General features: G+C 42.2%; 6 protein-coding genes and 1 pseudogene across 20 annotated transcripts; 4 read left to right on the forward strand and 3 right to left on the reverse strand.

Annotated features, from left to right (window-relative positions):
- Positions 1-9,075: 9,075 nt before the first annotated feature.
- On the forward strand, positions 9,076-19,584 carry LOC139570098 (APOBEC1 complementation factor-like). 2 transcript variants are annotated; one of them, XM_071391633.1, is made up of 12 exons: positions 9,076-9,205; positions 12,112-12,255; positions 12,769-12,903; positions 12,993-13,123; positions 13,344-13,582; positions 13,795-13,959; positions 14,077-14,174; positions 14,520-14,799; positions 15,419-15,630; positions 15,942-16,078; positions 16,426-16,562; positions 16,830-19,584. In XM_071391633.1, the coding sequence occupies exons 2-12, from the start codon at positions 12,157-12,159 to the stop codon at positions 16,979-16,981; spliced, it is 1,785 nt and encodes a 594-aa protein (XP_071247734.1). In that variant the 5' UTR covers positions 9,076-9,205; positions 12,112-12,156; the 3' UTR covers positions 16,982-19,584. The 2 variants fall into 2 exon arrangements, with proteins under 2 accessions (XP_071247734.1, XP_071247735.1); XM_071391634.1 differs by having other exon boundaries at positions 15,443-15,630.
- A 1,079-nt stretch (positions 19,585-20,663) lies between these two features.
- LOC139569781 (neutral ceramidase-like) lies at positions 20,664-24,406 on the reverse strand (annotated as a pseudogene).
- Positions 24,407-29,038: 4,632 nt separating this feature from the next.
- On the reverse strand, positions 29,039-68,020 carry LOC139570102 (phosphatidylcholine:ceramide cholinephosphotransferase 1-like). 3 transcript variants are annotated; one of them, XM_071391644.1, is made up of 6 exons: positions 67,738-68,020; positions 33,070-33,907; positions 32,792-32,909; positions 31,019-31,172; positions 30,667-30,833; positions 29,039-30,526 (listed from the first exon to the last, which is right to left on the reverse strand). In XM_071391644.1, exons 2-6 carry the CDS (start codon positions 33,678-33,680, stop codon positions 30,347-30,349), a joined length of 1,230 nt encoding a protein of 409 aa, XP_071247745.1. In that variant the 5' UTR covers positions 33,681-33,907; positions 67,738-68,020; the 3' UTR covers positions 29,039-30,346. The 3 variants fall into 3 exon arrangements, with proteins under 3 accessions (XP_071247745.1, XP_071247746.1, XP_071247744.1); XM_071391645.1 differs by lacking the exon at positions 67,738-68,020 and adding an exon at positions 66,914-67,191; XM_071391643.1 differs by lacking the exon at positions 67,738-68,020 and adding an exon at positions 36,352-36,516.
- A 99-nt stretch (positions 68,021-68,119) lies between these two features.
- On the forward strand, positions 68,120-78,809 carry LOC139570101 (multiple inositol polyphosphate phosphatase 1-like). 4 transcript variants are annotated; one of them, XM_071391641.1, is made up of 5 exons: positions 68,120-68,220; positions 72,359-72,553; positions 72,680-72,777; positions 72,889-73,019; positions 75,841-78,809. In XM_071391641.1, the coding sequence occupies exons 2-5, from the start codon at positions 72,394-72,396 to the stop codon at positions 76,208-76,210; spliced, it is 759 nt and encodes a 252-aa protein (XP_071247742.1). In that variant the 5' UTR covers positions 68,120-68,220; positions 72,359-72,393; the 3' UTR covers positions 76,211-78,809. The 4 variants fall into 4 exon arrangements, with proteins under 4 accessions (XP_071247742.1, XP_071247743.1, XP_071247740.1 ...); XM_071391642.1 differs by having other exon boundaries at positions 68,124-68,214; XM_071391639.1 differs by lacking the exon at positions 68,120-68,220 and adding an exon at positions 71,429-72,094.
- Positions 78,810-79,125: 316 nt separating this feature from the next.
- Positions 79,126-92,265, forward strand: papss2b (3'-phosphoadenosine 5'-phosphosulfate synthase 2b). Of its 3 annotated transcripts, none has more exons than XM_071391637.1 (12): positions 79,126-79,284; positions 80,957-81,071; positions 81,174-81,409; positions 81,674-81,812; positions 82,051-82,169; positions 82,312-82,425; positions 82,545-82,656; positions 82,899-83,104; positions 83,217-83,352; positions 83,524-83,792; positions 91,241-91,470; positions 91,656-92,265. In XM_071391637.1, exons 1-12 carry the CDS (start codon positions 79,258-79,260, stop codon positions 91,795-91,797), a joined length of 1,845 nt encoding a protein of 614 aa, XP_071247738.1. In that variant the 5' UTR covers positions 79,126-79,257; the 3' UTR covers positions 91,798-92,265. The 3 variants fall into 3 exon arrangements, with proteins under 3 accessions (XP_071247738.1, XP_071247737.1, XP_071247736.1); XM_071391636.1 differs by having other exon boundaries at positions 79,173-79,284; positions 80,905-81,071; XM_071391635.1 differs by lacking the exon at positions 79,126-79,284 and having other exon boundaries at positions 80,776-81,071.
- On the reverse strand, positions 92,256-103,065 carry LOC139570103 (outer mitochondrial transmembrane helix translocase-like). Of its 3 annotated transcripts, none has more exons than XM_071391646.1 (10): positions 102,948-103,065; positions 102,036-102,221; positions 101,798-101,896; positions 99,078-99,198; positions 98,739-98,939; positions 98,500-98,606; positions 98,194-98,283; positions 94,560-94,610; positions 94,344-94,480; positions 92,256-93,545 (listed from the first exon to the last, which is right to left on the reverse strand). In XM_071391646.1, the coding sequence occupies exons 2-10, from the start codon at positions 102,207-102,209 to the stop codon at positions 93,428-93,430; spliced, it is 1,098 nt and encodes a 365-aa protein (XP_071247747.1). In that variant the 5' UTR covers positions 102,210-102,221; positions 102,948-103,065; the 3' UTR covers positions 92,256-93,427. The 3 variants fall into 3 exon arrangements, with proteins under 3 accessions (XP_071247747.1, XP_071247748.1, XP_071247749.1); XM_071391647.1 differs by having other exon boundaries at positions 102,623-102,949; XM_071391648.1 differs by lacking the exon at positions 94,560-94,610.
- A 953-nt stretch (positions 103,066-104,018) lies between these two features.
- Positions 104,019-117,203, forward strand: LOC139570105 (phosphatidylinositol 3,4,5-trisphosphate 3-phosphatase and dual-specificity protein phosphatase PTEN). 5 transcript variants are annotated; one of them, XM_071391650.1, is made up of 10 exons: positions 104,019-104,918; positions 107,398-107,482; positions 108,325-108,369; positions 109,114-109,157; positions 109,285-109,523; positions 110,100-110,241; positions 114,690-114,758; positions 115,139-115,305; positions 115,560-115,811; positions 116,183-117,203. In XM_071391650.1, the coding sequence occupies exons 1-10, from the start codon at positions 104,840-104,842 to the stop codon at positions 116,366-116,368; spliced, it is 1,308 nt and encodes a 435-aa protein (XP_071247751.1). In that variant the 5' UTR covers positions 104,019-104,839; the 3' UTR covers positions 116,369-117,203. The 5 variants fall into 5 exon arrangements, with proteins under 5 accessions (XP_071247751.1, XP_071247750.1, XP_071247752.1 ...); XM_071391649.1 differs by having other exon boundaries at positions 104,145-104,918; positions 115,560-115,820; XM_071391651.1 differs by having other exon boundaries at positions 104,163-104,918; positions 115,139-115,266; positions 115,560-115,820.
- The last annotated feature ends 26,976 nt before the right edge of the window (positions 117,204-144,179 follow it).

Below are 144,179 nucleotides of genomic sequence, written 5' to 3' on the forward strand. Positions count from 1 at the left end.
TGTACTATCAGAATCCAAATTATAAGCTTGAATTCTAAACAAACACTGTATAGTCTCCAAAAAGGGTTAAAACTATCATTTTGGTATCATGGGTGGTCAATCCTTGCATCAATAGCTCTGTCTATGAATTTGAGAGTGGTTACATTTCTCTTGGAATGCACAATGCCGTCGGGGGTATGCCAAATAAAAATGTGATTCACATTTTTTCATATATATATATAATAATAATAAAAATATATATATTTTTATAAAATGTATTCACATTTTCAAACAGTCCATTTAGATTTTCCAACGGGGCTATACATTTGGGTGAGGTTTTTTTCTCGCCTAAGTAGCCTCGCTTCACTGCCAAAAATAAAATTCAACCATCTAGTGTTCAGCGAAATAACAACACAATGTCAAATACAGGTAGCCTACTCAAATAATTAACATCCAATCACATTAACCGTTACTCTCTCGCGGGAATTCCACTAACGGTCCGTATGTAGTCAAATGTAGCTGCTGCTCATTCCGTTTGCTCAAAAACTGATTAATGGTATAAAAATAAAAAAAAGTAAGGCCTGCGTCCATAGAGACACATACCAGCTCTACTGGTAGTACTGCTACTACCAGCAGTACTACACCTGCACCTGTCGACGACACAAGTTGTTCTGCTTCCATGAGCACATCCAATGCTAATATCAGTAATTCTACATTTGTTGTTAGCCCAGCTAGCATGGACACTGACAGTTGTGAATCTGATGCAGTCGAAGAGCTACTGCCCCCTTACCCAGGAAAGCACCGAACAACAGACAGGGATGTTGGACCATCGAAGAGGCGCAAATATGATGAGAACTACATTGATCTGGGGTTCCCTTATATTGGAAGTAGTATCTTTCCTCAGCCACAGCATGTTATATGTGCAAAAGTACTATCTCACAACTCAATGAAACCTTCACATTTAGAAACAAAACATGCCAATTTGAAAGATAAGCCACATTAGTTTTTTGAGCGAGAATTGAAATGACTTAGTCATGAGTAGTAAGACATGTATAAAAGCAACAGATACCATTAACAATAAGGGGCTAGAAGCATCTTATATGGTGAGCTACCGAGTGGCTAGGACAGGCAAGCCCCATACTATTGTGGAGGACTTAATTCTTCTTGCTGCTGTGGATATGGCTGGGACAATGCTGGGGGAAAAGGCCAAAAAAACAATGCCTTCATCAAACAACACCGTTTCACAAGGCATCAGTGACATGGCAGGAGATGTTTTGAAACAATTACTGCTTCACATACAAGCCAGTGAATTCTATGCATTACAGCTGGATGAGTCAACAGACGTGGCGGGCCTGGAACAACTTCCGCCTAATGTCCGTTACGTTTATGGGGGGGTCAATTAAGGAAGACATGCTCTTCTGCAAACCACTGGAAACCAGGACAACAGAAGAGGATATTTTTAAAGTACTGGACAGCTTCGTGACATCAAATAGACTTTCGTGGTCAACATGTGTTGGTATCTGTACTGATGGCGCAAAAGCCATGACAGGGAGACATAGTGTAGTGGTAACACGCGTGCAAGCAGTTGCTCCCGACGCTACTTGGGTACACTGCAACATCCACCAAGAGGCTCTTGCTGCCAAGGGAATGCCTGACAGCTTGAAAGACGTTTTAGACACTACAGTGAAAATGGTTAACTTTGTTAAAGCAAGGTCCCTGAACACTCGTGTATTTTCTGCATTATGCAATGATATGGGCAGTGACCATGTAACGCTTTTACAACATACAGAAGTGCGCTGGTTATCAAGGGGCAAAGTATTGACAGGTTTTTTTAAATTGAGAGACGAGCTTAAAGATTTCTTTATTGACCATAATTTTCACTTGTCTGACCGCTTGCGTGATGATGAGTTTCTCATACGACTGGCCTATCTGGGTGATGTTTTTTCTCAACTGAATGATCTGAATCTAGGATTACAGGGACTCTCCAACTATTTTCAATGTGCTGGACAAAATTGAGGCTATGATTAAGAAGTTGGAGCTCTTCTTTGTCTCCATTAACAAGGACAACACATCATTGTATGATTTTTTGGGTGCAAATGAACTCAAGCTTATGGACAATGTCAAATGTGACTTAGCGAAGCACCTGAGTGAGTTAGGTGGGCAATTACGCAGGTACTGTCATGCCTTGACCATAGAGAGCCCTCAGGGTTCTCTATGGTGTTTTAGGTCAAGGCGTAACTAGGGGTGTTTCTAGGTATTATATTTCTATGTTGGCTGTGTGTGTATGGTTCCCAATTGGAGGCAGCTGAGGATCGTTACCTCTAATTGGGGATCATACTTAGGGTGTCCTTTTTCCCACCTGCGATGTGGGATATTGTCTTGTATGAGTGCCTATGTGCGCTACGTATTTCACAATCGTTATTTCTTTGTTGTTTTGGAAGTTTCACTATCATTAAAATGTGGAACTCTACTCACGCTATGCCTTGGTCCAATTATTCATACGACGGTCGTGACAAGTACTTTCCCGAAACAGATGACACAAACAACTGGATTCGTTATCCCTTTCATGTCCTGCCTCCAGTCCACTTACCGATATCTGAACAAGTGAGCCTCATCGAAATTGCAACAATTTTCTGTAAAAATTGAATTTATCAGAAGCTACTTCCAGATTTCTGGATTGGGCTGCGCTGCGCTCAGAGTATCCTGCCTTGGCAAATTGTGCTGTTAAGAGACTGATGCCCTTTGCAACCACGTACCTATGTGAGAGTGGATTCTCGGCCCTCACTAGCATGAACTAAATACAGGCATAGACTGTGTGGGAAATTATTTAAGACTGAGACTCTCTCCAATACAACCCAACATTACAGAGTTATGTGCATCCTTTCAAGCACACCCTTCTCATTAACCTGTGGTGAGTTATTCAGTTTCTGATGAACAAATAAGGTTTTATATGTAAATAAAGAGCAAAATTATTGATTATTATATTATTATTTGTGCCCTGTTCCTGTAAGAGCTCTTTGTCACTTTCCACAGGCCGGGTTGGGACAAACTCACACTCATTCTTATGTAATAAATGTATTGTGTAGTGTGTGTGTGGTAGGCTTACAATGATGGCAAAAACATATTTGAGAGTGCGCTGACCCTGGTGCTAGAGGGGGTACAGCTGGAGGTTGAATGTTTGAAGGGGTACAGGACGATAAAAAGTTTGGGAACCACTGCTCTAGACCCATCCCTCAGCTATTTACCAAATTAGTGGCAGGGTGGCAATTTTGTTATTGTTTTAATCTGCAGATAGTCTCTATCTGCAGATTAAATCTGCAGAGGGATAAAATATGATTTCTTAAAAAAGAAAACTGTTCTTGGAGCAGCTGCTGAATCGAGAGAGTTTTCAGTTTAAAAAAAATAATATACAAAGATTTACATATTGAATTGTTTACAGGGGTTGCTGATATCCTTGATGATTCATGTAATAAATATGTATTATGCTGAGTCATGTTTCTCCTTTCATAATTGCATGCATTACTATTATTCTGACTTCGATTTGACCATCCACCAACCCTATAAAGTCTGTCCTCTATTATGTACTATGTAAGACGTCACTGTTGAGTAATTAATGGGAAGACATGCAACACAGAAAAGAAGCAATATGTGCGTTGTGCACGTAAGTGCATTGTTACCTACAAATGTATCTTGTCCATCAGTGTGTGCTAAAGAAAGCTGTGACATCACAGTGGTCAGTCAGTCAGAGCTCAGTAATAGAGCCTCTTCTCTGTCTCTCCTTCCAGCCTGGTCTCATAGACTAGACGTAACATAGTACATGTAAATCCGGGACCCCCAAATTAGGAAAGGAAAGGGGATACTTAGTCAGTTGTCCAACTGAATGTTGGACAACCCCAACCCTAACCTTAACCCTTTAACCTAACTCCTCAACTTAACCCTAACCTTAACCCCTAGCCTAGCTAACATTAGCCAGCTAGCTAATGTTAGCCACCTAGCTAGATTTGTAACAGAAGTTTTGCAAAATAATAACATGTAGTACGTTTGCAAATTCGTAACATATAATACGAATTGGAATTCATAACATATCATTCAAAAAGTAACCTATCATTCTAAGTGGAGTGTTTTGGATTTATGTACAGAATAATACGAAATGCTCTGAGATCAGGTTGCTCCTTTCTATAATGTACTCTACTCTACACAGGCTTCATTGATATGAAGGGCTGGGCGGCCTGCCATGTGATCTATTCCACTACTCCCCATTCGACAGTGTTGCGGCTACTCTGAAGCCATTAGGAACAGAAAGATGAATGAATTATTATCTACTCAGGCTACAATTGACATTTGTCTGAGAAGTGCATCAAGAAAGAACACGCTTATAGTTTGTAGTGCACTTAGGAAGGCTTTTTTGAAGAGAGATACTCAACAGTTTTCTCAGACTACTTTGCTTTGTATATGTTGAACGTGCTGCCTTTTTTCAATCAGTTATCGGAGTTTTTAACTGCATTGATAGGTTATCAGTCCAAAATATTCCAGTGTTTGTAGATAATATCTGATGATTAGATCATTAGATCGAACAACCATTCTAATGATAAGTAGCAGCCAGCCATTATATCATGTATAATTGATTTACTTAAATAACAGCCCTTCTGGTGTGCAATGTACTGACACGCTATCACCTATGACCCATTAATTCCCATGTCGTTTTACTGCAGTAATCGAGGTGGAATTACTTGCTCAAGGGTTCGGAGTCCTATCCGTTATTGGAACCAACAGACCTGAGAACCAGATTTGTAGTGCAATTAACAACCATCCTCTCTTTTGCTACTGCTTTGACTTCTCAGCAGTGAGCTACTGCCTGAGGAATCAAAATAATTTCATCATCCTCCTATTTCACCGACTCACTCGGAGGGGCACGCATATGATATGAAGTCTCCTTTGGCCGATTCATCCCAATAAATCCCAAAAGTGGTTTTGTATTGAATCTTACAGTATGATTGTCTCCTCATTCTCAGAAGCTGGAGAAGAGAGAGAGAGAGGGAGAGAGAGAGGGAACAGTTTCCTTTCACTACAGAGGCCTCCTCCAGTCGATAAACATCACATAAAAAAACCAATGCCTGTTTAGGAGAGCACATTAATATTCAGAGACGCCTCAAGGAGCAGAAATAGAAAGATGTGGAGGAAGATCAACCAGGAAGCTACCTCACTGTCCCTATATTGCTCAGCAAAGTGGGTTACCAATGGGTTGCTGACACTTTTAAACAAGCTGTTGCAACGATGCCTTGAACCTAAGCTTGAAGCACTGTACTTAGCATTACACGCGGAGTAATTTTGAATACAATTATAATTGCTTTGTAGAAGTAATGTAACACAAGTAGGTAGCAAGATTATAATGCGGGCCCATGAGGTTGAAACTGTATGAAAAACTGATTGTAAGCCTTGATTATATCTGCTCTACCTTTGGGTTGAAACTACTGTCACTGCCTGAAACGAACTTCATTATTCTACCAAATTACAATAAAGATGCTCCACCATATTATAGCAATTGTTGTTCATCCTATATTGTTATCTAACCCGAAGTCCTCAGTTTGTTCCACACAGCATGACCTTGTTTAAATAAAATTTTAAAAAACGAAAACAAGCCGTCTTGACCAAAGAGGATAGCTTGAGCTGACTGAGAGAATGTGGCAAATTGCTCCACTCAGCCACAGTGGATTCCTCCATGTTAGTGTTTTAGTGCCACGTTGTCATTCCTGCTGTCACCCAGAGCAGCTGAGACCAGCCAGGGGGACGCCCTCCAACATCCCCATCAGACGGGACAAACACATTGACACATTTTGCGTTTATTAGCAAAATGTCCAAATGCATTTAACTGTCGCACAAAGTGTGGTGTTTTTAATGCTAATATGTTAAGACTTCCGTAATGTTTTGTAACAACACAGCAGTGCTTTATGTTGCGAGGTAAGTGATGAGCCTTCAGCCTCCAGTACTAATGCTGCAGTAGTTTGTGTCGGGGGGCTAGGGTCAGTCTGTTATATCTGGAGTACTTCTCCTGTCTTATCCGGTGTCCTGTATGAATTTAAGTATGCGCTCTCTAATTCTATCTTTCTTTCTCTCTCTCGGAGGACCTGAGCCCTAGGACCATGCCTTAGGACTACCTGGCATGATGACTCCTTGCTGTCCCCAGTCCACCTGGCCGTGCTGCTGCTCCATTTTCAACTGTTCTGCCTGCGGCTATGGAACCCTGACCTGTTCCAGACCTGCTGTTTTCAACTCTCTAGAGACAGCAGGAGCGGTAGAGATACTCTTAATGATCGGCTATGAAAAGCCAACTGACATTTACTCCTGAGGTGCTGACTTGTTGCACCCTCGACAACTACTGTGATTATTATTATTTGACCATGCTGGTCATTTATGAACATTTGAACATCTTGGCCATGTTCTGTTATAATCTCCACCCGGCACAGCCAGAAGAGGACTGGCCACCCCTCATAGCCTGGTTCCTCTCTAGGTTTCTTCCTAGGTTCTGGCCTTTCTAGGGAGTTTTTCCTAGCCACCGTGCTTCTACACCTGCATTGCTTGCTGTTTGGGGTTTTAGGCTGGGTTTCTGTACAGCACTTTGAGATATCAGCTGATGTAAGAAGGGCTATATAAATACATTTGATTTGATGAATGATTGTGAAAAAGCTATGGGGTGATCACATGCTGGACACTCCTTATTAAATGCACCACACCTTTGTTTGTCCCAGTGTGACTTGTGTACCTCACACCCTAAATCAGATAACAGTAGAGATTAGGTGTCCATCAGATAAGTGATTGGCTATCATCGTCAGAGTCACACTGCAAGCCACCCCTGTTTTGTATCTATTTTGTTCATATGCAGGAAAACATTTTCCAAAGTAGGGACATTTCGGAATGATGGATTGGTTTCTTTTTCATTTCCTGTGTGTGTCAGAGCCGATATGCCCAGTAGATTTTCTTGACTGGGACATGCAGTGTTCTGTACTGTGACATGCCAGGAGGGAACCAACCATCTGTCACACAGTACCTTAATAAACAGAAAGGTGCCATCTAACATCCTGTTGACTTCATCCAATGCCACTTTCTTTGATATCAGCTCTCTGTTCTGTGATGGATGGCTACATGTCGTTATATCCGACACATCAAACAGAAGATGATTGAAACACACAAGGCAGAAATGGAATACAAGGCCTTGTCTTTTAATCCATTCACAATTACTGTATAGGGAATTCGTAGTATCTCACAATGTTGATGTTTTCCTGAGTGTATGATATGCTACACAGCCTTCATGGATGTCAGATGTCTAACTACACAAAGTGAATTAACAATGCCAGGTCAGGGATGCCCTTGTGGTGGTTTTTTGTTTGAATGAGCATGGCACCAGGGGAGGTAACTGAGAATAATAATGGCAGTGGAAAACCTCAGACACACAAAAGGACAGATGGGATCTGGGATGTACAGAAGGAGCAGAATTTCTCGCAAGGCTGCCTCATTATTACGTGATACAGATGTTATTAATTATGTAATGCTAAGGAAACGTTCAGGCCAGCTTTCTCACTTTTTGGTTTAAGTGAGCTACCGGTAAAGGTACCACCACTCACTGCTTATGGGATTATCTGTTCAACCACATAGGGGCGCTAGAGAGTCAATAAGACTTGTCAGACATGCTGCTGGATGTCTGGACAAACAATGTGACACCCAGTGTTTTCCTCGTGGACAGGATAACACTGCCATTAACAATGTATTTTTCCCGCATCAGTAATGGCATGAGCCACAGCCTTGTGAAACACAAAACAATTACTTGTGTGGAAATTAAACATCTGCCAATGGAAAGAAATTGGCAAAAGCAATTATGCACAAAACTTAGATTAAAGGCACTGCCAATGTTTCATAAAATGTTATTTTGTTTAAGCCAAATATGGTTTCTCACTAATGATATGTCTCTTATAATGACATATTGTTTACCAAAACCAGGTTTACGTGACATGACACCTCTTATTGGGGCAGCAGTCTAAGGCACTGCACCTCAGCGTAAGAGGCGTCATTGCAGTTCCTGGTTCGAATCCAGGCTGCATCACATCCAGCTGTGATTGGGAGTCCCGTAGGGTGGTGCACAATTGGCCCAGTTGTCTGGGTTTGGCTGAGGTAGGTAGGCCATTATTGTAAATAAGAATTTGTTCTTAACTGACTTGCCATGTTAAGTAAAACAATGTAAAAAATATTCACCCCAGCTAGGAGGTTAGCTCTGATTGGTGGTGTTGATGTGAACAGCTGGTGAAAACCCTGAGAGGGTGAAAGTGTACCAAGCAGGGAGACTGTGGCTGCCTGTGTATTCTAAGTGTATAATAGGGTGGCAGGTAGCCTAGTGGTTAGCACGCTAGGCCAATAACCGAAAGGTTGCTGGTTAGAATACCTGAACCAACAACGTAACAAATCTGTCAATGTGCCCTTGAGCTCATTTTCTCCAGGGGAACTGTACTACTGTAAAAACAGCACATTTCACTGCATCTATCCCATGTATGTGACAATAAATCATATTTTTTTAAATCTATCCTGCTCAAACAAAACAGCAAACACTTTGGCTTGTTGACCTTCAGGTATATCACTGAGAAATGGAGGATACTGGGTCACTATGCCTTTGGTCTTATTATTTTGGATGACACAAGCAATAAAACCCGAGGGGGTGTGGTGTATGGCCAATATACCACAGCTGTCAGTCAATCAGCATTCAGGGCTCAAACCACCCAGTTTATAATAACTGAATAAATAGCTCGTCACCAGAGTACTACCCGGTCATTTCATTTACTGTACACCCATGTTATTGTGGCCCTATTTCTTACATAGAAAAACACAGTCTTAAGTAAAAAGTTTAAGGTTAAGATGGTGATGTACTATTGTTCAAAAGTAGAAGTCTTGAGAGTGTACAGTAAATTGCTTTGTTTAGTTAACAGAGCAGTGTGTCTGTGTCTGGCTGAGAGCACCATGATCTTGTTATCCCTGGTCAAAAGGTTCCTCTCTCTGCAGGCAGGGAGGCAGAGAGAGATAGGGCTGGTTAAAGTTTAACCCTGCAGGCTCATAAAGCAGCTCCAGGACAGTGAACCTTTGGAGTTTGATATGATGTAATTACCGAATCACCCCAGTGACACGTTTCAAAATCACTAGAATGAAGGACTGAGTCTTCCGGGTGGTGATCTCTGAAATTGCTCAGGTAAGCTTAGCTCACTAACTCTTCCTTGTTATGTCTCTGCTGCTTTGGAGTCTTGTAAGAAATCACCCCTTTGGAGATCTGCTCTCTTCCAGCATGCTGAGTCTCATTGAACTCACTGGGGATGTTTTTCGTGTGACTGACCTAACTGATCAACTGTGGTCAAGTGTTGTGTTAGGTGACTTGTATGGTACTGAGGACACAGTCAAGGTAAGAACCTAGAGGGAGGGGGACATGATTCGATGGTTTCATATAGATGGTTGGTTGTCATTTTCTGTTAATTGTGTTGATGTTGTAGGTGTCACATGTGTGACATGTCTGACGGGGAAGAGCCCTGTTTGACATAGTCATATTGTTCACTAGTTTATAATTTTGTAGCATTTGTATGTGCCAATTGTTGATTCTATTAAAGTCAGCATGTAGTATTCACAGTCGTGTGCTTACAGTTTCATATAAGTCAAAATGATTAACATTAGTTCTTTTTGGTATGTATGTCAGATGCCAATGAACATATGGAACGAGTTATAGCTCCTTTTGAACTTTGAAGTCCTGTGGGAAAAGTACACTCTTAGGGGGGGGGAAAAGGGTGGTATCTAGAACCTAAAAGGGTTCTTTGGCTGTCCCCATAGGATAATCTTTTGAAGAACCCTTTTTGGTTTTAGGTAGAAACCTTTTGGATTCCATGTAGAACCCTTTCCACAGAGGGTTCTACATGGAACCAAAAAGGGTTCTACCTGAAACAAAAAAGGGTTATAACTGGAACCAAATAGGGTTCTCCTATGGGGACAGCCGAAGAACCCTTTCGGAACCCTTTTTCTAAGTGTAGTAATAAAAGCAAGTAAACTTTAGAGACTACTCAAAATATGAAATTAAAGTCCAAACTATTTGATATGATTTCCATTATAAATCTTTTTGGACTTGTTTTTCCAGCAGCAAACACGGCCAACACAGTGGCATTTCAGCCATGTGTGTATTTAGCCTCAGTCAACAAAACTCCAAAAGGCAGCTACTGATCACCGCCAGACAAGGCTCCATCTAGTTATCTTGTTTACGCAAACGGTGACCAGGCTATCGTGAAGAGAGCCCCAGACACAGACAGAGAGAGAGGGGGGGGGGGGGGAGAAAGAGAGATAGAGAGTTTACATTGCTTTGGCAATGTAAACATGTTTCCCATGCCAATAAAGACCTTAAATTGAATTGAGAGAGAGTATTATTTATTTCACTTTTGTATGTTATCTACTTCACTTGCTTGTCAATGTTAACATACGTTTCCCATTCCAATAAAGCCCCTTGGATTGAAATTAATTGAGTGGAATTGAATTGAGTAATGGAGTCCTGTAGTAGTAGTACATCCACTCAAGGCCTAGAGCCTCATAATGACATCTTCTCTCCAAGCCACCCAGAACAGAAATAGAACCTAAAGACCGTTTCCCTCCCCAGGTGTTTGCATAGGCTCAAAGTGGCAACGGAACCCAATACCTCGTCTTTAACTGTAGAGATTCATTCAGTGTTTTCCTTGGTCAGGGAATAGTGCTGTTGCCATGGTTGGCTGCCTACGCCAATGTTCTGCAAGTGAATGATGCCGAAATAACTAATCTCTCTAGACACAGGCCTGGAGAGTATCATAATGGCAGCTAATATTGAATTCACAGATGAAAATATGCGACCTGGGTCCCAGTATTGTTACTGATGATATTGTGAAATCAATCTTAAATCTTAAATGAGAGTGTGAAACCATGCCCCCTCTGGCTTGACTGTGGTGAATGATGGTCCTCGACCTGAGAGCAGGCCAACTCCAGTATTTTTTTATATTGCCTGGCATCTTGACATTTTCAACAAAGTCTTCCGGAGAGCCGCCGAGGAGAGTGGTGAGGAGTGAACGGTGAAAACAAAGCCATATTGTGTGTGTTGGGAGAATTCATTGTCTTAAAGGAGAAATTGGTTTGACTATATTTGGGGGAAGAAGGTGTGTGTATGACATAATTTCTGTCATGATTGGCACTTGAGACCGTTTGAAGATGGTTTGTGTGGCCGTCACATACCCTGTGACCCCCTCTCTCTCCCTCTTTCCCCATCCCTCTGATCTGGAGGAGTGGAGCCTTGTCATCACCAGCAGGACCTCTCTCTTTCTCTTTGATCCATATGTGTGGAAAGAAACAAAGAGAGGCCTCTCAATCAGGATGGAAATTCTTGCAACACTCAGAGTGACCTGTTTACTGTATCTTCCTACTGATTTAATCAACCTCTCACCAACTAAAGGGATTATCTTGAAGTGGACTATAGTTCGCTAGCGTTGAGCGTCTTGCTGTGGCTTGTGATTGGCCATTGAGAATCAAAGGATTGATTAAGGGGCCCTTATTCAAAGCTGTTGCTTAAGGACTTCCTGTATGTCAGTATACAGTATGTCACAGTATATGAGTGTGAGCGTGTGGGGAAGATGTGTATGGTGGTGGTGGGTGGAATAGATTGAGACAAAGGGGCCTCAGTGGTTGTCTGCTGTTTAGGCTGAGTTGCGTTAATAATTACAGAGCTGTCCTTGACCTGGAACTAAATGAAATACGCTTCTCTCTACGTCATCATAAGATGGTGCGTAACAACTGAGTACCTGCTGGGGGTGCCATTCAGCCAAAATCATACCTGATCATTCTGTAAAGGTGACGGAGTGTTTCTGAGACCAAATATGTCTCAAAAGGAATTGACAATACATAGCACATTTGATTAACTATATGTGTAATACATTCATGCGTGATAGAGTACTGAAGTTCTGAACCAGTTTAAGAGTTTATGCCTAAAAAGTTCAAATAGTAGCAAAAGAAGGCTACAGTGTGATTTGATGACACATTGAGCTCCAGTTATGGGTTGTTTAGGATATTCTCTCTGATGTGTTCTGAACTGTGATTTGATTTCAGTGAGCACCCCTAATTTCGCTGATTTACTGCTGACAATCGCTCTCAATGGAATCTAATCAAAAATCTGGGGATGGACTGACGGGCATGCAGAAAGAGGTCTCGCTGCGTGCGCTCATTCAGCGCACAGGATACCAATTACTGCAGGTAGGAACCATATCCAAAGCATGTAGGGCTTTCGCCTAATCTATGACCAAATCTATGAGTGTTATCATAAGGCCTCCACACAAGTCATCCTTCCTTATGGAGTTTATGTGTAATGTGGAGAAGTGGAGCTCTGATAAAATCCGAGGTCTCTCCATCAGTTTCAAAGCTATTCACATGCGAGTGAGCTCTTTCCCTTGGACTTCGTTACAATTATTGATAATGGGGCGCCACCCTCTGGTGAAAGACACAAATGACTGGATCCCTCTGTCTTACTGCTGAAGTCTGGTCCATGTCAAAATCATTTGGTTGGGGATTCTACAGCTCATATTGCATTGTTATGGGGATTGTCTGGGCAATTTGTGCATAACTACAAGGTCATACCAAACAAAGATATCTGGAAAATTTCTATATGAATGCTCATATCTCTCATTCGGAATGAAACCTGCGTTACAAAGGACATCTGTACGCCTTACAAACCCCTGGTTACTCACCATCAGTCCATTGTGTCTACAGGAGAATGGTCAGAGGAGGTACGGCGGACCCCCTCCAGGCTGGGAAGGCCCTCCTCCAGAGAGGGGCAGTGAGATCTTTGTGGGGAAGCTGCCAAGAGACCTCTTTGAGGATGAGCTGGTCCCCCACTGTGAGAAAGTAAGATAGGTTTGCCAATTAAATCAGTTCCCAAAGTGTAACCTATTGTGTGTCCTTGGTTTTCAAATGCATCCCCTTTCTATTCACAGTTCGGGAAAATCTTTGAGGTTCGGATGATGATGGACTTCAACGGCAATAATAGAGGATATGCCTTTGTTACCTTTTACAACAAAAATGAAGCCAAGACCGCCATGAAACAGCTCAATAACTATGAAATCAGGTAAGCAATCACATGACACAATGGAATGAAATGGGGGAAAAGCCCTGTGTAGCCTAATGGTTAGCTGGCACAAACATACGCATGAGTCATGGAAAACTGAAAGCAGGACGACCAACACTCTCTTCATCACCCGACAGTAACAATATTGGATTTCATTGTGTGCATTGTTGACAAAAAATAAATCAATCTTTCCATTCAATCCAATCTGTTTATTTTCCAGGAACGGAAGGCTCCTGGGAGTGTGTGCCAGTGTGGACAACTGTCGTCTGTTTGTGGGGGGCATCCCCAAATCCAAGAAGAGAGAGGAGATCCTGATGGAAATGAAGAAAGTGACAGATGGGGTGTTGGAGGTGATTGTTTACCCCAGTGCTGCAGACAAGACCAAGAACAGGGGCTTTGCCTTTGTGGAGTACAACAGTCACCGCGCTGCAGCCATGGCCAGGAGGAAACTACTGCCAGGTACTAAACCCGTATTATATACTATTAACAGTCTTAGTACTGAGAATCCCAGTCAGTCAAGAAACAACACCGTTGTAACATACCCCTATGGAAGGACACAGTAAATCATACTGGACCATGATGACTTTGAGGCTTTGAAAAGAAACGTGTACCTTATTAGTTTGGGTGGGCTAATTGGCTGAAGTGTTGAACTTCCTGATCTCCTTCCCCAGGGAGGATCCTGCTGTGGGGGCACGCCATCGCCGTGGACTGGGCGGAGCCTGAAGTGGAAGTGGACGAGGACACCATGGCAACGGTGAAGATTCTCTACGTGAGGAACTTAATGCTGGCCACTACAGAAGAGACCATCGAGAAGGAGTTCAACAGTATCAAACCAGGCAGGTTCAATTACAGCTCAGTCGGATAGTGGGTCACGTTTGGGTTCAACAACGAGTTTCCGTATGTGACTGTGTTATAATGGGGTTAGTAAGCAGATGTATGCTGATGATCTACAGGTGCTGTAGAGAGAGTGAAGAAGATCAGAGACTATGCCTTTGTCCATTTCACCCAGAGGGAGGACGCGATAAGCACCATGGACGCACTGAATGGAGAGGTATAATCTCGCTCTCGCTCTCCTCCTCCTCCTCCTCCTCCTCCTCCTCCTCCTCCTCCTCCTCCCTGGTCACTCTCACCGGCCTCTCTCTCTCTCACTGGCCTCTCTCTCTCACCGGCCTATCCCAGGACATGTAATGTCATGGTGACACATGCTTTTATTTAAGTGACTCACAGTTAGCACATATTGAGCACATTCAGTTCATGTGGGAATCAAAGTCTCATCCCTACCAGGCTCCAGCCGAACGATAAACCATCAGAACCAAGCAATGTCATACAACAATGCATTATCCAGCCACAACCTGCCTCTACACGGAATAGATCCAAATGTCAACTTCTCCCCTAGCTGGTGGATGGCTCTCCCGTGGAGGTGACCCTGGCTAAGCCGGTGGATAAGGACAACTACGTGCGCTACACCCGGGGTACAGGTGGCCGCGGTGGGGCCCTGCCCCAGGGGGAGTACGCCTACACACTGGGCCAGGTGTATGACCCCTCAGCAGCATACCTGGGTGCCCCCGTGTTCTACGCCCCCCAGATATATGCTGCTATTCCTAATCAGTTCCGCTTCCCCATTGCCAAGGGGCTTGTGGGGGGCCGTGGCCTGGTGCGCACGCCCTCGGTCAGAGGTGGGTACCCTCTCTCTGATTCCTCTCCACAGCTAATCAGTGAGACAGACACATATATATATGGCATTTATCTACCAATCTGTGTCTTTGAGTAGCTGATAAGGTCAATGGTATCTGCTATAATCACTTGAGATATCCAAATCCAATGCAAACCAGCCTTTAATGAGTAGTTTCAGGATTCAACTGAAATTGTTTTGTTTGTTTGAATCAGAGAAAGCTATAAAGTACTTAATTCAGTCTGGAGCCAAATCCACATTTTGCAATGATATACTCTGTATGTTCTTTCATTAATGTTTGATCTCCTAATAGAGATAGCGTACCTATGTTCATGCATTGAGCGCTATGAATAATGCTGTACTGCTTTATTTACAGCAGTAAGAGATTTAGGATGCCTGACTGTCATTCAGAATTTGCTCTCCATGGCTGCATATTACAATCTAGTATGACAAGTACGATCATTCAATCAAGTTGGATATGGGGGGAAATTTAACATGTCAAAAATGGAATCGCTGTACTGTGCTTGCCTGGATGACCTACGATCAGTCTTTACAAGGTATTGATTGCCTCCCAGGTGATTTCTGGTGATTTGATTCGATATAATGCCTTCTTGCATTCCTAGAAATTTACATGAATGTACCTGTAGGGGCAGCGGGCATACGCGGGATGGGTGGTCGCGGATATCTCGCCTACGCAGGTTTAGGCCGAGGCTGTGCCACCTACCAGCTAAAGACAGACAAGCACCCCGAGGACAAGCTCTTTGACCTGCTGCCAGGCATGGAGCTCACGCCCATGAACCCCGTGAAGCCTCCCGGTATCAAACACACACCACAGGTACACACACACACACACACACACACACAGACACACAGACACACACACACACACACACATCCAGACCTAATGAGAACTGACGGGACAACAAACACATACTCACTTAATTACTTATTAGCCGTAAATAAGGTATTCAGCATTCTGCTCACACGCACTTAATTACTTATTAGCCGTAAATAAGGTATTCAGCATTCTGCTCACACGCACTTAATTACTTATTAGCCGTAAATAAGGTATTCAGCATTCTGCTGACACAATAATTGAAATGTTTCAGAAAAACACATCTATTGATGTTTCATGTCTTCTTCCAGATCCTGGAGGATGTGTGTCAGAAGAACAACTGGGGGCAGCCAGTTTATCAGCTTCACTCTGCTATCGGACCTGACCAAAGCCAACTGTTCCTCTACAAAGTCACCATTCCGGCTCTGTCCACCCAATATCCTAATGTGTAAGAAACACAGCCACCTAATAGCCACATCTAATATGTTTCACTTCCTATATCAAAGGATAATATAACCCTGTAACCTTCTCCTCTAGCATTGCAATCATTTAGGAGACACTTTAATCCACAGTGACTTACAGAAGCAATTAGGTTGAAGTGCCTTGCTCAAGGGCACCCCGGCAGATTTTCACCTACTTGGCTTGGGGATTCAAACCAGCAACTTTCGGTTACTGGCCCAACGCTCTTAACCGCTAGTCAACCTGCCGGCTTCCTCTATCCAAGGATCCCTTGGATAATATAACCCTCTAACCTTCTCTCTCTCCCTTCCTTCCTTCCTCCCTCCCTCCCTCCAGGCATCCGTTCACCCCAGCCAAGCTGTGTACATCTGTGGATGAAGCCAAGGTTCATGCTGCGGAGCACGCCCTGCATACCCTGGGTCTGCAGACAGAGGGCGCTGAGGCCTCCGCTGCAGCCGTTGCCGCATTCCCAGGTATGTTGTGAATGTCCGTAAGACTAACCATCATACCACCCTCTCTCTAGAGTAGGTTGCTTAGAACCACATGACGGTATACACTACAAATACAAACCAAAGGCTGTTCATGAATTACATGTGCTGGCAAGTGAAAGTTTGAGATTAAAAAAACGTGTTCAAACTGAACATCATACAGACTCCACAATAACGACAAGATATGAGCTTGAACAACTGAAATGCAATTTGAATAGCTATCTAACCCATGTCCTGTCTCCTGATCTGCAGGTTACACAATAGCGAACACCTCAGCCTCAGTAGCTGCCTCCCAGCTCAAACAGGCCGTCTCCCTGCACCAGGATATGGCAGCATACACTACCTACGAAGGCTATCCCGCCTTCACCGTGGCAACCCGTGGAGACGGTTATGGAGTGTTCTAGGGCCATCCTGGAACGTCATCTCATTCACCAGCATTCATTCGTAGTTCAGACTATATAAAACTACACTGAACAAAAATATTAACGCAACATGCAAAAGATCCCAGAAATGTTTCATACGCACAACAAGCATATATTTAAAAAAAAAAAATGTTCACATCCCTGTTAGTGAGCATTTCTCCTTTGCCAAAATAATCCATCCACCTGACAGGTGTGGCATATCAAGAAGCTGATTAAACAGAATGATCATTACACAGATGCATCTTGTGCTGGGAACAATAAAAGGTCACTTTAAAATGTGCAGTTTTGTCATGCGAAACAGATGTCTCAAGTTTTGAGGGAGCGTGCAATTGGCATGCTGACTGCAGGAATGTCCACCAAAGCTGTTGCCAGAGAACTGAATGTTCACTTCTCTAAGCCACCTCCAACGTCATTTTAGAGTATGACTGGCCTCACAACCGAAGACCATGTGTAACGACGCCAGCCCAGGACCTCCACATCTGGCTTCTTAACCTACGGGATCTTCTGAGACCAGCCAACCGGACAGCTAATGAAACTGTGGGTTTGCACAACCAAAGAATTTCTGCACAAATTCTCAGAAACCGTCTCAGGGATGCTCATCTGGGTGCTCGTCGTCCTCACCAGGGTCTTGACCTGACTGCAGTTGGGCGTTGTAACCGACTTCAGTGGGCAAATGCTCACCTTCGATGGCCACTGGCACGCTGTGTGCTCTTCAGGGATGAATCCCGGTTTCAACTGTACCGGGCAGATGGCAGACAGCGTGTATGGAGTGGTGTGGGCGAGCGGTTTGCTGATGTCAACGTTGTGAACAGAGTGCCCCATGGTGGTGGTGGGGTTATGGTATGGGCAGGGATAAGCTACAGACAACGAACACAATTGCCTTTTATCGATATCGATTTGAATGCACAGAGATACCGTGACGAGATCCTGAGACCCATTGACGTGCCATTCATTCACCGCCATCGCCTCATGTTTCAGCATGATAATGCACAGCCCCATGTCACAAGGATCTGTACACAAATCCTAAGGCTGAAAATGTCCCAGTTCTTCCATAGCCTGCATACTCACCTGACATGTCACCCAATGAGCATGTTTGGGATGCTCTGGATCGACATGTACGACAGCGTGTTCGAGTTCCCGCCAATATCCAGCAACTTCGCACAGCCATTGAAGAGGAGTGGGACAACATTCCACAGGCCACAATCAACAGCCTGATCAACTCTATGTGAAGGAGATGTGTCGTACTGCATGAGGCAAATGGCAGTCACACCAGATACTGACTGGTTTTCTGATCCACGTCCCTACTTTTTTAAAAGGTATCTGTGACAAACCGATGCATATCTGTATTCCCAGTCATGTGAAATCCATAGATTAGGGCATAATTAACCGACTGATTTCCTTATATGAACTGTAACTCAGTAAAATCTTTGAAATTATTGCATGTTGCGTTTATATTTTTGTTCAGTGTACGTAGTATCCATTATGTGTTTTCATTTGATTGTGTGGATCTATTTAGTTGTAGAGGAGGGCCCTAATTGGATGTTGTAGAGTCAGAAAATTGTCAGAGATAGTTTTGATTGGTTCTTATGTATTTTATCATTATTTTGACAGCCAATACTTTTTTTATACTCATTGTCTATTTTATGACACAGCTGCTAGTTCATAGTGACGGACTAGTGGTCTCCTTTGACCCAATAGTGTAGAAGTTGAAGTTTCCCCATTTAAGTTGATTAAATTTGCCCTAAAAGTCTTATTTAGATTTCCTCATAAATCATCTATAGAAATATAGTTTTTAAATGTCAGGGATTTCTAGTTTCAAGGATGACTTTTACTTTCTACCTAAATGTGCTGCAAGTACCTTTTGATGTTGTTGCACGGTTGTACATTGTTAGACTAAAAACACTGGCGGGGTTCAGTCACTTTTGATAGTGAGGGGTTTCTTTTGTGCTATTTGTGTCTCAGTATTTACAAATGCAAACACAGAATTTGTTTCCCTCTCTTTTCTGATGTTATAGTGTGCGGAAAATGAAATCCATCCACAAGCTGCTGTGAAACTGAACTGCCTATTTTAAGATGTTAAGGGTTTGTCGTCTATGGAAAAGTGTTTGAGTCATGGTATATTTATTGTCAAAAAGTATTGTTTTACATTGGAGTAATATGTCAATCATCTTGACAAAGATCCGTGTCATTCTATTTCGCTTATTTCTCTTATTGCCTTACACCAAACCTAGGCCTGCGAACATGGACATAGGAAGTGTTAACACACTTCTCAGCGTACAAAACGACACTCTGATAAACATAAATGCCTAAGCAGTGACAGTATTAAAGTGTGTATAGCACTTCGAACTTATTTTTTATACCAGAAATCCGACAATATTTGTATAGTTATATTGTTTTTGGTTATTTCAAATTCTTTGTGCCTCAATAATTGATCTAAAAAAATCAAAAAGGAGAGAAATAAATACCAATCTGAAATGTAAGGAGAAATGGGAACACTTTTGTGAAACAACGTGCAGTACAGCTTGGTAATTCTAACGTTTCATGATCTGTAATTGCCTGTGATAAATGAACCAATTGCATTTTGAGACGAGCTTTCTTCCCTTTATTCCTTCTACATAAAACTAAGAAGTGTGCCACAATATTTAAAGAATTTCATTCTATTCAAAATAAGCACTGTACATAATTACACACACAAAAAAAACGTGAATAAACTGATCATAAACAAATGATCTTAATTTCCATGGGAGATGAGCTATGGAAGAGCACTGAAGCTGCCCTACATTCAAAACATATTTCCGCCGTCATCCTGTTGATCACAGCCTCCATTCAGCGCAATGGCTTGTTGCCCGTCAACCCAAAGGCCGGTTGCGTATCGAAGCACTGGTCTTATGTAGTGCTTCAATGCTGTACATACATTGAACTGCATTGAAATAGAGAACATTAATACATCATCAAATGTGGGTCACTAGAAGTGTACACTATAATGTGCCCTATTTGGTCTTACTCAATGACCAGCGGATAGTAATAATACGTTCTTTTGGAGACTCTGAAGAGCTCTGACACACCCCCATTCACTGGAATCACAGGATCTGTGATCCCCTTCCTCTGTTTGTAGTGTGCAAAGTGTCTGATCCGGTAGGAGAACGTCTGGGCTGACAGGAGGATGTGCCACTCAATGCTAACATTACTCTCTGCTCCATTCTTTACCTAGTTAAACCTATTGTGAGAGGAGAGGAGACGAGAAAACAGAGAGAAGAGAAAAGACAAGACAAGAAAAAGAGACAAGAACACTAAAGACATGAGGGCTCAGTGTCACCTTCCATTCACACCCCCCCCCCCCCACCTCTACCTCTGATGTTGTCATGCTGATGTTGACTGAGCTGATCAAAGAGACTGTGACCTCGTTACTGTCGCACAGAGAGACATCAGGCTGTTGGCACAGGAGAGTTCTGATCTTTAGAACATACTCACCACGGAGGTGAACCGTAGACCAATACTGACCTCATTGTACAGGGCTAAATCTAACCCAAATTGGGCAAAACAAGCTCTAAAAACCACCCCTTAGCAACCATCTGGCCCAATCTGCCACTGCTTCTCTCAAAAATATGTCGTATGCTTTCAATTAATTGAGACACCCCCCCCACCCTACTCAGACCTCTCCCAGACAGTCAGAGCAAAATTCTTGCTTGAGAAATTGCTCTTTGCTAAGAAGCATTTTTTGTTTCTTTTTGACCATTTTAATTGAAAACAATCACAGTAAAGTCTGTAATTAATTGTTACCCAGAAATGATTTGATATTGAGATAGAAACAGCTGCATTGGACCTTTAAGCTGTGGGGTGATAATCAGCTATAAAACACTGACAATTTTATCAATAAGATGTCATTGAGAAATAAGGCCTGATGCTAAATAAGCCAAATAATCAAACCAACCAGATAGTTCCAGGCGCTGCTAGTTGTTTATTTATTAATTTACAGCGGCCATTAAAAGGATATCACGTCCTACTAAAATGGATTGTGTCTGATATACAGCGCATATGAAATGAGGACGTTGAATAAACAGGAAGTACTCTACCTTGTCTCCCAAGATGCATCTGTGCGAACGTCATCCCAGTTTACTGTGCAGTATGTGGTCCTCACCTCTGCAATGGCCTCAAAACTTCTGGATATATGCAGAGATGGTGGATGCTCCTCTGCAACGCTGGATCTTCGAGAAATAACCGTAATAAGTGATTGTCAGCCATTTTGCGATCAGATCCGGAGCAGCGATCTGATACCACTTAAAATCTCACTTCTTCTCTCACACCTGGTACTCCTCATAGGTGGTGATGTAATGAGTAGATGCTACACAGGCCAGCAACGACCACCTCTGCATTACTGAACGTTCCCTGAGCCTCCAGTTCCTTATCAACAAACAAAGGTAATCTGTATAACACATTCAAATGTAATACCAAAAAAATGCAAACAGAATATTTGCCTTAATGAGTGGGTGTGCATGTATGTGTGTGTGTGTGTGTGATATTTGATTCTCACGTGCTTGACGGCCTCCCCTGACATGGTGCTGCAAAACACGAGTAAAGTAAACAGAATTCAACCAACATGTCCTTCAACACGTCAGCTAAACAAACACTGCGGCCTGTCTGTTCTCTTCAAAACAACATTGATTTTCATTGTACTTTCATGTGCGCCTTAACGCGTGACCTTCGAGTCACAACCTATTCCATCTCAAGTCCAAGTCCAACACATCTGTTCCTTAATCACATTTTCCATGACAGCATTGGAAGGAAAATCAAATGAGTGTTTATGAAGTTCAACCACTCACACACGTTCAGACTGCAGCGGAAACTCACGTCATTTCTCCAGGGATGGCCACGATGGCCACAGGTCCTGTGGTGATCATCTGGACGCCCACAATGTTTGTGTGACACGGGAGGGCCCAGGTCAGCTAGGCCAGAGAGAACAGCACGGTCACATCTCCATGGTGACATCATGTTACAGTACACTGACACACAGTCCTAGCTTTGGAAACACAACTCCCCTAGGGTAACACCACAGTTTAAGCCCATGGAAAGTGTTAGGCTGCGCTGGGGCTACAATGGAAAAAGGCTGAAAAAGAACAGTGCTCACACCTCTCCAGTGCTGAAGAAAACAGGTTTGGGGTGGTGGCAGTCCTGTGTCTCATTGGAAGGAGCTCCAAGCAGTGTATCTCTAATGCCTTGCCAGAACGGGTCACCCTCAAAAAGCCCCCGTTTCAGAACAATTCAATACATTGAAGAGGGGTTATCTACATGACAATGATCTAAATATAGTACAATGAAAAGCGGAGAAGGGTTGCTAACCTTGAAATTGAGATCTCCTCCTCCGTTTATAGTTTCTGCGGTGAAGCTGTGGCCCCGAGCTGGTTAACAGGTCCTGCTGGGTCAGAATCACAAAATCACAGAATCCCACACCTCCTGACTGGCCTTACCATGCAGATCCTGTAGGGGGCAAACACAGCAACACAGCAGTCATAAGACAATGGTAGATGTGGATGATGCCTTGATGGAGAAGACAACAAACATCTGTACACGTAACTGGTTCCACAGATCATGGAATTATAATCGGCATCTCACTCCTAGTGACTGGTAAGATTTCTTACCTTTGCACTTTTGTAAATGTTCTCTCCTATGATGCAGGTGGTGTCAAACATGTCAGATCCTGCTGGACAGCGCAACACATTTTTTGATGGAAAGCATCAGAGAGGTGATGTACACATGTTGGTGCAGGCAGTATTTTTTTGTTGCTATGGACTCTGCTATAAAGTACACTTTTGAATTTGCATAGGAGTCTGCTACAGTATTCCATGTATTCCTATAGTTTTGTCCCTCCAATAGGACAGGAGCTGTTGCGGCAATCACAGGGGAGTCCAGTGCTGGCACAGAAGGACCCTCTGGTGTCTGGGCTGGCATCTCCCAGGTAAGAGCAAAGGCCGCCACATACGGCCCCCTGGAACAAGACACAGTGTCACACATACGGCCCCTGGAACAAGACACAGTGTCACACATACGGCCCCCTGGAACAAGACACAGTGTCACACATATGGCCCCCTGGAACAAGACACAGTGTCACACATACGGCCCCTGGAACAAGACACAATGTCACACATATGGCCCCTGGAACAAGACACAGTATCACACATACGGCCCCTGGAACAAGACACAGTATCACACATACGGCCCCCTGGAACAAGACACAATGTCACACATACGGCCCCTGGAACAAGACACAGTGTCACACATATGGCCCCTGGAACAAGACACAATGTCACACATACGGCCCCCTGGAACAAGACACAGTGTCACACATACGGCCCCCTGGAACAAGACACAGTGTCACACATACGGCCCCCTGGAACAAGACACAGTGTCACACATACGGCCCCTGGAACAAGACACAATGTCACACATACGGCCCCCTGGAACAAGACACAGTGTCACACATATGGCCCCTGGAACAAGACACAGTGTCACACATACGGCCCCCTGGAACAAGACACAGTGTCACACATACGGCCCCCTGGAACAAGACACAGTGTCACACATACGGCCCCCTGGAACAAGACACAGTATCTTAAAAAGAGCGCCACCATGTGGTGGTGGACTTTGATAAAGGTGGTGCTTTACATATGGATGCAACTGTCCCGGCGTCCCGGTTAGAGAACGTAAATGACCAGCAAGAGACAGGCTGTATCACAACCGGCTGTGATTGGGAGTCCCATAGGGTGGCGCACAATTGGCCCAGCGTCGTCCGGGTTTGGGTTTGGCCGGGGTAGGCCGTCATTGTAAATAAGAATTTGTTCTTAATTGACTTGCCTAGTTAAATAAAGGTTAAATAAAATAAATTACAAATACAATCCACACTTTATTACCACAAACCGAACAGACACACAAACCAAACAGACACACACACACACACACACACACACACACACACACACACACACACACACACACACACACACACACCCCAAACAGACACACACACCGGACACACACACACACACACACTACACACACCAAACAGACACACACACACACCAAACAGACACACACACCAAACAGTCACACACACCAAACAGTCACACACCAAACAGTCACACACACCAAACAGTCACACACACCAAACAGTCACACACACCAAACAGTCATACACACACAGCAAACAGGAATAGAGGAGGGAACTAGTGGTTGTGGTTTGTAGGTCAGCGATGCACTAACACTAGTGTGAGTTGGGAGAGTCCAGGGAGCGCTGCAGGGGAAATGGTCTTTTGGAGTGCTGACAGACGATTGCCACTCACCAGGGGGACATCTCCAGGGGGTCTGGTTCAGTCTGCTCTGCTCACCCAACATAATATCATAGGAAAACGTCATCCTGGCACGTTTCTCGCAAAAAAAAGTAAAATGTCACATTATCTGACGTTTTTCTTGATACATTGCAGTCAATGGGAAACGATGAGTGTCACAGGGTTGACGTTTTTGTCATTTATCTCATGTCTGTCTCTTCTCACCCTAACCTCCTCTTTACCCCCCCTCATTCTCTTCTCTCCCCGTTCTTTCACCCTCTCCATCCTGCCATCACTCTACACCTTCTCCATTCTCTCTCGCTCCTTCTTTTCCTCCCTCGACCTCCTCTCATCTCTCTCCTCTCGCTCTCCCTCCTTCACCCTCTCCCTCTCTCTTGTCCCTTCTCTCTCCCCTCCCTCTCTCCCCCCCATCTCTCTCTCACTTCTATTTCAATCACATCAACTCTCTGACACTCATCTTTTCCCATTGACTGCAATGTATTGAGAAAAACATCAGCTACTGTGACACTTGCCGTTTTTTTCAAAACGTGCCAGGGTGAAGTTTTCAAACTGATAATGGGCTGTTTCCTGTGGTCCTGTTGTAGGACTGACCGTAGGCACTGGTTCCTCTGAAGTCAAAAACAATATTACACATCAGTTGTTAACACTATCAAAAATAAACCCGTTTTTATGAATTAGACTATTATAAATAAACCGAATGAAGATTTTATTCTTGGCCGTCATGTGTGAAGGAACGTTACTCGTAAATGAACCCCGTGACAAACCCCTGCTTCTCACACTAAAAAAACTACAAAGTTACCCACGAGCAAAATGAGACAAACATAGATAAACTCTTACGTGATCTGTCTTTCCAGTGAATAGCCATGACAGATTAATCCCACAGATACTGAGGTTATGAGGTTATGACCACAAACAGAACCCTGAGGGTGACCTCCAGTGTGCTCAGAGCACAGCACACAGTCTTCCTCTGAGCCATGGCACAACGCTACGCGTAACCAACATGGTGTTAATATTGTTAATAAAAGCACTTCCTGGGCATGTGAGAAGTGCTTCATGAATGCAAGTCATTCAGCTTAAACCTTGACTGATGCACACCTGACTGATGCACACAAGCATTTCGCTACACCCGCAATGACATCTGCTAAATATGTGTATTTGATTTGATTTGAAATGATAAGCTGTATTAGCCAATTACAGCAAATAGAAGAAAGAGCTGGTTCTTGAAAAACATAAACGCTTATTTGAAAATATATATATTTAACCTTTCTTTAAGCAGGGAGTCACAATTGAGACCAGGGTCTCTTTGACAAGGGAGCCCTGCTTGAGGTAATTAAATGAGATAATGCTACATTATGCTTTTGCATGGACACAATCAAATGGTGAAGGATCAGTATCAGCTGAGTGAATACTTCACCTAGCTCACACTCTGTCTAATATTCAATGACATTTCAAGATAGCAACAGTCAAAAGCAGAATAATTTCTATTATAACCTGGATGGTTCGAGCCCTGAATGCTGATTGGCTGACAGCCGTGGTATATCAGACCATATACCACAGGTCTGACAAAACATTTATTTGTACTACTCTAATTACATTGGTAACCAGTTTATAATAGCAATAAGGCACGAGGGTTTGTGGTATATGACCAATATTCCCCGGCGTTGCGTAGTGCCTAAGAACAGCCCTTAGCCGTGGTATATTGGCCCTATACCACACCCCCCGTGCCTTATTGCTTAAGTATGGTACAGAATGACATGCAGTGCTTTCAGAAAGTATTCTAACTACTTAAAGTATTCCACATATTGTGTTACAGCCTGAATTCAAAAGGTATTGAATATATACCCCATAATGACAGTGAAAACATGTTTAGACATTTTAGCAAATTTATTGCATATGGAATACAGGAATATCAAATTTACATAAGTATTAAAACACGTGAGTCAATACTTTGTAGAAGCACCTTTGGCGGCGATTACAGCTTTGAATTGTCTTGGGTATTGCACATCTGGATTTGGGAATTTCTCCCATTCAGATTTATTTTGTCAAAGCTATGTTAAGTTATATGGGGAGCAGTGGTGAACAGCAAACTTCATGTCTTTCCACAGATTTTCAATGGGATTCAAGTCTGGGCTTTGGCTCGGCCACTCAAGGACTTTCACATTCTTGTTCTGAAGCCATCCCAGTGTTGCTTTGGCTGTATGCTTGGGGTCATTGTCCTGTTAGAACTGATATCTTCACCCCAGTCTAAGGTCGTTGGCACTCTGAAGCAGGTTCTCATTAAGGATTTGCCTGTATTTGGCTCCATTCATTGTTTCCTCTATCCTTACCAGTCTGCTGAAAAGCATCCCCATAGCATGATGCTGCCACTACCATGCTTCATGGTAGAGATGGTTAGACGGGTGATGAGCTGTGACTGGTTTTCTCCAGGCATAGCGCTTTGCATTAAGGCCAAAGAGTTTCATTTTTATCTCAGAACACAGAATATTTTGCCTTCTGCTCTGAGTCTTTCACATGCCTTTTTGCAAACTCCAGGCGTGCTGTCATTTGCCTTTTTCTCAGGAGTGGCTTCCATCTGGCCATTCTCCCATAAAGCCCAGATTGGTGAAGTGCTTCAGAGACTGGTCCTTCAGGCAGTTTCTCCCATCTCAGCCAAGTTCTGTCCGAGTGGTCATTGGGTTCTTGGTCACCTCCCTGATCAAGGTCATTTTTGCCCAGTTGCTCAGTTTGGTCGGATGGTAAGCTCTAGGCAGAGTCTGGGCAGTTCCATATTTTTTTAATTTCCCAATGATGGAGTCCACTAGGCTTTTCAACACTCAAGAAATTGTTTTATACTCTTCCCCAAATATATGCCTCATCACAATTGTATCTTAGAGATCTACGGACAGTTCCTTGTACTTCATGCTATAGTTTCTGCCCTGACATGCAGTGTCAACTGTGGGACCTTATATAGACAGGTGTGATTCTTTCTAAATCATGTCCAAACAATTGAATTGGCCACAGGTGGACACCAATCAAGTTGTATTAACATCAAGGATGTTCAAAGGAAATTGGATGCACCAAATCTCAATTTGGGGTGTGAATACTTCCACTACTGGTCAAAAGTTTCAGAACACCTACTCATTCAAGGGTTTCTGTCTACAGTGTAGAAGACTAGTGAAGATGTCAAAACTATGAAATAACACACATAGAATTATGTAGTAAACAAAAAAGTGTTAAACAAATCAAAATATATTATAATTTGAGCATCTTCAAATAGCCACCCTTTGCCTTGATGACAGCTTTGCACACTCTTGGTATTCTCTCAACCAGCTTCACCTGGAATGCTTTTCCAACAGTCTTGAAGGAGTTCCAACATATGCTGAGCACTTGATGGCTGCTTTTCCTTCGCTCTGCTATCCAACTCATCCCAAACCATCTCAATTGGGTTGAGGTCAGCTGATTGTGGAGGCCAAGTCATCTGATGCAGCACTCCATCACTCTCCGTCTTAGTCAAATAGCCCTTACACAGCCTGGAAGTGAGTTGGTCTTTGTCCTTTTGAAAAACAACTGATAGTGGGATTAAGTGCAACCCGATGGGATGGCGTAACACTGCAGAATGCTATGGTAGCCATGCTGGTTAAGCGTGCCTTGAATTCTAAATAAATCAGACTGTCACCAGCAAAGCACCCCCACACCTCCATGCTTCATGATGGGAACCCCACATGCAGAGATCCTTCGTTCACCTACTCTGCATCTCACAAAGACACAGCGGTTGGAACCCCAAAAATTCTCAAATTTCGACTCATCAGATCAAAAAGGACAGATTTCCGTCGGTCTAATGTCTATTGCTAATGTCTCTAGGCCCAAGCAAGTCTCTTCTCCTTATTGGTGTCTTTTAATAGTGGTTTCTTTGCAGCAATTCAACCATGAAAGCCTGATTCACGCCGTCTCCTTTGAACAGTTGATGTTGAGATGTTTCTGTTACTTGAACTCTGAAACATTTATTTTGGCAGCAATCTGAGGTGAAGTGAACTCTAGAGCTTATCATCTGCAGCAGAGGTAACTCTGGGTCTTCCTTTCCTGTGGAGGTCCTCATGAGAGCCAGTTTATCATAGCGCTTGATGGATTTTGCGACTGCACTTGAAGAAACTTTTAAAAAGTTCTTGAAGTGTTCCGCATCGACTGACCTTCATGTTTTAAAGTAATGGACGTTTGTTTCTCTTTGCTTATTTTATATTTTTTGCCATAATATGAACTAAGCCCTATTTGGTAAAAGACCATCTTCTGTATACCAACCCAACCTTATCACAACACAACTGATTATCTCAAACGCAATAAGGAAAGAAATTCCACAACAAATTCCACACTACCTCACGAAGATGGTTGAGAGAATGCCAAGACTGTGCAAAGCTGTCAAGGCAAAGGGTAGCTACTTTGAAGAATCTCAAAAACCTCAATAAAAAATTGATTTGATTAGTTTAACACTTTTTTGGTTACTACATGATTCCATGTGTTATTTCATAGTTGATATCTTCACTATTATTCTACAATGTAGAAAATGTAAAAATAAAGAAAAACCCTGGAATGAGTAGGTGTGTCCAAACTTCTGACAGGTAATATATATGGTGGATTACAGAGTGAAATTATATTAGACACATGACCAAATTGTGTACAGAAAGATCACTTCTCCAGTACATTAATAAAACAAAAGAAGGACAGATTAAGGTGTGCTAAATATTATTTATTTCCTTTTGGATTAATTTCTTCCATGGTTACACCATAATCAGCTCTTCTCATTGGGTGGTTAACGCGACACTTCTGAGGTATACATATGTTGAGGAGAGGGGCATTTGGGTCAGTCATCATCAGTAAGCTGAGAAATTGTCAGGACCACTTAATAAAACCTTGCTTTTAACCTCTCTCCATCACACTGACCTAACATTTGGGTCAAAGGACAGCCCAAACAATGCAGCTATTTGGCATAATAGGCAAGAAATGACATGGGAATCCAATATCCCAAGTAAAAACACAAGAAATTATCAATGTAATAAATAAATAAATGGAAAATAAGAAATTATTCAGGATTTTTTTAAGCAAACATGACTGCCTTGGAAAGACACTGACATGATTAAAAGAATTACATGATTCTTTACATTCAGAAACAGGGAGAAAATGTTATGGAGTCATAATTGCTCAACTGTCTATGCTGTAATCGGTGATCAGCGTCAGGTTCATTTAAGCACCCTCCTATCTGTTCAAGTGGAAATACTGATGTAGCACTTTAAAAACGATCATTCAAGTCAACATTAATGAGGACACTGATACACTTACTGTACAATCACAACAAGAAAGGCACTGAGGAATATTGTTACTAATTTATTATCTCCTTTTTGCTCTAGTCTCCTAACTGTAAAAATCTAAAGCATTAATTTGAATAATAAACCTGTTATATGCTTAGAAAATAGTTTACACCTTGGCCAAGCTTATTTTAGACAACTACAAAAATGTAAGTCACTACAAAAAACGCCTCCTGCTTCAAGACAGGTCAGTCCTCAAAGCTATTTTGAACCAAAACTTGGTAAAACATCTGAGCATGATAACACCAAACTTTTGGAACAGCCCAATCGCGGTGACAAACATGTTTATTCAATAAAATTTCAGTAACCGGTTACAGAGGGAGATATTAGCCTTTAACTATAGATTTCCTGTTGCGAGCTGAAATAGATCTGGACCCACTTTTGAAATGCTTGCGATCCACCCACTGGAAACCATTACTTTCAGAGTAGCCTCGAGAGGATAGACTGATTGTTTTCCAATGTGAAATGTTTTGGCTGAAACGATGGTTGTCACAGTACTAGCCAGTTGGACTGGAGTGTATGCTACAGGAGAAAGTTAAAGGGAGATGGAACAGCATCAGAGTTCAATAGATAGGGCATCTTCTTGTGATTAGATGTGGCACTTTAAAGAGTGTTGTTAAGAGACCCCACCATCATGTCCTCCTGGGGGGGGGGGGGGTCACTTCCCGCTGTCACGGGCACTGTGTGTCAATACGGCTGTACTTCACTTGACTCCATTGGGCCAGTGGCCATGACAGCGGCATCCGGTAGTTCCGAGGGACGATGCCTGTGACATTCTGTTCCAGGTACTGGAAAATTCGGTACCACCACACCCTTGAGAAAAAGTTGCTCTGCGATGATTCCTTCAGCACCTGAGAAACAAATTAAAATGTTCATGAACAACACCATGCCTTAATTGTTGATACGCGTTGAACATGCAAGTAATACTAGTCTATTACAGGGTAATTACATTGGTTATTCCACTGGTAAGTGTGACCAAATATAGACTTACTTGCTGGTTGGCCATGGTGTGGTACCACCAGAATAGGCGTGTGGTGATGAAGTAAGCCACCACCACATCTATGGAGTAGTGGTCATGAGCCAAGAGAATGCAGAAGAGGCCTACAGCACAGAGCAGCCAGCAGATCAAATGGTACCACCAGAACCGTTTTGGAGAGTCTGCGAGAAACACAGAAAATACCTTTAAGTCAATGTGACCAATTAGATGTATGTTCTCTCAACAGGCATACATCAACTCCAACAGCTCGTACAGTTTACCACCGAGTGTCTCCTCCACTCCAAAAACAAACATCACAGGCTTTCACTAAGAGAGGCTACGCCGTAGTGTTGTGTAGCCTACTTACATTCTTTAATGAAGAGATAGCTGAGTGTCAGCATGACTGTGTGGCCACTGTAAAGGTAGTCCCCACACATGTGGTGCGAGCCAGTGATGGTGAGGCCTCCTCCTGCAATCATCTTCATGACTCGCCGCATTTGGGCCTCCCAGTCACCAAACAGCTACAACAGAATAAAAAATAAAACACCACAAGTATGTCAAATTAGTGTGCTCCAGAAAGGCATAAAAACGTAAAATCAGACTTATTCAACAATAATACAGTAACAACATTTGTGTCTGTGAAAGGGGATGTGTTAGCCTACTATTAGGAGCTTGAACAGTACTAACTGTTCGCCAGTTAGTCTGATCATACATGATCAGCTTCTAACTTGGAACAAGGCCTCCAGTCAGAAACACTGGCCCACAGCCAATTGCTTTCAACAGTTGGAAAGCTATCACTAATTTGGTTAATTCAGTTAGATTAAATAGGAAATGTGGAATTGTCAAAAATAGGTGAGCCGGCAAATTTGGACTGATAACGAATGGTTTCCTCTAAGGGGATATCCTGGCCTGTGGTGTGCTGAGGGGGGTGAGGATCCTGGCCTTGTTCACTAGTTCTCTACTGTATGCCTCCCACTAACGTGAGGAACACTCAAGAGGAACTGTAACGCTACAGCCCTGCTTCATGACTGAACAGACCTGCTAAAAGTAGGGAGCATTGAGGTAAGCGGTTGTCACAGTAGGTGAACAATGTGGTCATACGCAGTCAAATAAATGTTCACAGCCATTGAGTCTTAAGACCATTTGGCTACAGATATATCATCAACTTAATGTGAGGGAATATATCAGCTTTTACTATAGCATGGCTGAGAAACGGGTCTAAATCAAATTGACAAATGCCATCTAATATCCTTAAAAATATGACCAACATGCCACAAATAAAAATAAAAAACCTTCAAAGAGGCATAAATCATCTGTTGTCATTTAACGTGAGAACATCTTCAGTTCTTTTTTTTTTTTAACTGCCATTTAAAATCCTGCCGGCAATGGAAAACTGGGACCATAGGGGGTCAACAGCTGGAAAATAATTTTGCTTTTCTCATCATCCACATAAAAAAATGCTATTCTCAGGGCCTTCTCAGTCAGCACTTTCAACATTGACCTCTGAGGTTCACAGACATGTTAAGACAAGCTACTAACTACATTTCACTTAGTATGCTACAGGTAACTGCCAAAATAATGGAAACACTTGAGTAATTGAGGGATACAAAGTATATTGAAAGCAGTCTGGTTCCTGAGTTAATAAAGCAATTAACATCCCATCATGATTAGGGTCATGTATAAACATGCTTGGCAGGTCCTTCTTTTTGCTATTATTTTTGCTACCATAGCTATGCCCCCATCCACAGGGCACGAGTGGTCACTGAATGGTTTTATGAGCATGAAAACGATGTAAACCATATGCCAGGGCCATCATCTCAACCCAATTGAACACTTATGGGAGATTCTGGAGAGGGGCCTGAGACAGCATTTTCCACCACCACCATCAACAACAACAAAAAAACTAAATTATGGAATTTATTGGATGAATGGTGTTGCATCCGTCCAATAGAGTTCCAGACACTAGCAGAATATATGCCAAGGCGCACTGAAGCTGTTCTGGCTCGGGTTGGTCCAACGCCCTATTAAGAAACTATGTTAGTATTTTCTTTATTTTTGGCAGTTACCTGTATGTTTTTGCATAATTAAATAATGCAACAAAAAGGCTATATTTCTGAGCCCAGGGAGAAGAGGCAAGTACCTTAGGAGAGCACTTGAAATGCATTCCTGGCACAGGGAGTGTGGTTATGTACATGGTGATACACCTGTATAGGTACAGTGTGCCAACGATGAAGAAGAAACGTCGACCAACGATGGACCTGAGGACGAGAAAGTAGTACATGCAGAATCAAGACTTGCTGGAGCGCTTAATCAGCACATGGCAAAACATACTTTAACATGGAGTGGATCCTTCAATACGTTCCGGATGTTAGAATTCAAGTAGTTATCAAATTATTGTAACTTATCTTGTTCATTTACCTATATTTTAACAGTGTCAACTGTAGTAGCCACAGGACGACCAGTATCATGCCGTTGATTTCGCATATGGAAAAAGCCCAGTCTACTCGGTCAAAAAAGTCAAAGAACTTGTCTGGCAGGGGCGGAGTAGCCTCTTTGGGAGGCACACGTTCGTGGACCACGGAGATAATGATGGTGGTGCAGACGAAGCAGACCATGGCGTAGATGCAAGCCACGGCAGTCTTCCCCCACTCTTCAGGGAACGGCGAGAGGTTGATCTCAGGCATGGGGATCTGAACCCGTTCCTTGTGAAACCCATTGATCAGACCATTACTCTTGGGCTTGTTCCCATTTACCTCATTGATGACGGTCAAGATGGAGTGTCCGTTGGCGTGCCCATTTTTATGTGCTTCAATGTGGTGCTCTATTCTGAGAGTCTCCATCTTGTCCAAAAGCTGTCTGCCTGTGTCCGAGGTGACAAGGACCAGAGTGGCCGTCTGGAAGTCCGCCTTGGAGAGCTGCAGGAGGCCCTGGCCGTCCAGGTGGCGGAAGGCCTCAGAGTATTCCTGCATTCCCTCATTGGTCAGCCACTGGCGCACATCCTCCGTTGACCACTGGGCCACTTTCTTCATGTCAGTCCCCGTGCCGTACGAGTGGCAAACAGAGGGAGATACTTGGGTGGAAGAGTCCAGAGGTGTTAGCGGTTCGGTCTAACAAATCCAGAGTCCTCCTCAGGTCACACTCATCACGTAGAAAGGACATTGGGTGCTGCCGACACCTGGAGTGTCCAGTCAGGCAAATCTAGAGGTTAAGCCATCCTACCAAGGTTTGGGATTGAACTTGCTGTGACAATTTTGTCCTAAAATGGGAGAGAGAAAAAAAATCTAAAACAATTCATAACACATTCACACATTACTTTGACAAATTTTATTGTGTGTTACAAAGCCTATTATATAATGTATATAATCTATTGAATAGTGTGATGACAAAGCAGATGTATTAATTGTAGAACAAACAAATAATCCATTTATAATGGTAAAAGTCAAAATATTCATAATGTAGAGTGCATTAAAATCACCCATTCAACAGATTCTCTCACACACACATTCAAAAGTTTGGGGTCACTTAGAAATATCCTTGTTTTTGAAATTAAAGCACATTTTGTCCATTAAAATAACATCAAACTGATCAGAAATACAGTGTAGTAAATGACTATTCTAGCTGGAAACAGCTGATTTTTAATGGAATATCTACATAGGCATACAGAGGCCCATTATCAGCAACCATCACTCCTGTGTTCAATGGCACGCTGTGTTAGCTAATCCAAGTTTATCATTTTACAAAGGCTAATTGATCATTAGAAAACCCTTTTGCAATTATGTAATCACAGCTGAAAACTGTTCTGATTAAAGAAGCAATAAAACTGGACTTCTTTAGACTAGTTGAGTATCTGGAGCATCAGCAACTGAGCAAGAGGACAAGTACATTAGAGTGTCTAGTTTGAGAAACGGATGCCTCTCAAGTCCTCAACTGGCAGCTTCATTAAATAGTACCCGCAAAACGCCAGTCTCAACGTCAACAGTGAAGAGGCGACTCAGGGATGCTGGCCTTCTAGGCAGAGTTGCAAAGAAAAAGCCATATCTCAGACTGGCCAATAAAAATAAAAGATTAAGATGGGCAAAAGAACAGATACTGGACAGAGGACAGAGGAGCATCCCGGAGTCACCTCTGCACTATTGACATAGGGACTACTGTTTTGCGGGTACTATTTAATGAAGCTGCCAGTTGAGGACGAGAGGCATCCGTTTCTCAAACTAGACACTATAATGTACTTGTCCTCTTGCTCAGATGTGCACCGGGGCCTCCCACTCCTTTCTATTCTGGTTAGATCCAGTTTGCTCTGTTCTGTGAAGGGACTAGTACACAGCGTTGTACGAGATCTTCAGTTTCATGGCAATTTCTTGCATGGAATAGCCTTCATTTCTCAGAACAAGAATAGACTGATGAGTTTCAGAAGAAAGTTTTGTTTTTGGCCATTTGAGCCTGTAATCGAACCCACAAATGCCGATTCTCCTAATACTCAACAAGTCTAAAGAAGGCCAGTTTTAATGCTTCTTTAAATCAGAACAACAGTTTTCAGCTAACATAATTGCAAAAAAGCTTTTCCAACGATCAATTAGCCTTTTAAAATTAGCAACTTGGATTAGCTAACAACGTGCCATTGGAACACAGGAGTGATGGTTGCTGATAATGGGCCTCTGTGCGCATATGTTGATATTCCATTTAAAAAATATATATAATAAAATTCATTCAGCAACAATGTCTGCACTGTATTTCTGATCAATTTGATGTTATTTTAATTCACAAATAATTCGCTTTTCTTTCAAAAACAAGGACATTTCTAAGTGACCCCAAACTTTTTAATGGTAGCATACACACGCACACACGTAAAGTACTTAAGTAAAACTTCTTTAGAGTCCTACTTAAGTAGTTTTTGGGGGCATCTGTACTTTACTATTTATATTTTTGATAATTTTCTTTAGGAATGTAGTGAAGGCAAAGTTATGTACTTTTTACTCCATACATTATTCCTGACATCAAAAAGTACTCATTACATTTGGAATGCTTAGCAGGAGAGGAAAATGGTCCAATTCCTACACATCAAGGGAACATCCCAGGTCATCCCCACTGCCTTTGATCTGGCAGACACACTAAACACACGAGTCATTTGTAAATGATGTCTGAGTGTTGGAGCGTGCCCCTGGCTATCCGTAAATAAAAACAACCGTTCCGTCTGGTTCGCTTAATATAAGGAATTTAAAACTTTTACTTGATACTTAAGTACACTTAAAACAAAATAATTTTAGACTTTTACTCAAGTAGTATTTTACTGGGTGACTCAAAGAAACACGACTCAAGTAAAAGTAAGGTGGCTTTTCTTTTCCTCAAGTATGATACATACATATTGCACACAGGACCGCAGAATTACGACACAAGCAAGCGCTCTCTCGTTCAGGATACGAGACTGCTACTTTTAGAAAACAAAACCTCAACTATCCGTTCAAATACCAGCGAAAAGTACTTTCAGGTGAGGAATTAGCCCACAGCTCAGTAAAACTGTTATTTCATAAAAACACACCGCGTCTACGACTTTGTAACCATTTCAAACATTTCTTATATTATTGCCGTATCAATACAGTATAATGGAGAACGCAAATTCCGTGTTGAGAGTCGTATACGTTTAAAATGTGTAGGTTACATTATTGCACGCTCTGTGGAATAATTGACGACAAAACGTGTTACCTTGTTGCTGCTGTGTTGCGGAATGAACAAATCCGGTTTGACAATATGCTACTCCTCATAAGAAATGAACCAACAGGCAAGTTGAGGCAACGTATGTGAAGCGCGGGTATGGGGAAACATCGAACATTCCAACAGTTTGCTCACAGGGTGGGGCACTGTTTACAAATCGGTCTTTGAGGGAGGGGGATGGTTGTTTATATTAGCAAAAGGCTTAAAAAGGCCATAATTGTGCCACTTCTCCAGAAAATTACATCAGAAAAGAAGCCTCACTTATTTTATGTGGATGGGATGACACCCATATCGTCACACGGTATCCGTGATACACACAATAGCTCTGATAAAACTGACAGTAACAAAGTAAGCGCTAAAGTGTCGCCCATAATCAATTAATCCTTCGATCACAACGATAGACCAATTGTGTTTTGAGCAAAATGTAACAGCATCATCTGGATATGTGTGGAACAAAAGTTCAACATTCACCTTCTGCTACCATTTCTGTCAAGCCGTGTACACATACAGTTTGACACACACGTTCGATAAATCCAACATATGCACCACACAGAACTCAATGCTGCAAGCGTTCCATTGTGAAGTAATACACTACTGGTGTAGCAAACTGCGTAAACACTGTCGGTGTGATCGAGGGGCAATGCGTTCTTTAGGAAATAGCGCGTCGTGGAACACACCTTCCACAGAGTTGCATTATTTTCGAGAACGCATAGAACCCAGAGTTGATTATGGCTATAATTTAACACATTTGCCCGAGATAAAAATGTGTTCATTTTCCGGTGTTGTGCCGAAAATCAAATCTCCCCTGCCATAATTCTCCCCCCTTCGCGTGCTTCATTGCTGCGACTTGCTTGCTAGTTTAAATTTCTGCTCTTCACGCCGTTGTCAGTTTAGCCTACATTTCACTTCTCAGTAGCAGAAAGCATTTGTCTGCAAATTTTCGGTTTGGCTATTTGTTTCACGTGCATGTGGCGGTTCTACCATGTATGGTGCCCTGTGCGATTTTTAAAAATATAACTAAACCCTCTATTCTTCCTGCTTTTCCCCCCGACGCACACAAATTGAGCACGGGCACCAAATCCTGCTAGCTTGATGTCGAGAAATAATGGGTGGTAAATTTGTAGGGGTTATGGAGTGAGATTGTTTTTGTGCTGTCAGTTTGTTTGTCTTTCAGTGTATACTTCATGTCTGTAGACAGTTGTCGCACTGACATTAACATTTTATTGTCGTCTGACATCGTTATGAAAAAGTATAAACACAAAAATGACAGGCTGCATGACATCAGCAGCCTAGTGGTTCAAATTAGCATAACAGGTGTATTTTAACAACACACCCATCCGTTTAAAAATGTATTTATTATATGTCAATCTAGCAAACCAGGCAACTAAAATAAACAATGTTTGTTTGTTTGTTTATAACTTGTTATCTAAATAACTAATGTTAGCTGGCTAGCCAGTTCAAATAATGACCATATCATAGCTGACAACATCTTAACTTTAGCACATTTTTATTCATTATGACAGGAAAATAAAAACTCATAACAAGATCAGTTAATGGCGAGCTAATTACAGAAAATAGATTGAGGTTGTAAGTATGACGAACTAAAAGCAGAGCATTCTACTGGAGAATTTTAGAACTTGAGCACTGTCTCCTTGCTGGCTGAGTCACGTAACCATGACAATGGACGCAGTGACATGGTCAAAGTTGAACTTCTCATCTGTGTGCGACAGGGAAACCGACAGTTTATTTTAATTTTATTAACAAATCAATACAGAAAGTACATAAGGAAACAAGTATATATAGATTATATATAATGGACAATCGAGCTACGTGGTACAATATCACATTACAATTACACAAGGACCTTAAGGGACATAGAATTGTAATTCAAACAGCTTTTTTGTTAGTAGAGTGTTTAACTGTCTTAAAATACAGTTCAATTTCTTTTTGTAGGTTAAGAAAATGTTTTTTTGTTAGTAAATTCACATTTGTGTATATGAAATTTGGCCAAAAGAATAATGAAATTAATGACATAAAAATGAAACCGACAGTTGCAGCAACGGTCTACAGACATTCCACAGGAGTAGAAATTAAAATGTTGTTTTGACCAGTGACACGTCGCATTCTAATTGTCTAGTACAAACCAGCCTTACCCCACATTTGTAACATTGCGATCGTCGAACGAAACAGTAAAATTTACTTTTTTGCCCCCCTCTTGCTTGAATCAAATCAGTAACGTAAACTCACCCCATTCCGTACAAATGTGCACAACCGCAACATTCAAACGAAGCTACACAGAAAACTAATGGGACTGAAGCGACTGTGTTGACTTCAAAATCGGGGGTGTGAACGGGGGTGTGAGGTTTCTATTCAAGCGTTGATCGACATGGTAATGGCTCTATAGTATTGGAGAAAAGTTGAAAAAAAACGGACCCTCCGTTACATCGTGACGTGTCATGTCGTAATGTACAGCACGCATAAAGCAACTATTTCTGTCTTACAATCTCTCTCCACCAGGTGTAGCACTTCTCTCATCGTTTAAAAACAAGAAATGGACAGTGACAGGGGTAAGGGGGGGATACCTAGTCATTTTTTGCGTCATCATAAATTCGACACAAACCTTCAAATAGGTATGTAATGACACATTATATAAACTCTTTAGTGTTTTATTTACATTTTAGAGGCGATAAGGTGATAAGTTGGACAGATCGAGTGGAAAAAAAGCAATTTTCCCACACAACATCTCTCCTTCTCACTATAACGCATTAGGTTCGCTTCCCCACCCGCCATTGCCTGCTTGAATTATGCAGAAACGGGCAGCGTTTAGGTCACGTAATTGATCATGTTGGAAAGGGGAGAAATTGTGCTTTACAATGGTATTGACATTTATGGTATTTACAGACCAAGGCGATGTACGAGTTTACGTTAAGGTAAAGATATTTTCTAGCTAGCTTGTTAATTAACATAGCTAGTTAGTAAGCCAGACAACATTGTTACGTCGATTGATACATTATTAATAAGCTGGCTAGCTAATATGTTAACAATAACTGGCGTCTGGCTAATGTTAGCTAAATTATCGCTAATGTAGCTAGCTAGCTAACGTTAACTTAGCTAGCTGAGACGTAGATAACATTAGCTTGGGTTAGGTTGTCACTTGGTTCTGTCTATGTGCACCTGTTGTGTACCTTATTAGAAATCATAATTATATTTTTTCAGCACAAAAAAAAAAAAAATCATGGGTACAAAAAAGTCACATTAATTAAACCAGCTGGCTAGCTAGCCTGATTGATATGGAGGACGATGTTGAAGTAGGCTAATGTTATGTGGTGCAGTGAGTTTGTTCTTGGGAAAATTGTAGGGAAATTAATTACTCAGAGATAAGACATTAGCGCCTAGCTAACCTGGTACACATTCTAATTAACAACAATCACAGGTAGATTATGTAACGTTATAGGCACCACAGATGTTTGCAAACGGAATAATACATAAAAGACACTAAATACAAATGCTTTCATTATGGCCCGGGCGAGAAGGCTCCACAAGGAGCCAACTAGTGACTCGCTATGACTTGGCCTCTAATTTTTGTATGTGTAGTAGGTATCTATAGAGTGCTTACAGGGTATGGAGTTGAGGGAGTTGATGGTGTAGGACTTGGAATATGGTCTTGCAAGTCAAGTATAGGGTCTTACAGGTCATGCTCCAGGCTGCGAATGAGTGCCTCTGAACTCTTAATAGGACTCATTCTTATTAAATTAATCATTCATTGTATTTTGAAATGCCTGCTGCATAAGTAGTGACACTGCCATTTCTCATTCCTGGGAATCTAAAACATACTTTTGGTCATGTAGTGTAAGTAGTGTAAGTAACCTGCTCATCAAACATCTCATTCCAAAGTCATGGCCATAAATATGGAGTTGGTCCCCCTTTGTTGCTATAACAGCATCCACCCTTCTGGGAAGGCTTTCCACTATGATTCCATTCAGCCACAGGAGCGTTAGTGAGGTTGGGCATGGATGTTGGGCGATTAGGCCTGGCTCGCTGTCTGCGTTCCAATTCATCCCAAAAGGTGTTCGATGGGGATGAGGACAGGGCACTGTGCATGCCAGTCAAGTTTTCCCACACTGATTGACAAACCATTTCTGTGTGGACCTCACTTTGTGCACAGGGACATTGTCATGCTGAAACAGGAAAGGGCCTGCCCCAAACTGTTGGAAGCACAGAAACGTCTAGACTGTCATTATATGCTGTAGCGTTAAGATTCCCCGTCACTGGAACTAAGGGGCCTAGCCCGAACCATGAAAACCAGCTCCAGACCATTATTCCTCCTCCACCAAACTTTACAGTTGGCACTATGCATTCGGGCAGGTAGCGTTACCCTGGCATCCACCAAACCCAGATTTGTCCGTCGGACTGCCAGATGGTGAAGCGTGATTCATCACTCCAGAGAGTGCGTTTCCACTGCTCCAGTGTCAAATGGTGGCGAGATTTACACCACTCCAGCCGACGCTTGGCATTGTGCATGGTGATCTTAGGCTTGTGTGCAGCTTCTCGGCCGATGGAAATCCATTTCATGAAGCACCCGACGAACAGTTATTTTGCTGACGTTTCTTCCAGAGGCTGTTTGAAACACCGTAGTGAGTGTTGCACTGAGGACAGACGATTTTCACACACTACGAGCTTCAGCGGTCCCGTTCTGTGAGCTTGTGTGGCCTACCACTTCGCGGCTGAGCCGTTGTTGCTCCTAGACGTTTCAACTTCACAATAACAGCACTTACAGTTGACTGGGGCAGCTCTAGCAGGGCAGAAATTTGACGAACAGACTTGTTGGAAAGGTGGCTTTCTATGACGGTGCCATATTGAAAGTCACTGAGCTCTTCAGTAAGGCCATTCTACTGTCAATGTTTGTCTATGGAGATTGCATGGCTGTGTGCTCGATTTTAAACACCTGTCAGCAACGGGTTTGGCTGAAAAATACAAGTTCAAACTTGATTTATTTTATTTTTTTACTCTACCTGACACAGACGGACTCTAAAATGCTAAAATGACAGGCTGTCACTGTCCAAAAGTATCTAAAGTACAGTTATAGTGCAGAAGACTGACAAACATTTCCTTTAGCAAGTTATTTAATGTCACGGTGAGTAAAGATTTACAGATTGCATGATTTATTTAACCATGCTGGCTATCTTACCTGCTCAGCTAGCTATGTTTTTAGCATTGCGCTTGCTAAATCAATGACCCAATCAGCTAGCTATCTAGTCTGCAAACTCATCAGCCCATTTTAGCAAAAATGTTATTCTACTTTATCAACTCATTCAAACATTAGCGAGCAATTTCCAATTCATGCCGTCCAAGACTCAGACGCCTGGAGGAAGCCAAAGCCTGGTAACTGTGGCAATCCTGCGTCACAATACCAGGTCCGCCATGAGAATACCAGTTAGACTGACAGGTTTAGAGGTTCCAAGCCCATTCTATTAATTCTTATTAGAGCCAGATATTTCACAGTATGTATAAAATGTGAAGCATCCGGTTGGCGTTTCCACTCACTACCAAATATGGTGATGAGAGGAAGTCCAGTGGCCGGCAGTGGGAGAAGATGGAGCGAGATGGATTTTGGCCGACATTCAACACATTTTCTCATCAATTAAACATTCCTTAAATTAAACTATGACCTTCATACAGTTTCCAAAACTAAAATATGTAACAGAGTGGACTACTTTTTGTAGACTTTACCCATTGCCAAAGGTTCCAAAAATTGTGGAAGAGCAAATTTAGTTATTGCACACGCACTTCAGAGTAGGCATTCCCTAATGGAAAAATGCAAATAAATGCTAGAACGCGCCTAAATGCTAGAACGCGCCAAAAGGATCTCACTAGCTCGTACTTGGCTCTGCCCACCTCCATGCTTGTTCTCCCCACTATGATTAATTTGCCCCCATTGGAAACGACGGGTTCAGGTCCATCTTGGGTTAGTTATACAAATCTTTGTTGCTAGTTTAGCTAACCAAACCATCAGTCCTAGCTTGCAATCATGAAAATCGAATTCAACAATGCCAATAATGTTTTCAATTAGACTTGCTTTCAAAAGCAGCTCAAACATAGAACATGTAAGAATAAACTATAGCCATTTAATTCTACCGTGCTGATATACCATTAGTTAAGCAATAAGGCCCGGGTGGGTGTGGTATATGGCCAATATACCACAGCTAAGGGATGTTTTTATGCATGATGCAATGCCAGGCAACGTTACCACCATAACAGGAAATCCATTTTAAGTGTGAGTAACTCAGGGTAACGCTTAGCCTAAATACACAGTGAGCTAGAGAGGCTGGTGTTTGCAAGACTAGTTAAAGCTTGCCAAGAGCATGAATCAACAACTGCGAGCTGTTGGTCTCAAATTAATTTTTTTTAACAAAATTTAGATAGTCATTAAAATACAATATAAATTGTGGGCATATTGTCACCTTGACATGCGGCCTATTAAATTGTACGTGCCACAAACGTGATGATTAAAGTGCCCTCAAATCAGTGTGAATAACAAGCCACTGAGAGGAGCCGTGGGAAAGAAACCTGAATGCCAAAAAAGGGTCTGACTTGGCTGTGTCCACCACCATTGAGATCAGTAATAACATATAGGCCTACAGCAGGGAGAGTAGTTATCTTTCTAAACATAAGCGGTGGCCCAAATGGACTGATTTTAAGCCTTCAACCCTGTAGGCCTCATAGGCCAGTACACTGGACCATACAACACAGGAGGATATAAAATAATGAAGTTATACCCCTTGTTGAATAGTTATGTGAGGCAAGATTGATTTAGGATATCTAAGATAATTCTAGCAACATTATCAGTCTGAGTTACTGTCCCTATTGAAAATCTAAAAGAGTTAACATTATCAAGCAGTTTCACAACATAATTCATGATGAGTCAGAATCATCCCACTGGGCGAATCCACGTCATTTCAAACAAAAACATCAACGTGATGACATTGAATCAACGTGAAAAACTGATTCGATTTGCAAAAAGTATTTTAACCCAAATCCAATGACATGTTTTGTTGATTTGACGTTAGTTGACAACTCAACCAAATGTAACTCAAAACTAGACATTGAACTGACGTCAGCGCCCAGTGGGATAATTATGAGCACCGATTGCTTCATAGGATGAATCAGTTGTTACTGGAAGCCGACACCTAAAAGTACAAACTAACCTTAGTACAAAGTTGAAGTAGTAGCCTCTACAAACTTCAGTTCATTTCCTACTCAGGTCTCTTCAAACCATGTAAGGAAAATAAAACCACTGAACACGTGCATTGCGCACACCAGAGGAGGCTGGTGGGAAGGACTATAGGAGGACGGGCTCATTGTAGTGGCTGGAATGAAAAGAATGGAACAGAGTCAAAAATGTGGGCTCCATATGTTTGTGTTTGATACCGTTCCATTCCAGCCATTACAATGATCCTTCCTCCTATAGCTCCTCCCACCAGCCTCCTCTGGCACACACAGTATTCCCAGTGACCTCACATGGAGACAACTAGTTGATGACAGAATCTCAGTTGGGAACCTATCCTTAGTAATAAAAACAGTGTGTGTGAGATACATTTTAAAAAATGTATACAAATAACACACACACAGCCTTGCAAAAGTATTCATCCCCCTTGGTGTTTTTCCTATTTTGTTGCATTACAACCTGTAATTTAAATGGATTTTTATTTGGATTTCATGTAATGGACATGCACAAAAAAAGTCCAAATTGGTGAAGTGAAAAAAATTACTTCTTTCAATAAATTCTAAAAAATTTAAAACAGGAAAGTGGTGCCTACATATGTATTCACCCCTTTGCTATGAAGCCCCTAAATAAGATCTGGTGCAAACAATTAGCTTCAGAAGTCGCATAACTAGTTAAATAAAGCCCACCTGTGTGCAATCAAATCTCACATGATCTCAGTATATATACACACACAGTTCTGAAAGGCCTCAGAGTGTGCAACACTACTAAGCAAGGGGCACCACCAAAACCAAGGAGCTCTCCAAACAGGTCAGGGACAAAGTTGTGGAGAAGTACAGATCAGGGTTGGGTTATCAGAAACTTTGAACATCCCATGGAGCACCATTAAATCCATTATTTAAAAAATGGAAAGAATATGACACCACAACAAACCTGCCAAGTGAGGGCTGCCCACCAAAACTCACAGACCAGGCAAGGAGGGCATTAATCAGAGAGGCAACAAAGAGACCAAAGATAACCCTGAAGGAGCTGCAAAGCTCCACAGCAGAGATTGGAGTATCTGTCCATAGGACCACTAAGCCGTACACTACACAGGGCTGGGCTTTACGGAAGAGTGGCCAGAAAAAAGCAATTTCTTAAACAAAATAAGCAAACACGTTTGGAGTTTGCCAAAAGGCATGTGGGAGACTCCCCAAACCTATGGAAGAAGGTACTCTGGTCAGATGAGACTAAAATTGAGCTTTTTGGCCATCAAAGAAAATGCTATGTGTGGCGCAAACCCAAAACCTCTCATCACCCCGAGAACACCATCCCCACAGTGAAGCATGGTGGTGGCAGCATCATGCTGTGGAGATGTTTTTCCATAAGCAGGGACTGGGAAACTGGTCAGAAGTGAAGGAATGATGGATGGTGCTAAATACAGGGAAATTCTTGAGGGAAACCTGTTTCAGTCTTCCAGAGATTTGAGACTGGGACGGAGGTTCACCTTCCAGCAGGACAATTTATTAGATTTTCTTCTCACCTTTATTTAACCAATGACCCTAAGCATACTGCTAAAGCAACACTCGAGTGGTTTAAGGGGAAACATTTAAATGTCTTGGAATGGCCTAGTCAAAGCCCAGACCTCAATCCAAGTGAGAATCTGTGGTATGATTTAAAGATTGCTGTACACCAGCGGAACCCATCCAACTTGAAGGAGCTGGAGCAGTTTTGTCTTGAAGAATGGACAAAAATCCCAGTGGCTAGATGTGCCAAGCTTATAAAGACATACCCCAAGAGACTTGCAACTGTAATTGCTGCAAAAGGTAGCTCTACAATGTATTGACTTTAGGGGGGGTGAATAGTTATGCACGCTCAAGTTCTGTTTTTGTCTTATTTCTTGCTTGTTTCACAACAACAAAAATATTTTGCATCTTCAAAGTGGTAGGCATGTTGTGTAAATCAAACGATACAACCCCCCCCCCCCCCAGAATAAATAAATCAGGTTGAGCAACAAAATAGGAAATATGCCAGGGGGGGGGGTGAATACTTTTGCAAGCCACTGTACCTGTGATATCTAGAGTTTGAGCTGCCTGCTGTGGTCTTCCTTTTCCCACTCAGAGGCGCTACAATACAACAAGAAAAGCTCTGAGAAAAAGCTGTCCCAACCAGACAGAAAATGTTAATCACTCAACTCCTCAGAATTTCCCCCAGGCTGTGTTGGGCAGTGACACTAAGCTGAGAACTTCAGTGAGTCCCACCCATCCGTTGCTGAACAGTCATTCGGGAAACGCTCAGTTGGTGTAAGCATCCCCGGCTGGCCAGCTCACAGCCCAGGCAGCATTTCTACTTTCATAAGAATCGTGAAGGCGTGTAGGGGAAGCTGTTAAGCTCTGTTAGCGAGTTGCCTGGTTACGCCTTGCATAATCAGTAACCACACAGAAAGGGATCTTTTAATATTAACTATGCCCCAAAGTCAGGATGTGCTTTCCCAGGGTTAAGTGTAGCGCACATTGTTTGCTCTGCAGTAACTCTATACTGCTTTATTGAGCTCACCGTTTAATCTGGGTGATAAACTGTTACCCAGAAGTAAATTTCTTATTAAAAATGTCACATCCCATTTAACGTTTATCTGCGAATCTGTCCACGAGAGATTCTGGATAACACAGTGGATATTCCGTGACAATCGAGTAAATGAATCAATTAGGAATGAAGGCTGATATGGAATTCTAAAAGAATAGGGGACAGGGTGATTTAACCCATTGATACCCTGAACAAAGTCAAACATTTTCTCAAGCCAAAATGAGTTCGTAGTGGTGGTACCTTAAGTTCAATTAGATAAAGGATTCCTACAGCAGTCAAAATGTATGCCTAGTCAAGTGCTTGGCCACAGGAATGTCACACCCACTTTCAATCAGTCTTCAGATTTCTTATTCCCTGTGGAATTGTTTACAAAAGGGGTTCTCTGTTACAGAAATTAGATGAAGCTAACAAATAGTATCTTGCATTGAGCACAAATATACATACTACTCTCACCTGTATTGAATTTCACATGTCTACATACTCACCTATGCTTACAAAGAAGTTGCTTATTGCACAAAAACAAAGCAGCAATGAGACACGTAGGCTTTAGCTGTTCAACCCTCCTCTCATGTTCAATGGAAATAGACCTAGCTTACCAGTATGTACATTCAAAGCATTCGCATCCAGCCACCTAACAGGTGACATTTACTCACTTGGCCCAAATCAATAGGAAACAGACTGGAGTCCACAGGGAGAAACTAGTGAATAAGTCATTTTCTACTCAGACTGATGAGACGTTTTCACTGTGGTGTCCATTAAAGAAGCACATTCTATTTCAGGGCAGCTTCTGGTCACTCAATTCAATCTAATAGCCATTAGAAAAGATCATAGGTAGGAGTGTTAGACCATTTTACGGCTCTCACAATTCAATGGCAATTCAAAAACTCCTCTCAGCTTTTCAACAAGAAACTGCACATTTCCTTTATTCTCCACTGGAGTGTCATGCAGACAGAAATTGTGTGTAAAATGAAACTTCCATGTTGATACTATTGATTAAGTTATTTTAACAAACATGATAGCTAGGTAGGGTGTATTCTGTGTCTCATCAATTAATGGTGAATTCACACTTTCAGCCATGATTTAGGGTAACCTCTGGTACTTGGACAAGATTTAGTCTTGGCCTACATGGAAATATAGGCCTACTTTAAAACTTTTCTGAATCTAGGATCAACTACCCTCATACCAGAATGGTGACACCTTTTAGGCTGCACCTGAGAGGCAGGCCAAAGGGTTGTGGACTGGTTCAGGCCTTTTAGCAGTGGTACCGGGGCACCAAAACACTAGCTTTAAAGAATTTGAATATTAGGAACATCCCTTTAAGTGTATGACACAGATGTAGACTTTCTAAACCAATTAACACTTCCGGACAGATAGGCTAATACCTAGAAGAAAATTATTGACAATGTTCTTCTTAATATAAGACATTGAAGAGGAAAAATTCAGCAGCTATAAAAATCCTTTGGTCACTTCGAGGTCTACAACGCTATCTGCACCGGCTCTCTGATAAAGTACAGTACTAACATTGGGAATGAAGTATGCTGAGAGATAAAAAGTGGGGAACTTTGCCAGTTTCTTCGCCTATCTCTGCAGTGACCTTTCCAGTTGAACAGCGGAGGACCATTGCATACTTTTCAGACAGTATGGATAACTGCCCATGCACTTCACACAGGCATTTATGTGGGAGCGAGCAACTGAACGTTCGACTTCGGTCCACACTCTCAGTTATGACCCCGGGGTTTCAGGTCATAAATGAGTCATGACATTACTGCAATCCAAATGGCTGATTTCAAACTTCTCTAAATTCCTTCAACAAACCGTGGTGCTGAAGGTGCTACTGTGGCACAGACAGAAATTAAACAATGCCTCAACATCGCCAAGGTAAACTGATTTCCATCCACTTTACAAATACATTAGTTTTGCGGGCCAACAGGACAGCTCTTGGTAATGCCATTCATAGGCTAAACTGCCAACAGACACAGGGTTTGTGTTTTAGGAATTTGCTCAGTCGATTCCCCCATACTATTTGAACAAACCAGTGCTTCTTTACCAACAAAAGCTAGCCAAGATCAAAACTCAAAGATTGGAGACATTGTGAGAGCCTGAAAAGTGCAGTGCGTGACCTTTGATTATCGAAAACCGGCAAGCAAGTTTATCAGCGCTCATGTTGTCACAACAAACAATCTTGACACCACAGCAGTGTGTCCTTTTGGCCTTTGACCGACCATGAAATTAAATTTGCTGAATGCATGAATCTCCATCTCAAACCACTTCCAACATAAATCGAGCTTGTTTGGTTAAATTATACAGTACGCTAACACGTGAAAAGATCAGGCCAGTTTCAGACAATGGAAGGAAGGAATTCAGATTTTGTTACTGATGCCATTGGAAGCTATGCACAGCTACAATCGACTCAAAACCTCACCGTCTACAGCCTTACATTCAAAGCATAGTAGACTACCTACCAAACAAAGGCATCGTCTTTCAGCCAGTCTCCTAGTAGCATAGGCATTATCCGATGAGAAAAACAAAAATCACAGAACAGCCACAAGTAATGATAACTACACTCATGGGTCAAGGAGTTTTACTCACCACAACACAGGGATCAATTACCATCATTCATTACCTTACTTTGTCTCAGTGGCACCGAGGACTTCCTAACAAGGTCCGAGGACAGTGAAAAAATGCCAGAACACAATAGGAACTGACGGCAGAGACACCGACACCACCTCTATTTACAGAGCATCTGTACCAAACCAGGGACATCAAGCTCAACCCTCACTGTCATGCAAGTCTTGTTTATCCATCTGTCAAGCCTAAAATAACCAATGGTGGTTAAGTGTTGACACAGAAATACATTAGGCCTTAGTTCTACTCTAGTTTACAGACGCAGTAAGTATAATTCACCCATTCAAAGTAGGATTAACCATCCCAAAAAAATAGATAAATGATGGTTAGGCCTGAGCCTAACAAGCACAGGACAACAGCCTACCTGGCCTAATTGTGTTTCCATTTTAACAACCTCCAAGGTAAAACAGTGGAGGTTACAGTGCTGGTGATATACCATGTTACGAAGCATTTTTCTGTGAATAATCTGATCCATTGTAGCACAGCAAAAGTTAATTATTAATCCAAGAGATGGGTGCTATGACAATCTCTGGCATTTTAGTAATGCTGAGAAGTTCTCTCACCATAACCTTCTAGTGATTATCAACAGCAGACTTGTCAGGCAACAATTTGAGAATAATGATCCCTTCTCATTGATCTGGCTCCTAGACAATTTTAGTTTCCTGTTATAATGATTCTCTGGATCATTGTGAGAGTTTAGGGCTGACCCCAATGTTTGGTAGTTAGGCTGTTGGTTGACCGAGATTGTGTTAGTGCTCGACTAAAACACAACTCATCCCAAACCATCTCAATTGGGTTGAGGTCGGGTGATTGTGGAGGCCAGGTAATCTTATGCAGCACTCCATTAATCTCCTTCTTGATCAAATAGCCCTTACACAGCCTGGAGGTGAGTTGGGTCATTTTCCTGTTGAAAAACAAATGATAGTCCTACTAAGCCCAAACCAGATGGGGTGGCGTATCACTGCAGAATGCTGTCGTAACCATGCTGGTTAAGTGTGCCTTGAATTCTACATAAATCGTATACAGTGTCACCAGCAAAGCACCCCCACATCTCCTCCTCCATGATTAACGGGGTGAACCACACATGCAGAGATCATCTGTTCGCCTCCTCTGCGTCTCAAAGACAATGGTTGGAGCCAAATATCTCAAATTTCAGACGAATAGGACAGATTTCCACCAGTCAAATGTCCATTGCTCGTGTTTCTTGGCCCAAGCAAGTCTCTTCTTCTTATGTGTCCTTTAGTAGTGGTTTCTTTGCAGCAATTCGACCGTGAAGGTCTGATTCACGCAGTCTCTTCTGAACAGTTGATGCCGAGATGTGTCAGTTACTTGAACTCTGAAGCATTTATTTGAGCTGCAATCTGAGGTGCAGTTAACTCTAATAAACTTATCCTGGGTCTTCCATTCCTGTGGCGGTCCTCATGAGAGCCAGTTTCATCCTAGCACTTGGTTTTTGGGACTGCATTTGAAGTAACTTCTTGTTCTTGAAATGTTCCGTATTGACTGACCTTCATGTCTTAAAGTAATGGACTGTTGTTTCTCTTTGCTTATTTGAGCTGTTCTTGCCATAATATGGACTTGGTCTTTTACCAAACAGGGCCATCTTCTGTATACCCACCCTACCTTGTCACAACACAACTGGATTGGCTCAAATGCATCAAGGAAAGACATTTCACAAATTAACTTTAAATAAGGCACACCTGTTAATTGAAATGCATTCCAGGTGACTACCTCATGAAGCTGGTTGAGAGAATGCCAAGAGTGTGCAAAGTTGTCAAGGCAAAGGGTGGCTATTGAAGAATCTCAAATACATTTAGATTTGTTTAACACTTTTTTGGTTACAACATTATTCCATGTGTTATTTCATAGTTTTGATGTTCTACAATGTAGAAAATATAGTAAAAATAAAGAAAAACCCTTAACTTTTAACTGGTACTGTATGTATGCGCGAGCACACACACACCTCAGTGAACTAATCCATTGTGGAGGCCTAGAACTAAAAGCCAATTTATGCTTGATCTGAAAATGAGATCGGAGGCTCCATTTGGAGGGTTTGACGCAATTGCGGAGCCTCTAGTGGTATGCAGAGGCAAAATTGAGCTCCATACCGCATCACCATGTGCCTCCCAAATGTTTTAACAATGCAGAGTTTTGTATAGCTCTGCTTTGACATGATTGGTTGACGGTAGGTGGGAGCGGTACATCCTGTATAAACACAAACTCACTTCCTTGACAACTCTGCACTGCTCCACAAGAAGTATGAATGCCCTGACTTCTGCTGAGACCATATCACCATAAAAGTCATATTGACCATGCACTTCTCTCCAGAATGTGCTCTCTCCCACCAATGTGCACATTCATTGTTTCATAGCTTCATTGTGAGTTGTTTGCGTATATCAATTCCCCATTACATACAGTGCTATCGGAAAGTATTCGAACCCCTTGACTCTTTACACATTTTGTTACATTACAGCCTTATTCTAAAATGAATAAAATAAACAAAACCCTCAATTTACACACAATACCCCATAATAAAGCGAAAACAGATTTTAGAAATTGTTGCAAATTTATTAAAAATAAAAACAGAAATACCTTATTTACTTAAGTATTCTGACACTTTGCTATGAGACTGGAAATTGAGCTCAGGTGCATCCTGTTTCCATTGATCATCCTTGAGATGTTTCTACATCTTGATTAGAGTCCACCTGTGGTAAATTCAATTGATTGGACATGATTTGGAAAGGCACACACCGGTCTATATAAAAAGGTCCCACAGTTGACAGTGCATGTCAGAGCAAAAACCAAGCCACGAGGTCGAAGGAATTGTCCGTAGAGCTCCGAGATAGGATTGTGTCGAGGCACAGATCTGGGGAAGGGTACCAAAAAATGTCTGCAGCATTGAAGGTCCAACAACACAGTGGGCTCCATCATTCTTAAATGGAAGAAGTTTGGAACAACCAAAACTCTTCCTAGTGCTGGCTGCCCGACCAAAATGAGCAATCGGGGGAGAAGGGCCTTGGTCAGGGAGGTGACCAAGAATCCGATGGTCACTGACAGAGCTCTAGAGTTCCTCTGTGAAGATGGGAGAACCTTCCAGAAGGACAACCATCTCTGCAGCACCCCAACAATCAGGCCTTTATGGTAGAGTGAACAGACGGAAGCCACTCAGTAAAAGGCACGACAGCCCTCAGTAAAAGGCACATGACAGAGTTTGACAGAGGCACCTAAAGACTCTCAAGACCATGAGAAACAAGATTCTCTGGTCCAAGATTAAACTCTTTGGCCTGAATGCCAAGTATCACATCTGGAGGAAACCTGGCACCATCCCTACGGTGAAGCATGGTGGTGGCTACATCATGCTGTGGGGATGTTTTTCAGTGGCAAAGACTGGGAGACTAGTCCAGATCGAGGCAAAGATGAACGGAGCAAAGTAAAGGGGGCTCCTGAGTGGCGCAGTGGTCTAAGGCACTGTATCTCAGTGCTAGAGGTGTCACTACAGACCCTGGTTCGATCCTGGGCTGTATCACAACAGGCCGTGATCGGGAGTCCCATAGGGTGGCGCACAACTGGCCCAGCGTCGTCCGGGTTAGGGGAGGGTTTGGCTGTCATTGTAAAATAAGAATTTGTTCTTAACCGACCTGACTAGTTAATAAAAAATAAAACAGATCCTTGATGAAAACCTGCTCCAACGTTCTCAGGACCTCAAACTGGGGGCGAAGGTTCACCGTCCAACAGGACAACGACCCTAAGCACACAGCCAAGACACAGGTGTGGCTTCTGGACAAGTCTCTGAATGTCCTTGAGTGGCCCAGCCGAGCCCGGAATTGAACCCGATCAAGCATCTCTGGAGAGAGTTAAAAGTGGCTGTGCAGCAATGCTCCCCATCCAACCTGACAGAGCCTGAGGATCTGCAGAGAAGAATGGGAGAAACTACAAATACAGGTGTGCCAAGCTTATAGCATCATACCCAAGAAGACTTGAGGCTGTAATCACCGCCAAAGGTGCTTCAACAATTACTGAGTAAATTTTTACTTATGTAAATGTGATATCATTTTTAGCAAACGTTTCAAAAAAACTATTTTTGCTTTGTCATTATGGGGTATTGTGTGTAGATTGAAGAGGGGGGGAAAACAATACATTTTAGAATAAGGCTAACCTAACAAAATATGGAAAAAGTCATCAAGGGGTCTGAATACTTTCCAAAGGCACAGTACAGTTAAAGTCAGAAGTTTACATTCACTTAGGTTGGCGTCATTAAAACTCATTTTTCAACCACTCCACACATCTTGTTAACAAACTATAGTTTTGAAAAGTCAGTTAGGACATTTACTTTGTGCATGACACAATTCATTTTTCCAACAACTGTTTACAGACAGATTATTTCACTATCACAATTCCAGTGGGTCAGATGTTTACATACACTAAGTTGACTGTGCCTTTAAACAGCTTGGAAAATACCAAAAAATGTAATGGTTTTAGAAGCTTCTGATAGGCTAATTGACATAATTTGAGTCAATTGGGGGTATACCTGTGGATGTATTTCAAGGCCTACCTTCAAACTCAGTGCCTCTTTGCTTGACATCATAGGAAAATCAAAAGAAATCAAATTGTAGACCTCCACAAGTCTTGTTCATCCTTGGGAGCAATTTCCAAATGCCTGAAGGTACCACGTTCATCTGTACAAACAATAGTATGCAAGTATAAACACCATGGGACCACGCAGCCGTCATACTGCTCAGGAGGGAGAAGCGTTCGGTCTCCTAGAGATGAACGTACTTTGGTAAGAAGTGCAAATCAATCCCAGAACAACAGCAAAGGACCTTATGAAGATGCTGGAGGAAACAGGTACAAAAGTATCTATATCGACAGTAAAACGAGTCCTATATCGACATAACCTGAAAGGCCACTCAGCGAGGAAGAAGCCACTGCTCCAAAACTGCCATTAAAAAGCCAGACTACGGTTTGCAACTGCACATGGGGACAAAGATCGTACTTTTTTAAAAACATCCTCTAGTCTGATGAAACAAAAATAGAACTGTTTGGCCATAATGACCATTGTTATGTTTGGAAGAAAAAGGGGGATGCTTGCATGCCGAAGAACACCATTCCAACCGTGAAGCACGGGGTGGCAGCATCATGTTTTGGGGGTGCTTTGCTGCAGGTCAGACTGGTGCACTTCACAAAATAGATGGCATCATGAGGTAGGAAAATTATGTGGATATATTGAAGCAACATCAAGACATCAGTCAGGAAGTTAAAGCTTGGTCATAAATGGGTCTTCCAAATGGACAATGACCCCAAGCATACTTCCAAAGTTGTGGCAAAATGGCTTAAGGACAACAAAGTCAAGGTATTGGAGTGGCCATGACAGAGTCCTGACCTCAATCCTATAGAAAATTTGTGGGCAGAACTGAAAAAGCATGTGCGAGCAAGGAGGCCTACAAACCTGACTCCATTACACCAGCTCTGTCAGGAGGAATGGGCCAAAATTCACCCAATTTATTGTGGGAAGCTTGTGGAAGGCTACCCAAAACGTTTGACCCAAGTTAAACAATTTAAAGGCAATGCTACCAAATACTAATTGAGTGTATGTAAACTTCTGACCCACTGGGAATGTGATGAAAGAAATAAAAGCATATCTAATGGAAGATATATTAGTGATGGGGAAATTGTTTAGCAGACAGGTTCATCTGGCTAAACTCCATGGTCCTAATTGGGATGACGCTCAATTTTTTCTGACCTCATGACACTTCCTGACCTTAACTCTGATCATTTGATATTGGGCGGAGATTTCAATTGTGTATTGCATCCAAGTCTAGACAGATCCAGACCGAAGCCCAACTATGTAATTTCAAAATCAGGCACAGTCATCAACTCATTTCTAGAATCCTACAATTTGTCTGATCCATGGAGAAGGAGCAATCCCAATGCTAAACAGTACTCCTTTTTTTCCCTCCAGTCCACAAAATAATTCTTCCTTTTGTAACTAATAGCCAATATCACAGCATTGTTATCTCAGACCATAGCCCTGTCCAGCTAGATATCCGCTTTCCGGACAGTACTGTCACAACGAGCGTGGCAACTTGACCCACTACTACCATCCTGTAGTGCCTTTAAAAAAATACATAAAATACGTAAACTTACATTGATGTCTTTTTACAGATCAACTGCACCCATGACGTGTCTCTACTGTGTGCGAGTCGTTGAAAGCATTCTAAGGGGCCAAATTATTTCATACACAGCGTATGACAACAAACAGTGCACCAAACGCTTATCGGAGCCATCTCAACTCATTCTAGATGTGGACAACAGATATGCCTCTTCTCCGACTTCTGAACTCTTCAAAGAGAGACTGCGACACCAATCGAAATTTGACAATCTTTCCACCAAACAAACGAAGCAGCTTCTGTTTAAGTCAAGGCAAAAATTCTATGAACACGGAGAGAAAGGTGCCAAGTTCTCACCAGCTTCATCAATCCGCTGCCAGCAGCACTATACCTGAAGTCTGTGTTGCAGCTGATTTAACTTCTACCAATCTCAAAGAAATCAATTTAAGCAATCCTACTCTGCTATTTGCTCACCAGAGGCACTTCCTGACACATCTCGTATGCATGCATTTCAATACAATCTGGACATCCCCTGTCTCAATTCAGATGAACAAACCAACATGGATGCCTCTAAGTGACGACAAAGCTACTCTGGCAATCCAGTCTATGCAGAGTGGTAAAGCCCCTGGGCCTGATGGCTTCCCTATTTAATTTTTTTAAGCATTCTCCTCTAAATTATCCTCCATCCTCAGCTCATTGTACAATGAAATCCTTTCAAGTCAAACTGCCACAGACACTTACCCAGGCGACTACTTCGGTTTTGCTTAAAAAAAAAAATCTCCCTAGACTGTGGCTCATACCACCCTATAAGCCTTTCGTGCTGCGATTTATAAAATTCTCACTAAGGTCCTCGTGCTGTTTAGAGACAGTGATACCTAATATAATTAACTCTGACCAAACTGGATTTATCTTTCTATAATATGCGCCGGCTATTTAATGTTCTTTATTCTGCCTACTCAACTCTACAGCCAGAGGTTGTCATGTCTCTTGATGCTGAGAAGGCCTTTGACCGGGTTGAGTGGGAATATCTATTTACAATACTAGAGAGATTTGGGTTTGGCCCATCATTCCTTTCCTAGATTAAGAGTTTGTACTTGTCCCCAGTGGCTTCTGTTTGCACCAACAATGTTACCTCCAGCTACTTCCCTCTCCACAGGGGGGCCAGGCAGGGTTGCTGTGCATCCCCTTTCCTATTTTATATGGCTATTGAGCCACTTGCTATCGCCCTGTTGGCGGAGGAGAGGATTAAGGGAATATTAAGGGGCAACATAACTCACAAGATGTCCTTATATGCAGACAATCTTTTATACATCTCTAACCCTGTGGAGGCTATACCCTATCTCTTGGACATGCTAGAAGGTTTTGGGACATTCTCTGGTTATAAGTTAAACCTAACAAAGTGTGCTCCTCCCCATTAATCAGTTAGCAGAAGGAATTGGGTATGCCAATCTCCCATTTAAGGTGGGGCATCAGATCTTTACTTATTTGGGGATAAAGGTCACACTCATTTAAGGCTCTGTTTAAACAGAACTTCAAAACACTCCTGGAGCGCACGAAGCAGGATTTCATAAGGTGGTCACCTCTTCCTATTTCATTAGCAGGTTGCATAAAGTCTGTTAAGATGACTATACTACTTAGGTTTTTGTACTTATACCAAATATTCCCATTTTTCTGCCAAAGTCAATGTTCAAACATCTGGACAGCTACATTTCCAACTTCATTTGGAATAAGTCAAATCCACAAATGAGAAATGTATATCTAGAGAGACCTAAGCCTGCAGGCTTAATACATCTAAATGTGTTTATTGGGTTTCTACATTTGAAAACAAGGATGGCCATCACGGAGTTAGTCAAGCCTTCCAACTTCTCCGGTCTCACTCCTGTGCTCCCCAATGCCCATGAACCTTGGAACCCATGTTTTGAACCCCATTGTTAAGAACTCCCTATTCCGAAGTCACTTTAGCCTTAAACAAGCAAGCGGCTTCTCTCCATTAACATCTAATCATATCTCTTCATCTCTTCTCAGCGTTACAGATTGACATGGCATTCCAGTTCTGGCATAGGAACGGTCTGGTGTTTTTGTGTGTCCTATTCGTTGATAACTCATTCGATACGGAGGGTTGACCATAATATTTCCAATAGGCACTTTTTTTTTTTTTTTTTAGATACCTGGAAACTCACAGCTTTGACAAAAATTGTTTCCCTTCATTTCCATTCAAGCCTACTAAGTGCCAGTTTAAGGTTTTGCACCGTCTCCATTACTCAAATGACAGATTGGCAAAAATATACCCAAATGTTGACTAAGTGTTTGAGATGCCATCATCTTTGAGAGGCCTCTGGGACCCCATTTTTGAGGCATTCTCAAATGTGTAATACAACTGTTAGCCCCAAGGTTAGGTACACTGTGCATGGGTCCCGACAAAAGTTCGATTTAACCTGGTCCCCATTAATACAATATGTGGAGAGTAGAGGTCGATCGATTATAATTTTAACGCTGATACCGATTATTGAAGGACCAAAAAAGTTGATACCGATTAATATATGTACAATAATGACAATTACAACAATACAGAATGAACACTTAACTTAATACATAAATAAAATCAATTTAGTCTCAAATAAATAAACGTTCAATTTGGTTTAAATAATGCAAAACAGTGTTGGAGAAGAAAGTAAAAGTGCAATATGTGCCATGTAAAAAAGCTAACGTTTAAGTTCCTTGCTCAGAACATATGAAAGCTGGTGGTTCCTTTTAGCATCAGTCTCCAATATTCCCAGTTAAGTTTTAGGTTGTAGTTATTATTGGAATTTATAGGACTATTTCTCTATACCATTTGTATTTCATATACCTTTGACTATTGGATGTTTTTATAGGCACTATAGTATTGCCAGCCTAATCTCGGTAGTTGATAGGCTTGAAGTCATAAACAACGCTGTGCTTCAAGCATTGCGAAGAGCTGCTGGCAAACGCAGGAAAGTGCTGTTTGAATGAATGCTTACCACCGCTCAGTCAGACTGCGCTATCAAATCATAGACTTAATTATAATAAACACACAGAAATACGAGCCTTCGGTCATTAATATGGTCAAATCCGGAAACTATCATTTCGAAAAACAAAACGTTTATTATTTTAGTGAAATACGGAACCGTTCCGTATTTTAATCGAACGGGTGGCAACCCTAAGTCTAAATATTGCACAAGCTTCAATGTCATAATTATGTCAAATTTGGGCAAATTAATTACGGTCTTTGTTAAGAAATTGTCTTCACAGTTCGCAATGAGCCAGACGGCCCAAACTGCTCCATATACACTGACTCTGTTTACACTGAAAGTGACACAATTTCCCTAGTTAATATTGCCTGCTAACATGAATTTCTTTTAACTAAATATGCAAGTTAAAAAATATATACTTGTGTATTTATTTTAAGAAAGGCATTGATGTTTATGGTTAGGTACATTGGTGCTACGATTGTGCTTTTTTCACATGCGCTTTTGTTAAATCACCCGTTTGGTGAAGTAGGCTGTGATTCGATGATAAATTAACAGGCACCGCATAGATTATATGCAACGCAGGACAAACTAGTTAAACTAGTAATATCATCAACCATGTGCAGTTAACTAGTAATTATGCTAAGATTGATTGATTTTTATAAAGGCAAGTTTAATGCTAGCTAGCAACTTACCTTGGCTCCTTGCTGCACTCGCGTAACAGGCGATCAGCCTGTTTCCTCGTGGATTGCAATGGAATCTGCCATAACCGGCATCCAAAAATGCAGATGACCAATTGTTATAAACTTGAAAATCGGCCCTAATTAATTGGACTCGAACCAGGATCTCTAGTGGCACAGCTAGCACGGCGCTGCAGTGCCTTGCGCCACTCGGGAGGCCCATCTGATGGTATTTCTGATTGGTTTAATGCATCATCACTAATGACCTGTGGCACTTCTCAAAGTAATGTTTTCACTTCAAAACAGCAAGCAAATGAAACCTAGTTTCACATCCATTGAGAATTACAATAGTTCCTCAATGTATTTGAGAAATTGTTCCAGCACTCTCCCTTTCGATAACCACTCAGCGTGTAAGGGAAAAAATGTCATGCTTTAATCCAGAGGAAATGTCATAAAATAGGCCTACCTGATTACTTCTTATCAGTGCTTGACTTGGACTGAAATAGGTTCCGGTCCTCATTTTGGGTGTTGGTACAGTTTATATTTACTTTTGAGCTAATATTCTATAATATCTGATGGCGCCGGATGGGAAGGCTCCAGTCTTATCGGCTCTTAACCTACCATTTTGTTTTCTCGCGTTTTTCGTAACTTGTTTTGTACATAATGTTGCAGCTACCGTCTCTTATGACCGAAAAGAGCTTCTGGACATAAGAACTGTGATTGCTCACCTCAAACTGGACAAAGAGTTCTTCAATGAGTCGGACGGGAGGGATATAATACAGACACCCGACCAGGCCCTGATCCCAATTATTCGCTGGAGAAGGAAACGCGATTTCGCGGAAAGAGATCAGAGTGCCCATACCTTCCGTCCTGCTAGCTAACGTTCAATCGGTGGAAAATAAATGGGACGAACTGAAAGCACGTTTATCCTACCAACGGGACATTTAAAAACTGTAATATCTTATGTTTCACAGAGTCGTGGCTGAACGACAACATTAAGAACATAAAGCTGGCGGGTTATACACTGTATCGGCAGGATAGAACAGCAGCCTCTGGTAAGAAACGGGGCAGGGGCCTATGCATTTATGTAAACAACAGCTGGTGCATGATATCTAAGGAAGTCTCAAGGTTTTGCTCGCCTGAGGTAGAGTATCTCATGATTAGCTGTAGACCACACTATCTCCCTAGAGAGTTTATCTGTATTTTTCAGAGCAGTCTACATACCACCACAGACCGATGCTGGCACTAAAACCGCACTCAATGAGCTGTATACTGCAATACGCAAACAGAAAAACGCTCATCCAGAGGCGGCGCTCCTAGTGGCCAGGGACTTTAATACAGGGAAACTAAAATCAGTTTTACCAAATTTCTACCAGCATGTTAAAATCTTATTTTTTCAATAATTTTTTTTTTTTTAACTCGACCAGCTTTACTCCACACACAGAGACACGTACAAAGCTCTCCATCGCCCTCCATTTGGCAAATCTGACCATAATGCTTTCCTCCTGATTCCTGCTTACAAGCTCAAATTTAAGCAGGAAGCACCAGTGACTGTCTATTTAAAAAAAAAGTGGTCAGATGAAGCAGATGCTAAACTACAGGACTGTTTTGCTAGCACAGACTGGAATATGTTCCGGTATTCTTCCGATGGCATTGAGGAGTACACCACATCAGTCATTGGCTTCATCAATAAGTGCATCGAGGACGTCGTCCGCACAGTGACTGTACGTACATACCCCGACTAGAAGTCATGGATTACAGGCAACATTCGCACTGAGCTAAAGGGTAGAGCTGCCGCTTTCAAGGAGCAGAACTCAACCCGGAAGCTTATAAGAAATCCCGCTATGCCGTCTGACAAACCATCAAACAGGCAAAGCGTCAATACATTACTAAGATTGAATTATACTTCACCGGCTCCGAAGCTCGTCCGATGTGGCATGGCCTGCAAACTATTACAGACTACAAAAGGGAAGCACAGCTGCGCTGCCCAGGGACACGAGCCTACCAGACAAGCTAAATAACTTCTATGCTTGCTTCAAGGCAAGTAACACTGAAACATGCATGATAGCATCAGCTGTTCCGGACGACTGTGATCACGCTCTCCGCAGCCGATGTGAGTAAGACCTTTAAAACAGGTCAACATTCACAAGGCCGCAGGGCCAGACGGATTACCAGGACGTGTACTCCGAGCATGCACTGACCAACTGGCAAGTGTCTTCACTGACATTTTCAACCTCTCCCTGTCTAATACCAACATGTTTCAAGCAGTGTGCCCAAGAACACTAAGGTAACATGCCTAAATGAGTACCGACCCGTAGCACTCATGTCTGTAGCCATAGAATTCTTTGAAAGGCTGGTCATGGCGCACAACACCATTATCCCAGAAACCCTAGACCCACTCCAATTTGCATTACGCACCAACAGATGATGCAATCTCTATTGCACTCCATACTGCCCTTTCACATTGGGCAAAAGGAACACCTATGTGAGAATGCTGTTCATTGACTACAGCTCAGCGTTCAAGTGGCCTCAAAGCTCATCACTAAGCTGAGGACCCTGGAACTAAACACCTCCCTCTGCAACTGGATCCGGACCTTCCTGACGGGCCACCCCCAGGTGGTAAGGGTAGGTAACAACACATCCGCAATGCTGATCCTCAACACGGGACCCCTCAGGGGTGCGTCCTCAGTCCACTCGACTGCACGGCCAGGCACAACTCCAACACAATCATTAAGTTTGCTGATGACAACAGTGGTAGGTCTGATCACCGACAACGATGAGACAGCCTATACAGAGTTCAGATACCTGACCGTGTGGGGCAAGGACAACAACCTCTCCCTCAATGGGATCAAGATTTATTTTTAAAAATCTGGATATTTTATATATGCAGGCTGCAATGTTTTTATTTAGGCTATTTTTACATATAGTTGGCATTGGCAATAGAAGTTACTTTAGGTTTGTATCATTTACATTTAGATAGCATTTTAATTAACCAAATTAAACTGTTTCACGAAAATGTAAAATGTGCAAATGAAAACCATAACTGGCATATAGATCAGTAGAAATGGTAATATAAATAGAAATGGTAATATAAATTGGTATTCAACATGAGAAAGGTTGCCGACTCCTTTACCGGCAACTTCAGGAGAGTAATGGCAGAATCTGCAAAAGCCAGCAGGAGGAGAATAGTTGGGTCAGGTAAAGTTTTTTTTTCCTTCTGGTCATCTAGATCTCTGACGCCCTCTTGAGGCATTGATCTTATTTCATCAAACCGTAAGCTTAAAGCATCATACAAGCTCAATGCTTATAGTTGATTTCATTAAAGCACACGTCATATACATACACGGAAAAATACCCATAAAAGAACAGATGATTTTCGGTTGACCAAGATTTTCTTTAGGTCGGGGACAGCCCTATGTGAGACCATTCATATTGGCATTGTGTCATTGTTCTGCCACATGGAAGTCAACTCAATTTGAAACCGGCCAGAGGGCAAAATCAGAGAACAATTTGAAATTTCCCCAATTTGCATATTCTATTACTATTTCCTAAGAACACAATGAATTGCTGCCATCTAGACTCAGGGGTAGACGTAACATAGTAAATGAAAATCTGGGACACTCAAATTAGTATGATGTGTTATGTATTAAATTTGTGGATGTCCATCATCCATTTCTTATGATAGGTTACATTTTACCATTTGTATGATATCGTACAAATTGCAATTCATACAATATGTTACAAATTTGCAATACATATAGGTTGCAAATTCCAATTTGTTGTGGCTAACGTTAGCTAGGCGGCTAACGTTAGCTAGGCGGCTAACTTTAGCTAGGCATTTGGATTAGGGGTTAATGTTAGAGTTAACTAACATGCTAAGTAGTTGCAAAGTACCTAAAAAGTAGTATCAAAGTTTCTAACTAGCCAAAATGCTAAAGTTGTCTGGAATGAGATTCGAACAAGCAACCTTTGGGTTGCTAGACGTTGACGTTTTTGCCTTAATTAACCTTCTGTCTTATGTAACCATACCAAATGTAACACATTAATGAGTGTCCCAGATTTTTTGTTTACTATGTTATGTCTAGTCCATGAGACCAGCCTGGAAATTGACACCAAATGTTTTAATATATGGCATGGTATTATTCCATCCAGATGAAATACAAGAGCAGGCCAACAGCCCTATTGTCCAAAATAGCACCAGACCTTGTAGAATAGAATACATGTTCTCTGTTCTGCATGTTTATTTGGTAATAGCTAATTAGACATTGTAGATCCAATCACAACCTTTCCCCTGCTGGATCCTTAAGTTAATTAAGACTGTGCAGAAGCAGCAGCCCAAGAAGACGGGCAGGAACTTCAGAAAGAGTCTGCTCAAGGCCAACAACATGAAGCCACAGAATGAACTGCTATACTAGTTAAGCCTATACTATTTCAAACTTTGAAGGTGCAAGTCAATCTGCATCCAAGAGCCCAGGGGCACCGGGGCCTGTCCAAGTTTAATTAATCGTAACGGGAGAGAGAGAAAATAATCAGGGATGTGAAGACAAGACAGCAGGGCTGAATCTCTAATTTAATTAAAGCTTAAGAGGCAAGTTATTGTTGCAGCTTCTGTCCTGAGTGCTCATTCATATCCTCAGCAATCATGTGATGGTGGAGACTCATGCACGCTGGAAATCTAGGCCTAACTAGCTACACGATCAAAGTTTTGATTGAGAAGAAATTAAGTGCTCACAGAATATAGGCTAATCATTATCTGTTTGGCGACAGTGGTTGGTCTTACTGGCAAAACCAACACCATCTGTCTTCATTGTTTTACCCTACAGCCTTTTGAAATACAATGTTTACATTATCTAGATTCAAGGCTATAGGCAGACACTCAGTTTACATTATCTTCAGTTAGAAGAAAACAAGTAGGCCTATATCCTGGGCATGCATAAACATTCCACCCCCTCAATGTCACTGTGTTTTTACAAGATTCACATGACAGGATATGGAATTGACACATCATATACAGTAGCAAGAAAAAGTATGTGAACCCTTTGGAATTACCTGGATTTCTGCATAAATTGGTCATAAAATCTTCATCCAAGTAACAACAATAGACAAACACAGTCTGCTTAAACTAATAACAAACAACTATAAGTGTTCATGTCTTTATTGAACACACTGTGTAAACATTCACAGTGCAAAGTATGTGAACCCTTAGATTTAATAACTAGTTGACCATCTTTTGGCAGCAATAACATCAACCAAACATTTTCTGTAGTTGGGGATCAGACCTGCTCAACAGTCAGGAGGAATTTTGGGCCATTCCGCTTTACAAAACTGTTTCAGTTCAGCAATATTCTTGGGATGTCTGGTGTGAACCGCTGACGACGTCATGCCACAGCATCTCAAATCAGGTTGAGGTCAGGACTCTGACTTGGCCACTCCAGAAGGCGCATTTTCTTCTGTTGAAGCCATTCTGTTGTTGATTTACTTCTGTGTTTTGGGTCGTTGTCCTGTTGCGTCACCCAACTTCTGTTGACCTTCAAATTCGTAGAGCCTCTTACATTCTCCTGCAAAATGTCTTGATAAACTTGGGAATTCATTTTTCTGTCGATGATAGCAAGCTGTCCAGGCCCTAGGGCCGCCCCAAACCATGATGCTCCCTCCACCATACTTTACAGTTGGGATGAGGTTGATGTTGGTGTGCTGGGCCTTTTTTCCCCTCCACAGTGTTGCGTGTTCCTTCCAAACAACTCAACTTTAGATTAATCTGTCCACAGAATACATCCAGGTGCTCTTTTGCGAACTTCAGACATGCAGCAATGTTTTTTTTTGGACAGCAGTGGCTTCTTCCATGGTGTTCTCCCATAAGCACCATTCTTGTTTAGTGTTTTACGTATTGTAGACTCGTCAACAGAGATGTTAACATCTTCCAGAGATTTCTGTAAGTCTTTAGCTGACACTCTAGGATTCTTTTAACCTCATTGAGCACTATGCGGGGTGCTCTTGCAGTCATCTTTGCAGGACGGCCACTGCTAGGGAGAGTAGCAACAGTGCTGAAACTTCTCCATTTGTCTTACCATGGACTGACTTCTAGAGATACGTTTAACCCTTTTCAGCTAGGTCTGAGATCTATTTTGTTCGAGGCATGGTTCACATCAGGCAATGCTTCTTGTGAATGGCAAACTCGAATTTGGGGTTTTAGGGCAACGTAGCTCTAACCAACATCTATCTCGTGTCATTGATTGGACTCCAGGTTAGCTGACTCCAATTAGCTTTTGGAGAAGTCATTAGCCTAGGGGTTTACATACTTTTCCCAACCTACACTGAATGTTTAAATTTTGTATTCAATAGACAAAAAAGATACAATAATGTGTGTTTCATTAGTTTTAGCACACTGCGTTTACCTATTGTTGTGACTTAGATGAAGATTAGATCAAATTTTATGACCAATTCATGCAGAAATCCAGGTAATTCCAAAAGGGTTCACATACTTTTTCTTGCCACTGTAAGGTACGTGCTATATGGATCCCTGGGACATCCCTACCCTGCTGAAATTTTCCAAAAAATGTAAGGGTTAGATAAGGGTTGTAATTATAGTTAGTGTAGGGATGTCCCAAGGGTCCCAAATAGCAATGGCCCATCATATATGAAATGGTTTTCTGCTGATCTGTCCTTGAACTGTGATGGTATAGGAGGCTACCTTGATTTTGGATAGTAATTAAATGTTAGCTCTTCTTCAAGAGGGTCATGATCATTTTAAACCTCATGCTTCCCGTGTATGTGCTCTGCAAGCAGGTAAGCAATGTGTAGAATCATTGAAAGCAGTGTTTTCTGGCATGGCTAATGTTCGGCGTGTTCAGTTGCTTGTCATGGGCGGCAGGTAGCCAAGTGGTTATTAAGCGCGTTGAGCCAGTAACCGAAAAGTAGCTGGTTCAAATCCCCAACCGACTAGGTGAAAAATCTGTCGATGTACCCTTGAGCAAGGTACTTAACCCTAATTGCTCCTGTAAGTCGCTCTGGATAAGAGCGTCTGCTGAATGACTAAATTGTAAATGCTTACCACGTGTAGACGAAACATGCTCTAAGTCACCTAGCATCTGTGCCCTGGTTGAGTTATAAAATTTGAAGAAAAAAAATATTTTAATCTTGGCACAGCTGCAGACCCACACAAATCATACAATGGATCCATTCCTCCAAGGACAGTTTATACCTCACTGGCCTCGAGTGTCTCACTTTTTCCACACACAAAAGCCAAAGCTCTCAATGACCACATTAAAACAAACCACAAGGAGACCACACAAGGGGCTTTGGTATCTCATTCTGGATGGCTAAAGGAGGCAAAAGTTGCCTTGGAAATTAATACCGCCTCTGTTTTAAAGCCCAAATATGCTGCTAAACATCCACTTAGGCTACAATTTGGAATAGTTGATTGCCTGCCTGAGGAACATTTATCTGTGATATGTCTTTCATGCTTGTGAACAAAAACATTTTTAAAAGACAATGCAAGTAATTTATATCTATACACCTATGATCATCAACTAGATTCAGCAACAGGACGATTTTTTCTTGAGCGGAATAAACTTGTAGACTGCAAATTGACCACAAGAAGCAAAATGGTATAATATTGGGCAAAAATATAATTTCAAGCCTTGCTTACATTTGTATACAATCACATGTCTCTATTATGTGTGGGAATACTTGGGAACACATTGCCAAAATTTAAATAACTTGGAGCTGACTTCCTGGTGTTTTTAGTCTTATGTCCAACAAAAATTCTAAACAAGTTTTTTTGGTTGTTGTTGAAAACGTGGGGGCCAAATAATACCACCCGTCAGTTGGGGAACCGTGCTCTACACCTTTATCATGTTAAGAAAATCTATATCATGTGATATGTTTATCATTGCAGGATTCATTCTTTATAAACAATAAAAGATCCTATATTTCACTGCACTAGTGTCACTTCTCTCTGGAGATGGATCCAGCTGCACCCCTTTCTGTTGCCTGGGAAACGAAGGTAAGGAGTGGTTGATGAAAGGTGTCCTCCACTAAATACACCTTGGTGATTTCTAATGAGCCATGGATAGCCACTGACTCCTGGCATAATACTAACGGGAAATGCCTCTTCGCTATCAGCCACTAGACCAAACTGTATTTACAGTCACGTTGATTGCAATGACTGAATATTAATGTCATTGACAGAATTAGCCATGTAGTTGGCAAAAAGATCGAGAAATCACTGCCACGGGCGCGCCGAGTAAAGACAGATTTATCGAGTCAAATCACCTACCTTCATGCCCTCGCAGCGCCTACTCTCGTTAAACTAGCGAGCCAGCAAAAGTTTATGCATGAAAGCTGTTTGGCATCTTATTTCATCCTCACCTTGACCTGAAATGCATCAGGTGTGCAGTCAGAAGCTCCCCGAGTCACGAAACCTGTCAAACAGACCCAGAAATAGATTGTGTGGCGTACGATAGAAGAGTCCTTGCCTCCGATAAATGGAGAAAATGCAAAGGCGCCCTATATTCCTACGGCAGTTTCACTAATGCACAGCCCAGTACTCGTTTTTACTGAGCTACTAATCACGAGCAGCTACGTAACTGTAAAATCCTGGAAATGTGCAAATCTCGGGAGAATATATGTGCCTCATGCTCAAGCACATCAAAAGCTTTTCACAGTGCTCTTTTTATACTGTATGGTAGTCCCCCTCTGGTGGAGAGAAGCGGTATTTTCCTGATAGAAACCATATGGCAGGGAGCAAAAAAAGAATACAAATACATTTTAAATAATTTTCGTTGTTGGACATAAACGACTGTAAAAATCACCGGGTAATCAGTTCAAAGTGATATTAAGTTAGGAAATCTGTTCTCAAGTATTCCCACGCATAAATAGAGAGGCATATGTGAGCGTATCCCATTGTAATCAAGGTTTGAAATGATTCTGTTTTTGCCAAACTATATCCGTTTGGTATTCTTGCGGTCAATTTGCAGTGTACGAATGATGTATAACTATGTTCCAGACCCCGAACATTCACCCAAGGAAAAATCTGCCCACTGCTGAATTTAAATTGGGGGCCATAGCGGGTAATCTTGCCTGTGGACCAGATGGTGAATTTCTAAATACACCGTTTGGAACATGACAATGTTTGATTCTGGAAATTGTCCTTTACAAGCCGGAATGTTGCATACAATTATATTTTAACTTACTCTGCCGATTGTCTGTAGTTTTGGTCCTTCAGCTGGTCGAAAGTTGAGAGAAAATATCCACAGGAAAGTATTGTTTACCCGACCTTTAAGAGCGCCAGTACTGAAGTTGAAATTTCTATCACCTGGCACATGCGCAAAATCATGTAAAAACCTGCAAGACATCGTATACTATGAATGGCTCGTGTGCAAGAGCAAAACACATATTGATTGCCACACACACATAGGCTGTGTTTAGACAGGCTGAACAATTCTGATATTTTTTCCACAAATTGGTATTTTGACCAATAACACTTTATCTTTTCTGGGGGCTGATCTGATTGGTCAAAAGACCAATTAATGAAAAACTAAAAGATCAGAATTGGGCTGGCTGTCTAAAAGCAGCATGTGTGTAGACCTAGGTTTTGAAGTTGGTTTAATAATAATTTCCTGTGTATATTTTCTCTCAAATTTCAAACAGCTGAGGGACCAACTGGCTGAGTAAGAGTAAATATATTTTTATTCTACGTTCCTGACAGACCAGGGACATTTAGGATTTTTCTATGTAAATGTATATGATATTGTCTACATAATTTGAAGACTGGGGGTAATCACCTCAATGACATTGTCTCCACTAAGGTATAGAGCCCTTTCTGTGTTTACAAACATTTCCAAACCAGGGCGATGCACGCAAGTTGGTGGCAGAACAAGTGGGAGTTCTTGTAGAACGCCAGCAAAAAAAAGCCTATAATTACATGTTGTTTATGACTGCATTTCACACTACTTTTGGATTATAATTGTATTTTAAGGCTCGTATGAATGTCTTACTCAATAAAATGTTCGTCATCGCAAATCGACTGCATACTTCAACCAGTAAAATGGCTCTTTGGCTAGCTTTTGCTATAGCCTATATCAACGAGCGTTAGCATTCTAGCTAACAACCGCTGCATCCAAAATAGTTATTTTGCAAACACAACCAAATATAATCTTAGCGACTGTTCAAACAAGAATCCAAACATAATTGTAAGTATATGAGAACCACAAAAAAACATTGATTTTGTTTAGAAGTAATAAAAACATACTAGATTTATGTTGAATGGACGCAGATGGCAATGGCTTTCTTACTGCAACCAAGAGTCGTGTGCATAACGGCAGTGTGTCATGAACTGGAAAAGGGTCTATATCATATATGTCAGAGTCAAGGCCCGCGGGCCACATCCGGCCCGCGAGAAGGTTTTTTACGGCCCCTGGGATGATCTTGATTTATTATTAGAACCGGCCCGCAGACCGCAGCAAGCCGGCAGCCCGCAGATCTTTTACACGCACCAATACTACATTTCCCACAATGCAACGGTGACGCACCGAGCAGTAGGCTGCTGTGTAAATGAGATGGAGCTGCCTTGGGAAAAACTCGTGGGTTTGACAACCGACGGAGCACCTGCGATGTGTGGACACAGGAGCGGACTGGTGGCGAAGATACGGGAAAAGATGCAAGAGGAAAACGCGACAGGTGAGCTGACAGCTTATCATTGTATCATACACCAGGAAGCGTTGTGCGGTAAAGCCTTGAAAATGGAGCATGTAATGAGCATCATCACGCGCACAGTTAACTTTATCAGAGCCAAAGGTTTGAATCACCGCCAGTTCAAGGCATTTCTGACGGAGTTAGAAACGGAGCATGGTGATTTGCCTTATCACACAGAGGTGCGATGGCTAAGCCAGGGAAAGGTGCTTCAAAGATGTTTCGAGCTTCGTGAGGAGATTTGTCTGTTCTTGGACAGCAAAGGGAAAGACACAACACAACTCCGAGACGAAATGTTTCTGTGTGAAATGGCTTTTCTGTGTGACATTACGAGTCATCTGAATGCAATGAACTTGCAGCTGCAGGGTCGGGATCATGTCATCTCTGATATGTACAGTACAGTGAAGGCATTTAAAACCAAACTGACTCTGTGGGAGACGCAGATGCGGAAAGAAAATTTGAGCCACTTTCCCAGCTGCCAGACCATGAAAGAGAAGCTCTCTACCAGTGCGTTCCCGAGCGCACAGTTGGCTGATAAAATAGGTATGCTTGCCGCTGACTTTCGACGCCGATTTGCTGACTTTGAAGCACAAAAAAGCAGGTTGGAACTGCTCGGTAACCCATTTGCTGTTGACGTGGAAAGCTCACCACCAAACCTCCAAATGGAGTTGATTGACCTCCAATGCAATGATGCACTGAGGGCAAAATATGCGGCAGTGGGTGCTGCGGAGTTCGCCCGTTTCCTCCCCGACACAATGCCCCAGCTGCGCATCCAGGCTGCTCAAACGTTGTCTATGTTTGGCAGCACATACCTGTGTGAACAACTGTTTTCTTTGATGAACCTGAACAAAACATCACACAGAAGTCGACTTACTGCTGAACACCTCCACTCAATTCTGAGGATTTCCTCAGCTCAGAGCCTTACCCCGAACATTGATGAACTTGTGGAAAAGATGGGACACCACCAAGTATCACCCTCAACCTCAAACAAGTGAACATTACTGTGCAATCACATATTTAGAGTTTTTACTCAGTTCAAGTTTAAAAGTTAAAGTTTAATATTTGTTTTCACTGCATGTTACTTCTCCTTAAACAAAGTGTTGTTTTTGATTAATAGATTTTTGCACTTTATTTTATTGTATTTCAATCCAATTATATTTTAAAAATATTTCAGTTGAGTGGATGATAGAAAATTGCTATTATTGTTTTTTTCTTTGAAGTAAATTTAGCCCACTTTTGCTAAAATAGAAAATATAGGCTACTGATGGTGCCTTGAATACCGGTTTCTTTCATTTAATGTTCATGTTATGGGGATTTTTATATAAAGGAAATTTGTCTTTTGTGTCTGTTGAAAATTAAAGATTACTGACAGAGCCATAAGAAAATATTGCTTTATTTATCTGATCATATTGGAATATATTTGTTAGGTTTTCAGTAGGTTCAATTAGGTTCACTAGACTATATGCGTCATTTAAAAATTTTTCAATGAACATTCGAACAGTCCGGCCCTCGGCTTGTAGCTAAATTTTTTATTTGGCCCTCCGTCCATTTGACTTTGACACCCCTGGTCTATATGGTTGAGTCCCCGTCGTACGCCATAAACTCTTAAAGAATGATGTTGAAACCACAGGGCTGTTTTTTGAATATTGTTTTGATTTCCTTCATCCCTGAGCAACTTTTGTTTAATAATCTTGATTTCTGTCCAATTTCTAAAAAGGTCATTGATCCAGGGTTTTACCAAATATATTTTTAGAACTAAACAGGGACCACCGCCTGTTGTTTCCAATGGGACAAAATGAATCATAGTCGGCAGAGCCAAGCATGAGTTAGCGAGATCCTATTGGCGCGTTCTAGAATATGTTTACGTTAGGCAACGCATACTCTGAAGTACGCCTGTGCAAAATAACTCAATTTGCCCTTGCACTCCTAGACACTGCGATTTGTAGAAACTTTGGCAAAGGGTAAAGTCTACGAAACTTGCCTACTATGTTAGTAACATATTCTAGTTTTTGAAAGAACTGTATTGACATTAAATGTTTCATAGATTAAAAAATAAATAACATCTTCTCCCAATGCCGGCCACTGGGCTTCCTCTCATCACCATATTTGGTGGTGGGTACAAACGCCAAGCGGATGCATCAGATGTATGCATCTGGTTAAACATCTGGTTTTAGGGTGGGCCTCGTCGCACACGAAAACGCAGCGATATATTACGGTTGGCCGGCTGGTGGAGCTCCGTTTTTTGTGTTCAAAGTTCGCAGCGAAACAACAACAAAGCAGGAAACAATGCGATAGCTTAGCTAACTTAGTTTAGTAGTTAAATAATCAATTGTTCCTACCTCAACTAATTTGACGAAATGACAACTGCGTTATCTAAACAAAGTTTGTTGTTCATGACATTTAGTCTTGCTTTGACCAGGTTTTCATACTGCTCAGTTGCAAATGCTAACGTCAATTCAAACATACCTGCGATTGCAAATCATTTTGGAACGAAAGGCAGATATGAGGAGGTTAACCGTTATCTCATTAATGACATTCTCTCGGTAAACAAATCCATTTTAAAACCAGTATGTACCAATAGCACGGCTATTCATGTGACCGCTATTATTCGGCATGGTACACGATATCTATCGACCAAAAATATAAAAATTATGCAACGGCTTTACGACCTTGTTCTAAACGAGGCAATGAATACTGATAAATGGCTGAAGGATATCAAAACCAAGTGGGAAATGTGGTACACTGACGACATGGATGGCAAGCTTGTGGAGAAGGGGCGAGATGACCATAGGCATCTGGCTGTCAGGTTGGCAACACTGTTTCCATCTCTGATATCCGAGGAAAACCTCAGAGCCCACCGTATCCGTTTCATCACTAGCTCTAAACACAGATGCGTGGACAGCATTGTAGCATTTCAAGAGGGCCTACTCAACCTTTGGAAAGTGACAGGGGCGTTTGTTTGTACAGCAAAGCTAGCTAGTTTTGTCGTTTTGCTATTCCTTGAATGATATTCACTCTTACACTGATTACTATTGTTACAGCTGAGAGGGATTTGTTGGGGGTGAGATCTGAGACAATGTACAATGTTTGGACTTATTGTATTCTGTTTTTGTCTTGTTGCAGAAGTTGGACCCAGCCACAAAATCAACGATGAGTTGATGAGGTTCTTTGACCAGTGTCAGAAATTTGTTGAGGACGTAGAGAACAACCAAACTGCCCTGGAAGAGGTCCACCTCTTCAAGGCCTCAGCAGAGATGAAAAGAGTGCAGATGAAGATGGCTGACCAGCTGCAAGTGCCATACAATCGCATCACACCAGGTTGTTTGGTTCCAAATCTTTGCCACTTTGTGTAGTGGAGGGAGTTAATCATGTTACGGCTGAAACTTACTATCCTATTGTGCCAGTTACATTTGTTCACTAATCCTCCTTTTTTTTTGTCACCAGATCTGGTGGAGGCTGCATTCTTCCTGTGCTCATATGAGTTTGCCATCAAATCTTTGAACTCTGCCTGGTGCAACCTGTTTGATGAGACTGACGCCCAAGTATGTACACAACATCATGGGAGCGCTATTGCCTCTGCCACAAGCAATGAAGAACCCAGTTCTGTCATAAAGATCAAATGTTCATTAATGCAATCACCTGTGCCTTTTCAGGTGCTGGAGTACAAAAATGACCTGAAACAGTACTGGAAGAGGGGCTATGGTCATGATATCAACCGCAAGTCCAGTTGCAATCTCTTTCATGACCTGTTCAATCGTCTTGATCAGGCTGCTCGTGAGATCAGGTGAGTTGGTTGTAAAGTTAAACCACAGTCTACATTAATTTTATTGTCCACCATAATCATGTAACTTGGACAAGTTCTTACAGTTCCTTCAGAAAGTATTGACACCCCTTGACTTTTTCCACATTTTGTTGTTACAAAGTGGGATTAAAATGGATTTCATTGTCAATGATCTACACAAAGTACTCTGTCAAAGTGGAAGAAAAATTCTAACGTTTGTATATCTAGATCATGGTTACATAAGTATTCAACCCCCTCAGTCAATACATGTTAGAATCACATTTGCCAGCGATTACAGCGGTGTGTATTTCTGGATAAGTCTAAGAGCTTTGCTCACCTGGATTGTACAAAATGTGCACATTATAACTTTTAAAAATTCTTCAAGCTCTCAAGTTGGTTGTTGATCATTGCTAGACAGTCTTGCCATAGATTTTTTTAAACCAATTTTAAGTAAAAACTGTAACTTGGCCACACATTCAATGTTGTCTTGGTAAGCAACTCCAGTGTACAGTCGTGGCCAAAAGTTTTGAGAATGACACAAATATAAATTTCCACAAAGTTTGCTGCTTCAGTGTCTTTAGATATTTTTGTCAGATGTTACTATGGAATACTGAAGTATAATTACAAGCATTTCACACGTGTCAAAGGCTTTTATTGACAATTACATGAAGTTGATGCAAAGAGTCAATATTTGCAGTGTTGACCCTTCTTTTTCAAGACCTCTGCAATCCGCCCTGGCATGCTGTCAATTAACTTCTGGGCCACATCCCGACTGATGGCAGTCCATTCTTGCATAATCAATGCTTGGAGTTTGTCAGAATTTGTGGGTTTTTGTTTGTCCACCCGCCTCTTGAGGATTGACCACAAGTTCTCAATGGGATTAAGGTCTGGGGAGTTTCCTGGCCATGGACACAAAATACCGATGTTTTGTTCCCTGAGCCACTTAGTTATCACTTTTGCCTTATGGCAAGGTGCTCCATCATGCTGGAAAAGGCATTGTTTGTCACCAAACTTCCTGGATGGTTGGGAGAAGTTGCTCTCAGAGGATGTGTTGGTACCATTCTTTATTCATGGCTGTGTTCTTAGACAAAATTGTGAGTGAGCCCACTCCCTTGGCTGAGAAGCAACCCCACACATGAATGGTCTCAGGATGCTTTACTGTTTGCATGACACAGGAGTGATGGTAGCGCTCACCTTGTCTTCTCCGGACAAGCTTTTTTCCGGATACCCCAAACAATCGGAAAGGGGATTCATCAGAGAACATGACTTTACCTCAGTCCTCAGCAGTCCAATCCCTGTTCCTTTTGCAGAATATCAGTCTGTTCCTGATGTTTTTCCTGGAGAGAAGTGGCTTCTTTGCTGCCCTTGACACCAGGCCATCCTCCAAAACTCTTTGCCTCACTGTGCGTGCAGATGCATTCACACCTGCCTGCTGCCATTACTGAGCAAGCTCTACTGGTGGTGCCCCGATCCCGCAGCGGAATTAACTTTAGGAGACGGTCCTGTCTCTTGCTGGACTTTCTTGGGCACCCTGAAGCCTTCTTCACAACTATTGAACCGCTCTCCTTGAAGTTCTTAATCATCCGATAAATGGTTGTTTTAGGTGCAATCTTGCTGGCAGCAATATCCTTGCCTGTGAAGCCCTTTTTGTGCAAAGCAATGATGACGGCACATGTTTCCTTGCAGGTAACCATTATTGACAGAGGAAAAACAATGATTCCAAGCACCACCCTCCTTTTGAAGCTTCCAGTCTGTTATTCGAACTCAATCAGCATGACAGTGATCTCCTGCCTTGTACTCGTCAACACTCACACCTGTGTTAACGAGAGAATCACTGACATGTCAGCTGGTCCTTTTGTGGCAGGGCTGAAATGCAGTGGAAATGTTTTTGGGGGATTCAGTTCATATGCATGGCAAAGAGGCAAAGACTTTGCAATTCATCTGATCACTCTTCATAACATTCTGGAGTATATGCAAACGGCCATCATACAAAACTGAGGCAGCAGACTGTGAAAATTCATATTTGTGTCATTCTCTCAACTTTTGGCCACGACTGTATATTTGGCCTTGTTTTAGGTTATTGTTTTGCTGAAAGTTGAATTTGTTTTCCCGTTTCTGTTGGAAAGCAGACAACCAGGTTTTCTCTAGGATTTTGCCTGTGCTTAGCTCTATTCCATTTATTTTTATCCCCAAAAAACTCCTTAGTCCTTGCCGATGACAAGAATACCTATAACATGATGCAGCCACCACCATGCTTTAAAATATGAAGTGGTACTCCGTGACATTGTGTTGGAATTCCACTTTTACATTATGGGGTATTGTGTGTAGATCAGTGACACAATCTCAATTTAATCCATTTTAAATTCAATCTGTAACACAACGTGGAAAACTAGAGGTGTGAATACTTTCTGAAGACAGTCCCCTTGCTTGTTATTGAAAAACTATTGGGACCCTGAGGGTATATACAACACTTCCTCTCCCATGGATTGTGTTACACCTGTTTTCAAAGGGGAATGTCATTGAATAGATTGTTTCTCCCTCTGATGCATTTCACATCACTTCCCTTAGTAGTTTTTTATTTAACTAAGCAAGTCAGTTAAGAACAAATTCTTATTTACAATGACGGCCAAACCCGGACGACGCTGGGCCAATTGTGCGCCAATCGAGGCCGGATGTGATTCAGCCTGGATTCAAACCAGGGACTGTAGTGTCACCTCTTGCACTGAGACGCAGTGCCTTAGACCACTGCGCTACTCGGGAGCCCGTGTGGCTGGTTATTATCATGATTTTTGAACTGTGGATTGTCACACTTTTTTTCGTTCAGGTTTGGGCATGTATCTGAGGCTGTGAGCATCCAGGTGGGTCATGCCGAGACCCTCCTGCCCCTGTTGGCCCTCATGGGCTTCTTCAGAGACGAGACGGCCCTGACTGCTGACAACTTTGACGTGCAAAATGGCCGCACCTTCCGTACCAGCCGCATTGTGCCTTACGCAGCCAACCTGCTCTTTGTGCTGTATGACTGCAGCGAAGGACTCCGGCTACAGTTCCTCCTCAACGAGACACCTCAGAACTTCCCTGACATAATGCACCAGGCTCCACTCTACGATACGGTCAGAGAGACCTACAGAGAGCTGCTGCAAGGCTGCAATTTTGAAAAAGAGTGCGAGCTGTCCAGTCCCAACTCTGAGTTTTGAGTTTGGGGCATGTGAACGTAAAGGGCTCTCTCTAAAGGGGTTGGAGGATTCAAATGTCTGTGTCATGCAAGAGAGTGGTTTTAACGGTTTTGGCCAAAGCAGTTCCTTTGTTAATGGTCTAGCTTTTTTTTAAGTATTCAAGTCAGGTTTTACAGATATACAGGTTTCACAGATGGTGTTTACAGGTACACCCTTTTTTTTTTAGATGTCACTTTTTTTTTCTTGGCCTTTTATTTAACTAGGCAAGTCGGTTAAGAACATTCTTATTTTCAATGACGGCCTAGGAACAGTCGGTTAACTGCCTTGTTCAGGGGCAGAATGACAGATTTTTACCTTGTCAGCTCGGGGATTCGATCTTCCAACCTTTCGGTTACTAGTCCAACGCTCTAACCACTAGGCTACCTGACTTTAGCATATGAGTTATGATTGCATTCTTTTCCAGTGTCAGAATCCAGGGTCGTCATTGAGCACTCTAAAAGAGGCGTGGGAGCTTTATATTTATGTAATTTCACAATTTTGTATTGATTTATATTATAACATATTTTTCAGGTGCCTTTGTGTTGGCATACAGTATGCATTTTCCAAAAGCAGAAAGAAACACCTTATAGAATTGTATGTCTGCCACTGGATACAGTGAGCTATTCAAGTATTAGGACGTTGACATTTTTGTTGTTTTTGGCTCTGTTCTCCAGCACTTTGGATTTTAACTCATACAATGATTGCGGTTAAAGTGCAGACTGTCAGCTTTAATTTGACAGTATTTTCATCCATATCAGGTGAAGGGTTTAGAAATTACAGCACCTTTTGGGGGGGGCTCTGTACACCATTTGGGATTTGAAGTGATTCAATGACTGAGGTTAGTGTGGACTGTCAGGTTTTAATTAGTGTATTTTCATCCATATCAGGTGAACCATTTTAGAAATTGTTCATAAACACTTCTACAAATGCTAACCTTCCCTGTTTTATTGTAATGGTGAGGTTAGGATGTCTTGGGTATGATATTTATGCTTCTGTCTCACTCATAATTTTTCAGGACTATCCATTGTCATGGTAGCATCCACATTAATGTGGAAGTGTTTACAAACATTCTATTCTTATTTACAATAAAATTTGTCTCCAAATTGACACAATACATAATTGACCATTAATTTCTATTGGGCACAAAATAATCTGAAACACAACCAAAAAGCAAATGCATTCAACAGGTTTGTAGAGTCACAAGCCTGATGTAATCATTGCACAAGCATTTTGCTACACTTGCAATAACATCTGCTAACCATGTGTATGTGACCAATAAGATTTGATCATTGCATGCTTGGAATATGAGACCAAATACTAAACCTTTGACTACTTTAATACACATAAGTGAATTTGTGCCAATACTTTTGGTCTCCTAAAATGGGACTAAGTTTTTAAAAAAGTGCTGTAATTTCTAAATGGTCATTTCTAAAATAAATTTAAAAAATACCCTGAAAATAAAAAATGACAGTCTCCACTATAACCTCAGTCATTGTATAAAAACATGTCACTAACCAGGTTTCCATCCAACCTTTTTATGCAAGTAAAGCACATGTCGGATAAAACATGTAATGACAGGCCTAATGGAAACAACATTTTTAGGTAAACTTAACAAATGTCGACCAAACACAATACCCTAGACAAAGTGGGATATTTTTGTGCCGGTAAAATTATTTATACGAGAAAAGTCGGTGGAAACGCTTTTATGCGCAAATATTGATATAATAACCATATCGAAGTTAACTTGGGAGTCACGCGACAACGTCGTGTGGTCCTCCCACTATAACTTCGGTAAAGCATGCAGTTTATTAGGCTACAGATGAACACTTTATGGACTTCACAGGGTGATGAAAATGCAAGGCGATGAGCTTGATGCGCCTTTCAAATAAATATCGAGGGTCTTATTCTGGTGACATGATAATCTATGCTCTACTGTTTGACAAATACAAAATGATCTATTTTGTTAATTATAGTGCGTTCTAGCCAACACCGTGCAGCACGTGCCAATACTGGCTACACTCGCTAATAACTCATTGTTTTGGTAAGAACCACCAGTAGAGTTGAAAATGTGACGGAAACCCATTTTAACGTTGTTTTTTTTATTTGGTACGTGGCAATTTAACAGCATTTTGTTTTATGTGCACTACGTCATCACGCACAGCCATTTATCTGCAACAAGTCAATTTGATAAACACATCTGGAGGGAAAAGGCGCTTATTTGTTTTTATGTGGATTTTAGAATATTCTCATGAAAATCTGTCTCAATTGGATGGAAACCTTGCTACTGTCCCAATACTGTTGAAGCTCACTGTATATGCGTTGGGTTTCCTTGCTGAAAATGACCCTTTGCAATGTTATTATATATATTTTTTGCTCAATAATATGAGTAATTTGTGATTTTATATTTGTACTCATGTTTTGAAACATTTATTCCAAAATTTGCCTTTTTTTTTGTTTCAAACATTATTGGGACTGCTTTGTGAACAATACGTTTTTAAATTAGGGGTTACTTTACTTGATTATTTTCTACATTGTCATATGATTTGCGTTGAAATATTTCAGATTAAAGTAAATGTCTTGAGTTTGTTTTCTTTTGACATTTTATTCTGTATCAAATACAAATTTAGCAACCAATTTCAAAATCAGTAAATTGTCAAATAACGTTCAAATGTTCCATGACAAACAGTGATTATTTGTAAATTAAAATATGCTTTTTTAATGATTATCTTCAAATATCATAAATCTTCAAATGCCATTAATGCTTTCTCCGATTTCATGGTTTTGCAGTTCTTTAGCTCAACCCAGTGTAATGTCGTGGCTCTGACGTTCTGTGAAATTGAGTGGGCACGAAAAAGGCAGGGCTATGAATATGCTACGTGTCGGATTAGAAATCTTCATTGGACGTCTCCCGTCAGATTTATTTCCGATAAATCACATAAACTCGTTTTTTTAGAAGGGAATATAGCTTAATCGTTACCAACATATAAATTATTAGGTCACCAAACTAAAACGTTTCAGAAGAAGCGGCGATGTCTGGGATCAAAAAACAAAGAACGGTAGGCTATGTCATTATGTTTGACTTTTGGTATGTTACGTTACTTATTTCATTCGGATCTGTGGTTGTTGGGTGGGGGGCAGACAGTGTATCAAATTGGATAACTTTTTTTCTATCTAAACATGTAGGGCACCGAAAGAGATACATTGGAGCAGAGTCGAAAGTTATTCTATAGCTAGCATTATTTCTAAACTGAAAGTTCTGTAGGAATGTTCTATGTTAAACACAATTACCTTACCTCCCATTTTTCACCAGTTGTGTATAGAAAAATATAGCATAGAAGAATCATTCTTACCTGTTTTTAGTTAGTGGTCTACACAAGAAAGTGACCCAGTCAGTTTCAGCCACAAATCAGCGTTGGGGGTTCAGTAGACCTGTGGATTGACTGACCACTTCTCGGGAAATCACTGCAATGCAAAACTGATTCTTGGCTAATCAATTGCTTTTCTAGTTATAACAATAGGTAGATTATACGTCCACATTATATAATATTCCACCGATGTTCTTTACAGTATTTGCATTTTATAGCCTATAGATATTGTATAATAACGTGTTTATTGTATAGAATGTATTATAAGTCTTACTATATGATAGTGTATGATGTGCTTCACAATTTCAAATAGCTGAGATGTAATTAAGGCTTGTGACATATTTAGTGATGGTATCTAGGCTATACATTTGGATCTGTCTTATGGCCTCTCTAAACAATGAATCAAGTTGTTCCAGTTGGACTGATTTTAATTAAGTTTATCCATGTCCCTAACAACAAGGGCTCATTGAGGAGTTAGGTCTGCTGGAGCGAGGCTACAGTAACAGTGAGCCACTATGAGAGTCACTAATGAATGAAGCTCAGATCTCACGTGTCTGGGCAGGCCTGGGAGAGGCACAGCCTGGCCTTTGAGGGGTTCCAACCAGCGAGCATTGGGCCTGACTGCCACACTGCAGGACTGTATGAATGAATAGGCCTGTTTGTTTCCCCCTGTCCCTCTGCAGCCCCCACCAACCTGGTCCGCCTACACACCACACAGTATGGGAAGCCACAAAGATGCAATTAGGCAGGCTGGACAAGGACTTATTAGAAGAGGCTAGAGTGACATGAGTATACCTTGTTGTATCTAGATGATCTGTACAATTAAAGCTTCCCTGGGTTAGGGTTTATATCTTTCTAATATCTGTATGTGCCTGATCAGTAGTCGAATCCCTTTTACACAGGGCTCTTCAATGTCAGTCCTGGAAGGCCAAAACACTTCTGGTTTTCATCCTCTCCTTCTAATCAGGGACTGATTCAGACCCGGGCCACCAGGTAAGTGCAATTAACTACCAGGTAGAAACCAAAACCAGAAGTGTTTCGACACTCCAGGACGGGAATTGAACTGCTCTGCGGTTTTACTTCTAATGATGACCCGATGAGCTGTAAACTGAGAGGAATGGCTTTCAGACGGATTGTTTTGCTTGGCATTCAAACAAATGGGAAAGTATACATGTCTTGCAGAGGACTCAAGTCACTCATTATCAAGCTATCACTACAAATTACAGCACAGTTCAGTGTTTCTCAGCTGACTAAAATACTGTGTTCAGTTGCAAACCCCTAAGGCAGCATTTCTTTGTCCTGTGCTAATAGCTCAATTAGGAATGTGCAGATGTGCAATCGTGCAGTCTCTCTGTGGTTTCAGGACCTTCAGAGGGCCACTAATGTCGTGTACCAGGCTCACCATGTGAGCCGGTCCAAACGAGGCCAAGTGGTGGGCACCAGAGAGGGCTTCAGAGGTTGCACTGTCTGGCTCACTGGTAAGCAAATGCCCTCTTTATCTCTCCAATACTAGACCACAGAGTTTCACATAAGTTATGTTGGATAATGGATGTATTGCAAACTGTCACTGTGGACTAAAGGTTTGTCAGGTGCCGGAAAGACAACCGTCGGCTTTGCACTGGAGGAGTACTTGGTGTCCCATGGTATTCCCTGCTACTCCCTGGATGGGGATAACATCAGACAGGGGCTGAACAGGAACCTTGGCTTCACCTCTGTGGACAGGGAGGAGAACATCAGGCGCATCGCTGAGGTGGCCAAGCTGTTTGCAGACGCAGGATTGGTCTGCATCACCAGCTTCATTTCTCCATTCACTAAGGTGAGTGAGTGATTGACAGTTAAACATACACGGTTCAAATTCTACTTGTTATAAAATAATCAATTGGAAAATTGTTAAAGGAGCATCTCTAAGTCATCCATTGTGATTGATCCGATCTCTGGCCTGTATAGCTGCTATACTGTGTCTGACTGCATTCACTTCCTTTGGTATTTGGTTTTGAGAACCTCTTTTTTGTTATGGAATTAAAATCAAGATGGCAAACATGTTGATTTTTGCTACCCAGTCTCTTTCTCCTGTGCATAGGACCGGCAAGAAGCCAAAAAGATCCATGTACAATCTGGGCTGCCGTTCTTCGAGGTGTTCGTCGACGCTCCCCTGGAGGTGTGTGAGAGCAGGGATGTCAAAGGCCTCTACAAGAAGGCCCGTGCTGGAGAGATTAAAGGTACTGATCAGACTGTCTCTGCCCTCCAGTGTTCCAGTTCTGTTACAGTACATTACACACAGCTACATTTACAAGTATAGATCACATGGCTTCAAAGTCTACTACTTAACATGCTGTTAAACAAGCAAAAAGAGTGGGGTTATATAATGTACAGCCAAAGCACTATATTGACTCCGCACTAAAGTAGTGTAAATGATTGACAAAGTCCTTAACAGGTTTCCTGACCCCATCCCCTTAGGCTTTACGGGCATTGATTCGCCTTTTGAGAAGCCTGAGTCACCTGATCTTGTGCTGAAGACTGGAGAGATCTCAGCGAATGAGTGCATCCAGCAGGTGGTCGAGCTGCTTAAGGAACAGGTGAGTCTATCTATGGTCCCTGAGACCTCGCTGGGCCTCGCCTGTCTGTGGTGTATTCCTCATTGTATCTCTACCGTGAGGAAAATGTCCTAGTCGTTGGAAATTGACTTGTTAATGTACTATCACATTGATCCTTTTGTAGAACATTGTGCCCACTGGTGTGACAGAGGAAGTGACTGAGCTCTTTGTGCCAGAGAACAAGCTGGACTTGGCACTGAGCGACGCCAAGACACTGCCTACCGTCAGCATCACCAAGGTAACAAATCCTTCTATGCACATTTTGGGGTTTGACACACACAATCTGACCCTTCATGTTGAGTGGTAACACCTGATGGGACCACACCCTACTGACGTTTTGTTCTGTATTTCCTGTAGCTGGACCTCCAGTGGGTGCAGGTGCTGGCAGAGGGCTGGGCCAGTCCCCTCAAGGGCTTCATGAGGGAGAGGGAGTTCCTGCAGGTTCTGCACTTCGACACTCTTCTGGATGGTAATACTGGTATTTTATAACTTCATAGACGACACAGTTTAATGTAGCATATGCTCATATCAATTGAATGGATTGTTCTTAATAGGGCCCATGTTCGTCTGTAATGTCATGTTCTATTGACATGTTATGCACATGTAACAACACCTACGTCTACCTCACATAAAGTCAATAGCGCTCACAATGAGCCAACAGAGGTCTGTTGACTTTTCTGTCAGTGACATAGAATGACATGTGGTTGGCAGGTGGAAACATCAACCTCTCTGTGCCGATCGTCCTGCCCGTTTCCAAAGAGAGCAAAGAGAAGCTGGACGGCTGCGCAGCGTTCGCACTTGAGTTCAAAGGTTGCAGAGTGGCAATTCTCCGCAACCCTGAGTTTTATGAACATCGGAAGGAAGAGCGTTGTGCCAGGCAGTGGGGAACCACATGTCCTCAGCATCCTTACATCAAGGTTAGAATTGCCTTTTAGAACTGTCCCTGTTAATATCATGAACTTGCTTGTCAACAGAACATACTTGAATGAAAAATCAGAAATGTTAAAAATAAAAAATAAAATCTCACAGATGGTTATGGAGGGTGGTGATTGGCTGGTTGGTGGAGATTTGGAGGTGCTAGAGCAAATCAAATGGAACGATGGTCTGGACCAATACCGCTTCACTCCAAGAGAACTGAAGCAAAAGTTCAAGGAAATTAAAGCAGGTGAATAGCTTATTATATTCTGTTTAATTCTCACTTCCTGTCCGCTGTCTCTCTTAGTGCTGCATTGTGTATGCTAATGTCTACTTAAGGCAAACGCTGAAAAAACACAGTGATGATGAAGAAGACTTAGCAGTCACTTAATAAGGAACCGCCTTTTTTGCGTTCCCCCAGACGCCATCTTCGCCTTCCAGCTTCGCAACCCGATCCACAATGGCCACGTCCTCCTGATGCAAGACACGAAGCGGCGGCTGCTGGAGCGAGGCTACAAGAACCCTGTCCTGCTGCTTCACCCGCTGGGAGGCTGGACCAAAGACGATGACGTGCCTCTGGACTGGCGCATAAAACAGCATGCTGCCGTACTGGAGGAGGGGGTACTGGACCCAGCCAGCACCATCGTGGCCATATTCCCCTCCCCCATGATGTATGCTGGACCCACTGAGGTAGGGCAATGGCTCCCCCTGGTCTACATCTTAGATAGTTCAAACAGTGTAAGTGAAATCTAACTGGATACAAGTGGCGGTTTTATAATGTAAATCTTTTTCTTTTTTTTGGACTCAACGTTGTGCTTTGCTCAATTGAACAGGAAGGTGGTGCGGCGGTCCTTCAAGTTTTGTCCTGGAACTTTGTCATCAATGTCTGGCATTCTCTGGATTTATGGTGCTTTCAAGACAACTGGGAACTCAGAAAAAACAAGGTCGAATAATAACGTCAGTGATCTTCAGGTCGTAGCTCTAGAAAAAGGCCTGAGTTCCCAACTTGGAATTCCGAGTTGGATGATCGTTCAAAACTTATTTTCCCAGTCAGAGCTAATTTTTTCCCAGAGTTCCCAGTTGTCTTGAACTCACTGAAGTCTGAGATTTCCAGGTTCCGAGTTCCAGTTGTTTTGAACGCGGTAGAATTCATGCTGGCTTGACAGCATGGCCAATGTATTCAAACTTTTCTGTTTATCCTTTTAAAGCTTGGAAAAGAGTCTCTTAAACGCAGACTTGGACCACACACCCTCTCCACCGAATAGCAGGCAGGGGAAGCAACATAGTGATTGCTTTGCAATGCTTGCAGTTAGCCACTGATTCCTTCCAAACCACTCATGGAAGAATTTGCAATTTCCAACTTGTTGTGTAATGTTTATGTCCAATGAGCACCTATACGTTTTATTTCTCTTCATATGACAAGGATTTGTCAATGTGATTCATGATGATGACTTGTTGTCTAGTTTGCTAGCTAAGCTATGGTAGATGTCACGTGATTTGACGTAATTTTATCTGTGACCAATGACCTTGAGCCTTCTTGGATGGGCACTTCTAATGTAAATCTATGGCAGCACCCAAGGGGGCTTGAACTTTCTATCTCTCCCCGAAGATTTTGCGACAACATAGTGTCCCAATGAATAACAGAACACTGAGCCAATCACTATGCAACTAGAAAAGATTACCAACCCCTTTGCTCTGCAAGGTCTCTGATTTCCTCCCTACAGGCTGTCTCATTGCTGTCGGTGATCAGGCTTACTACCTTTGTGTCGTTGGCAAACGCAATTATGGTGTTGGAGTCGTCCTTGACCAAGAAGTCATGGTCAACAATGAGTACAGGAGGGGACTAAGCACGCACCCTTGAGGGGCCCCGTGTTGAGGATCAGCGTGGCAGATGGGTTGTTGCCTACCCTTACCACCTGGGGGAGCCCCATCAGGAAGTCCAGGATCCAGTTGCAGAGGGAGGTGTTTAGTCCCAGGGTCCTTAGATTAGTGATGAGCTTTGAGGGCAATATGGTGTTGAACACTGAGCTGTAGTCAATAAACAGCAGTCTGATGTAGGTGTTCGTTTTGTCCAGGTGGGAAAGGGCAGTAGAGATTGCGTCATCTGTGGATCTGTTGGGGCGGTATGCAAATTGGAGTGGGTCTAGGGTTTCTGGGATGATGGTGTTGATGTGAGCTATGACCAGCCATTCAAAGCACTTCATGGCTACAGACCTGAGTGCTATGGGTCAGTAGTCATTTAGGTAGGTGACCTTGGTGTTCTTGGGCACAGGGACTATGGTGGTCTGCTTGAAACATGTAGGTATTACAGACTCGGGCCAAGGTCAGGTTGAAAATGTCAGTGAAGACACTTGCCAGTTAGTCAGCGCATTTCTCGGAGTACACGTCCTGGTAATCCGTCTTGCCCTGCAGCCTTGTGAATTTTGACCTGTTTAACTTCTTATGGCTGCAATCCCGGTAACGGGATGATATGACAACAGCCAGTGAAAGTGCAGGGCGCCAAATTCAAAACAACAGAAATCTCATAATTAAAATTCCTCAGACATACCATTTTAAAGGTAATCTTGTTGTTAATCCCACCAAAGTGTCCGATTTCAAATATGCTTTTCAGCGAAAGCACCACAAACGATTATGTTAGGTCACCACCAAGCCACAGAATAAGCACAGCCATTTTTCCAGCCAAAGATAGCAGTCACAAAAAGCACAAATAGAGATAAAATTAATCACTAACCTTTGATGATCTTCATGAGATGACACTCATAGGACTTCATGTTACACAATACATGTATGTTTTGTTTGATAAAGTTCATATTTATATAAAAAATCTGAGTTTACATTGGCGTGTTATGTTCACTAGTTCCAAAAACATCCAGTGATAGTGCATAGCCACATTTATTAAACAGAAATACTCATCATAAATGTAGATGATAATACATTTACATTTTACATTTAAGTCATTTAGCAGACGCTCTTATCCAGAGCGACTTACAAATTGGTGCATTCACCTAATGACATCCAGTGGAACAGCCACTTTACAATAGTGCATCTAAATCTTTTAAGGGGGGGGGGGGGCAGAAGGATTGCTTTATCCTAGGTATTCCTTGAAGAGGTGGGGTTTCAGGTGTCTCCGGAAGGTGGTGATTGACTCCGCTGTCCTGGCGTCGTGAGGGAGTTTGTTCCACCATTGGGGTGCCAGAGCAGCGAACAGTTTTGACTGGGCTGAGCGGGAACTGTACTTCCTCAGTGGTAGGGAGGCGAGCAGGCCAGAGGTGGATGAACGCAGAGCCCTTGTTTGGGTGTAGGGCCTGATCAGAGCCTGAAGGTACTGAGGTGCCGTTCCCCTCACAGCTCCGTAGGCAAGCACCATGGTCTTGTAGCGGATGCGAGCTTCAACTGGAAGCCAGTGGAGAGAGCGGAGGAGCGGGGTGACGTGAGAGAACTTGGGAAGGTTGAACACCAGACGGGCTGCGGCGTTCTGGATGAGTTGTAGGGGTTTGATGGCACAGGCAGGGAGCCCAGCCAACAGCGAGTTGCAGTAATCCAGACGGGAGATGACAAGTGCCTGGATTAGGACCTGCGCCGCTTCCTGTGTGAGGCAGGGTCGTACTCTGCGGATGTTGTAGAGCATGAACCTACAGGAACGGGCCACCGCCTTGATGTTAGTTGAGAACGACAGGGTGTTGTCCAGGATCACGCCAAGGTTCTTAGCGCTCTGGGAGGAGGACACAATGGAGTTGTCAACCGTGATGGCGAGATCATGGAACGGGCAGTCCTTCCCCGGGAGGAAGAGCAGCTCCGTCTTGCCGAGGTTCAGCTTGAGGTGGTGATCCGTCATCCACACTGATATGTCTGCCAGACATGCAGAGATGCGATTCGCCACCTGGTCATCAGAAGGGGGAAAGGAGAAGATTAATTGTGTGTCGTCTGCATAGCAGTGATAGGAGAGACCATGTGAGGTTATGACAGAGCCAAGTGACTTGGTGTATAGCGAGAATAGGAGAGGGCCTAGAACAGAGCCCTGGGGGACACCAGTGGTGAGAGCGCGTGGTGAGGAGACAGATTCTCGCCACGCCACCTGGTAGGAGCGACCTGTCAGGTAGGACGCAATCCAAGCGTGGGCCGCGCCGGAGATGCCCAACTCGGAGAGGGTGGAGAGGAGGATCTGATGGTTCACAGTATCGAAGGCAGCCGATAGGTCTAGAAGGATGAGAGCAGAGGAGAGAGAGTTAGCTTTAGCAGTGCGGAGCGCCTCCGTGATACAGAGAAGAGCAGTCTCAGTTGAGTGACTAGTCTTGAAACCTGACTGATTTGGATCAAGAAGGTCATTCTGAGAGAGATAGCAGGAGAGCTGGCCAAGGACGGCACGTTCAAGAGTTTTGGAGAGAAAAGAAAGAAGGGATACTGGTCTGTAGTTGTTGACATCGGAGGGATCGAGTGTAGGTTTTTTCAGAAGGGGTGCAACTCTCGCTCTCTTGAAGACGGAAGTTATACACAAGTTATACACATGGAATTATAGATATACCTCTCCTTAATGCAACCGCTGTGTCAGATTTCAAAAAAACTTTACGGAAAAAGCAAACCATGCAATAATCTGAGACGGCGCTCAGAACTATAGTCAAATTAGCCGCCATGTTGGAGTCAACAGAAACCAGAAATTACATGATAAATATTCCCTTACCTTTGATCTTCATCAGAATGCACTCCCAGGAATCCCAGGTCCACAATGAATGCTTGATTTGTTCGATAATGTCCGTTATTTATGTCCAATTAGCTACTTTGGTTAGCGCGTTTGGTAAACAATTCCAAAGTCACAAAGCGCGTTCACTAAAACGTGACGAAATGTCCAAAAGTTCCGTAACAGTCAGTAGAAACATGTCAAACGATGTATTGAATCAATCTTTAGAATGTTGTTAACATAAATCTTGAATAACGTTCCAACCGGAGAATTACATTGACTTCAGATGAGCGATGGAACGGAGCTCCCTCTTATGTGAACGCGCATGGTCAAAGCATGGTCACCTCATGGCAGTAGTGACTAATTCTCCTCTCATCCGGCCCCCCTTCACAGTAGAGTCATCAGACAAAGTTCTACAGACTGTTGACATCTAGTGGAAGCCGTAGGAAGTGAAAACTCATCCATATCTCGCTGGGATTTCAATGGGAGCTTGGTTGAAAATCCACCAGCCTCAGAATTTCCACTTCCTGTTTGGATTTTTTTCTCAGGTTTTTCCTGCCATATGAGTTCTGTTATACTCACAGACATAATTCAAACAGTTTTAGAAACTGAGTGTTTTCTATGCAATACTAATAATAATATGCATATATTAGCAACTATGACTGAGGAGCAGGCCGTTTACTCTGGGCACCTCTGTGCACCTTTCATCCAAGCTACTCAATACTGCCCCTGCAGCCATAAGAAGTTAAAGGTCATACTCACATCGGCTACGGCGAGCGTGATCACACAGTCGTCCGGAGCAGCTAATGCTCTCATGCATGCTTCAGTGTTTCTTGCCTCAAAACGCACATAGAAGTAATTTAGCTCGTCTGGTAGGCTCGTGTCACCGGGCAGCTCGCGACTGGCTTCCCTTTGTAGTTCCTAATAGTTTGCAAGCTCCGCCACATCCGACGAGCGTCAGAGCCGGTTTAGTAGGATTCAATCTTAGACCTGTATTGACGGTTTGTCGGAGGGCATAGCGGGATTTTTAAATATTTTTTATTTATTTGACCACCTTTTTCTCCCCAATTTCGTGATTACGATCTTGTCTCAACGCTGCATCCCACCAACGGGCTCGGGAGAGGCAAAGGTCGAGTCATACATCCTCCGAAACATGACACGCCAAGCCGTCCTTAACACCCGCTCAATTAACGCGGAAGCCAGCTGCACCAATGTGACGGAGGAAACACCATTCAACTGACAACCGAATTCGGCCTGCAGGCGACCGGCCCACTAGAGCGTGATGAGCCAAGTAAACCCCCCCCTGATGTGGTATACTCCTTAATGCCATCGGATGCGTCCTGGAACATATTCCAGTCTGTGCTAGCAAAACAGTCCTGTAGCTTAGCATCTGGTCATCTGACCACTTCCGTATTGAGCGATTCACTGGTACTTCCTGTTTTAGTTTTTGCTTGTTAGCAGGAATCAGGAGGATAGAATTATGGTCAGATTTGCCAAATGGAGGGCGAGGGAGAGCTTTGTACGCGTCTCTGTGTGTGGAGTAAAGGTGGTCTAGAGATTATTTTCCTCTAGTTGCACGTAAAATGATGGTAGAAATGAGGTAAAACGGATTTAAGTTTCCCTGCATTAGTCTTCAGCCACTAGGAGCACCGCCACTGGAGGAGCATTTTCTTGTTTGCTTATGGCCGTATACAACTCGTTGAGTGCAATCTTAGTGCCAGCATCGGTTTGTGGTGGTAAATAGACGGCTACGAAAAATATAGATAAGCTGTAGACCACACTATTATCTATAGTTATCACGAGATACTCTAATCCAGGCGAGCAAAACCTTGAGACTTCCTTAATATTAGATTTTGCACACCAGCTGTTATTGACGAATAGACACAGACCGCCACCCCTTGTCTTACCAGAGGCAGCTGTTCTGTCTTGCAGATGTACGGGTTTGTATGCGGGTTTATAAACTCAATCATATATTTTTTTTTACATTGTTTGCAAACTGATATGTGACACGTATTAATGCCAAAATAACATACAAAAAAGGCACAGCAAATATATATATTTACAGTACCAGTCAAAAGTTTGGATACCTATTCATTCAAGGGGTTTTCTTTATTTTTACTATTTTCTATATTGTAGAATAATAGTGAAGACATCAAAACTATGAAATAACACATATGGAATCATGTAGTAACCAAAAAAAGTGTTAAACATATCTAAATATATTTTAGATTCTTCAAAGTAGTCACCCTTTGCCTTTGACAGCTTTGCACACTCTTTGCATTCTCTCAACAAGCTTCACCTGGAATGCGTTTCCAACAGTCTTGAAAGAGTTCCCACACATGCTGAGCGCTTTTCCTTCACTCTGCGGTCCAACTCATCCCAAACCATCTCAATTGGGTTGAGGTCAGGTGATTATGGGGGCCAGGTGATCTTAAGCAGCACTCCATCACTCTTCTTCTTGATCAAATAGCCCTTACACAGACTGGAGGTGTGTTGGGTCATTGTCCTGTTGAAAAACAAATGATAGTCCCACTAAGCGCAAACCAGATGGGATGGCGTATCACTGCAGAATGCTGTGGTAGCCATGCTGGTTAAGTGTGCCTTGAATTCTAAATAAATATGTAAATGTTACTTGAACTCTGAAGCATTTATTTGGGCTGCAATTTCTGAGGCTGGTAACTATAATGAGCTTATCCTCTGCAGCAGAGGTAACTCTGAGTCTTCCTTTCCTGTGGCGGTCCTCATGAGAGCCAGTTTCATCATAGGGCATGATGGTTTTTGCGACTGCACTTGAAGAAACTTTCAATGTTTTTTTTTATTTTCGCCATTGACTGACCTTAATGTCTTAAAGTAATGATGGACTCTTGATTCTCTTTGCTTATTTGAGCTGTTCTTGCCATAATATGGACTTGGTCTTTTACCAACCTTCTGTATACCACCCATACCTTGTCACAACACAACTGATTTGCGCAAACACATTAATAAGGAAATAAATTCCACAAATTTACTTTTAACAAGGCACACCTGTTATTTGAAACGCATTCCAGGTGACTCGTGAAGCTGGTTGAGAGAATCCCAAGAGTGTGCAAAGCTGTCATCAAGACAAAGGGTGGCTACTTTGAAGAATCTCAAATAGAAAATATATTTAGATTTGTTAAACACTTTTTTGGTTACTACACGATTCCATATGTGTTATTTCATAGTTTTGATGTCTTCACTATTATTCTACAATGTAGAAAATAGTAAAAATAAATAACAAATCTTGAATGAGTAGGTGTGTCCAAACTTTTGACTGGTACTGTATATTATTATATATATATTTTGCCCCAACTTCCCTGAATGATGGGTTGCCACTGCTGGACACTAATCTCTGTATAAAATGTATTTCTAAGCATTGTTTTATTCAGTAGAATCAGGTCATATCTGTAGTCACTAGACAAGTGTTTGTCTTTCTACCCGTTAGGTACAGTGGCACTGCCGGGCACGAATGATAGCTGGTGCCAACTTCTACATCGTTGGTCGCGACCCTGCGGGCATGCCTCACCCTGAGACCAAGCAGAGCCTGTATGAGCCCACCCACGGGGCCAAGGTCCTCACCATGGCCCCTGGTCTCCCCTCTGTAGAGATCATCCCCTTCAGAGTGGCTGCCTACAACAAGACTAAAAGATCTATGGACTTCTATGATAAGGAGAGGTACATTGACAGCTAATATTTTGGCCCATACGTTTTTCCGGACTATGTAGCCTGACCAGGAAAATCTCTGGGCTCTGGTTGTAAGCAATAACTAGGGCTGAGGAAAAACTTCCCTACAATGTCAAAAAGTAACTGAGAGATTGAGTCAAGCTGCTTCACACACTTTGTCTTACCTTCCTTTCCAGACACCAGGAATTTGAGTTCATATCTGGGACCAAGATGAGGAGAATGGCACGCAGCGGAGAGAACCCCCCGGATGGTTTCATGGCCAATAAGGCCTGGAAGGTCCTCACAGAGTACTATAGCTCCCTGCAGAAGGACGAATGAACACGCACACCTTGGGTCTAACAGACACATCAATTTTAAGCTTCTCTATTTTATATCAAGTACTGTAGACATCTAGGCATTAATGAAATGCATGCCTGAGCTTTTTTTTTTTTTACTAAACTGAATATCATGTAAACCGGAAATGATCTAGTTTGATGTGTGGGTCAAAATAAATCTGTAAGCAGTGTAAAAAAAAAAAGTCAGAGTTGTGAAGAAATCAATATGAATGTTTTAACAGATCACTTTTGTTACCTATGTATCTTTACTTCCAAGCTAGTAACTTAAAATGTATGTTTTTGAAGCTGTGAGAAGACTATGTAGTTGAGTGGAAGGGGTTTTAACTATCCCTGTGTAATGAATGAAACTATTTATCTAGTGATGCCATGGTACCTAATTTCTAAATGTTCTTATACTGCATTTAGCCTTTTTATATCAAGAAGTTTCAAGCAAATAAATGATTACGAACAACATTGGTGTAATTTATTTTAGCAGATACCCAGAATTCAGGGTAAAACAAATTCTAAAAAATAATTAGTCAATATAAAAAGCAAAGCAAGCATTTTACCTAAACCAAAGTTCCACCAATCCCAACCCCCCAAAACATCCATAGAAAACTTGTCACTCACACATTCAATAGATTGCAATGGCTGTTGCATGTGGTAGATACTGGAAGTTTGTCATGTAGAAATAATCAACCATTAAGCATCCTGGTCATCACAAGGGATAAACAGAAACTATAAGACATGACAATCACCAAAAGCAGTTATTAGATTCTACTGTAAATGAATCCTGGGCATAAAGGACTTGAAAGCACAATGCAGGTTTCCTGATATATTGAAGTTTTAAAAACCGAAGTACACACCTTAACATAAGCAGCTCATGATATTGAAGTAAATAAATCTACAGTAAGTTACTATGAGGAAATGGAAGGCCATGTCACTTTACTCAAACATCTTTGCATCTGGTACCATGCTCTCTTCACAACATCCACAGTGATAATTCACTTTCAAATAGGAGTTGAATTGTTCTGATAAAACTTGTGATCTAATTCATAATTCTGAGAACCACTCAATGTACAATTAGCTAATAGTTGAACGATGACAGTGGCAAATTTTATTACAGATGTTACACTAGTTCGATAAACAGCTTTCCTGAAGAAAAACAGCCCTAAACATACAGTACCAAAAGAAGCAACATGTGATGTTCAGATAAAAGCCCAAGGCTAAGTCAATATTGCTGTGTGTCATAAGTAATAGGGAGGTGATTATGTACTATCAAACCTGAAAGGATCCATGGCTGTGCCCATATTTTGCAGTCTCAGAGCCAGTTTCAGTGAGACCTTGATTGGCCAGATACATAAGACACTAATGCCAACATAAGTATCATGTAACGCCTAACTTCCACATAACAAATAGCATTTTGACAGAAATATTTCATGTTGAATGCATTGAACTAAATGTTCTTAAAATAACAAATGATGAGCTAAGACGTTACAAAGTGATGTTATGATAGACATTACACTTATGTATATCTCTTCAAGTTCTCTCCACCAGTAAGTACTCTACATACATAGAAAATAATAAGGAAAGCATATCCAGGCGCTTAATAGTTCTCCTTTGCATGTTAAGACTCAATCCAGAGTAGAATGAATCAGAACCGTCTGTCCGTCTGCCGACTTCGACTTCCTCATCTTCTGCCTGGCAGTCTGCATGTCGTCCTGATTGATGGACCGGATTTGATCCTGGATCCTGGAGACAAAGACAAAGTCAGTATCTTGCTGGTAACTACAGAAGACACTCTAATAGTGTGAAAATCACTAATCACTACTAATGCTCATATGAAAAGCCAATGTAAAGACATTGGTATTGGGAGATCAAGTTAGGTCTCAAGAAGTATGTGTTTATACGGGCAGAATTGGGCTGCCTGTGTAATGTTAGGATTTGTGTTTATTGCACTATAACCCAATACTACATCACGTGATTGAATATTAGCAACTGTTGGCCTGGGCGCCTGGGTGTCTGTGTGTGTGTGCTGGAAGTAACAGTTAGCCCCAGATAAGTGTGCTGGGAAGCTGTGGTTAGCCTTGAGCGAGAACAGTGTGCTTTGTATAGAGGTGCAAATAGCTCAGACAATGTTGCAGAGCTGTCTGACCTCAGTCTCTGGGGTGAGGGAGCATAATCTACACAGCAACAGCGCCGGGACACCAAAGAGCGCCAAGAGGCTGGGACTAGCCTGAGCGCCGGCGATAGGCTGAGCAGAGTTTAAACCACGCTCAGCCTCTACTGTGATAGGCCAACAGACGGGTTGGAACTAGTCTGTCACAGTATAAGAACAGCTGTTTACTTACATCCTGCCAGTTCCCTGTTCTACCCTGCGGGGTGGTACAGTGAACCCGTATATACGAAAATTGCATTTACCATTTATCGCTTGAGTTTAATAAAAATACTTAAAGTATATTCGGTGACTCTGAATCACATTTTGTCCTGATACCAGATTTGAATTGACACAAATTCCTTATAGTAAACGCAGTCAGAGGGGTGTGGTACCTTTCATCGGCATGGGTGTTATGGACAAAATCCCGCACACATAACAGGGCAGCATCCCGACACATCTCTCGGAGATCACTTCCTGAGAATCCGTCAGTCTCCTTCGCCATGTCAACAAAGTCAACACTGGGATCCACCTGGAAAATGCATGGGGAAGTTTAGTGGAAACACAGACAAATGTGTAATTGTGTAATTTAATTACCATGTAAAACTTACATTTTCATTTTTCAATATGAGTTTCAAGATTTCTTCCCTCTGCATGCAATTCTGCAAGACAATAATAGTTTTTAGCAGGAATGTAATACATTTCAGGTAATCTCATATAGTACTGCATAAATAACCATAGTTAGGGCTGGCTCAATTACCATATAACCGTGTTACTGACGGTTATGGATGAAGACTGTCATGAAAAGTAAATAACCGTCATAATATCTATATATTTTTGGGGAGGCCAGGGCGAACAGCTGACTGAAGACAGGACGGCTGGCATTCGTACTGTTGAGTCCGTTTCTGCGATAACATGGACTCTAAACAACATGATGAAACTGTGTCGCCCCTTGCTGAAACAAGCAAGGTGTTGTAGCAAACAATGAATAGAATGGGCTTGGCACCTCTAACCATGGCAATCGAACTGGTAAACTCACGGGTAGGGCTGTTGTGGTGACTGTTTTACCACCACATATATTATTTAGTATATGTAAAAACAAGATTAAATCAAGAAAACTCTGACAGGTGACAATATTAGCCTAATTATATATTTTCACAGCAATAGAAACAATGCCTTTTTTGTGACCATTTCAAAATCATAGTCGCACACCTCATTTAGCCTAGCCCATAGGCCTATATGTTTTAACAGGTTTGTATCACAACTAAAGGAGCCAAATAACTTTTAAAATTAAGCACATTACTCCGCTTAACAAGGGGTGTAGAGCCTAACTGGCATACATCTTTGTAACACTGCAAAAATCTGAAACTTTAATTCAAAAAATTATGCAGAAAAACTAATCCATGCTTTTGTCACTACTGCAATGCTCTACTTTCCAGCTACCCGGGTAAAGCACTAAATAAACTTCAGTTAGTGCTAAACACAGCTGCTAGAATCTTGACTAGAACCAAAAGATGTGATCATATTACTCCAGTGCTAGCCTCTAGCTTCCTGTTAAGGCTAGGGCTGATTTCAAGGTTTTACTCCTACCCATCTCTCCGATTTGGTCATGTCCCTAAAAGTTCTAAGCAAACAGCTGGAGGCAGGGCTTTCTCCTATAGAGCTCAATTTTTATGGAATGGTCCATGTGAGAGACGCAGACTCGGTCTCAACTTTTGTCTCTACTGAAGACTCATCTCTTCAGTAGGTTCTATGATTGAGTGTAGTCTGGACCAGGGGTGCGAATGTGAACGGCAAGGCACTGGAGTGACAAACCGCCCTTGCTGTCTCTCCCTGGCCGGTCCCCTTCTCTTCACTGGGATTCTCTGCCTCTGACCCTATTACAGGGGCTGAGTCACTGTCTTACTGGTGCTCTTCCATTCCGACCCTAAGAGCGGTGCCTCACTTGAGTGGGTTGAGTCACTGACGTGATCTTCCAGTTCGGGTTGGCACACCCATAGGTTCGTGCCATGGGGGAGATCTTCGTGAGCTATACTCAGCCTTGTCTCAGGGTAGTAAGTTGGTGGTTTACAGACATCCCTCTAGTGGTGTGGGGCTGTTTGCCCTGTATTGTCAGACGGGGCCACAGTGTCTTCCCAACCCCTCGTCTCAGCCTCCAGTATCTATGCTGCAATAGTTTGTGTGTCGGGGGGGCTAGGGTCAGTCTGTTAAATCTGGTGTAATTATCCTGTCTTATCCGGTATCCTGTGTGAATTTAAGTATGCTCCCTCTAATTCTCTGTCTCTCCTCTCGGAGGACCTGAGCCCATACCTCAGGACTACCTGGCCTCCTAGCTGTCTCCAGTCCACCTGGTCGTGCTGCTGCTCCAGTTTCAACTATTCTGCCTGCGGCTATGGAATCCTGACCTGTTCACCGGACGTAAAAATACCATAAAGATCACCTTAAAAATGCACCTGTATTATAGAACCATTACATGCATAATCACATTTGTGGTCACTTTTGATAATGGTGTTTTCCACTAAGGGAACATTCGCGCTTCTAGCCTACTGCAGTGTGCACATTGCTGCGCTTATGTGAAGAAATTGTTTCTCAACATTAAGCTAAACTTTCTGATCTGTTGAATCAGCCACATTGCGTAATTTTCTTATTTTTATTTTTTATGCTAGTGGTTGTATTAATTTGGGATCTATTGCATCCCACAACTATGTTTGGAATATTTATTTCTCGTACAGAATAGGTCGACTTCTATACTATGGGGGATAGTAGATTGACATAGGCTAGTGCTTTTTCTGTTCGTTAGGCCTACATCTTGTTGGCTGACGAAGTGTAAAATGTGGACAGTTCATCCAATATCTTCAATATGCACCTAAGAATTGGATAAGGATGCATGCAGTTGCGTCCCCGATGTGTCTGTCTTCACTTGTAGCCTGTGAGAAAGACCCGATCACGTGATGGAGCGCGCAGCACTCAAGGAGAAGGGCACAACAGCCACTAGCCGCAAAAGGCATGGATTGTTTTAGGGTGCATTACGGCCACACAAACGGGATGCCGCCGTGAAATTCTAGGCATTATCAAGTGCTTGTCAAATTGTGAATGAGTGACTGATGTAGTGTTCAAAGCCTGCACAGAAAACAAAGCAGAGCTCATGCCTTTCAAGCAACTTTTTACAAATCATTAGTCATTAGAGCCTTACAATGTATTAAAAATCAAAACATATTGCCCAAAGTTTGTAGAACAATTAAAGTTACATGAATAACTCTCAATTAAGCATATAAGAATACCTATTTCTTTGTTAACTGCTCAACACAGAATAGCTGCATGTGCGCACTCCCTCAAATCGTTTGGAGAAAATATCCTTAACATTTTATTTCGCTTGTTCAATTGTATTCTTCATACTATAAAATAATGCCACGGAATTCTAAGCAAATCTTGTCTGTTAAATGAACTAGTGTAGCCCAGAGCCATATGGCATAGCCAGATCTGGACCTAACAAGACAACTCAGAGTATGCCATTTTGTTCTTCTGAAATAGACTACATTTTCTTCATATCATGCTTCTTTGAGACTTGTCTAAAATAAGTAATGGATTTATTTTGAAGGTGTAGGCTATATTACATGGATTTATTAGACTTTTTAAAAAAGGGAACTGTTCCAAAAGGTCGGCATCAGTGGCTTGTAGGCTGTGTGTGGACACCAGGAGATGCTAAATGTGTTTGTTAATTAACGGTCAATCACCGTGAGACAGACGGTTATTTTCTTGACCATCACCAACTGACGAAATTTCGTGCCCGCCACAGCCCTACTCATGGGTACACTCGCAATGGCTGCCTACTATTGTGACGCAATAATTCCCATGGTAATATAGAATGTTCATTTCAATGATGTAAACTGATGTGGCTCATGCAATGTAATGTATTTTTTGTCATGCCAATTGAATTGAATCAACAAATTACAGCACATATTGATGGGTACACTTCCTGCTTTGCTCCTATGAGTACACTCACAATGGCGGCCAGTCCACCTATTATGCCATTATTGACTTGAATGGCGACATCTGTTCTATTCATTCTAATTCTATGGTAGCACATGCAGCCAAGACCAGATTTTGCTATTTGAACAGTTATTACGGAGACAGTGGTCATTTGTCTGGCCAATTACAATCATCCAAAATTCCAGGACCGTCACAACCATGTTCATAGTACTGTGTATATACTGAAAAACGTGTACAGTTTGTGAATAGACTCACAGGCTGATTTACGTGAAATCTTGTGGGCATTCTCCTCAGAATGGCGGAGTCGAGATCCTGTGGACGATTAGTGGCCCCCATAATGATGACCTACATGAGGAAAAGGTGAGAGGCAGTTGAAAGAGACTCAACCAGACAGGAGTCACATGATGATCAATGTATTTAATTACCAACACAACAAATGCTGCAAAACCGAAACGTCTGTGTACGCTATCCCTGATGCAGTGAAATTAATAAGCTTTACGCAACATCTTTTGGAGTGCGGACCTGTCGCACCTTTTTGCTTCTCCTTCATAATGGACCCACCTGGCAGTTATAGTCCGTCTCAAGCCCATCCCACAAGCTCATGAACTGAGCCTTCATCATGGCTGTGGCCTCGTGATCAGAGCTGGAACGGCTTCTGAGGAAAGAGTCTGGAACAGAACATTACAGGATCGACTGGAGCCGGGGATGATGACAACATAACTGGCTTAGCTGAAGTACCCAAACAAGATTTAAAGCACTGTATAGCATCTGTTAAAGATAATGGTAAAATAAGCATTTACCAATCTCATCTATGAAGATGATTGAGGGCTGAAGCTTAATGGCTAGAGAGAAGACGGCAGAAGCCAGTTTCTGGGACTCTCCATACCACTTGTCTGTGAGGGTGGAAGGCTGCAGGTTGATGAAGCGGAAACCAGCATCTTTGGCAGTTGCTTTGGCGATCAGCGTCTTCCCACAGCCAGGTGGTCCGTACAGCAGCACACCTGTTATCATAATGACAGGGGTAAGAGGAGTGGCTAAAGACTGAAGGCGGTCCTGTTGAACCTTTATATGCATTGTGTCTATCTAGGCTTTTGCACCGGTCTCAATAAGCAAATCTTGTATGAAAACAAGAGACTCACCTTTTGGTGGCTGAAGCAGTCTGGATCCCTTGAATAGGTGTCTCTTCTGGATTGGAAGTATGACAGTGTCTTTCAGCTCAGTGATGACTTCATCTAGGCCAGCAATATCACTCCATGTGATCTGTAGAAAGAGCATCACATCAGTTAGTTATGGAGAACAGACATACAGGTGACTACCAAAATAAAGGAAACACTTGAGTAAATGAGGGATTAAGTATATTGTAAGCAGGTGCTTCCACATACAGTGCATTTGGAAAGTATTCAGACCCTTTAACTTTTTCCACATTTTGTTTTACGTTACAGCCTTATTCTAAAATGGATTAAAAAAATAAAAAATTCAATCTACACACAAATTAAAGCGAAAACAGGTTGACATTTTGGCAAATTATAAAAATTACATAAGTATTCAAACCCTTTGCTATGAGACTCGAAATTGAGCTCAGGCTGCATCCTGTTTCCATTGATCATCCTTGAGATGTTTTTACAACTTGATTGGAGTCCATCTGTGGTAATTGTGGTAATTCCATTGATTGGACATGATTTGGAAAGGCACACACCTGTCTATATCAGGTTCAACAGTTGACAGTGCATGTCAGAGCAAAAACCAATCCATGAGGTCGAAGGAATTGTCCGTAGAGCTCCGAGACAGGATTGCGTCGAGGCACAGATCTGGGGAAGGGTACCAAAACATTTCTGCAGCATTGAAGGTCCCCAAGGCCTCCATCATTCTTAAATGGAAGTTTGGAACCACCAAGACTCTTCCTAGAGCTGGACGCCCGGCCGAACTGAGCAATCGGGGAAGAAGGGCCTTGGTCAGGGAAGTGACCAAGAACCCGATGGGCACTCTGACAGAGCTCCAGAGTTCCTCTGTGGAGATGGTTGTCCTTCTGGAAGGTTCTCGCATCTGTGCAGCACTCCACCAATCAGGCCTTTATGGTAGAGTGGCCAGACGGAAGCCACTCCTCTGTAAAAGGCACATGACAGCCCGCTTGGAGTTTGCCAAAAGGAACCTAAAGACTCTCAGACCATGAGAAACAAGATTCTCTGGTCTGATGAAACCAAGATTAAACTCTTTGGCCTGAATGCCAAGCATCACATCTGGAGGAAACCTGGCACCATCCCCACAGTGGTGGCAGCATCATGCTGTGGGGATGTTTTTCCAGCGTTAGGGACTTAGACTAGTCAGGATCGAGGGAAAGATGAGTGGAGCAAAGTACAGAGAGATCCTTGATGAAAACCTGCTCCAGAGCGCTCAGGACCTCAGACTGGGGCAAAGGTTCCCCTTCCAACAGGACAACAAACCTAAGCACACAGCCAAGACAACAAACCTAAGCACACAGTCAAGACAATGCAGGAGTGGCTTCGGGACAAGTCTCAATGTCCTTGAGTGGCCCAGCCAGAGCCCAGACTTGAACATCTCTGGAGATACCTGAAAATAGCTGTGCAGCGACGCTCCCCATCCAACCTGACAGAGCTTGAGAGCATCTGCAGAGAAGAATTGGAGAAACTCCCCAAATACAGGTGTGCCAAGCTTGTAGCGTCATACCCAAGAAGACTCGAGGATGTAATCGCTGCCAAAGGTGCTTCAATACATTTGCTGAAATTTCTAAAAACACGGTTTTGCTTTGTCATTATGGGGTAGTGTGTGTAGATTGAGGGGGGGAAATGTAATACATTTTTTAATAAGGCTGTAATATAACAATGTGGGAAAAGGGGTCTGAATACTTTCCAAATGCACTGTAGGTGTGGATCCTGAGTTAATAGGGTCATGTATAAAAATGCCCAGTTGCCCATTATTTTGGCTACCATGGCTAGAAGAGATCTGTGACTTTGAAAGAGGGGTCTCAAAGGCACACAGGGGTTTAAAGGGTGTGTGTGCGTCAGTCACAGACCTCAAACCAATTAAACACTTAAGGGAGATTCTGGAGCAGCGCCTCAGTGTTTTCCACCACCATTAACAAAACACCAAAAACAATTGGCATTTCTTGTGGAAGAATGGTGTGTATCCCTCCAAAAGCATTCCAGACACTTGTAGAATCTATTCCAAGGCACATTGAAGCTGTTTTGAAGCTGTTCCAACAACCTTAAGACACTTTATGTAGTGTTTCCTTCATATTCGTTTCTGTTGGAATGTTGTTACCCAGCAAGACACCAAAAAGTGTAACTCAAACAGAAGGGGGAACTAACAAAGAGTTACTGACAACCAAAACGAAACAGGTGGGGTTCTAGAAGTGGATCTGAAAGAAACTCGTCATGTTGTCCACTGAAAGTTGACTAACAACACCAACTGGGACCTACAAGAGACCCACCATGAGCGGCCACTAAATTTGCCCAAGAAGAGGCAAACAAAATTAAAACCCACCCCAAACGTAGACAGGAATCAAACCAAAAGGTGGAGCAAAACTAACAGGGAAGAACAGATAAAGGACAGTTTCTTAGAAATCATAGAGGGAGCGCCAACTAAAGGTGTTAACCCTCCACATCTCTCAAGGTAACTGGAGCACCCGCACTCAAATATCCCCTGTACCAGCACAGATGAAACGCCTTCTGACTAACGAGATGACAAGCCAAGCCAGCACAGGTTCAACACATACTGACTAACGAGGTGACACCAACCGGTGCACCCAATGTGCTAACATCCAACCACAAAATATAAATGGAAAAACCAACGCTTGTAATAGTTGGGTTCAAGCAATGGTGTATTGAAGCCGCTCTCTTACCTGCATGGTCAACGGGTCCACCAGATGTGCTGCAATGCTCATCTCATACTCTGAGAGCTTGACATTCTGCACACCGATCTGCTTCATGAGTTTCTCTGCCTGAAAAAACCCACCTGTCAATAGCCATCTACCTAGCTTTGTACAGTACAATACAGTCCCAACAAACATGATAGATATCCACAGAAAACACTCAGAAGCAAACAGGTCAAACTTGGCTACTGTATATTGAAAACTTCACCTGTTTCTGTGCTTCCATTTTCTGTTTCCTTGTGGGATCAATGGCATCAACCATCCACTTTATGGTGAAGTAAGTGACTGCACCAAATATGGTCAGTCGGAAGAGTAAACTAAAGACTTCATTCCGGCCCAAGGGCTGGGCAATACTTTCAGTTGGAATCTCCTTCAACCCCATCTTCTTAGATGACTGGGGGATGGAAAACAAAATGACATTCTCAAAACTTGATCACAGTTGAAAATGAACAACATAGCTTAGCTGCTATACAAGTGCTGCACTCTTATCCAACAAGAACAATGTGTGAATTCCACTTAAATTCAGAAAATCCTAATTGAAAATAGGCTTAGACATTAGCTGAGAAATTACATCAGTTCTTAAAAATGTACACTCAATCCTGTTTAGCTAGCTAAGATCACATGTTCATGTCCATCCTATAAATATTGTTAGCAGTTAGCCATATGTCATCATGTTAGCTGTCACAACACTGGCAAGCTAACAATGCCGGCTAAAAATCTCTGTACTGTTGCGTCCTGCTTGACACAGCATTTGACAGTTGTCAGCTAGCTAGTAATATGATATGACCTACATACCTGATGATGGAATGGGTGTTATTTTAAGTCTATATCTAAAAAGTGTTTGACAATCATCGAAACTGTGAAAAGACTAGCTAGATAGTAGTTTCACTTTGCATGTTACAAAACCGAAACCGTGACTTAATTTTGATAGCTTTGACCTCCAGTTAGCATGCAGCCTCGTGCCTGAATTACAGTCGTTACTTTGTAGAAAGAAATTCCCACTAGCAGGACACCTTGTGAAATGTGTTGTATTGATCCATGTATTTGTAATTAGAACTTTTAAATGATTTACAAAAACAAATTAACCATCACAGTTTGCTGGACTGGTCGTGACACTCACCTAGCGCTTCCACTCTTGCTCTTGTCCCTTTCAGCGTGAAGCTCGACGCAATTTGCTTGACAGATGCCCCCTACCGTTTTGGAATAGAAAAAGTAAAATAATTTCCTCAATATTTCTGTGGCATGGGACAGCGTTGAACGAAGATTCTTCAAGGTAAAGAACAACACGTGTAAAACTATGGATTTAATGATGTGGCTACAACCCATATGGTACAAAATAAGCTACTCTCCATCATAAAACGTTACTTTCTTTGTTACTCAATGTGTAGGTCAGGATTCTGTGCTTCATGTTCCAAGCAAATCTGACAGGTGGAGCCCTAACACAACTAACGTTAGTCCAGTGACCACAACTACTGGCTCACAAGCTCCTGTCCGGGTAAAAAGTTAGGAAAAGTCAAGGTACCAAGACAGACACTGCATAATGTGCAACAACTGTGTATATTTTTGTTTCCTAGTCTATATGCATAGTGAAAACGCTACAACACACTGCATAATGTGCAACAACTTTGAAGTTGTCAAGTATCGAAACATATAGTGACAGGTACTGTTTATTTATTTATCATTCTTGTTTTATAGTCTATACGCAAAGTGGAAACACAACAATGTATTGATTCCTCATCAAGGTCGTGACGGCAGGTAGCCTAGTGGTTAGAGCTTTGGACTGGTAACCGGAAGGTTGCACGATCGAATCCTCGAGCTGACAAGGTAAAAATCTGTCGTTCTGCAACTGAACAAGGCAGTCATTGAAAATAAGAGTGACTTAAACAAAGGTACAATTTAAAAAATACACCTGCAATTTGATCCAACATCTAGACATGCCATGAGACTTGTTTAAAATGGATACATAAAATGCATCAGGCACACCGAGTGTATATACTTACACAACGCAAATTCTCTGATTTGATTATATACATGTCAATGTCATGATTCCTAAATTAAATATTGGAAACTTCCCTAATTATAGAAACACGTGACTATAATAGAGAAGCTAGTTCCCTGTTCAGTGCCCATGTCCTTCCGCCACCGACGAAAATAATATCTTATAAATGCAATTATACAATGAAAGATACATATTTCATTATATAATGTATTGCTTTGTCAATTTATTCTGCACTATTTTACGTGTTGTCCTAATCGCGTTTCGCCGGATAGATGTCTTTGAAGAACTATTTTACACTGCGGCATAACATTATGTCCAATCGTAGCCTTTCTCAATTGGAACGGAAGCCATGATGGAAGTTTGCGAGAGCAGCGAGAGAAACGAGTCAGTAGGGAAAGGGACGTGTCAGGGAAGAAGTGCGGGCGAGTAATATAATTACACAGATTTGTTAGCTATGTTTAAGGTGGAGGCTGTCAATTTTCCTGTCATATTTTTTAGTTCCGACGACGTGGATCGTTTTGTCGGATGAGTTCTTTTTTTTGTTGTTGAAGAATTGACATGCTAACTAGATACGCTAGCCATATCTAGCTACGTGTGTGCAGAGATCGAGTGTGTGTCACAGTCACTATTCTGGGCAAGGAACGTCGGGGAGATTTCTCTCCGCTTTTCTGGCATAATCACGGCGCCTTGGGCGAAATCAGATACTTGGTACGCTCTTAAAATACAACGGTTCGAGGGCTGGATAATTAATCACCTATTCATCTGGAGGATTTTGTGTCAAATTGTGGCATCTGGGAAGCCGGGCCTGTGGTGGAACGGAGAGAGGCCCTCCTTTATGACCCAGCAGCAGCAGAAGCTATTCTAGCTAGCACGGCTAGCTTAGCTAACTAACGTTAGCTGTCAACGTTTGACACCAACGGGATTGCGAGGGAGAAATATTGGCAGCATTTCATACAAAGGCAACAACAATACTTTATCTTAATATAAAAACGTTAAAGACTCCTGTGACAGATATGGCTGCAATCATAAAGGAAATTGTCAGCCGAAACAAAAGGAGATACCAGGAGGATGGGTTTGACTTGGACTTGACTTGTATCCTTTTTGTTGAATGGCCGTAATATTAGCTGGCTAGTTTTTATTTCCATGTTCATCTGTCTCTATTAACGTTACCTTGCTAACTAGCTATAATACCTATATTGCCAACTTAACCTTTCTACAAAAGAAGATTAGCTAGTTAACGTGAACTAATGTTAGTAAAGTTAGTCAGACAGAAGTCAGTGAGCATTAATTCAAAAAATATATATATAGTTAGCAGGCTGTGAAAGCTAGCTAGGCAGCTAATGACAGAACGTCTGGTTGGTTGGCTCGCTCACTCGTCACTGGTTGGTCAACTAGCTGACTACCTGGCTAGGTCAATTAGCAACCAGGTTCTGTGCTAACCTACTCTGCTAAATTGCTACAGTATTTGAGAACGGTGTGTGACCTGTGAAACTAAACGCAGTTTTGATAACTAGATAAATCTCATAGCTTGCATAACGTTAGCTTCGCTAGCTAGTAGTTTGCACGTCCATCATCATCATCATCATCATGATAACTGAGCGAGAGATTCAACATCATGGATAACGTAGCTGGCTAATGTAGTGGTAGTTAACGTTATGTCTAGCAAATTGATCTTGATAAGTTGAGGTCTTAATTATTTGGTTGATGTCAACTGAAAATGTCACCGGTTAGTTGGCTAATATATAGTTAGCTTCCCCTGGATGGGGAACAAAGAGATCAACCTTTTTGCGACGCATTATTAAGGTCCTCTGGCCTACATAATAATGTAACAAGCTATAATGGATTAGATTCACTTTATATTCTCAATCAGTCCTCCTTCTAGCCAGACAAAGACCTACAAGCATTGAGTCATTATCAGAGTGAGAGGAAATGGTAGCTTATTAATACGATTTATAATAGCGCTATCTAGTTAGTGGAATGTGCCAATTTCAATGTGCTTGAATGAACATAATCATTGGTTTGGTCGTCTTCATATATTTTAACTTTTTTCGTCTAGCTTAATGAGCTCAGCATGTTTGTATTGATTTGAGCAATTGTTGGGGATAGTGTTTAGTGACAAATGACAGGAAAAGAGAATTCTCAAAATTACTGTTCAGAAGTTAGCTTTGTCTGAAATGCGTCACCTAACCTTGCAAGGTATGCAATCAAATGGTGAAAGTGTAGGTGCATGTAGAATGCGTAGATAAAAGCCAGTTAAAGGTTATGAGCATAATTGGAGGAAGTGTGGCTTAGTACTGTTGTACAATATTGGCATGTTTAGTTGTCATGTCTTGCACTTCAATTGGTAAACTTCTCTTTGCTGTGGCTATGACCCTTTGATTGAGGTTCAGTGATCTCAGGAATTGCTGTGCATTTTATTTTATACAAATAAAAAACAGAACTGGGTTTGCCTAACGTAAGTATTTTTTGAGTTAGATAATGTATGAGCGAAACATGGGATTATAGCTAAATCACCTTGTTCCATCAAACATATTTAGATGTGAGAGAACTATTGTGCCAGTCATTGTGTCGGTCATTGTGGCAGTGTTCGGGAAGGCAGTGTAGCCATGGTTGTTCCTGTTATGTAATGATTCCTCTCCATTTCTAGGGTTTGGCTTTAAAATAGTGATGAGATTTCACATCGGCAACAATGCCTCTCCACCAGATCTTAACTGTGCTATTACGAATATGAAAATGATTCTCCTAAATGGTGTTGCTGGAAAATGGCTTATTTTATTTAACCTTTATCTAGGTTAGTCTCATTGAGATAACATCTCATTTTCAAGAGAGACTTGGTCCAACCAAGAGATAACTATGTTCTGTGCAAAATTGAATTGATCCCATTCAGTCCATTGATTGATTTATTTGATTGGAACAGTTGCATCGTGAGGCTCTGCTCATGCTGACCAGTGCATTTGTCATTGCAGTAGTCTCGGGTACTTTTGGAGCATGACGTCATTGTGATTTTTATGCCAGTTCAAATGTAGTAGTACACTATCATGATACGTTAGTGTGTGACAAGACGGCCTGGGTTTCAGTAAATGAACAGTAAACATGGAAGAATAATTTAGAGATCATGTTTTGTATGCATTTCATATAGTAGTAGCAAATTCTGATGAATTATTTGACCAAATAAGGAATCTTTGTATGCTTAAATACATTTTTTTGTGCTTGGATATATTTCCCAAGTGAAAAGGCATGCGCAAATTAGAGCAACTTGAGCTTTGTTTATACCTGTATTGATGATGTGAGTGACGTAATGCTTTTTCTTTCGAAGAGGTAATGATGATGGGTGGGGGGGTCTGGTCTATATTACCCAGGCTCTGTCCTGTTGTCCATACTTCTCTGCCGTGATAAGCAATGCATGTTTGATATAAGCCATCTATGTTTGGGCATATCAAAGAGCTGTTTGTTTGTATTGTATACCAATTGTATGTGGGTTGTTGTATTGGTCTAGGTGTGTGTAATTCCTTTCTTTAGTCTCTGACCTTTAAGCAGCCAACCTCCTGGTTTCCTTGACTCCTGCGCTCAGATATTTATCCGAACATAATTGCTATGGGCTTTCCTGCTGAAAGACTTGAGGGTGTCTACAGAAACAACATTGATGATGTAGTACGGTAAGTACTTCTCCTAAATGTGCATGTCGACGTCCCTGTCAAATAAACGAGGGGTTTCTTAGAACGTAAAGGAATGGGGAAAAGGTAAACTATGAAAACAGCAGGTAGTTAACTTGTCCTAACTACCTTAACCAAACCCAATGTGAGCAGTTGGCGAGGCTGAACATTTTAGAGGGCCCCGTAATGTAAGCCAATTTCCAACAAATCTTAGAATTTCTCCAGGGAGCTGAGATATATTTTAGCATTTTAAAAGCTAATTTCCAGGGTTTCTACATATTCTGCCATGGCATGTTCTCAAAGATAATTTTATTGAAAGTTATAGTTCAATTTATTTTTTCTACATACTTTATCTGGTTTTAGTCGTTTAAGTTTACACTGAAAAAGTTTACACTTTTTGTTTATTTAGTAAATATTTTCTTTACTCTTATTTTCTTAACTGCATTGTTGGGTAAGGTCTACACCTGTTGTATTCGGCGCATGTGACAAATAAAACATTTATTTGAGGATGTAGACTCATAGGTGTGGGCTTTTGGAAATGTTAACAGAAAAAAATGCCTTTTTCATTTCCCAGAAGCTGTTGTTTTTAGATATGTGCGCCAATCTGAGCGACCAACACCCTACTGATAGTCAATGTTGTAACACTGTATTATTTAGCTTGTCTGAGAGGCTGTCAGTCTGCCCCCCTGTCTGTGCCATTCTGGCATTATGCTCTGTTTTAAGATGGTGATTTAGAGGTCCTTTAATGATTTAGAGGGCCGTTTAATGTTGGAAGTTAAGTCGGATCAGAATTGGCTAAAAATGTGTTCTGGATGGAAAAGTAATTCTCCTCTTCTCTCTCTCAGGTTTCTGGACTCTAAGCACAAAAATCATTACAAGATCTATAATCTGTGAGTACCCTGGTATCTGTCTATTTTGCTTGTGCATATGCAGTATGGTCAGCAGCGGTTGCTGTGCTGCAAAGTTGTCTGATGTAATGCAGAAAATGTCTGTGGAATATAGCCCTGGAGGAGGAAAAGCCTTTCTGTTTGTAAACCACAGTAGCACTTATTTGCCTTAAGTCATCAGGGCCCAGTTGTCTATCTGGATTTCGCCTATCGTATAGGATTAAATGCATAGAACGGGAGTCCCCATTCAAGCAATGATTTGTCTATTCTATTTCTAGGCGTCTAATCCTATCGGATAGGTGAAATCCAGATCATTTTTTTAATACAGGGCCCAGTGGTTCTTGGTAGATGGGCCCAGGCATTGTGATGACGTTTCAGAACAATCATATCATGGTAACCGTTTGGTATAGTTTTACCCTGGAAAAGGAATTTACAACCATCTTTTCCTCACTCAGTATGAAGTCATTACCTAGTAGACTGGCACTGACTGACTTAACTGCGAGCTACAAAGATACTAAGGACCACAGGGTTCTCATTGATAACAATCATCTTAACTATTGAGAGAAGTAGAGAGAGCTCAGTAAAAACAATGGATATATTATTCAACAGTTGGCTGAATCTGTTTGGAATTCATGAGGTTGCGGTTGTTGAAATAATCTGTATGCTGACAGATCGATTGTACAAATGAAAGAATGCTCCCGTTTGTAGTCCACTACTACAGCAACATTTTTGTTTGTCCCTTTATAGGTGCGCTGAGCGACATTATGACACAGCCAAATTCAATTGCAGAGGTGAGACATTACATTGCAGTGAAAACATCACTTTCGTTCAGGCTGTCATTGAATGAATCAATCTTTCACTAAAAACCCACGTGTGACATTATCTAACTGAGCTCAGTCTCTCTCCGTCTCTCTCCAGTTGCACAATATCCGTTTGAGGATCACAATCCCCCCCAGCTGGAGCTGATTAAACCGTTCTGCGAAGATCTTGACCAGTGGTTAAGTGAGGATGACAATCACGTGGCGGCGATTCACTGTAAAGCTGGAAAGGGACGTACGGGTGTCATGATCTGTGCATACCTCTTACACCGGGGCAAGTTCCTCAAAGCACAAGAAGCTTTGGACTTCTATGGAGAAGTCAGGACCAGAGATAAGAAGGTACATTTTATTGTTCCAGTCTGGCCCTCTAAGGCTGCGTTTACACAGGCAGCCCAATTATGATATTTGTTCTCTAAATGGTCTTTTGACCAATCAGATCAACTCTGAAAAAGATCTGATGTGAAAAGATCTGACGTGATTGGTCAACAGACCAATTGTTCAGTGGGAAAAAATATCAGAATTGGGCTGCATGTGTAAACGCAGCCATACTGTCTTGGAAACGGATCATCCACATTTTCCAGTTGGATCATTCAACCCTGTAACTCTTCCCCAGACCATTTTCAACGTACGTCGCTGGTAACATAAGGGTTAAATGGAGGATTATGATGATAGTCGTCAACTCCACACCATAGGCCTGGTCGTCGTGGTTGATCCTAGTATATCTCTAATCATTGTCTTAATTGAAGGATACATTATGAATAGTTGCTTGAGTTAAGGCTTATCTTCCTAACTTGAACAGTTTTGAGGCTCCTATAAAGGCTTGTCATCGTGATTTGATATTTCAAATTGTAAAAGTCTTCTACAGACGGAGAAAAAAACTTCAGTTTCTCTAAGAGTTCCTCTTTTCCCATTCAGGGAGTGACAATCCCCAGCCAGAGGCGCTATGTCTATTACTATAGCCACCTTCTCAAGAACCAGCTGGATTACAAACCAGTGGCTCTGCTCTTCCACAAGATGGTGTTCGAGACGGTGCCCATGTTCAGTGGCGGAACGTGTCGTAAGTGATTTCCTTGTCATTGGTCTCAATCCTGTTTCTTTCCTGTATCCTCCTGACCTTGGGCTTGTGTGCTACTGGCTTTCACACTTTCACAATGTGAGCTTCAGTTCATTGTCCTGTCTCTGTCCTCTGCTTTGCTCTGCACAGTTTTGCTTCTTGATGTTGCATGTTCTTTTGCCCTTTTCTCCATGCAAAGCTGACATTAACTACAGTGGAACGTACCGTTTTGTAATGAGGGTTATGCTCGTCAAAATTGTGTGGTTTCCCTGCTATTATTTTGTTTGGCTCACTGGTCATTTGACTTGGCTGTATAATCAGAGAATAAGGGGTTTATTCGTGCGTTCAAGACAGCTGGGAACTTGGGGGGGCGGACAAGGTCAAATCATGACGTCCGTGATCTTCAGGTCAGAAAGTCGGCGCTCTAGAAAGTTTCCGATCGGCTCTTTTTTTTTTTTCACCCGAGTTCCTGTACTCTGACATTTCAGAGTTCCCAGTTGTTTGAAGGCAGCATATACAGTTGAAGTCGGAAGTTTACATGCACTTAGATTGGAGTCATTAAAACTAGTTTTTCAACCACTCCACAAATTTCTAGTTAACAAATTGTAGTTTTGGCAAGTCAGTTAGGACATCTACTTTGTGCATGACACAAGCAATTTTTCCAACAATTGTTTACAGACAGATTATTTCACTGTGTCACAATTCCAGTGAGTCAGAAGTTTACATACACTAAATTGACTGTGCCTTTAAACAGCTTGGAAAATTCAAGAAAATTATGTTATGGTTTTAGAAGCTTCTGATAGGCTAATTGACATCATTTGACTCAATTGGAGGTGTAGCTGTGGATGTATTTCAAGGCCTACCTTCAAACTCAGTGCCTCTTTGCTTGACATCATGGGAAAATCAAAAGAAATCAGCCAAGACCTCAAAAATTAGTAGACCTCCACAAGTCTGGTTCATCCTTGGGAGCAATTTCCAAATGCCTGAAGGTATCACGTTCATCTGTACAAACAATAGTACGCAAGTATAAACACCATGGGACCACGCAGCCGTCATACCACTCAAGGAGACGCGTTCTGTCTCAGAGATGAACGTACTTTGGTGCGAAAAGTGCAAATCAATCCCAGAACATGGGATGAAACAAAAATAGAAGGGGGAGCCTTGCAAGCCGAAGAACACCATCCCAACTGTGAAGCACGGGGGTGGCAGCATCATGTTGTGGGGGTGCTTTGATGCAGGAGAGACTGGTGCACTTCACAAAATAAATGGCATCATGAGGAAGGAAAATTGTGGATATATTGAAGCAACATCTCAAGACATCAGTCAGGAAGTTAAAGCTTAGTCGCAAATGGGTCTTCCAAATGGGCAATGACCCCAAGCATACTTCCAAAGTTGTGGCAAAATGGCTTAAGGACAACAAAGTCAAGGTATTGGAGTGGCCATCACAAAGCCCTGACCTCAATCCTCTAGAAAATTTGTGGGCAGAACTGAAAAAGCGTGTGTGAGCAAGGATTCCTACCAACCTGACTCAGTTACACCAGCTCTGTCAGGAGGAATGGGCCAAAATTCACCCAATTTATTGTGGGACGCTTGTGGAAGGCTACCTGAAACGTTTGACCCAAGTTAAACAATTTAAAGGCAATGCTACCAAATATTAATTGAGTGTATGTAGACTTCTGACCCACTGGGAATATGGTGAATAAATACAAGCTGAAATAAATCAGTCTCTCTACTATTATTCTGACATTTCACATTCTTAAAATAAAGTGGTGATGCTAACTGACTTAAGACAGGGAATTTTTACTAGGATTAAATTTCAGGAATTGTTAAACTGAGTTTAAATGTATTTGGCTAAGGTGTATGTAAACTTCTGACTTTAACTGTACCTCGCTGGATTGCCAGAAGACTTATATGGACCTATCAAATAGTGATGAGGGTAAAAAACAATACATTGCATATCACACAATTATTTAGTATACTCAACAAAAATATAAATCCAACATGTAAAGTGCTGGTCCCATGTTTCATGGGATCTTAAAATATCCCAGAAATGTTCGATACACACAAAGGTGTGGCATATCAAGAAGCTGATTGAACAGCATAATCATTACACAGGTGCACCTTGTGCTGTGGACAATAAAAGGCCACTCTAAAATGTGCAGTTTTGTTTCACAACCCAATGGTGCAGATGTCTCAAGTGTTGAGGGAGTGTGCAATTGGCATGCTGACTGCAGGAATGTCTACCACAGTTGTTGCCAGAGAATTTAATTTTAATTCCTCTACCATAAGCCAATGTCATTTTAGAGAATTTGGCAGTACGTCCAACTGGCCTCACAATCGCAAACCACGTGTAACCACACCAGCCCAGGACCTCCACATCTGACTTATTCACCTGCGGGATAGAATGAGACCAGCCACTGGGACAGCTGATGAAACTGAGGCGTATTTCTGTCTGTAATAAAACCCTTTTGTGGGTGAAAACTCATTATCATTGGCTTGGCCTGGCTCCCCAGTGGGTGGGCTTATGCCCTCCCAGGCCCACCCATGGCTGAGCCCCTGCCCAGTCATGTTAAATCCATAGATTAGGGGCTAATTCATTTATTTCAATTGACTGGTTTCCTCATGAACTGTAACTCAGTAAAATCGTTTTTTTGTTCAGTGTATATTATATCGATACTTTGACTCCAATAATTATAATTTTTTTGTTAGCTATCGCTAGTTGACTGTACCTGCGTCAACAAGTGTTTTTTGAATTTGAGATTTTCCCTGACTGTTTATTTTTTATTTTGGTGGTTCTTAAAGATGATCTGATTTTAAAATATATAGCTACATTATCTTTTCTAGATACTTTATATCTGGCTTTTAGTCGTCCTTAAGTTTATATTGAACGTTTTACCATATTTTTGGGGAGTGAAGGCAACGATTTAGCCTCAGCAGCCCTCCGCTGCTAAATAAATCAGGGGAAACACTGGCCAAAAGTCTTTTTTAAATTTTTATCCTATAACTTGTTCTCCATCTTCTTTTTAAATAGTGAGCCAACATGTTTTCTGCACTTTTATTACCCCTGATCAAAACACATTTTCTCATGGTCTCATCTCTCTGCAGCAGAGACATAGTGAGCAGTATGTTTGGAACATCAAATCGCAGTATCGAATCGCAATACATATAGAACCGTGACAATCGCAATACAACTCGTGTCAGCACCTAAGTGTCGTGATATTATCGTGTTGCGAGGTCCCTGGCAGTTTCAAGCCCTGCTATGCTATAACAACCCCCGACTCTGTGTGATTGTCATCAGTGGCTGCTCTTTTGTATTTTTATTTATTATGGATCTCCATTAGCTGCTGCCAAGGCAGAAGCTACTTTTCCTGGGGTCCAGCAACATAAGAACATTACATACAGTTTCAAATAATACATTACATTTCATAACACCTTACCAAACACATTCTGTGTGTTCGCCTCAGGCCACCACTCCACCACCACCATATTTACAATACAACAGCCATGTGCACGTGGGTGTCTTGTCAGCTGTGTCTGGAATTTAACCTCTTCACTTCATTATTCCATATTTCTGTCGGTTGACCTATTGCCTGGGGCAAGTGAACTGAGCAGCCTTCTGAGGTTGGCCTATTGGGCAGGTGATTAAAAAAACAAAAAAAACTGGTGAAAACATCCAACCTGAAAAGAATGCCAGTAGCTTAAAGCTCATCTTTCTGGTTCCAACCCATTGTTTAAGTGAAAATTGACAATTTATGGCATTCTGGCAAGTAGAGCCTGCACTGAGATTAAAAAAATAAAAAAATAAAAAACTGATGACAAGCTAAAGTCAAATAATTCCAGTACTGGTCTTTTCTGATTCGTCCCTTATGTGTCGGTGTTAGGCAGGCAATATATGGTACTTCTGCTTGTAAATGGCTAATTGACATTTTCGGGCAACCAAAAACTACTCTTGACTTGCCGAGTGGCAAGTGCCTTTTTGGCTTTAATGTCAATCCCTGTTATTTTATCCCAATTCTAAACACACACCACTATGTGGTGTGTTCCCATTGCACAACACACAAAGTATTGAAGTGGTTTTAATTTCAACGCCAAAGCCCCTGCCCCTCATAAAATTAGTAGTAGTAGATGACAAAGTTTGTTTTCTGTCGGTTTTCTTTTTTTGAAGGAAAATGTTAGTTGATGCTTATTAAGGCCTGTATGTTAGGAAATGCATTACTATAAATATTATGATTGCAGAAAGGGCCGTTCCATAATTGTTATACTGGTTAAGGTCCTAATAACTTGACAACGGGAAGTTGCTGTCCGCATGTTGAAATGGTAAGTTAGAATCTGTTTGACTGGTTGTAAACATGTATATGCTACAGTGTGTTTGTACATAGCCTTGATAACCCAGCTCTACCCAGGCAGGGCTGCTGCAGGACTCTGTGTTAATCTCCTTTTCTCTTTCTAAGGGGACACTTCCGTTAAAAACAAGAGCGAGCAGATTCCACATGGTTTCAGGAAAGGGAATTGGCACTGGGGTAATAATAATGATCAGCTTTTCATCCAATGTTTACCTGTTGACTAGGAGGTTGTGTCGATGGAGGTGGTGTTGTTGAACTAGGTTGTAGATTATGTTGGTGGTGTTAAACTTCGTTGTGGACTGATCCTAGACCAGAAGTACTCCCTCAAATGAGCTTGGTTTTGGTCAACTCTTCTCTTCTTAGGGCCCTTTATAGCATGTTACTGTAACCGTCTTTTCTATAATTAATATTCCTGGCAGTGGTACTATGTAATTCTGTCCCTTTTCTGTCCTCCGTTCCTAATTTACCGAGATGTAAATAATATGTACTTGGTTGTTGTCACTGTGTCTCTCCACCCACCAGGAGAGTGACTGGTGTTAACTTGTGCTCACCCACAGATCCTCAGTTTGTGGTGTATCAGCTCAAGGTAAAGATCCACACGTCCAACCCGGTGAACACGCGGAAGGAGGAGAAGTATGTGTTCTTCGAGTTCCCCCAGCCGCTGCCCGTGTGCGGAGACATCAAGGTGGAGTTCTTCCACAAACAGAATAAAATGATGAAGAAGGTAATGGGCCTTGTGGTTCTTGATTTTTATATGCACGTTAAATTAGGTATTGTAGACTATTCTGATTCAATATGAGGGAGGGTGAGATTTAACTTAAACACACAAGTTCTGATTGGAGTATAGCCTACATTCTGTGTCGCGGTTGCGGTGATGTAACTGCTTTTGTAACTGAGTTACTGTAACTTTGTAACTAACTGAGTTATTATTAAGTTAGCCTTTTATTCACCCCCCCCCCCCATGTATTTTTCCATCAGGACAAGATGTTTCACTTTTGGGTGAATACCTTCTTTGTCCCTGGACCAGAGGAGAACTTTGAGAAGGTTGAGAACGGGACGTTACCAACGGAGATGTTACCAACGGCGACGTTACCAAAGGAGCAGGCAGGAATCCAAACGGGAGGAACGGGGGACAACGACAAGGATTACCTGATCCTCTCACTGACGAAGAACGACCTGGACAAGGCCAACAAGGATAAAGCAAACCGATACTTCTCCCCCAACTTCAAGGTCAGTCAGGTGAATGAGACTTTCTTTGATTGGGGGTTGGGGAAAAATATATATTTTTTGAATATTTGGGGAAATATTTGACTGTTTTGTGCCAAGATGAATGCGCGGTACCACTTTATTTGAATAGTTAGTCTGTAGAGCATCTACAGCTACTAACCCTAACCTTTATTCTAAACCTAACTGTTACATCAGCAAGCAGTTGCTTATCAACAGATGGTCATACTATCTGTAGAGCATCTACAGATGGATTATCCAAATAGTGTGACCAAATGCTCTCGCCGCTTCGCTCAGATAAAATGTAGTTTCCCCTTTGTATAGATCCATGGCCGTGTTTCAGTATGTGGACAATAACGTTTTCTCTGGAACTCCAGGTGAAGCTGTACTTTACCAAGACCGTGGAGGATATCTTCAACTCTGAGGCCAGCACTTCCACCTCGCTAACGCCAGACGTTAGTGACAACGAGGCGGACCATTACCGATACTCTGACACCACAGACTCTGACCCGGAGAATGAACCGTTTGACGAAGATCAACACACGCAAATAACGAAAGTGTGAGGTTTTTATGGGAAGTAAAAAAATTAATTAAAAAACCTTTCAGAGGGGAAAAAAAGGAACTTGAATATAAACTGAAAAGCAAGTACCTTTTTCCGCACCAACCTACAGCAGCAGGACATTTGCGTCACGGAATATGCCACCAATTTTAGGAACAATGCTGACCAAGTTTTCTTTGTTCTTTTGAAATGCTTTGCCCCTCCCCCGCTCGTTCATCCGGAAAGTATTGACACCGTTGTTGAGTGGGAAAAGGTTCAGTAGCTGTAGTGTTATACCTTTTTGTGTCAAAGACTATAGAAGAAGATTTCTGCTATCAGGAGATGTGAGATCTGGTATTGGAAAGGCTTATTGGAAATCATAAATTTCACTGCTCCATCTCCTGTGGAAACCAAGGCCAGTGCTTCTGTCACTTTCTCCCACTTCATTCGTTGCCCTCCACCATGCCCCTACCACCCCACATACCACCCCTTCCATCCTGTCTACTGTGAATGCTTCTTGTGCTTTTTGCAGGTGGTCTCACATGAGTTTGTGCAGTGTAAACTGCATGTTAGAATTTCTCCAGTCGACTTATGATTATTATTGTGATTATTATTATAATTATTAAGCTACATGACATCTAACCAATGTCCATACCTTCTATCATGTCTGTTCAAGGTATGCAGAAACCCAGTGTCCCATGTATTGTTGATGTTTTTATGTTAAGGTAAATAGAACACAAAACGGCAGGGAAGCCAGTGTTGCAATAACGTGAACACTATAGTTAAACGACAAACGGTGTGCATGTTATTGGAATCGTTGTTTAATAAATTGTATACCATGTTTTTCAACAACAAAAAAATTGATTTCTAAAGCTGATTTTATTTAGCCAGGAGGTCAAAAATGGCATCCTTTATTTTCATGGTATCTGCAGGTATAACTTTAGTCTTTTGGCAAGCCATTTAGAATGGCCTTGTGTTTTATGATACAGTACATGGCGTCACGCCCCCCCCCCCCCCCTTTTAACAGTAACCGGATACAGTTTTGGCAATCATCACAGAGGACAATGGTATCATGTTTTGAATTCATTTTCAGTGTGTAATGTGCTTATAGAGGGGTAATCTGTTCCAAATGTGTACGTTATGACATGCCGTACTACAGCATGTATCCAAACCTGCATTAGTGCGTCTAGGTCGGTGTCCCCTCAGTCTCTAGAAAGTTTTTCGACAAACTGCACTTTTTGTCATCTTAGTATGTGCATGGACACACCAGAAGTGGTGATGCTGACCTAGTCTTGACACCTGTTCAGTAAGGCCAATAGAGGTGACGCTTGGTAAGAGACCGAGGCGACAGAGTGGGATTGAATGTTGAGCTTTGTCTGAACCGATCCAGGGGTGTTTAATGCAGGTTTTGATCAACCCAGGAGTGGATAATATGTGAACTTAGGTGCTCTTTAGGTTTTTTTTCCCCTCTTGAGACATCAGATCTTTTACTCCTTGAATGACTTGTTTTGCAGCCTTATCGTATTTGGTCCAATAAGATCCGGATCACTTGTACATCCAACAAAAGGTGCTTAAACTGCCAAGCTGCATGCTTACGATCCAACAACGGAGCCAAGAATCTGTACCTATCCTATGGTGCAAGTAGCTTCAGTGGCATACACTACTTCTGTGTGAGAACTTTTTAATGTGCACTCCCACGTGCATTTTTCTGCAGTTGCTGTCCCTAACTGGTTGGGGTTATTTCCCTTTTTGTTGCGTTTTTCCGTTCTTCTCCTTTTCAAAAACAGGTTTCATTCCGTTGGGGAATGAAATTAGCGCAGCTACAGATTTTACAAAGTCTTGTGCTTGCTCATGAAATATACAGAGCCCTATATATGCGAATATTTAAATATGTATCATTTATTTTCAGCATGCCAAATTTTTTGTAACACCTGGCCTGTGGCATGCCACGGGCCAGACCCAGGAATCTGCACTGAGGGTAGTGATGTAAGCTGCCTTTTCCTGTACTCTTGACATTAAGGCTTCCCTCTTTTCAACAATCCATCGCACATGCCGTTTCATCTCGCCTTGTTTTTAGACTACTTTCCCTAGGTGTCTGTCTGTTCTTTTGTCTGTTTTTCTTCATCGTAAAGTGTACCCTAGCCAACCCAGGAACACTTCATCTAGAATTCTCTTTTTTTGTTTACATTTTATGACATCACTGAAAACCTGCCAAAAGTAAGCTTGATAATTATTTCTTTTTGTTTTTTTCTTTGTTCTTTAAGGTGGGGCCTATGGGAGATATTCTTTGCCTTACTTGAAGTTGACAAAGCTTACTCTGCTATTGCTTTGAAATCTACCATTCTGCCCAAGCACTGACTTGATAGTTAAAGTACTTATTTAAAGCTACTATTAATAGAGCAATAGACTTTTGCACTGTTACAGGGTTTTGCAGGGTCTCAGTCAGTGATTCACGGTCTCCCCCCCCCCCCGTTGTTCCCCTTAGTAAAACAAAAGCCTTGCGATCAGTGAAGGACGGTGGAATAAAATGGCTAGGTGTACCTTAATCTTGTATTCATGCATCCCCCATAGAAACAACAATTTGTTACTTTGACTGAAAATGTCCTGATCCTTTTTTATGATTTTTTTTAAAAGAAAATAAATAAAAATTTGGAGAAAAAAATTGAATTAACTATTTGACGGTATTCGTGTTTTCTGGTAAAGACTCTCTGCAGGTAAACTATCGGGCAAAAAAATATACTATCTGTATCCATTTGCTTACTATTCTGAATGTTCAGCAGCTTAAATGTATGAATCTATTCAATGGCCTCACTATTAGGGAGCTTATGTTTAAGAGACATTTCTGAATGCTTCATATTCATCTCCAGCACCACCCCAACATCAACACATGTGAATCGCTTCTATGTTTAGTAGTAAAAAAAAAAAAAAAAAAAAAAAGGACGATAACTGTTTAAATAATGACAACGTCAGTGTGCATCGTGTGATTTAAAAAAAAAAAAAAAATCAAATGTAAATTTGTACCAATTATGATTAAGCTTTGTCTACTAATTGGTTGATGTCATTGGAAAGCTTAAAGGAAGATGAGTTTCCAATGACATCAACCAATTAGCAGGCAATGCCTACTCATAATTGGTTAAAGTCACACGATGCACACTGATGTCATTGGAAACACTTATCGTCCTCTTTTCTTTTAGCTGCAAAACATAGAAACATGCCATTTTCACATGTTGGTGCTGGATTTAAGGCCACAGGCCATCCCCTAGGCATCTGTAGCCCCGATTCTCAAAACATGTTACCACAGTACCTTAAAGTACAAATTCCTAGGGAAACCTACGGGAACCTTTTGGCATGGGCTAAAACTTGTGGCGTTCACAGGCAGCATACACACGGTTCAGCTTAAAAACAAAGTAAAATTATTTTAAAGGTGCCAGTGTGTAGGTTAAGTTTCATGTCACTAGTTTTTAGCTGATTTGTGCAATATGTTATAATGATGCCTGTGGTTGCCACACATTGCCTCATTTACAGTTGAGGGGGGGAAAATAAATCTTATTAAATACTGTTCTAGAACATGTCATGCATGCAGATGGAAGGGGTGCAATAAATCAAGAGGTGTTACCTGCAGAAGTGGGCGGGGCTACCTCCCTCCCGCCACTCCATTGTTTTGTTTGGGTTTTTTCTCCCTGGGATTAATTTTGTGCAGAGGTATGTTGGCTATAACTCATTCTATTTTCAATCTTTAAAAAAAAAGAAAAAACAGCCTTATTCCATTTCAGCCTGTTTGGATACTATTGTGCTGTGCAACAGTTGCTCTGTGTGTAATGCTATGCACTGAGAATACACAACCCACGATGTAAAATAGAAAAACTTGTACAGGTTATAATTATGCTCATACAAATTAGATGTCTGTTTGTTATTGTATGTGTAAACTGCCCTTTATCTTAGTGTTATAAACTTCACATAAATCCAATCAAGTCTCATTCTTGTCTCTGTGAGATACCTGATTTGTGATCGACCCTAATATTTTACGATGAAGATGACGCTGACCAGTAGAACGAGAATTCTTCGTCTAATATATTTGATGTATATTAATGCTTTCTGATTTCAAGTTGAAATAGATCATGGACAGTGCTAGCTATGGAAAAGAGGGTTGAGTCGATGTGAGTGTGAGCTGGTGTGCAAAGCCTCTAGGTCATTATGGTTTTCTCCACGCCAGGAAATGTTTACTGCTGTGTGTAAATAGCTTGCTTTTAAGATGCCAGAAGTTTGTGAGAAAATAATGTCAACGGTCTCGCTTAAGCGACCTATGAGTGGGATAATGAAGTGGTTGTATACACTAACTACAAGCCCTGTACATTTGACTGACCTCTGTTTTGGAAACATTAAGCCGTGTTATCCTAAAATAATGGTGCCATTGCTGTTCAGTGTGAGTATGATCAGATGATACTTTCAAGGGCAGTGCTGTGCTATTGAGCGTATTCATTACTTAGGGATCTGTGCATCAAATGTCCTTCACTGATTCTTTAATTAACACAGGAAACTAAGGCGTTCTCTTCATTGTCTGCTAATACTATCCAGTGTTCCTATTGCCGGTGTGAAGGGCTCACCATTTTCTATCTCTACAGCCTTCGTTGTTCTAGGATGTGGCAATTGGAATGTGTTTTGCCCACAAAAAATCAGCAATTCACGTGGCCTGGTCTTTTGAAATGATAGGAAAGACATATTTAATGGAATTGTTCTTTGTGACATTTCCATAGAAACAGGAATTGTGAATACCAAAGTCCTAGATGAACGTTCCCTATCCCCTCCTGTATAACCGACTGCTCTACGTTGTTTGTCGTTACAAAACACCACCACAGCCCCGGTGGAAGCTGATATTTTCAGGGGATGAAAAAGGAGAAGCGAGAATTGAACATTGAGGCGTGCCTCTGTCTCGTGCTCGTTAATATCTCTCTAGCCTGTTGATAATCAAATTCCCCATGTGGCGCCCCTCAACTCAACTGCACCATTTCAGCTCGATGGTTCCCGTTTCCTTGTTGCCTTCTCCCCAAAGCGTTTTAGCAATGGTATCAAGGGTGGTAGCAACCAATGATTGATCTTCGTGTGAGTCATGTGTTTTTGCTTCTGTGGTTATATTCAAAGGGACTCTTCTGTGATTTGACAACTGCTAGCATCAGATATGTCTTTACAATCCATATGAACAGAATGTAAATGAAGTATTGGCAGTAGATTGTGTATTAATGTATGTTGGTTTGAGTACACACAGGATCTGATAATGGTTCATCCCTGGTGTTTAATGCAGACAGAACACACAAAGTTGTGTAATAGGTCTGGTGAGCTCAACATGTCTTACATGGATGACCTGAGAGACTGAAAATTGGGTCCCTCACTATCTCTGTGACCAACGGTCAAACATCCTTCAGTCAGTCCTTTCATACAGGTGTAAACTGAGAAAGAATAACGAGACAAATGGACCTCCTCAACTTGAATTGGTTCCAGTGAATGGTGCGTACAACCACAATATACGACTGGAGCTCGTAAAAAGGATCCAGGCCTGATGTTTTGTCCCCACAACGCTTTTAAAGTCACAGAAGAAGTCACAGACAGTGTCTGTCTGTCTTGTGTCTGGGTTTCAGGCGACTGCCTGAGACACCCTCCGTCACCCTCATGTTGCCCTTTTAACCATCATTTGTCTGAGGAGGATAAAAGGATCCTCATTGGCTGAGGGAAAGACAAATGGAAGCCACTAGTACCACAGGAGGTTGGTGGACCCTTAATTAGGGAGGACGGGTTCGTGGTATTGGCTGGAGTGGAATGGTATTAAATACATCACAAGGTTTCCATGTGTTTGATGCCATTCCATTCACTCCGTTCCAGCCATTATTATGAGCCAGCCTCCACTGACTGGTACACAGGGACAACCGCACGTCTACTGCAGTACACACGTTCCCATGTCACGGCACATTAGCTTTCAATTAACCTAACCCTCCATGGAATCTGGCTGGTAATGTTGTCTCCCCTATCTATGGTCTCCTACAAAGTTCAAAACAGAGAAAGGTGTCTATATGGGTTTTGTGGGGGGGGGTTCTGCTCTGCAGCCTCAGTCAGATACATCTGATGAATAAAGAGTGGCCTGCTTGCCTACCGGTTCAGTCAGGCATGTTTGTTTTGTGAGGCTGTGACTGACCGAGGCTAAGTCACCAAACTAAGCACAGCAGCAACAGCAGCAGCAGCACCACTAGGGAAACACCCTGAGAGGCCTGTGACATAACTGACATTTATTGTCATGAATCTTGTCCTGGAGGCAGGAGTGAGCGATTTCCTCTATATGAGCCAGCTGCAAAGTCAAAATTGGTTATATCGTAAAATTTATGAAAATATAAATCTTAATTTAAGCCCAGCTAACACATTTGTTTCCTTGGAAGTTGTGGGAACATGTGTTTTTGGTTTCAATTTGTGGGTACAAAGCCATATGTTTCCTGACCGGTAAAACAGAATGTTTTTTTAAACGTTCTGAGAACAGAAGAGAACATTTAGTCTGTTTAGTGAACGTTTATTTGTAGGTTGCAGGGGGGTTCTAAGAACGTTTTATTCTGGTTCCTTTTACGTTTTCCTAGGAGAAATTATAGGTTACCCTGAGGTTTTTGAATAACTTCCTTAAAATGTCCACCGAAAGTTTCAATTAGACTTGCAAACACTGCAAGCTTATTTTGGGTAAACTTTCTTGAACTATAAGCACAGATAGGACACATGGAAATTAATTTCCTTAGACATTAATCATGCAAAAACATTTCTTTTTTATTGAGACACAGCATCAGTGAGGTTTGAACCTATGATCTTCTGTTCTTTATTCATAGAATTAGTCCACTGCGCCATCAGGACAGAGTTACCATGCCATGTTTTTTTTTACGCATACAAAGCTGTTCATTTTAGTCTATTCAAACAGACCCCATTTCAAAGGAAACAATCACTAATTAAAATCAGGTTTTGGCCAATTAGTCTGATCCACACACCTGAACACACTCAACAAGAGAGGGTAGAGGGAGTTTTGTTGACGCTGAGAACAGAATGTATATGTTTTTAAATAACATTATTAGAATGTTCTCTGAACTTGACTAAAGTTCCGTTTTTTTATGGAAAGTTTTAGCATCCTCTGAACAATAAGAACATACATTTAAATAGAACCATGAGGAAACCTGTAGGAAACGGTATGCTTAAGTACTCAAATTCGCACAGAAGAATGTTGTTTCTTAATGGTCTCTGAACTTTGAGAACGGTCCCAATGTCAAAATCAAATCAAATTTGATCTGTCACATACACATGGTTAGCAGATGTTAATGTGAGTGTAGCAAAATGCTTGTGCTTCTAGTTCCGACCATGCAGTAATATCTAACAAGTAATATAACAATTTCACAACAACTACCTTATACACACAAGTGTAAAGGAATGAATAAGAATATGTACATATAAATTTATGGATGAGCGATGGCCGAACGGCATAGGCAAGATGCAGTAGATGGTATAGAGTACAGTATATACATATGAGATGAGTAATGTAGGCTATGTAAACATTATATAAAGTGGCAATGTTTAAAGTGGCTAGTGATACATTTATTACATCCAATTTTTAATTATTAAAGTGGCTAGAGATTTGAGTCAGTATGTTGGCAGCAGCCACTCAATGTTAGTGATGGCTGTTTAACAGTCTGATGGCCTTGAGATAGAAGCTGTTTTTCAGTCTCTCGGTCCCTGCTTTGATGCACCTGTACTGACCTCGCCTTATGGATGATAGCGGGTTGAACAGGCAGTGGCTCAGGTGGTTGTTGTCCTTGATGATCTTTTTGGCCTTCCTGTGACATCGGATGGTGTAGGTGTCCTGGAGCGCAGGTAGTTTGCCTCTGGTGATGCATTGTGCAGACCTCACTACCCTCTGGAGAGCCTTACGATTGTGGGCGGAGCAGTTGCCGTACCAGGCGGTGATACAGCCCAACAGGATGCTCTCGATTGTGCATCTGTAGAAGTTTGTGAGTGTTTTTGGTGACAAGACGAATTTCTTCAGCCTCCTGAGGTTGAAGAGGCGCTGCTGCGCCTTCTTCCCCACGCTGTCTGTGTGGGTGGACCATTTCAGTTTGTCTGTGATGTGTACGCCGAGGAACTTAAAACTTTCCACCTTCTCCACTACTGTCCCGTCGTGGTGGATAGGGGGCTGCTCCCTCTGATGTTTCCTGAAGTCCACGATCATCTCCTTTGTTTTGTTGACATTGAGTGTGAGGTTATTTTCCTGACAGCACACTCCGAGGGACCTCACCTTCTCCCTGTAGGCCGTCTCGTCGTTGTTGGTAATCAAGCCTACCACTGTAGTGTCATCTGCAAACTTCATGATTGAGTTGGAGGCGTGCATGGTCACGCAGTCATGGGTGAACAGGGAGTACAGGAGAGGGCTGAGAACGCACCCTTGTGGGGCCCCAGTGTTGAGGATCAGCGGGGTGGAGATGTTGTTTCCTACCCTCACCACCTGGGGGCGGCCCGTCAGGAAGTCCAGGACCCAGTTGCACAGGGTGGGGTTCAGACCCAGGGCCCCGAGCTTAATGACGAGCTTGGAGGGTACTATGGTGTTAAATGCTGAGCTGTAGTCGATGAACATCATTCTTACATAGGTATTCCTCTTGTCCGGATGGGTTATGGCAGTGTGATTGCGATTGCGTTGTCAAACCAGATGGAGAACATTCCTAGAACATTACCAAAATGTAAATTAAATGTAACTATGTTTGAACTTTTAGGAAATGTTCTGTCAAAGTAATGAAATACCAAGAGAAAATATTTAGTCAACTTCCTTAAAAGTACTGAGAATTTTCCAAAGCTAAGCAACTATCCTGCAACATTCACAGAAAGTTGTGGAAAGGTTGTACGCAAAATAACTATAGGAAAATCACACACTCACCTAATGCTAAAAAACATATGTTTCTCAGAATGTTATGTGCTAACTGGCAGGTTAGGGTTAGCAGTGTGGTCAAGGTTATGTTTAAAATCTGATTTGATAACTTTGGTGCTGTTGCAAGCTAGTGACCACTCTGCAGAGCTGCCTCCAGTACATGATTCATCCCAATAAATGCCAACCTGCTGCCAGTGCAGTCAGGCATGTTTGTTTTGTGAGGCTGTGACTGAGTGAGGCTAGGCTGAGTTACCTAACCAAACACAGCAGCGGCAGCACCACCACTAGGGAAACTCCCTGAGAGGCCTGTGACATAACTTACTCCCACACGCCTAGCTCGATCCAGCATCCAGCCTTCCCCTCCACAGGCTTAGAGAGAGAGCGGGAGACATACAGCAAGATATATACAGTGCATTCAGGAAAGTATTCAGACCGCTTTACTTTTTCCACATTTTATTTCGTTACAGCCTTATTCTAAAATGGATTGAGTAGTTTTTTCCCCTCATCTACATACAATACCCCACAATGACAAAGTAAAAATTATTTTTTGACATTTTTGCAAATTTATTAAAAATAAACTGAAATATCATATTTACATAAATATTCAGAACCTTTTCTCAGTACTTTTTTGAAGCACCTTTGGCAGCGCTTACAGCCTTGAGTCTTCTTGGGTATGATGCTACAAACATGGCACAGCTGTATTTGGGAAGTTTCTCCCATTCTTCTCTACAGATCCTCTCAAACTCTGTCAGGTTGGATGGGGAGTGTCGCTACACAGCTATTTTCAGGTCTCCAGAGATGTTTGACTGGGTTCAAGTCCTGGCTTTGGCTGGGCCACTCAAGGACATTGAGACTTGTCCCGAAGCCACTCCTGCATTGTCTTGGCTGTGTGCTAGGTTAGTTGTCCTGTTGGAAGGTGAACCTTCACCCCAGTCTGAGGTCCTGAGTGCTCTGGGGCTGGTTTTCATCAAGGATCTCTCTGTACTTGGCTCCATTCATCTTTCCCTCGATCCTGACTAGTCTCCCAGTCCCTGCCGATGAAAAATGTCCCTACAACATGATGCTGCCACCACCATGCTTCACTGTAGGGATGGTGCCAGGTTTCCTCCAGACGTGACACGTGGCATTCAGGCCAAAGAGTTTAATCTTTGCTTCATCAGACCAGAGAATATTGTTTCTCATGGTCTGAAAGTTCTTTAGGTTCCTTTTGGCAAACTCCAAGCAGCCTGTCATGTGCCTTTTACTGAGGAGTGTATTCCGTCTGGCCACTCTACCATAAAGGCCTGATTGGTGGAGTGCTGCAGAGATGGTTGTCCTTCTGGAAGGTTCTCCATCTCCACAGAGGAACTCTGGAGCTCTGTCAGCGTGACCATTGGGTTCTTGGTCACCTCTCTGACCAAGGCCCTTCTCCCCCGATTGCTCAGTTTGGCCAGGCGGCCAGCTCTAGTAAGAGTTTTGGTGGTTCCAAACTTCTTCCATTTAAGAACCTTCAATGCTGCAGAAGTTTTTCGGTAACCTCCCCCAGATCTGTGCCTTGACACAATCTGTCTCGGAGCTCTACGGACAATTCTTTTGACTTCATGGCTTGGTTTTTGCTCTGACATGCACTGTCAACTGTGGGACCTGATATAGACAGGCGTGTGCCTTTCCAAATCATGTGCAATCAATTGAATTTACCACAGGTGGACTCTAATCAAGTTGTAGAAGCAGCTCAAGGGTGGTCAATGGAAACAGGATGCAGCCTGAGCTCAATTTTATGTATTTTTTTTATTCATTTGCTAAAATGTCAAAAAACTGTTCTCACTTTGTCATTATGGGGTATTGTGTGTAGATTGATGAGGAAAAAATGTATTTTATCAATTTTAGAATAAGGCTGTAACGTAGCAAAATGTGGAGAAAGGGAAGGGGACTGAATACTTTCTGAATGCACTGTATACAGAGAGAAAAAGAGGGGATAGTTAAAGGTGAGAATAGAGGGGGGAGAGAGGGAGAACATGTAGAAGCCTAGATCCAGAGAGCCTGCTAAAGCCATCTGCTGAGTGTGGACCTGACTCTCCCAGCATCTGCTGAGATCCATTGTAGCAACTGTCAACGAAACGTGTAGCCTACAGTAAAGCATGTACGGTATGGGCTCCATTTGAGAATGAAGATTCAGTTTTGGGCAGGGATGTCCTTCTTATTCTTATTGAGTTTGATGCTCCTCCCATGTTACTAGGAGGATATATAGGATACTAATGAAGAGGCAAACAAATGCAGGGATTTTGACTGGGGAAAGAATTGGATTAAACCTCTTTGTGTGTGCGTGCACGACTACACGTCTCTGACTGTGTGTGTGTTTGCGCACGTCTGTGACTGGGAGTGTTTTTTAATCTCTCACCCATGTATTTACAGTAAACCATTTTACCTGCACCTTGGAATTATTGTCAACACTCCTGCATCCCCTAGCCTGGCTGGCCAGGTTTAGTGTGTTATGGATGAACCTGGCAGAGGGGTAGGTCAGGTGCCCGGCCACACACAGGTAGGTCACTGTTCCCCTATCCTGCTGTCGGAGGAACATTGCCGAGTCAGCGTGCCCGGCTGCCAGCATGGCGGAAGTCTGGGAGGGAGCCCGGCGTCTGTGCCGCTCTATACACACTGCTAACCGCTTGCAGGGGCCTTGGCAACAAACACATAGAAACAGACACACAGAAACAGACACACACACACACACAGCTGTTCTACACACAACTCTTTCAGGGGCTCTGGTACTACACTTAAGAGACTGTCTCCTGTCTCATTATCAGTGGAGGCTGGTGAGGGGAGGATGGCTCATAATAATGGCTGGAACAGAGCGAATGGATTTGATACATTCCATCAATTCCGCTCGGGCCATTACCACGAGCCCGTCCTCCCCAATTAAGGTGCCCCCAACCTCCTGTGGTCTTTATGTACTGGCTCTCGTATGTTTTCTTAAGTCATCTCACTCTGTAGTATTTACAAAACAACATTTCTATACAGAGTTGAAAGGCTTTAGATGAACTGTATATGCTGAGCCTGACTGGAGAGCATGAGTTTAGGTTTCAGCTTAAAGGTTCAGCGCAGCTGTTTCTGTCTCAATATCAAATCCTTTCCGGGTAGCAATTAAGTACCGTACTGTAACTGTTTTTGATTAAAATGGTCAAAAAGACACAAAAATAGCTTCTTAGCAAAGAGCAATTTCTCAAGAAAGAATTTTGCTAGGACTGCCCCCGCCCCCCCTGGATGTCCTTTGGTTGATGGACCATTCTTGATACACACAGGAAACTGTTGAGTGTGAAAAAACCCAGCAGCGTTGCAGTTCTTCACACGAACCGGTGTGCCTGGCACCTACTACCATACCCCAACGGCATTTAACCCAGTTTGGGAGTACCTGATCTAGACTGATTGAAGTGGATTTAAGGGATCATAGCTTTCACCTGGATTCACCTAGTCAGTCTATGTCATGGAAAAGCAGGTGTTCTTAATGTTTTGTATACTCAGTGTATCTAATGACAGGCAAATATAATTTTTTACTGCACTGGGCCTTTAAGATCACTTTATACGCCACATACACATCCTAGTGAGATCAATTCTGTCTGGCAGCTTTGTTGAGGAGAAGCCTGCCATGATCGGGTATGGATTGTGGGAGGCGTATGCCCCTGGGCGCTATTGACTGTCCTGACTGGCCCAATCGTTGCGCCTCATGAGCAGAGGGGAGCTCGATGCACTAAATTGACAGACGAGGAACGTCAAAGTCAATTCCTGATCATGACTCTGCCTCAATGAATCTAATTTACTTCACAATAAGAGCGCAGACAGGCAAGCACCGATGTGTTTCACTGCTGAAGTTCACCATGTCTGTTTATCCACAATTCTTCATCAGGCACAATGGCCGTTTGATTATTGCACATAGATTGTTACATTCTATAGCTCTCCTGATCTGCTTTCCACGGAGTCGTCTCTTCACTGTTGACGTTGAGACTGGTGTTTTGCCGGTACTATTTAATGAAGCTAACAGTTGAGGACTTTGAGTCGTCTGTTTCTCAAAGGAGACACTCTAATGTACTTGTCCTCTTGCTCAGTTGTGCACCGGGTCCTCCCACTTCTCTTTCTAGTCTGGTTAGACCCAGTTTGCTCTGTTCTGTGAAGGGAGTAGTACACAGCGTTGTACGAGATCTTCAGTTTCTTGGCAATTTCACGCATGGAATAGCCTTCATTTCTCAGAACAAGACTGACGAGTTTCAGAAGAAAGGTCTTTGTTTCTGGCCATTTTGAGCCTGTAATCGAACCCACAAATGCTGATGCTCCAGACACTCAACTAGTCTAAAGAAAGACAGTTTTATTGCTTCTTTAATCAGGACAACAGTTTTCAGCTGTGCTAACATAATTGCAAAAGGGTTTTCTAATGATCATTTAGCCTTTTAAAATGATAAACTTGGATTAGCTAACACAAGGTGCCATTGGAACACAGGAGTGATGGTTGCTGATAATAGGCCTCTGTACGCCTATGAAAATATACCATTAAAAATCTGCTGTTTCCAGCTACAATAGTCATTTACAACATTAACAAATGTCTACACTGTATTTCTGATCAATTTGATATTTTTTTAAGGGACAAAAAATGTGCTTTTCTTTAAAAAACAAGGACATTTCTAAGTGACCCCAAACTTTTGAACGGTAGTGTATATCTCTCTATTATGCGTGGGACTACTTTGGAACAGATTTACAAAATGAAAATCACTTAGAGTTAATTTCCTGGTGTTTTTACAGTATTTTATGTCCCAAAAAAATGTACATTAAAAAAATATAACTCTGGGGGCCAAATAAAATGACCAGCAGACCAAATTGGGGAATTTGGGGAATCCGGTTGGAGAATCCTGTTGGGGAATCCTGCTCTAGGCTCCCAGTAAAGCTACTTGGCAAATCCTTGTAACTGACCATGAGGACCATACAGACCTGCTTGCCTCTAGTGGCCCAGGAGCTGTGAAGCTGTGAGCTCAGGAGTCCCCATCCAGAACATGAACATCTGCTGTAGGCCAGGCCATGGCCCAGTAGGTTGGATTCCTCTGTAGGCCTCTATCAGTGTGATGGGACCCGAGGTCCGGGGAGGCCCCTGAGAGATAGATGTCCTGTCTGGCCAAAGCTCCACCAGGCCCCAGTCTTAGCAGCCTGAGTAACCAGCCATTGAACCCCCTGACCTCACCCAGTGAAGAAGCTGAGGTGAGGAGTGGGTCTGCCACCAGCCGGCCCCCTTGGCTGCAACCAATGGAGGGCAGGAGGATTCCTCTTGGGAGTCCTACAGCAGTTCTTTTAACTTCTCGGCAAGAGACGATTTCTCTTGGATTTTTTTCTGTAAAGGCGTGCTATGAATAGAAAACATGAATAGGGAAAAGGGGAGAAATTGTGAGGCAGTGTTTTTTTTGTTTTCCACTACTCTTTATCATTATTTGTTGTTGTACATGTGTATGGCCTTGTTAGCGCAGTGGATCAAAAGCTCTGTGAGAGACGGAACAGAGAGCAACAGACAGGGGGCTTGTATTTCAAGTATAAATGTGTTTGTCACTTAACTTTTTAAGGGGTCAATTGTTCTCCGTGCCTTTAAGACATGATCACATTTCAGAACTTTATTTTCTGTATGTCCCTGGTCATATATTTTCGCTCCACTGGTTTCTGTGGAATTGGCTGCGAGGAAACATTCACAGCATGGAGAATGTTTTTTAAAATTATTCCCAACAAATTGGATTGGTTCGTTTCAAGATCATCTATCCACTCAATTAAACATTTGTTTCAGAATATAGTTAAGTCTATGTGAAATGAGACAGATGATAACCCCTAAAATATAAATACTGTATTGCTTTTAGATCACAAAATGATTTCACATCAGTGCCCCCTAAATATTTAAGACCCCTGTAGCCTAGACTGTCCTCAGAGTCCAGTGAATCAGCCTTGTGGGCCATTCAGTCAGCCTACGTTTGGTGAGTGAGCAGTACAAAACCCTTAGGCCCTTAGCTCTAACCTGGTGAGTGTTTGTGGCACGGCCTGTATCAATAGCCTGCTGTGCACGATTCTCTACCACTGGTACTGTGAGTGCTGCTCCTCTCACTACGACTCCCTGGCTGGTTCCCACAATCTGTTAAAGCAGTTGAAACGTGCTTCTCGGCCCAGCGTCCCCCATGACGGCCTGCCTCCGCCCTCCTCTTCCTACCCCTCCCCGCCCCCTGCCGACTCAATGCACAGCTGTCTTGCATTTGGATTAAGACAAGAACAAAGCAGGAAGTGGAAATTAAACAAGGGTCTGAAAAAACCTGGTCCTGTAAGTTATCAAAGGTGTAGGAACCTGTCTTCTGACAGCTCGCGGAAAAGTCTATTTCCACGGGGCCAAAACACCGTGCATTCTTTTTTTTAAATACAGAGAAGAGAGAGAGGTGCAATCAAGCAGTCCTACCGTAGCCTCAGCCGCGGTACATTCATTTCCATTATTTATTTATCTGGGGGAGTGTTCCAGGATGATTGTCTAGCCTGGAAAAGCAGCCCCGTCATTTGTTTAAAGCCCGGAGAGAGCTATACATCATAAACCGGCAGATTAAAGAACAATTACAGGTTTGCAGCAGCTGTCAGATATTACTGGCCCCTGTTGCTCTAGGCATTACCTTCATCTCAGCACTCTGAAAATGCATCAACAGTATAGGTCTTTGGGCCAAGTCCGGCTCATTGTTCAACCCTGGGTCCCAGGTTGACACAAAATGGACACATGTCCCGTTTTGTATCTCATCAATCCGCACTGCTGAAAGACGGTTTTGTTTTATCACTGGCACACTGGAAACTGACTAGGCATTTGCCCCAAAATGGAAGCCCCTCTACTGGAGCTCCTGATCCAAACCAGAGGGATTGTGAGAAAGATGCGAGGAAGGGGGTTATACTATATGTATCCCACAGCCAGATACAACGACACCTGTATTGACACTGCGTTACTACGCCCTCTCCAAATGTGCACATTACGGCACCCTGTATGACGTTAAATGTTAATAGCCCTTAAGCTACTTCCCGCTCCTGCGTATTCCTGCATTGTGTCCTGCTTATGTAGTTACTACACTACATGGTTAAGCACTTTGACATTAATCCCATAGGGCCAGAGGGAGATTGAAATGATGTCGAGCTGCCAAATGAGTTATTTGGGATTAGAGGCCAGCGCTCTGTGCCTCTGACATATGTGGGAGTGGGGAGAACATGATGATCCAATGGAAGATGTGATGGCAGCCATACAACAGACTTGAACTCCCAATATCTCATTGGACATAATGTGCCTTTTATCAGTACAAGCTCAACGTAGGGATTACACCCCTAAGTGCCAATGTGTTGTCATCTTTACTGTAAAAGACCAGTGATAACTTTCTCCTCATAAGAGAAATATCTAACATTTGACGTAAAAGTGAATCTTTCCTAACATTACGCCAGTAAATTACGCCAGTGAGTATTATGAGACAAATGACTGTGATTTCTGCTGTATAGCCTTCATTGTAGGCGGCAGGTAGCCTGGTGGTTAAGAGCGTTGGGCCAGTAACCGAAAGGTCACTGGTTTCGAATCCCCTGAGCCAACTCGGTGAACAATCTGTCGATGTGCCCTTGAGCAAGGCACTTAACCCTAATTGCTCTGGATAAGAGCGTCTGCTAAAATGTAATTGTAGACATGTCTGCTGGCCTCTTTTCTGGCTTCCTCTGCTCTCTCATACAGAGCTCTGTGTGGTCTATTGTTCTGATCCTATTCAGAGTATCAGTTAGAGTTGGAAGGAATTGCTCCCTGTTCGTTTCCTTAGTTGCTGTAAGACAAGCTAATATATTCTTCTGTCAGGCAGGTCGGTTGTGGGTCAGCAACATTGCTCGGCTTGTTCTTTGTGTATGACTGTGTTACTTGGGCTTCAGAGGAGACAGACACATGGAGGCCGTTTGGCAACGACTGACCCTCTTCACGGGGGATGATGCAAGTACAACCGTGGACAGGAAGGGCGCATGTGTGTTTCTGTGTTTTGAACGTGGCGGCTAATCGAAAGCATGCAGTTTTAATAGCATGTGGACCAGTGGAGGCTGGTGGGAGGAGCTATAGGAGGCGGGCTCATAATAATGTCTGGAATGGAATAAATGGAACAGAGGTTCCATATTTTTTGATGTGCTTGATACCGTTCCATTTATTCCATTCCAGACACAAGAGACCCTGCATAGTTGTTCCCGGTTCTTCAGACAGGGGCTGAAGTCACTCAAGAATCATGGGAGTTTTACTCTTCTTCACCAAGATCATGTCAGTCCAGGCCACAAAGATGTCCATCTGGACATTTTAGACTCAGACTATCTGTCTCTTAGCAGGTAATTATCTTGTATTTACTGAAATACTAGCTATGACATTTGAGCTTTGTGGGTCACCATTGGTGTTAGGGTGTGTAAGGCAGGGTGTCATTTAGCGAGACATTGATAAAACATAACCCTCGGGCTGGGTGTTTTTGGCCAGCTGACCCCACTAACACAAGATGCCCTCTCGGCCATGGCTGAACTGAGTGAACTCCAAACCCAGTGAACTTCCAACCCATCCTCAGGGAATACCGCCCATCTCCCGCCTCCACAGTTCAGAAAAAGTGTGTGTGTGTGTGTGTGTGTGTGTGTGTGTGTGTGTGTGTGTGTGTGTGTGTGTGTGTGTGTGTGTGTGTGTGTGTGTGTGTGTGTGTGTGTGTGTGTGTGTGTGTGTGTGTGTGTGTGTGTGTGTGTGTGTGTGTGTGTTGCAATTCTGTGGATAAGTGTGCAACAGAGACCATTCACCAACAAGATTCCAACAGAAACCTCATTGAGGTTTTCTTAAGACAACCTCATTGTCTTTCCAAACACGAAGACAATAAAAAAATGTCCCTCTGAAGATCTAAGATCTGTAGCTGTCCATATTTCATCTTCTTTAGACTTTTATGAGTAAACCACCCTAAATTATGAAGTTAAAAAGGACCATCGCATCAAGGGCAAGACTGTCAAGAGGTCCTGCATTTTACATATCTACCTATTAAAGTGATGCTCCAGAGCTTTTGTATAATTTCAGCCAGTAGTTTGGAAAGTAGTGCTCTCGAGTCAAAACGGGTCAACGAAAATTGTGCACAGTTGTGTACTACATCATCCAATTCGTATTATATGTTACGAATTCCAATCGTACAAAGTGCTTAAAATCCCGGACTGCAACTTTAATAGTTCAAGTTCTAAGAATGTCAAGGACTCAAGTTTCACTGGAAGTTTACTGAACTATTCTACTCAAGTAGAAGTGCTGTTACTTTAATTACATTTTACTCAAGTAGAAGTGCTGTTACTTTAATTAGATTTTACTCAAGTAGAAGTGTTGTTAATTTAATTACATTTTACTCAAGTAGAGGTAAAATTACTGGTGTGAAAAAAAACTTAAGTATAAAAAAAAAAGTAGTTCATTTTAAAAAGTACTCAGAGTAAAAGTAATTGAGTTAATTTTAAATTAAAACCATTGACCTTGATAATTAGCCAATTTCCCTAAGGTTACCTGAATGTTGTTACACATGATCAGTGGCGACCCGTCATTCAGGGCAGGTGGTGAGCCCCACATTTTTTGCAAAAAAATGATAGCATTTTTAAAAAAGGACATTATGGGGGTGCTTGCCTGTTTAGCATGTTATTTTGGCATTAATACGTGTCACATATCAGTTTGCAAACAATGAAAAAATATATATATATCATTGAGCCGTGTACAAACATGGTCTCTTTTTTGTTTTCTTGAGTAAGGCAGCTCCAAAATGCAGGTGTTTCAGCCTAGCTCAGTGCTTTCTGTGGTGGTGGGGCAAACCAGCAGAAAATACGGAGCGTTGCGCTGTGATTGGCTCAGTGTTCTGTCACGTCACCGCCAAGTCTAAGGGTAGACCTCAAAAATTCTAGCCCTTTGGGTACTGCCATAGAGTTACATTGGAAGGGCCCATCCAAGAAGGCTCAAGGTCATTGGCCACAGATAAAATGACGTCAAATCACGTTATATGTACAGTAGCTTTGATTGGACTGATCATGTCAACGTCATACTTTCAAAATCTTGGCTAGCAGTCATCATCATGAATCAAGTCGACAATCTACTGGCAAATCCTTTTTAATCCTTGTCATATGAAGAGAAATAATGAAGAGAAATTATAGATCAAATGTATCGGTGCTCATCGGCCATTGGACATAAACTAGGGATGCACGATATATCGGTAAACATATCGTAATCGGACGATATTAGCTAAAAATGCCAACATCGGCATCGGCCCGGTGTCTAGTTTAACGGCAATGTGCAAAATCGATGTCAAAGCTGACGTACATACCTATATAACGTAGGTAGAGGATGAAAAATATAGCATTCCTAACCTAGCTCACAATGTCTGCTGTGTGGATCGAGCAGTCAACAAGTCGAGCAGTCATTTGAAAGAATAAGAAGATTTCAGCGAGACAACTCAAAGGCGAAATCCATTAACGCCAAGATAATGGAATTCATTGCCCTTGAAAATCAACCGTTCTCTGTCATGGATGATGTTGGCTTTCGCTGACTGGTCGAGCACCGGTACACACTACCAAGTAGGCGCTATTTTTCAGATGTTGCATGTTGTGTAGTAAGATGTTAGTAGCTAAGTAAGTGGGAAGTAGCTAAGTAGCCCATGCCCCTCACCCTAAAAAATTGGTCTATTTAGCCCTCCTAATTTCACCTACTGTTCTGACTTGGTGGTGCACATGTAGCCTATAACCTGTTTTCGAGAAATGTAATCATCTAATATTGTAAGAGCTTTCATTGTCTGCTTATATGCCCTCTTTATTTATCCTATGGTTCTGACTTGGTGTACAGGGAGAACACTAAGAACGGCCCATGTTCTGAATTCTGTTGCTGTACATTTCAAAAGGGCTAAACAAATAGTTATATTGACTACGTCTGTCCTAGCTCGCTCATTGTCTTAATCAAAATTCCGCTTGTCGTACCCTTATGCCATAGTTTGTACATCTCAATTGTTATTACAGGCCACATTTGTTTAAGCAAGTCAGCCATATCAGCTATGGCTTTTTTAAAGGCAGTAAATGAGGCTGAATTAACTGTTTCGCTACCAGACAAGGCTCCGCTGATAGCCAGGTGTAGCAGTGGTAAGATGTTGGAACTGCTGTTGGGACAGCTTTATGTAGGCCCTATCAGTTTGTGGGCACCGCTTGTCTCCGTTACATGCTGACCACACCGCTCGCATCACGTGCGCGAGCTTTGCAAAATAAATGTAAACATACATGTTATTCAATTACGGCACCCGCACTGCTCGCGCGCGCCAACGAGCGTCTGCGTTGCCAAGCGCTAAAATAGAAGTCAGTTCTATTTGTGACGCTGAATGACGTGCAAGTCCTGCCTCTCCCATCTCCTCATTGGTTTATAGAAGCAGATACCCACGTGCCATCTCCTCATTGGTTAGACCCACGTGGGTGATTGAAAGATGAACTGAGGTCGGTCGGTCGTCGTGGTAACTATGAAAGTTAGTTGCCAATCACCTTATAAAGTCCAAAGAAGAAAAAGGAGCCTGGAAGGAGGAGAGATGAGTAGAAACGATTCGGTTGACCATTTTATGTGTAGATTAATTGTCGGAGTAGAGGACCTTCTGCATTTCAGGTCAATGTTTATGTCCCAGGACAAATTAGCTAGCAACAGCAAGCTAGCTAGCTAAATAGGACATATTAGCTAGCAACTACAAGCTAGCTAGCTAAATTGCCATAAATGTTTAATGCTTTTTGACCTGTCCCCAAATTAATATAATTGGTTCAGAGTTTGTTTTAATATTTCAACCTGCGTGTCGTGACTGCGTTTGGTGTGGGGGGACTAAATCAATTGGGCATGGTGTTAGACTGCTTCTCCACTCGGGAGCCCACAATACCATATGTTGTCTCAGAAGAAGATGGGCCCTTTTTACAATGAACATATGTCTGTGTGTGAGGCCAAGCCAGAATCATCGCTATCTGCCTAGTGTCTAGGACAAAGTAAAGACTCCCTTCTCACCGATTCCCCCCTCCTCTCCCCTCTACTCCTTAAGTCCCCATTCCATCAATACTGTCTGTCTGGCTGGCTGACCTCCCCTCATTATTCTGGAGCCATTATCTCGTCACAAGGTCACAGCCATGCTACAGGGTCTGCTATATTTCGGCCCCTATTCTCTTTTGACAGACCCATATATGTTACAGCGGGGCCAGCGCTTTCATTCTGCCACAGAATCCCCTTTCACTCTGTCCCGATTGGCTGTCTGAAATACCACAACTGAATGCATGGTATTGATGACCACACTCTCCGGGGGTGTCTCGGGATTAGTGCAAAAAACACATTTCCATTTCACACATTCATTTAATACACACTTGTACATGTGTGTAATAGGACAAATATAAGCACCCACCAAATTATTATTATTATTATATAAATATGTACAGTATGTCCTGGGTTATATTAATTCCAGTAATATGTAAAGAAGATAACATAAATACTGTAAACATTCAAAAAATGTATCTTGTGTACATGTGCGATACAAACACATGCAGTCACACACACACACACACACACACTAATAAATTTAAAAAATCACACGGATGCTGGAATTCTAGCCCTTATGGGGAAAATCCACTCAACCTATCTTTTGGTCTTTTTTTCAGTAGTCCACTGTTGATACAGTCCCAAAATGTCTTGCATGTCAGTAGTGCACTGTTGATACAGTCCCAACATGTCTTGTATGTCAGTAGTCAAGTTTTCAAGATATTGGACTTCCAAGAAGCAAAGTGTCACTTGCCACATCATCATAAAAAATATACCACAAGATAGTTTTTGGGTGGATTATTTCTTCAAATCACATTAGAAAGTCTGGATGGTAAATGAGAGAGCTGGTCGGGCCTCAGTGAGAACAAAAAGAGTTAAAAGGCTTTCATCAGACAAGCCAAACCCGGCTTAACTGCCTTTAGTACAATAAACCGGATTGACATCAGATAACCCACATTAACAGCGGCGGAGATAGAGAGTTTTAGTCCAACAACAGAGTAATAAGTATCTTTACAACCAGCCTATTATTAAATGCCATCTGGTCTTCCTGCGTGAGTTGACCACGGTCGCCTGCCCTGGCTGAAGGGACCATGTCGTTTCAGACTGGCCTGTTTTTCCTATGTGTTCCAGTTCCACACTGGTCAGCTGTTACATAAAACAACGACGCACAGCGCTCTGGGCATGTGTTCAGAGGATATGTTAAAGTATACCACTGATAATGGAGTCACTGGGGGAAAAGGATGTCTTTATATGGTCACAAAGAGGAGTCCCAGTCACTAGTCCATTACTACAGGTCTGAGAACAGACGGCTCTCTCAGGCCGGGGACGAGAGGGGAACAATGTATGCATTTAGCCCTCTGCCCCCTCATGTGTCCTCTCTCTCCTCTCTGCTGTTGAGTGGATAGAGGAGGCTACACACTGCTAGTAGTACCAGTGATGCTGTGGGGACAACACAGACACTAACCCTCCCTCTACAGGAGAAAGGGTAAGGGAAGGAGGGAGCATGGGGGCTGGGGTGCGTGGAGTCACGTGACCTGTGCTCCAAATCCAGGAGTCCTGAGGGAAGGACTCCTCCCTACTGTTCAGGGACAGAGAGAGTCTATAAAAAGAGTCACAATCGCCTCTTTCCACTGTCATCTCGTACGAACATTAAGTAAGTGGAGCTGATTATTAGAATTTTTTTAATCATTGTAATTGTCTAAATGACAACAAAAAAATCACTGTATAAGGGTTTCAGAGTAAGCAAAGAAATGTTGGTGTGTGTGTGTGTGTGTGTGTGTGTCCCTGCGTGGCATGCACATGTGTGTATGTGTGTGTGTGTGTGTGTGTGTACTTATGCGTAGGGGGATGGAGTCGCCTCGTGCTGCCTGGCTGGCTGCAGCTGGGGGTTAACCCACTTTTCCAGGCACCCCATGGTTACCTCTTCTCTCTCTACACCCCCCCTTCCCCCATCACACTCCACCCCCCGCCCTGGCAGTTTAGCATCCCTAATCCATGTCTGCATCACTCCCACTGCAGCTGCCGACCCCTTCCTCCACCCGTCCCCAAAAAACAACTCTCGCCTTCAGGTAACTCTCACTCCTCCATCAGGCGGAGAGGAAACTTGGACGAACTGCTGGGGGTGGAGGGGAGGGATAGCATTTGGTTGAAGTGAGGATGAATATCTGTGGAACATCTGTGGAACAGCTAAAGGAGATGCTTTGCTCGTTTTCTCATGAGCCCTGGGCAGAACAAGGCTAAGCACAGTTCATCTCCCCATCTCAGCTCTCTCTCCTCAATGGCTGGTGTTTGTCTAAATTCTTAAGGGTCTTCGGACCAGCCCACACCAGCCCTGACACACAGGACAAGAGCAGGAAGTCAGCCCGGAGGTTTCATGTGTGATCAAAGCTAGCCCTGATCAGCCTCATATTTGTACCAAACCCCAGCTATTTTCAAATGGCTTTCATTCCAGCTAGGTAAATAATGTCTCAGTGTTCCGCCAGTACTTCCAACCCCTCCATCCCCCCTCACACTTTCCCCTATTACATCGATAGAGGGAAAGGGTAAGTTGAGAATCTAGATTTCTCCACAGGATAATTAATTTGCTGGGTATTAATGCTGATTTCAAAGGAGTGTGTGTTATAATATTAATGCTCCCAGGGGGCCTTACATCAAAACCTCAAATACTTCATTCATGATGACAAGAAAGTCAGCCACATGGAGGGAGTGAGGGAGCTTCGCTCTTTGATTCTCCCTCTTTCCATGTTACAGTCCAGTAACAACATTGTTATTCTGGACTTGTCTCATTGTAAATTAGATTTCCAGTCTACTAAAAGCCATGTTCTTCTTGTCATGTCTTATGAAACCCAACACCTTTTCCCTTTTCCATAAGAAGGCTGTGAGATCAAGTGGCCAAGAGTCCCTCTTTATCCCGAGTGGCGCAACAGTCTAAGGCACTGTATCTCAGTGCAAGAGGCGTCACTACAGTCCCTGGTTCGAATCCAGGCTGTATCACATCCGGCCGTGATTGGGAGTCCCATAGGGCGTCACACAATTGGCCCAGCACTGGGGTAGGCCGTCATTGTAAATAAACATTTGTTCTTAACTGACTTGACTAGTTAAATACAGTTTAAATAAAAATTTAAAATATCCCATTATTACGACATGCCCACACTATGAGACGGAAACCGTACAGGCTTTTCTCATATAAAATATACTGAACAAAAACATAAGCGCAAAATGTAAAGTGTTGATCCCATGTTTCATGAGCTGAAATAAAAGATCCAAGAAATGTTACATACCCACAAAAAGCTTATTTCTGTCAAATATTGTGCACAAATGTGTTTACATCCCTGTTAGTGAGCATTTCTCCTTTGCTAAGATGATCCATCCACCTGACAAGTGTGGCATATCAAGAAGCTGATTAAACAGCATGATCATTACACAGGTGTGCCACTCTAAAATGTACAGTTTTGTCACACAACACAATGCCACAGATGTCTCAAGTTTTGAGGGAGCGTGCAATTGGCATGCTGACTGCAGGAATGTCCACCAGAGCTGTTACCAGATCATTTTATGTTAATTTGTCTACCATAAGCCGCCTCCAAAGTCATTTTAGAGAATTTAGCAGTAAATCCAACCGGCCTCACAACCGCAGACCACGTGTAACCACGCCAGTCCAGGACCTCCAGATCCGGCTACTTCACCTGCAGGATTGTCTGAAACCAGCCACCCGGAATGCTGATGAAACTGAGGTGTATTTCTGTCTGTAATAAAGCCCTTTTGTGTGGGCAGACTCATTCTGATTGGCTGGGCCTGGCTCCCTAGTGGGTGGGCCTGGCTCCCCAGTGGGTGGGCCTGGCTCCCAAGTGGGTGGGCCTATTCCCAGGCCCACCCATGTCTGCACCCCTGCCCAGTCATGTGAAATCCATAGATTAGGGCCTAATGACTTTATTTCAAATGACTGATTTCCTTCTATGAGCTGTAATTCAGTAAAATCATTGCAATTGTTGTATGTTGCATTGATATTTTTATTCAGTATATACACTACCGGTCAAAAGTTTTAGAACACCTACTCATTCAAGGGTTTTTCTTTATTTTTACTATTTTCTACATTGTAGAATAATAGTGAAGACATCAAAACTATGAAATAACATGTGGAATCATGTAGTAACCAAACATGTGTTAAACAAATCAAAATATATGTTATATTTGAGATTCTTCAAATAGCCACCCTTTGCGTTGAAGACAGCTTTGCACACTCTTGGAATTCTCTCAACCAGCTTCATGAGGTAGTCACCTGGAATGCATTTCAATTAACAGGTGTGCCTTGTTAAAAGTTAATTTGTGGAGTTACTTATTTTCTTAATGCGTTTGAGCCAATCAGTTGTTTTGTGACAAGGTAGGGGTGGGTTACAGAAGATAGCCCTATTTGGTAAAAGACCAACTCCATATTACGGCGCGAACAACTCAAATAAGCAAAGAGAAACGACAGTCCATAATTACTTTAAGACATGTATGTCAGCCAATATGGAACATTTCAAGAACTTTGAAAGTTTCTTGAAGTGCAGTCGCAAAAACCATCAAGTGCTATGATGAAACTGGCTCTCACGAGGACCGCCACAGGAATGGAAGACCCAGAATTACCTCTGCTGCAGAGGATAAGTTCATTAGAGTTAACTGCACCTCAGATTGCAGACCAAATAAATGCTTCACAGAGTTCAAGTAACAGACAAATTTCAACATCGACTGTTCAGAGGATACTGTGTGAATCAGACCTTCATGGTCGAATTGCTGCAAAGAAAACACGACTAAAGGACACCAATAATAAGAAGAGACTTGCTTTCGCCAAGAAACATGAGCAATGGACATTAGACTGTTGGAAATTTGTCCTTTGGTCTGGAGTCCAAATTTGAGACACGATGTTGGTGAATGGATGCTCTCCGCATGTGTATTTCCCAATGTGAAGCATGGAGGAGGTGTTATGGAGTGGGGGTGCTTTGCTGGTGACACTGTCTGTGATTTTTTTAGAATTCAAGACACACTTAACCAGCATGGCTACCACAGCATTCTGCAAGGATATGCCATCCCATCAGGTTTGGGCTTAGTGGGACATTTGTTTCTCAACAGGACAATGACCCAACACACCTCCAGGCTGTGTAAGGGCTATTTTACCAAGAAGGAGAGTGATAGCACAGACTGGAATAAGTTTTGGGATTCATTCAATGGCATTGAGGAATACACCACCTCAGTCATCGGCTTCATCAATAAGTGCATCGATGACGTTGTCCCCACAGTGACTGTATGTACATACCCCAACCAGAAACCATGGATTACAGGAAACATCCACATCGAGCTAAAGGCTAGAGCTGCCGCTTTCAAGGAGCAGGAGACTAATCCGGACACTTATAAGACATCCTGCGATGCCCTCAGACGAACCATCAAACAAGCAAAGCGTCAATACAGGATTAAGATTGAATCCTACTACACCGGCTCTGACGCTCGTCGGATGTGGCAGGGATTGAAAACTATTACAAACTACAAAGGGAAACCCAGACGCGAGCTGCCCAGTGACGCAAGCGTACCAGACGAGCTAAATGCCTTTTATGCTCTCTTCGAGGCAAGCAACACTGAAGCATGTACGAGACCACCATCTGTTCTGGATGACTGTGTGATAACGCTCTCGGTAGCCGATGTGAACAAAATCTTTAAACAGGTCAACATTCACAAAGCCGCTGGGCCAGACGGATTACCAGGACGTGTACTCAAAGCATGCACAGACCAACTGTCAAGTGTCTCCACTGACATTTTCAACCTCTCCCTGACCGAGTCTGTAATACCTACATGTTTCAAGCAGACCACCATAGTCCCTGTGCCTAAGGAAGCGAAGGTAACCTAACTAAATGATTACCACCCTGTGTCCCTCACGTAGGTAGCCATGGTGTGCTTTGAAAGGCTGATTATGGCTCACATCAACAGCATCCTCACGGACACCCTAGATCCACTCCAATTCGCATACATCTCAAGACATCAGTCAGGAAGTTAAAGCTTGGTCGCAAATGGGTCTTCCAAATGGACAATGACCCCAAGCGTACTTCCAAAGTTGTGGCAAAATGGCTTAAGGACAACAAAGTCAAGGTATTGGAGTGGCCATCACAAAGACCTGATCTCAATCCTATAGAACATTTGTGAGCAGAACTGAAAAAGCGTGTGAGAGCAAGGAGGCCTACAAACCTGACTCAGTTACACCAGCTTTGTCAGGAGGAATGGGCCAAAATAAATTCACCCAACTTATTGTGGGAAGCTTGTGGAAGGCTACCCGAAACGTTTGACCCAAGTTAACAATTTAAAGGCAATGCTACCAAATACTAATTGAGTGTGTGTAAACTTCTGACCCACTGGGAATATGATGAAAAAAATAAAAGCTTAAATAAATAATTCTCTCTACTATTATTCTAACATTTCACATTCTTAAAATAAAGTGGTGATCCTAACTGACCTATGACAGGGAATTTTTACTAGGATTAAATGTCAGGAATTGTGAAAAACTGAGTTTAAGTGTATTTGGCTAAGGTGTATGTAAACTTCTGACTTCAACTGTAAGTCTACACACAGCCAGCTCTCCTCCAGTTCTGACAGAGATGTTTGGGAGATAAGAATGGAGATTGCATATTCTCCCCGGACCGCCGAGGAGCCACACAGTGGGAGGACGATAACAGTAAACAAGGCGAGGCTGAAAAAATAATATGCTGAAATCTGTTAGAGAAAAACTGGTCGGTCTGACGAAATTCGGTGACCTCTGTGCCTTTCCCACAGCCGTAAAACCCCCAGAGTCTAAAGGCCGGAGAAGGCCACTGTGGTGGGCAGACA

The sequence above is a fragment of the Salvelinus alpinus genome, chromosome 3 (assembly GCF_045679555.1).
Source record: "Salvelinus alpinus chromosome 3, SLU_Salpinus.1, whole genome shotgun sequence".
Lineage (NCBI taxonomy): Eukaryota > Metazoa > Chordata > Actinopteri > Salmoniformes > Salmonidae > Salvelinus > Salvelinus alpinus.

Excerpts from the sequence above, each read along its gene's own strand:
- LOC139570098 (XM_071391633.1), top strand. The coding sequence starts at position 12,157 with ATGGAATCTAATCAAAAATCTGGGGATGGACTGACGGGCATGCAGAAA. Across the intron at positions 12,256-12,768 it reads CAGGATACCAATTACTGCAG|GAGAATGGTCAGAGGAGGTA; the intron begins GTAGGAACCATA and ends TTGTGTCTACAG. Across the intron at positions 14,800-15,418 it reads GCGCACGCCCTCGGTCAGAG|AAATTTACATGAATGTACCT; the intron begins GTGGGTACCCTC and ends TTGCATTCCTAG.
- LOC139570102 (XM_071391644.1), bottom strand. The coding sequence starts at position 33,680 with ATGAAGAAAGTGGCCCAGTGGTCAACGGAGGATGTGCGCCAGTGGCTG. Across the intron at positions 32,910-33,069 it reads TTGACACTGTTAAAATATAG|GTCCATCGTTGGTCGACGTT; the intron begins GTAAATGAACAA and ends TCTCGTCCTCAG. Across the intron at positions 31,173-32,791 it reads ATTTCAAGTGCTCTCCTAAG|CTGTTTGGTGACTGGGAGGC; the intron begins GTACTTGCCTCT and ends ATTCTGTTGTAG.
- LOC139570101 (XM_071391639.1), top strand. The coding sequence starts at position 71,593 with ATGACAACTGCGTTATCTAAACAAAGTTTGTTGTTCATGACATTTAGT. Across the intron at positions 72,095-72,358 it reads GGAAAACCTCAGAGCCCACC|AAGTTGGACCCAGCCACAAA; the intron begins GTATCCGTTTCA and ends GTCTTGTTGCAG. Across the intron at positions 72,554-72,679 it reads ATACAATCGCATCACACCAG|ATCTGGTGGAGGCTGCATTC; the intron begins GTTGTTTGGTTC and ends TTTTGTCACCAG.
- papss2b (XM_071391636.1), top strand. The coding sequence starts at position 80,924 with ATGTGCAATCGTGCAGTCTCTCTGTGGTTTCAGGACCTTCAGAGGGCC. Across the intron at positions 82,170-82,311 it reads TCGAGCTGCTTAAGGAACAG|AACATTGTGCCCACTGGTGT; the intron begins GTGAGTCTATCT and ends ATCCTTTTGTAG. Across the intron at positions 82,426-82,544 it reads CTACCGTCAGCATCACCAAG|CTGGACCTCCAGTGGGTGCA; the intron begins GTAACAAATCCT and ends TATTTCCTGTAG.
- LOC139570103 (XM_071391646.1), bottom strand. The coding sequence starts at position 102,209 with ATGGGGTTGAAGGAGATTCCAACTGAAAGTATTGCCCAGCCCTTGGGC. Across the intron at positions 98,940-99,077 it reads ACTGCTTCAGCCACCAAAAG|GTGTGCTGCTGTACGGACCA; the intron begins GTGAGTCTCTTG and ends TTATGATAACAG. Across the intron at positions 98,284-98,499 it reads AGACGGACTATAACTGCCAG|GTCATCATTATGGGGGCCAC; the intron begins GTGGGTCCATTA and ends TTCCTCATGTAG.
- LOC139570105 (XM_071391649.1), top strand. The coding sequence starts at position 104,840 with ATGGCTGCAATCATAAAGGAAATTGTCAGCCGAAACAAAAGGAGATAC. Across the intron at positions 104,919-107,397 it reads GTTTGACTTGGACTTGACTT|ATATTTATCCGAACATAATT; the intron begins GTATCCTTTTTG and ends TCCTGCGCTCAG. Across the intron at positions 110,242-114,689 it reads GTTCAGTGGCGGAACGTGTC|GGGACACTTCCGTTAAAAAC; the intron begins GTAAGTGATTTC and ends TCTCTTTCTAAG.